The 115,482-nt window shown below is 45.3% G+C and overlaps 3 protein-coding genes across 3 annotated transcripts; 2 read left to right on the forward strand and 1 right to left on the reverse strand.

Annotated features, from left to right (window-relative positions):
* Positions 1-2,509: 2,509 nt before the first annotated feature.
* On the forward strand, positions 2,510-40,043 carry LOC138774030 (oocyte zinc finger protein XlCOF8.4-like). Its single transcript, XM_069954573.1, has 21 exons — positions 2,510-2,567; positions 6,091-6,175; positions 6,288-6,455; positions 6,544-6,672; positions 8,837-9,004; positions 9,093-9,216; positions 9,312-9,409; positions 9,882-9,939; positions 11,286-11,964; positions 25,007-25,088; positions 25,201-25,368; positions 25,457-25,580; positions 25,933-26,030; positions 26,410-26,464; positions 27,778-28,447; positions 33,526-33,604; positions 33,715-33,882; positions 33,971-34,094; positions 34,190-34,287; positions 34,491-34,557; positions 38,329-40,043. The coding sequence occupies exons 1-21, from the start codon at positions 2,560-2,562 to the stop codon at positions 39,078-39,080; spliced, it is 4,002 nt and encodes a 1,333-aa protein (XP_069810674.1). The 5' UTR covers positions 2,510-2,559; the 3' UTR covers positions 39,081-40,043.
* A 9,106-nt stretch (positions 40,044-49,149) lies between these two features.
* On the forward strand, positions 49,150-63,538 carry LOC138773836 (oocyte zinc finger protein XlCOF6-like). The gene is made up of 9 exons (XM_069954267.1): positions 49,150-49,235; positions 57,116-57,272; positions 57,385-57,552; positions 57,641-57,769; positions 57,882-58,046; positions 59,137-59,260; positions 59,357-59,454; positions 60,178-60,235; positions 61,134-63,538. The coding sequence occupies exons 2-9, from the start codon at positions 57,165-57,167 to the stop codon at positions 62,561-62,563; spliced, it is 2,280 nt and encodes a 759-aa protein (XP_069810368.1). The 5' UTR covers positions 49,150-49,235; positions 57,116-57,164; the 3' UTR covers positions 62,564-63,538.
* Positions 63,539-86,370: 22,832 nt separating this feature from the next.
* LOC138773838 (gastrula zinc finger protein XlCGF57.1-like) lies at positions 86,371-104,675 on the reverse strand. Its single transcript, XM_069954273.1, has 7 exons — positions 104,593-104,675; positions 95,477-95,631; positions 95,193-95,360; positions 94,981-95,104; positions 94,793-94,890; positions 93,251-93,308; positions 86,371-92,555 (listed from the first exon to the last, which is right to left on the reverse strand). The coding sequence occupies exons 2-7, from the start codon at positions 95,582-95,584 to the stop codon at positions 91,438-91,440; spliced, it is 1,674 nt and encodes a 557-aa protein (XP_069810374.1). The 5' UTR covers positions 95,585-95,631; positions 104,593-104,675; the 3' UTR covers positions 86,371-91,437.
* Positions 104,676-115,482: the final 10,807 nt, after the last annotated feature.

Here is a 115,482-nt window from a genome sequence, read left to right on the forward strand (position 1 = left end):
TTCACCACTTTCTCCTTACGCTCCCAATACTTTCTTCTTACAGTTCGTCTAAGACGGCGTTTGAGGCGCTGTGTATGGGGACAGACATGCTGCGCCACTCACTCTCTCTGATATACTCCCTTCTGATTTCCCCTCCGAAAAAAGCTCCCCCTGACTTCCCCAATGGGAAAGGGTTTTGGTCTTTGGGTCAACAAATCGTCCATGAACTCTGGGTACCAGGAGGCGGGATACAAGATCCTTACTCGCTGGTACAGAGTGCCTACTCGCTAACATGCTATATGGCCTCATGTTGACTCAGTGTGTTGGCGATGTGGTCTGGAGGATAGCACTTAACTACATATTTTCTCGACCTGCAGTTCTTTGCGTCCTTTTTGGGATATTGTCCGAAGAACGATTAGACAAGTCACTAATTTCTCCTCAGACCTGTCACCTGCATTGTTCCTCCTGCATCACTGTAGCAGCTCCTCCTGGAAAAAAACGCCACCCCCACCTGTGTCACTTTGGATTTCTAAGGTGAACGATTTGATGTTAATGGAGGACCTTACATCTTCATTGATGGACTCCAACAAGAAGTTCACCCAAACATGGTCAGCATGGCTTTAATTTCAGGGTATTCCGGAGTATGCCGGCCTCCTGGGGAACCCGGGCTAGGTGTCTACCTCCGGGGCCCCCCTGGAACATAGAGTGTCTCCCTGGGTTGACACCGGCGGGTGTTGAACCTCAGCAGGACTCTGAGGGTGCCTTCACACGTAACGACTCGTAGTCGAAATCTTGCTGCGTGTTTTGCAGCGAGATCCGGCAACAAAGTAGGGAAGAAAAAGAAGAAAAAAGGGGGGGAGGGGGGAGGGGAAAGTAAAGGAGGGAGGGGAAGGAAAAAAGGAAGGGAGGGGCTCCACCTCCCCCCCTCACCAGGCAAACTCCAGTGAGGATTAAGGGTGCCTTCACACTTAACGACTCGCAGCAAGATCCGCTACGAGCCAAGGTCCTGGCAGGTCCCAGTAACTACATACTCGCAGCGGTCTGAAAGTATGTAATGCAGCTGCCCCCTTAGCCCCTTCATCCGCTCCCGACCGGCTCCCGCTCCACTGCGTGTATAAATTACCTGTCTCTTGCTGCACGGGTTCCTGGCGTCCTGCTCTGCTGCCCAGCCAATCAGTGTGTTGCCCAGCCGCAGCCACTGATTGGCTGGGTGGCAGAGCAGGACGCCGGAAACCCGTGCAGCAAGAGACAGGTAATGTATACACACAACGGAGCGGGAGTGGATAAAGGGGTTAAAGGGGTAGTCCACCAAAAAATGTTTTCTTTCAAATCAATTGGTGCCATAAAGTGCCAGAGATTTGTAATTCACTTCTATTAAAAAATCTTAAGTCTTCCAGTACTTATCAGCTGCTGTGTGTCCAGCAGGAAGTGGTGTTTTCTTTCCAGTCTGACACAGTGCTCTTTGCTGCCACCTCTGTCCATGTCAGGAACTGTCCAGAGCAGCAGCAAATGCCCATAGACAACCCCTCCTGCTCTCTAGACTGGAAATAATACAACTTCCTGTTGGGCATACAGCAGCTGAAAAGTAGTGGAAGGCTTGAGATTTTTTAATAGAAGTAAATTACAAATCTCTGGCACTTCATGGCAGCAGTTGATTTGAAAGAAATTTTTTTTTGGTGGACTACCCCTTTAAGGGGACGGCTGCATTACATACCGCTGCGAGTATGTAGTTACTGGGACCTGCCAGGACCTTGGCTCGTAGCGGATCTTGCTGCAAAACGCGCCGCGAGATTTCCGCTGCAAGTCGTTACGTGTGAAGGCACCCTTAGTCCTCACTGGAGTTTGCCTGGTGAGGATGGGGGAAGTACAGCCCCTCCCTTCCTTTTTCCCTTCCCCTTCTTGCCTGTCCCTCCTTTACCCTCCACTACCCCCTCCCTTTATTTTTTTCTTCCCTTTGTTTCCCCTCTTTCATTTGTTGTTTTTCTCCACTTCTGATTCTACTGACTCCCCTGTTCATTCCTGGGATTCCCTCGCTATTTGGGGTCCCGGGTCCTATCTGTTCTTTCCTACTTAAAATATGAAAAACACGGAGGGACGCAGGGAGAGCCGATGACGCCCGGTGTGCTATGTTCACGGTTGATTGTTTCGTTTTTTTTTATATGTCAAATGTGCAATCTGATGATTCTGCTCTGATCTACGCATGTTTATTGTGGTGCGCAATTCATTATGTATACTGGTGCTCTGGAGCCTTGTTGTTTGTCCCTACTGTTGCTCTAAATAAAGAGTAAAAGAAAACAAACAAACTCCATGAATAACTCTGTGTGACCGTAGAAAGTTGTAGAATGTTCCTTCAGCTTCTCTCTCCTCTTCTCTGACCTGTATAGACTGAAGCGACTGCAGGAGGAGACACCAGGAGGAAGAGTATTGGCTCATAGGGATGATGTCACTGGAAGGGGCGGAGCCTCCAAGCATTACAGGAGAGTAGAAGCTAAATTCTACAGGGCTGAAGGACCTTTGCTGATGTCATGGTCATGTGACCATGTGTGCTTTTGGAGGAGTTTGCCTGTGATTCTGAATTATATGAACAGGTAATGATTTATACACACACAGCTCTGCTCAGTACACTATATACACACACAGCTCTGCACTGTACACTGTATATACACACACAGCTCTGCACCGTATACTATATACACACACAGCTCTGCACTGTACACTATATACACACATCTCTGTACCCTACACTATATACACACACAGCTCTGCACCCTACACTATATATACACACACATCTCTGTACCGTACACTATATACACACACAGCTCTGCACCGTACACTATATACACACACAGCTCTGCACCCTACACTATATATACACACACATCTCTGTACCGTACACTATATATACACACAGCTCTGCACCCTACACTATATACACACACAGCTCTGCACCGTACACTATATATACACACAGCTCTGCACCCTACACTATATACACACACAGCTCTGCACCGTACACTATATATACACACAGCTCTGCACCCTACACTATATACACAAACAGCTCTGCACCGTACACTATATACACACACAGCTCTGCACCGTACACTGTATATACACACACATCTCTGCACCGTACACTGTATATACACACACATCTCTGTACCCTACACTACATACACACACAGCTCTGCATTGAACACTATATACATACACAGTTCTGCACCATACACTGTATACACTCACAGCTCTGCACCGTACTGTACTGTACTGCAACTTTTAGTGAAGGGCCACTTACCGGGGTCTATGTGAAGGTCTGAGCTGAACATCAGTAGTAAAATTTGTTAAATTTTCACAAAGGTCGTTAAATTGACGCTTATTAGTGGGAAAACTGGCATTTTCTCTTTCTCACTAGCCCTTTGAAATTAGGTACAATTTCTGGCCGCGATCCGCCAGTTGAGGACCCCCGCTATATACACACACAGCTCTGCAGAGTACACTATATACACACACAGCTTTGCACCGTACACTATATATATACACACAGCTCTGCTCCGTACACTTTATATACACACATCTCTGCTCCATACACTATATATATATATATATATATATATATATATATATATATATATATACACAGCTCTGCTAAGTACACTATATACACACACAGCTCTGCTAAGTACACTATATATATATATATATATATATATATATATACACACAGCTCTGCTCCGTACACTATATATACACACATCTCTGCTCTGTACACTGTATATACACACAGCTCTGCAGAACAGCTTTATCCTTTAGCTCTTTCAAAATATTACAGTGGATGTAGGTTTAGCAGTGTGACAAGCAAAATGATAGTACAGTGATCCCTCACCTTACAATGGCCTCAAGATACAATATTTTCATCATAACTTGAGACCAGACTCAACATACAATGCTACAGACAGTCAGGATCTGCGGAACATGTAAATAACTAGATGATCAACCAATAAAAATGGCCATTTTACTGGTAAAACTCAGTATTACTGAAGTACATGCACTGGTTGGCTGTCTAGTAGTGATTTTATAGAGCAGGGGTCCTCAACTGGCAGACTAGCTGTCCGGACCCCTGCTGCAGCTCAGTATACCTGTATGCTGAGCTGCGCTGCTCCCCTCTGCGCCATTGGCTCCCTCCCTGTCAGTCACTCTTGTGACCGCAGCAGTCACAAGAGGCCGCTCTGTCCTGTCTCTGGTTTTGGCACTCGAATGACGTCACGAGCGCCAGCGCCAGGACAAGGGGAGAACGGCCTCTTGTGACCGCTGCAGTGCGGAATATGGCCAATAATCGTTCTGTGTAGTAGAGCCTTAAGGACTTGCTTTATCCATATAAATCATCTGCTTATTTTCCTTTAAATCTTATTTTTTCTCATTTTCGGATGACATTTTAGTGGATTCAGAACCAATTGCCAGTTTTCCTGTAGAGTTTTGGTCTCAACATACAATATTTCCAACATACAATGGTCGTCCTGGAATCAATTAACATACCTCCCAACTTTTGCAAAGAGCAAAGAGGGACATGTGCGCTGCGGTCCCCATAGCCACGCCCCCATAGTGACCCTCCATAGCCACGCACCCATAGCGACCCTCCATAGCCATGCCCCTACAGTCACCACATGCTGCTGACTGAATAGTGCCCTATACAGTATCCAATCCCCCAAAAAATGCCCTATATAGTATCCAATGCCCCATTTTTAGTGCCCCACATAGTAGCCAATCCCCCATATAGCGCCCCACATAGTATCCAATGCCCCATATAGTGCCCCACATAGTAGCCAATGCCCCCATATAGTGCCCCACATAGTAGCCAATGTCCCCATATAGTGCCCCACATAGTAGACAATGTCCCCATATAGTGCCCCACATAGTAGCCAATCCCCCATATAGTGCCCCACATAGTAGCCAATGCCCCCATATAGTGCCCCACATAGTAGCCAATCCCCCCATATAGTGCCCCACACAGTAGCCAATCCCCCCATATAGTGCCCCACATAGTAGCCAATCCCCCATATAGTGCCCCACATAGTAGCCAATGCCCCATATAGTGCCCCACATAGTAGCCAATGCCCCCATATAGTGCCCCACATAGTAGCCAATGCCCCCATATAGTGCCCCACATAGTAGCCAATGCTCCCATATAGTGCCCCACATAGTAGCCAATGCCCCCATATAGTGCCCACATAGTAGCCAATGCCCCCATATATGCCCCACATAGTAGCCAATCCTCCCCTTTGTGTGGCCCGACCAGAAAAACAATAAACCAGTAACTCACCTGTCCGCCGGTCCCAGCAGCTCCTCTCCCGGCAGAGCGCGCACTCCCGTAATCCTCCGGGGTGGGCAGCGGGGTACAGAGTCACTGACTGTACCGGAAGTGATTCATGACAGAGGCTGCAGGTCACTTCCGGCACAGTCAGTGTCTGTATACCCCGCTGCCCGCCCCGGATGATGACGGGAGTGCGCGCTCTGCCGGGAGAGGAGCTGCTGGGGCCGGCGGACAGGTGAGTTACTGGTTTATTGTTTTTTTTGGTGGGGCCACATATAATGCGGGACACTGGGTGCCGTTCCGGGATCGCGGGACAGCACCCTGAAAACGGGACTGTCCCGCAGAATCCGGGACAGTTGGGAGGTATGATTAGTGTTGTATGTTGAGGGACCACTGTATATACAAGTGAACTTACAATACACAGACACAATGTAAGATTCTCAGCAAGATGTTTCTCAACCACACGACAACTATAGTACCTGGGAGAACAGGTATTGGGACACTGCAGAATGATAGACAATGTTGTCAGATGGTGGGAGAGGGTTTCCTGCAGGGTAGATTACTAATGTCTTGGAAGGATTTGTGTACTAGGAATAAGGGGGGTATAACACGTATAGTGGTCTGCACACTGCAGTATGTTTTCTGTATAACCACGTATACACTACATATTATACTATAATATCCTATAGCTAAGTCACCTCTATATGCTGTCAGTAATCCTTTATAGTTCCTGACACTACACGACATGTAATATGTTCTTACAAATAGGATTTTTCAATCGGTCGTTCTTGATTCCTGAGGTTCAGGATGGACGACGACAGGAATTACATGGCTGCCAGGATATTAGACCTCACCTCAGAGATGATATACTGGATAACCGGAGAGGTGAGAGCTTCACATGACGTCACTGTCATCCCTATTGATAGACCGGGTAAATGACTGGAAAGGTGACGGATTGTTAGACTATCCATAGTCATCAATGTCTCACCATACACAGGATTACACAGTAGTGAAGAAGTCGTCTGGTGAGTGTGTGGCGCCCCCTGTGTCCGGAGGCTGGAGCAGCACCCAGAGCCCCATCACAGATCCTCCACCTCCATCACTGATAGATGAGAAGAAGATTCTAGAACTGACCTCCAGGATCACTGAGCTGCTGACTGGAGAGGTGAGCAATGCTGCTGGGAATGCTGGGACATTATACAGTAACACCAAGGGAGGTGTCTGGAGGATGACGGGATCATTGTGTGTGTCAGGTTCCTATAAGGTGTCAGGACGTCACTGTCTATTTCTCCATGAAGGAGTGGGAGTATATAGAAGGACGCAAGGATCGGAAGGAGCCATTAGATATGACCTTAGAGATAATCCAGCTGATAACCGGAGAGGTGAGAGCTTCACATGACGTCACTCTTATCTCTATTAATATTACAGGAAATAACTAAAATGGTGAAGGATTCCTAAGGCCCTATTACACCAAGCTATTATCAGCTGTTAATCGCTTGGTTTAAAGGAGAAGTCCGGTGAAAAATTTTATTAAAGTATTGTATTGCCTCCCAAAAGTTATACAAATCCCTAATATACACTTATTACAGGAAATGCTTATAAAGTGCTTTTTTCCCCTGCACTTACTACTGCATCAAGGCTTCACTTACTGTATAACATGGTGATGTCATGATCCAACTTCCAGAGCTGTGCAGGCTGTGGCTGCTGAAGAGGATGATGGCAGGGCCGGGACAAAGGGTAGGCCAGGGTAGGCGATGGCCTAGGGCGCCATCTCCTGCTGAATTACAGGGGGCGCAATGTAGCTTTAAGTAAAAATCCCCCCACCTGACCAAACACGCAGCAGCATCACTTCCCTGCTCTGCCCTGCAGCTGCTGAAGGCTCCAGCCCCGCAACGGCAGGACCTGCTCTCCTCCTCCTCGCTTCTGCTTGGCTCCGGAGCTGAAGAAAAGCTTCTCATTAATGTCACATGACCTTTGAAGCCAATCAGGAGAGGGGAGTGGAAGATGCCCCAACCCCCGCCCCCCACCCTCCTCCTAACAGATGAGGAGTCTGATCCTCCGCTCAGAGACAGTGTCAATCTCCACTGCTACTACTGTATGGGTGAGTATATGTATGTATCTGTGTGTGGGGGGGTGTTAGTGGAATATGTATACTGATGGAGTGTGTGTGTGTGTTAGTGCTCATGTGTGGCTGAGGTAAAACTACAGCTCCCAGCATGCTCCTGTGTGACAGAGGTAGAACTACAGCTCCCAGCATGCTCCTGTGTGATAGAGGTAGAACCACAGCTCCCAGCATGATCCTGTGTGGCTGTGGTAATACCACAGCTCCCAGGATGCTCCTGTGTAACTGTGGTAATACTACAACACCTAGCATGCTCCTGTGTGGCTGTGGTAGAACTACAACTCCCAGCATGCTCCTGTGTGGCTGTGGTAGAACTACAACTTTCAGCATGCTCCAGTGTGGCTGTGGTAGAACTACAACTCAATCATCCTAAGCCACCCCTAATGCTTCTCCCGCGGACCAGAGACAGATGTGCTGTATGGTCCTCCACTACACCTCCTCCTCATAGGCAGAGACAGTGTCATCCTCCAGCAGCCACAGCTCCCTGTGGACCAGATATTGCAGCAGTATATAGTCCGGCCCTCCACCGCTCTGACGGACAGTGAACTGGCCCCCTGTGTAAAAAGTTTGGGGACCCCTGCTATACACTATGTGGTGGTGTGGAGACTATACACTATGTGGGGGCTATACACCGGGGGGGGGGGGGATAGGGGGTCATTTGCCTTCTCTGCCTAGGGCACCAAAACTCCTTGTCCCTGCCTTGTGGCAGGGGGACACTGAGGGACACAGGGCACTGGAGGGACACTGAGCATCCCTCTGCCATCATCCTCTCCATCAGCCAATGCCCCCACAACTCTGGCAATCGGGTCTTGACACCACCATGTTGTCCAGGAAGTGACATCACATGTTATCCAGGAAGTGACATCACCATGTTATCCAGGAAGTGACATCACCATGTTATCCAGGAAGTGAAGCCTTGATGCAGTAGTAAGTGCAGTGAAAAAAAGCACTTTATAAGCATTTCACGTAATAAGTGTATATTGGGGATTTGTATAACTTGGGGGGGGGAATACAATACTTAAATAAAAATTTTTGCAGGACTTCTTTAAAACTCCTGCATGATGTCGGCTGATCCTTGTCTTTCAACATGTTGGAAAAAAACTAGAACGGCTGCTATCCCCTATGGGCTCCCCGGACAATCTATGGGCTTCCTGGCAGCTCGCTGCGGCCCCTCGCTCTTGCCCACTTGCTGTCGGCATGTGTAATAGCCCCATAAGTGAGGGGGGAACGAGTAGTAAGCGAGCGCTGATCTAACAGGTCAACGCTCGCTTGCTTCTCTAGATCGGCTGGTGTAATAGTGTCTGTAAGGTCCCCATACACTTTATACTTTTTTTGGCTGTCAGTATATCATCACTACCCAACCTAATTGTTCTCAGAGAGAATCTCTAGACTCTCCATAGTCATCAATGTCCCACCATACACAGGATTACACAGTAGTGAAGAAGTCGTCTGGTGAGTGTGTGGCGCCCCCTGTGTCAGGAGGCCGGAGCAGCACCCAGAGCCCCATCACAGATCCTCCACCTCTATCACCGATACATGAGAAGAAGATTCTAGAACTGACCTCCAGGATCACTGAGCTGCTGACTGGAGAGGTGAGCAATGCTGCTGGGAATGCTGGGACATTATACAGTAACACCAAGGGAGGTGTCTGGAGGATGACGGGATCATTGTGTGTGTCAGGTTCCTATAAGGTGTCAGGACGTCACTGTCTATTTCTCCATGGAGGAGTGGGAGTATATAGAAGGACACAAGGATCTGTACAAGGACGTCATGATGGAGGATCAGCCGCCCCTCACATCACCGGGTAAGAGGAGACCTTCCCTGATTGTAGAGGAGAGAACAGATCATCTGATCATCACATATAGACAATGTATTCAGTCACTGTGTTACTTCCTATAGATGAAGACAGCCAGAGAAACCCACCAGAGAGATGTCCCCGTCCTCTATATTCCCAGGATTGTAAAGAGGAGCAGCAACATGTCCCCCTGGATCATCAGGTAGATGGAGCTGAGATTCCTGTAAATCCTCTATAGCATAAGTCTCCAAACTACGGCCCTCCAGCTGTCCAGGCATGATGGGAGTTGTAGTTTCGCAACAGTTGAAGGGCCGCGGTTTGGAGACCCATGCTCTATAGATTGATGTTATGAAGCTGTATACTAGACTCCTCCAGCAGCAGAGGAGTATACTGTATGCTCTATGGGGGAGATTTATCAAACTGGTGTAAAGTAGATTTGGCTCTAGCAACCAATCAGCTGCCACCTTTTATTTTCCAAAGAATCTGTGAGGAATTATGTTTAATCTAATTGGTTGCTAGGGGCAACTGGGCCTGTTCTACTTTAAACCAGTTTGATAAATCTCCCCCAATGTCTTTTTAGTGCTGGCTGCTTGTTTTTACCTGTCACCTTGATAGAAGGTAATCTGGGCCTCCTTTTCCTTCATCTCATGTTGTTAATTATGGGATCCTTGCAGGAAAACGATGATGCAACAATGACTGGTCTTAAAAAACCCACATCAGTGTCAGTGAAAGGTAGGAATTTTTTTATTTTTATAAATCCTGTTTTATTATAAATTTAATTATTAATGTGATAAATGAAATGAGATGAAAATATTTTTTAAAAGGGCCCTGAGAGCTGTCAAAATAATAAAAGACATACTCACCTGTCCCACTTTCCCGTCACTGCAGTCCCACCAATCCCTGGCCCTCTTAGCTTCTTCCTGGTTCACAGCTATGCAGGATCTGCCCCATTCAGCCAATCATCGGCCAAGGAAAGTCAGTGGCTGAGCCCAATGTTATAGGATACGTAAAGAAGTTGAGAGGACCAGGGACCACATGCAGTGGTGAAAGGAGCAGGACAGGTAAGTATTACATTGTATTACTGCCATTGCTACCATATTATACAATATGAAAAATTATGCAAAAATGGGAAACCCCTTCTGGTTCATTAAGTGTCCAACCGAATGCATAACACCTACAAAGCAAAAAAATATGTTGGACAATCGGAAACATATTAAAAATAAAATATTCTATTTTATCAATTCCAAACATAAGAAATATCCACAAAATTAACAGGAGGAAGCATTGGTGAGGGGACACACATATATAATATTCCTTACAGAATAATACGGCACATAGAGGGCAGAAAAAAAAAAATTGGATAACAATAAATCCCTTACATCAGTACAGAATCACGTCAGCAGGCCGGGGACGAAAACCAAAGAGTAATGCAGGAAGTACCTATAGAGCATACAAGGCCTGAATATCACAGATCCTTTATCTGGACTTCTCTGCATTACTCTTTTGTCTTGGCACAAAGTTAGCCGATTGTGGAAAGGTGATAAATTTGTCGGATGGGAATACTCCTTTGAAGGGGTTGTCTGTCAAGTTTAAAAAGTTAGGTAAGAGTATGGGCCCTATTATACGGAACGACTATCAGAAAATCGTTATATTGTTCAAATTTAAATTATGATCGTCCTGTGTACAATCAACAATCAGCCAACATGCACGATGTCGGCTGATTGTTGTATTAAAGCATGTTTTAAAAAATCAATCACGGTAGCGATCCATGTAACAGGGGTGGCAGCAGCAGCATGCTCTGCGTGCCCCCCTTCCTCAAGGTCTGTGCATGTAATAGCACAGACAGCGAGCCAGGAATGAGGAGCAATTGAGTGCTGACCTGACAGGTCCGCTCTCACTTGCTCCTAAATATCTGGCCTTCTAATGCAGCCCTTAGAACCCATATAAAATCTCAAAAGAAAATGTACTCACCCCTAAACCCAGCACAGCTCTATTGCTGTTGTTGCTCCAGTGTTACATTCAGTGACATATTGTATTTTTACCTCTCTGTCTCTCCTTTTATTTTTTTCCATTTGAAGGTGAGATGATCGGCTCCCATGGGCATCTTCTTCTTTTATCTCCCCATTGTGAAGGAAAAAATAACAATACTGCACATGCTAATTCAATAACTCCTAATGTATCTCTAGCTCCCCACATCAGTGATCTATCCGGTGCTACCGCTGGTCACCAGGAACCTTCATCTAATCCATCACAGATTGGAGAACAAAAAACTGGACGGAAAACTTTGCGTGACAGAGTTCACAAAGATAAAGGACCATTTGTATGTTCAGAATGTGGAAAAACTTTTACTAGCAAATATAATCTTGTTTTACATCAGAGACTCCACACAGGGGAGAAGTTATATTCATGTCCAGTCTGTGGGAAATGTTTTACTCAAAATTCACAATTTCTTATACACCAAAGAACCCACACAGGGGAGAAGCCGTATTCATGTAAAGAATGTGGCAGATGTTTTGCCTATTCATCGGGTCTTGCTAAACATCTAAAAATTCACACAGGGGAGAAACCATTTGCATGTAATGAATGTGGGAAATGTTTTAGTAAGAAAGAACATCTAAAGTCACATGAAAGAATTCACACTGGGGAGAGGCCGTTTCCATGCCCCGAATGTGGGAAGTGTTTTCGGCACAAAGCAAATCTTGGTAAACATATAAGAACTCACAAAATAATTTCATGTTGCAAATGTGGTAAAAAAATGTAGTAGAGCATAAGAAAAATGACACAGGGGAGAGGCCCGTTTCTATCCTGAACGTGAGAAATGTTTTACAAAGAAACAGCACCTTTTGTATCGTAGAAGTCACACCAAGGAGAATCCATATTTGGAGCACATATCAGCCTTTGTTTATCATTTTAGAAGTCACCCAGGAGGGAAGCCACTTTCATGTTTAGAATGTGAAAAATGTTTTAACCATAGATCCGGTGTTCTGCATCATCTAAGACAGGGAAGAGGCCGTTTTTATGTATAGTATGGGGGGGGGGGGGGGGGGGGAAGGGAAAAAATTACAAAAAGAAAATGAAATCTTATTTCACATTAAAGAATTCACACATGGGAGAAGTCATTTTATGTCCTGAATGTAGGAAATGTTTAAATGGTATGTATGTATTATCTAGCTTTTTATTTATTTATTTTTTTTTTACTGATCGGAGTTAGAGTTAGGTGAGTGAACTAGTGATGTCACGATACCAGAATTTTGAGTTCGATACCAATACCACCTTTTTTTTTCCCGATCAGTATAAACAAATTTATGTTCCTTTTCATTTTATTACTTTAAAAATAAAGTTTACATTATTTAAAATAAAGGTGCTTTAAAAAATTGCCCTACTCTGATTCTTAACACTTTTTTATCTTTCCGCCTGTCTGGCTGTGGGGTGAGAAGCATTTTTTGCGCTGTGATCTGTAGTTTTATTTAGTACCAGGTTTTTATGTGGTACAGAATTTGGTGGCTTTCTGCGCCTGCACTGTTTACCATGCGTGATCAGGAGGGTGATAATTTTATAGTATGGACAATAACACTTCAGCTATTGGGATGATGGGGGTTGTAGTCATGTAACACACCAGCTATCAGGGTATGATGGGGATCAGGGTATGATGGGGGTTATAGTCATGTAACACACACTTCAGCTATTAAGGGGGATAATGGGGATTGTAGTCATGTAACACTTTAGCTATCAGGGGGATGAGGGGGTTGTAGTCATGTAACACTGACTTCAGCTATCAGGGGGATGATGGGGGTTGTAGTTATGCAACACACATTTAAGCTATCCAGGGGATAATGGGGTTGTAGTCATGTAACACTTTAGCTATCAGGGGGATGAGGGGGTTGTAGTCATGTAACACTGACTTCAGCTATCAGGGGGATGATGGGGGTTGTAGTCATGCAACACATTTAAGCTATCCAGGGGATAATGGGGTTGTAGTCATGTAACACTTTAGCTATCAGAGGGGTGATGGGGGTGTAGTCATGTAACACAGACTTCAGCTATCAGTAATCTGCAGACTACAGCTGTGGTATCCCACTATGGGTGTTGCAGTTGTATATACCCTTCGCAAAAGCCTGTACTTCTCTTTATTGTGATGATGAAAGTAGTACAAAAGTTTGCCACTAGATGTCACTGTGTTATGTATGCGTGTATGGAAGCTGCACAGCTGAAGGATTGTAAAGGATTATTTGTTTATGTGTCACCAGAGTCTGTCTACCACTAGGAAGTCTAGTTTTTTTCATCTCTTTTATTTCTTCTGTTGCATTCTTCACCCACTCACAGCGCACTTTACATGCTAGTGAGGAAGTTAGTCACATGGGTAAAGGAGGTCTTTTGTTCTGAACAGTGTGGAGGAAGGACGCAGGCTAGATAGCTCTCCACAGTGGTCCTGTTTGTGCCCTGGCCCTCTGCCAGGTCCCCGTACTTCAAATCAGTCTTAGCTAGAACCCCATATAATGCTACACAACACTATGCACTGTTAAACCCCTCTTAAGAGAGGACTAGCCAGAGACAACCTCAACCCACGCCGAGAAACGAGGAGTGTCACAGAGCAGGAGAGTCTCCATTACAGCCACAGAGCTAGAAACTGATCCGGACAGAGCAAAGTTACAGTAGCCTAGGAACTCTGTCTCGCAGCGCGGGTGTCAACAGGAAATTCTCAGCATTCCGCTCAACCCAGACAACAGGGTCTGGGGCCTGTGTCACCCATTAGTACGGTTCAGCCAATGCTAGTGGGCATAAGGTAATGTGAAGACTAAAGTCAAGGCGAATACATGGACACAGGTATTCTTCTTCAAAGAATTCTACCTCATCCTATATCATCCCGGCAGAGCACAGTACTACATGGGTTAAGACTCTCACAGCATCCTCCTCTCTACTACTCTGCTTCTTTGTATTACTCCAGACGCAACGCAGTCAGCACGACTGTATCCTACGCTGCACTCACTACAGACCTGGTGGTACATTAAAGGGACTCTGATTATTCGCTATCCACCTACACAGCATTCTCTGCAACCTTGGGACACTTCCCCTTTCTGTGGGTGGCAGGTCCTACTATCCGGGAGGGTCATTACACCACTCTGGCCATCCGTGAACACTCTAACCCAAGGGACCCAGTAGCAACCCAGCAGGGCACTGACCACAGGGGAAAAGGGTACAACTGGCCTTTTACATCAAAAGCAGGCGACCTATCACACCTGTGTGCCACCAGGCACTGGCGTCACGTGACAACAAACCAAGGTCCAGGTGTGCCTCAACCAACCACCTCTGGCATGGAGTCACACATCACAATCTGGCAAGTGACCTGCTGTCCCTTCGATATAAAACCACACAGCCCCCTTGCCAGTGAGAGCCAGGCCGACCCCCTGTTCACCCCCCACATTGCTGATATCTACATCAGGAGTGTCCTAATGGCCCAGGCCTGCCTCCCCCCCCCCACATCACAGTGCTGCCAGGTGTAGTGGCCCCATGTCCTCCTGTCCTCCCCCCATCTCCTCCGGACTCCTCTTCTGGACCACGCTGCTCTCCCTCTCCAGCCACCGACCCTGCTCTGCCCCTAAGCTATGCAATGTTATATATTATTGCTATAGCATTGCATAGCTCTAAAATCAGTGCTCCGCTAGTAGAGTGTGGCTAAGTCAGACTCTATTAGCAGAGAGACACTCACATTGCGGGGTCCCAATAGTACACATCACAGCCACCTGTGAAGGGTTAAATGTAGTATCGCGGGCCGCAGTCATTAGCAGCCGGGGTCTGCTACACACAGTAACACAGTAGCCGACCCTGCCAGCATCATCTATACAGTTACATAGTCGGAACAAGTAATCGCTGTTTGGTAGCTATTTCAAGTTAGCGCCGCTGTAGCGGGAGGCAGGGAGGGCGGCCTGTGGAGGTGACACGCAGAGAACATGCAGTCCCTCAGCTCGCTTCCCGCCATGTCTTCTGTATACTCTATGATAAGCCGCACTGCTGCCCGGCTTATCATAAAGTATTGAATACCAGGGAATGCTGGTATCTAACCGAAAATATGCCCAGAGAATCGATAGTAGAATCAAATTTTCGATCGGCATTTGAATTTCGCAGTCTGGGGAAGGTGGACGCAGCCTGAGGACGGCCTGGGAAATATAAGCTGTGTCCATGTTTTTCAGACAGTTTTTGGGCTGCATCCACCTTCTCCAGACAGCGGAACCCAAACTTTCAGCAAGTTCTCTCATCTCTTATAATAAAACAGGGTAATTTTTATCTATTCTGTTCTATTCTATTTTTTGCCATCTCTCCTAAGCTATTTGAGCAGAATTAGAGATACGCTTTATAGAAAGCTCTATGCACTAAAGGCCACAATAGACAGAACTGAGATGAATAAGAAAGGTCAGTGACCATGATAGAGGTGATTATTTCATTGATCCTTGCTTTGGCTGTGTAACCTATGGTGTGCCCTGGCTTCAGTCTCCTCTTTATTGGCATGTATTGCTTCTGGGTGTAGGGCTGGGCGATTTAATCAAATCAATTTGATTAATTCACCCAGAATTTTGGAATTGATTAGATTTTTTGTGAAAATCGTAAATTCGATTTTCACAAAAAATCATTGCGGGCGGGGGGCGGGGCAGTACAGTGTGGGGCGGGCGGGCAGTCGACGCAGGACAGTGTGAGGCAGGAGGTGCGGGACAGTGTGAGGTAGACGGGCAGGAGGCGCGGGACAGTGTGGGGCGGACGGGCAATCGGTGTGGGACAGTGTCGGGCCGGCCGATCAGTCCGGAGAGGGGCGGTGCAGTCTCAAGACATGTGGCACGGGCGGCCTCCAGGAGCTGCTGGTCTGCCCCCGCCCCTTACACACAGTATCCCACTCCCCTGTCTCTGGAGAAGGCAGCAGGGACTGCAGGGTGAGCGCTGTGGGTCCTGATCGGATCGGATCCCGCTGTACAGCTCCAGTAATCACACTATTCTGTAGTCCCTGCTGTCTCTTCCAGAGACCAGGGACCTGCATGTGCACTCCTGCTCCAGTCTCCCTCAGTCACCCCCAGTCCCCCTCAGTCCCCCCCAGTCACCCTCAGTCCCCCCCAGTCACCCCCAGTCCCCCTCAGTCACCCACAGTCCACTTTTCACCCCCAGTCTGCCCCAGTCCGCTTCAATCAACCCAGTCCCCCTCAGTCCCCCCCAGTCCTCCCCAGTCTGCCCCAGTCACCCTCAGTCTGCCCCAGTCCCCCTGTCACCCCCAGTCCCTCTCAGTCACCCCCAGTCTGCCCCAGTCACCCTATTCACAGGGGGAGCACTGTTACACTGGGAAGCAATACATTTGTTGTATCAATAGTCATTAAGGCTATGTTCACACTACGTATGAGACCGTCCGTTCCGTGACTCCGGCCAGGTCACGGAACGGCCGGTCTCAGCCCGGATCATCAAGGCTGGATGATCTTTCCTCAGTGGAGCTCTGATGCGGGCGCATCAGCGCGCGCCCGCATCAGAGCTTCCCATAGCACAGAGTGAAGCAAGCAGCCGGAGCCGTTTGCTTCACTGTGTGAACTGACAGGTCCTACTGTGGGCGGAATTCATTGAATTCCGTCTGCAAATAATCAACTGGTCAGTTGTTTGCGGTGCCATATAGGAACCGGCCAGAGCGTATACGATGTGTGTACGCTCCGGCCGGGATCCCATAGCAAATAATGCTATATTCCACCCCGCAAATCTACGGCTGTAGTTCTGCGGCGAGAACTACGGCCATAGATTTACGTAGTGTGAACATAGCCTAATAGTGATGAGCGAATAGTGAAATATTCGAATATTTGATATTCGATCGAATTTTCAATCCCATTAAAGTCTATGGGAACAAGTATTCGATTATTGAAAAACATCTATTCGACCATTTGGAGGTCACCAAGTCCACAATGACACTTCAGGAAATTATGCCAACACCACTGGAATACAACTGGGACAGCAGGGGAAGCATCTGACACCCCAAAATTGCCGGTAATAAAGTCACAAGTCGATGTTATACAGGTGAATGACCTGGTTATTAAAGGGTGTATGAATATTTTATAGGTACAGCTGGACGGCTGTATTATGTCGCATGTAGCACTTGGTAAACAGAGCTCCTTATAGTAGCACAGCAGCCTGCTTGTACCACCCTGTGTATTTATGTATGACATAGCAGCACGTAGCACTGGATGAACACACGTATATATGTTATTGGGTCATGTGACTATGCCATCCAATCATTGTTATTCTTGTTTCTCACGATGCTATGTACACCAAGGGGCTGTGGCAGCCTCCCTGCATGTTGATTGGCTAAAAAAACAGGGAAAAAACAAAGAAGGGGGATTAGAACGCTCATCGAATATTTATCGAATATTCGGCGAACTATTCGATAGGATCGAATACCTTACTATTCGATCGAATATCTATGCGATCAAACAGTATTCGCTCATCACTAGTCATTAAAATAGTATCTGACACTGCGAGAAAAAATTTCAGTTTATTTAGCAAAAACTCCTCGCCGACCATTGGAACAAAGCTAATGGAAGTAAAGCTAATGCCGGAAGGCCACGCCCACTTAATACAATCTGCAGTTGATAAAAGGACACTTTTTACTTGAACAAACACCATGACGTATGATATGAAATAAGGTATGAAAACTGGTAAATTTACCCTTTACACCCGTGTAGAGAATGCACAAAGGGGGTGACAGTGTCACTTTAACTCTGCCAGTCCTCACTCGCCCCTTGTTTCACATCTGGTACTACTGATTAGGTAGATCATTTTATATGGTGGAGCCTGGTCATCATGTGCTCCCCCTCGAAAAGCTGCTAGTCAGTGTATGATGTGCAGAAGTGAACAGAGGTAACTTTATTAGTTCTCCAGTTCTCCTCTCTACAGACATGCCCACCATCATAATGGGCGACTTCAACACCTGTGTCGATACATCCCAAACAGCCATCTCCAAAATCTTATCACTAACCTCCTTCAGCCTTACGCGGTGGTCCTCTATGGCCACTATACTCATAAAAAGGGTCACACACTGGACCTTATTCTTTCCCGTCTCTGTCCCATATCTGACCTTACTAGCATACCTCTCCTTATCTCTGACCACAACCACCTAACATTCACTTCTCTCTTTTCTTTAACTTTCCCTCTTCATATGAACATGCAACCATTACACCCATCCTTAAAAAGCCATCCCTTGACCCTGCTCCTTGTCCAGATACTGCCCCATCTCACGTCACCCTTTTGCCTTGAAACTCCTCAAACAACATGTCTGCCTGGAACTGTTCTCCCGCTTTTTATCCAAGTCTCTGTTCGACCTCCTGCTGTGGAGGCACTATGGTCGACCGGTCACTTGCCAGATGGTGCTGTGTGACGCCACTAGTGTGGTGGTTAGTTGGAGTATAGCTCAGCCGGTGGTTATACTGTTGTGACACCAGTGCCGGTTGGGCACACCTATATAGGGGCACACCTGCTTTTATTTTAAGGTGGCTGGCCATACCCTTTCCCCTGTGGTCAGTGACCTGCCGGGCTGTGAGGGGGTCCCTTGGGTACTTATCACAGTTTTCCGGAGTGGAGTTGTGACCCACCTGGCCTATTGGTACCGCCACCCACAGAAAGAGTCCTATTACCATAAATTTTCTTTACTGCAGGAATACTTAGTACAGCGGCTGACAATGGACTTTCGACTTGACTAGACACAATCTGCGTTAAAAGCTTTAGGAGCAGAAGAGCCATGCTGAATTGGTTGCGTGCTGAGAAGTAGAGTGAACTTAGAGTAGTAGAGAGGAGTTTGTGCTGAGAGTCCCAACCCAGGGTAGAAGTGTGCTCTGTCGGAACTTTGGAAGAAGTAGAATACTGAAGAATACTTGCAAACAGAAGACTACTCGTGCCCGTGTTTTGACCTTTGTTGTCGCTGTACCACCTGTTGCCCTACAATTTCGGGTGACCCGTCCTTCTAGGGTGACACAAGCCCCACCCTTGTTACCTGAGTTGAGCAGGGTGGCCAAATTACCTGGTTACACCTGCGCTGCGAGATAGAGCAAAGTTGCTACAAGCCTACTTACTCTATCTGGATCAGTTCCTCTTGTTTTAGGATACTGTCCTTCACTGTTAAAGATGTTCATGGCGTTGGGGTGATCTCTGACTTGTCCTCTCTTAGGTGGCTTAGCACTGCATAATAAGATTAGGTGTTGCTTTGGAGAAGAAAAGAGTCTCTGTGCTTCCCATACATCTGTCCACTACCACACACCAGACTAGACTACACCGGACTGGTGGGGGACCTGGCAGAGCCAGGGCCCAGCTAAGCCACAGCAGGGACCGTCAAGTCTTGCATCCTCTCTCTATCAAGACTTGGATAAGACTCACTAAGTGTTGGTGTATACTTCCTCTCCCCTTGTGACTACTTCCTACAGGATGTGTAAAACCTCCAGTGAGTGGTGGAGAAGAAAGTGCAGAGAAGAAAGGAGAATAGAGATAGGTGGAGAAAAGAAAAGAGCACTTATTGGTGCGCAGATGACAAACATACAGCGACATCTAGTGGTAAAACTTAGGTACTACTTCAATACCACATTTACTTGTAGTACAGGCTTTTGCGAGGGGTGCACAAACTAGTAACACTCGTGGTGGGACACCCACTGCAATCAGGCTTTCCCCACCAACACTCTGTCCCCCATGCCTCAAATCTGCTGCCTTGGAGTCACTTTTGATTCCACCCTGTTTTAAGCTGCACATTCAGACCCTGACCACCTCCTGCCACCTTCAACTTGTCAATTCTTTGGGTGGATGATTCCGTGTGCAGGTATCCTTAGTTATCAGGATAAGGAGAGAGAGTAGCCACCCAGGGTAGGAAGAGCTATGCCGTTTTGGACCCTTTTCAACTCCGCTTGTACCAGTCTGACATTTACTTTATTCATGTAGTTTATTTTTTGATTTTGTTACATTCAGTATCTTACCCTTATTAATTGTACGGCGCTCCAGATTCAAGGGTGAATTAAAAATAAATTATAATAATTTGGAATTTTTATTCTTTCAAACTATGGTGTAGTTTTTTTTTCATACTTACAAGAAATTCACTTTGAAGTTAAACTGTTGTAAATTTTTTCAGACGACAAAAAAATCTGCAAGAATCTATGTGAGACTTTTTTTTGCCTAAAACATTTTGCCTAAAATTTAACTTATTTATTCCACCTGGTGTCTCCTGCAGGAGCGATGTCACTGGAAGAGATAGGACCTCCCAGGTTTACAGGATAGCAGAAGCTATGCTGATTCCAGAGCGCCGTACCAGTAATAAAGGTAACATTCCGAACATAACAAACTCAAGAAACAAACTCCATGAATAACTCTGTGTGAGGGTCTCTGGTGATCGTGTATATCTGTCAAAAGTTGTAGAATGTTCCTGCAGCAGCTTCTCTCTCCTCTTCTCTGACCTGTATAGACTGGAGCGACTGCAGGAGGAGACACCAGGAGGAAGAGTATTGGCTCTTGATGATGTCACTGGAAGGGGCGGAGCCTCCCAGCATTACAGGAGAGCAGAAGCTAAATTTTACAGGGCTGAAGGACCTTCCATGATGTTATGATCATGTGACCATGCTAGATGTTAACTGTTCTTTTGGAGGAGTTTGCCTGTGATTCTGAATTATATGAACAGGTAATGATTTATACACACACAGCTCTGCACCGTATACTGTATATACACACAGCTCTGCACCGTACACTGTATACACACACAGCTCTGCACCGTACACTGTATACACACACAGCTCTGCACCGTACACTGTATATACACACAGCTCTGCACTGTACACTGTATACACACACAGCTCTGCACCGTATACTGTATATACACACACAGCTCTGCACTGTACACTGTATATACACACAGCTCTGCACTGTACACTGTATACACACAGCTCTGCACTGTACACTGTATATATACACAGCTCTGCACCGTATACTGTATATACACACACAGCTCTGCACTGTACACTGTATATATACACAGCTCTGCACCGTATACTGTATATACACACACAGCTCTGCACTCTACACTATATATACACACAGCTCTGCACTGTACACTGTAGACACACACGGCTCTGCACCGTATACTGTATATACACACACAGCTCTGCACTGTACACTATATATACACACAGCTCTGCACTGTACACTGTAGACACACACGGCTCTGCACCGTATACTGTATATACACACACAGCTATGCACTGTACACTCTATATACACACAGCTCTGCACTGTACACTGTATACACACACAGCTCTGCACCGTACACTGTATACACACACAGCTCTGCACTGTACACTATATATACACACAGCTCTGCACTGTACACTATATATACACACAGCTCTGCACTGTACACTGTATACACACACAGCTCTGCACCGTACACTGTATACACACACAGCTCTGCACTGTACACTACATATACACACAGCTCTGCACTGTACACTATATATACACACAGCTCTGCACTGTACACTGTATATATACACAGCTCTGCACCGTATACTGTATATACACACACAGCTCTGCACTGTACACTATATATACACACAGCTCTGCACTGTACACTATATATACACACAGCTCTGCACTGTACACTGTATATATACACAGCTCTGCACCGTATACTGTATATACACACACAGCTCTGCACTGTACACTATATATACACACAGCTCTGCACTGTACACTGTAGACACACACGGCTCTGCACCGTATACTGTATATACACACACAGCTCTGCACTGTACACTATATATACACACAGCTCTGCACTGTACACTGTAGACACACACAGCTCTGCACCGTATACTGTATATACACACACAGCTCTGCACTGTACACTATATATACACACAGCTCTGCACTGTACACTGTATAAACACACAGCTCTGCACCGTATACTGTATATACACACAGCTCTGCACCGTATACTGTATATACACACAGCTCTGCACTGTATACTGTATATACACACACAGCTCTGCACCGTATACTGTATATACACACAGCTCTGCACTGTATACTGTATATACACACACAGCTCTGCACCCTACACTGTATACACACACGGCTCTGCACCATACACTGTGTATATACACACACAGCTCTGCACTGTACACTATATATATACACACACAGCTCTGCACTGTACACTGTATATACACACAGCTCTGCACTGTACACTGTATATACACAGCTCTGCAGTGTACACTATATACACACACAGCTCTGTACCATACACATTATATACACACAGCTCCACATCATACACTATATACACAAACAGCTCTATAGTGTACTCTATATACACACACAGCTCTGCATTGTACACATTATGCAGACAGATCTACACTGTATATACCCACAGCTCTGTACTATACACTGTACAGGGGCGTAACTAGAAATGGCTGGGCCCCATAGCAAACTTTCCAATGGGCCCCCCTTCCCCGAAATGCCTGGTCAGTCCTCTATAATGGTGCCTGGAACTCTGACTCTGCCCCACCCCCCTAAGTGTACCTGCAAGTACGGCAGAGGAGAGGGGACCTGCGTACACCTACATCTAGGGCTGTATTTATAGCTCCTGCACTGAATCCGAAGACAGTCCTTTTTCACTCACCAATTATCATCATGATTTACTACTTTATAAACAATCATATTGATCAGTGTTTGTCTATGTTCTCACATTTGCGTCACCAAATGCAGTTCCAACCAAACCCCCATGCAGTACCCAATAGGCGTATGGCCAATAATCCTGCTAACAGCACACGACTACTGGGGAAGAAATGGATGCATGGTTTTGGCTACATGCATTGTTCGAATCTATTTTTCTGCATGATCTGCATATTGTCTGTAGTGATTCTCATCAAAGGACTGGTAGGTAATAGCTTCAGACAATGCAAATTTAACACCACCATACCAGACCTGATACCACCATACTGTGACTGGATATCACTGCCATACCAGACCTGATACCACTATACTGTGACTACATATCACTGCCATACCAGACCTGATACCACTATACTGTGACTACATATCACTGCCATGCCAGACCTGATACCACCATACTGTGACTACATATCACTGCCATACCAGACCTGATACCACCATACTGTGACTGGATATCACCGCCATACCAGACCTGATACCACCATACTGTGACTGGATATCACCGCCATACCAGACCTGATGCCACCATACTGTGACTAGATATCACTGCCATACCAGACCTGATACCACCATATTGTGACTAGATATCACTGCCATACCAGACCTGATACCACCATACTGTGACTAGATATCACTGCCATACCAGACCTGATACCACCATACTGTGACTGGATATCACTGTCATGCCAGACCTGATACCACCATACTGTGACTAGACATCACTGCCATACCAGACCTGATACCACCATACTGTGACTGGATATAACTGCCATACCAGACCTGATGCCACCATACTGTGACTGGATATCACCGCCATACCAGACCTGATACCACCATACTGTGACTGGTTATCACTGCCATACCAGACCTGATACCACCATACTGTGACTGGTTATCACTGCCATACCAGACCTGATACCACCATACTGTGACTGGATAATACTGCCATACCAGACCTGATACCACCATACTGTGACTGGATAACAGCACCGTACCTGAGCTACCATGCCTATAGCACTGCTTAATACCCCCAATGGCCAGAATTAGAGTTATCACAACATTTATACTAATCACCTATCTACAGAACTGAGGATACTATAACACTGTTACCTCATTACCATACTACTCCCATAGCCCCATCTATCGCTTATACTGTCCTCATGGCCCCTTGGAGGAGGAGACAGAGGTAAATGTCTGTGCAGCCTGTCCATGCTCCCGGATGACCTTCTAACTTTTTCCCACTTTAAAGAGCTGCCTCGGAAGCTTCTAGTGACAGACTGCTCAGCCAATCAATGAGATAACGTCTCGGCCAGTGATTGGCTAAGTGGCCTGTCAGTTCTGTCAGCTCTGAAGTTCTGGCAGTGTCTGCGGTCAGAAGCTAAAAGGCCATCAGGGAGCGTGGACAGGTATGTATAAAGTTTCCATATTTTAATTTTTTGTACACAATTATCAGCAGCCAATCATTTCTCAACTTGCTGAAAGATAGCGGTCAGTCGTTTCTTTGGCTGATTGTTTCCTTCATTACACGATAAGTAATAATCTGCCAAATTGGCCTGTGTATAAAGAGGTTGATCCCAGGTGACTTCTCCCTCTAAAGCTTCTTGTGGGAAGGTCATGTGACCAAACTCCTTACTACTTTCATATGTGATCACAGGGTGCAGCGGATACAAAGCTGTTTTAACCTTTTGCTCTTTCAAAATACTACAGTGGGTGTAGGTTTAGCAGTGTGACAAGCAAAATGATAGTACTGTACATATGAGTGAACTTACAATACTTACAACACACAATATAAGATACAATATAAGTTTCCTGCAGGGTAGATTACTAATGTCTTGGAAGGATTTGAGTACAAGGAATAAGGGGGGTATAACACGTATAGTGGTCTGCACACTGCAGTATGTTTTCTGTATAACCACGTATACACTACATATTATACTATAATATCCTATAGCTAAGTCACCTCTGTATGCTGTCAGTAATCCTTTATAATTCCTGACACTACACGACATGTAATGTGTTCTTCCAAATAGGATTTTTCACTCGGTCCTTCTTGACTCCCGAGGTTCAGGATCCTTCATAGCTAAAGGATGGACGACGACAGGAATTACATGGCTGCCAGGATATTAGACCTCACCTCAGAGATGATCTACTGGCTAACCGGAGAGGTGAGAGCTTCACATGACGTCACTCTTATATCTAATAGTAATACAGGGAAATGACTGGAAAGGTGACGGATTGTTAGACTCTCTGTAGTCATCAGTGTCTCACCATACACAGGATTACACAGTAGTGAAGAAGTCGTCTGGTGAGTGTGTGGCGCCCTCTGTTTCCGGAGGCTGGAGCAGCACCCAGAGCCCCATCACAGATCCTCCACCTCCATCACTGATACATGAGAAGAAGATTCTAGAACTGACCTCCAGGATCACTGAGCTGCTGACTGGAGAGGTGAGCAATGCTGCTGGGAATGCTGGGACATTATACAGTAACACCAAGGGAGGTGTCTGGAGGATGACAGGATCATTGTGTGTGTCAGGTTCCTATAAGGTGTCAGGACGTCACTGTCTATTTCTCCATGGAGGAGTGGGAGTATATAGAAGGACACAAGGATCTGTACAAGGACGTCATGATGGAGGATCAGCCGCCCCTCACATCACCGGGTAAGAGGAGACCTTCCCTGATTGTAGAGGAGAGAACAGATCATCTGATCATCACATATAGACAATGTATTCAGTCACTGTGTTACTTCTAGAGATGAGCAAACCTGGAGCATGCTCGAGTCGATCCGAACCCGAACTTTCGGCATTTGATTAGCGGTGGCTGCTGAAGTTGGATAAAGCCCTAAGGCTATGTGGAAAACATGGATATAGTCATTGGCTGTATCCATGTTTTCCAGACAACCTTAGAGCTTTATCCAAGTTCAGCAGCCCCAGCTAATCAAATGCTGAACGTTCGGGTTCGGATCGACTCAAACCCGAACCCGGTTCGCTCATCTCTAGTTACTTCCTATAGATGGAGACAGCCAGAGAAATCCACCAGAGAGATGTCACCGTCCTCTATATTCCCAGGATTGTAAAGAGGAGCAGCAACATGTCCCCCTGGATCATCAGGTAGATGGAGCGGAGATTCCTGTAAATTCTCTATAGATTGATGTAATGAAGCTGTATACTAGACTCCTCCAGCAGCAGCAGAGGAGTGTACTGTACACTCAATGTGGGAAATTTATCAAACATGGTGTACAGTGAAACAGGCCCAGTTGCCCCTAGCAACCTATCAGATTCCATTTTCCAAAGAATCTGTGAGGAATGAAAGGTGGAATCTGATTGGTTGTTAGGGGCAACTGGGCCTGTTCTACTCTACACCAGTTTGATAAATCTCCCCCTATCTCTTTTTAGTGCTGGCTGCTTGTTTTTACCTGTCACCTGGATAGAAGGTAATCTGGGCCTCCTTTTCCTTTATCTCATGCTGTTAATTATGGGATCCTTGCAGGAAAACGATGATGCAACAATGACTGGCCTCGACAAACCCACAGTGTTAGTGAAAGGTAGGATTTTTTTTTTTTTTTTATAAATCCTGTTTTATTATAAATTTAAAGGGAACCTGTCACCCCCCGTACCGGGGTGACAGGCTCCCGACCCCCCGTTAGAGACCCCTATACTTACCTCATCCCGCCGGGTCCCGCTTCTGGATTCGGTCGGGTCCCGGAGATCTCAGCCGCTGCAGCCCGGCGCGCGCGCTGAGAGATGAGTCCAACACCCATAGAGAATGACAGGAGAGTCCAGCGCTCCGTCATTCTCTATGAGCGTTGGACTCATCTGTCAGCGCGCGCGCCGGGCTGCAGCGGCTGAGATCTCCGGGACCCGACCGAATCCAGAAGCGGGACCCGGCGGGATGAGGTAAGTATAGGGGTCTCTAACGGGGGTCGGGAGCCTGTCACCCCGGCACGGGGGGTGACAGGTTCCCTTTAATTATTAATGGGATAATTCAGATGAGAGGAAAATATTTTTTTAAAGGGCCCTAAGTGCTGTCAAAATAATAAAAGACATACTCTCCTGTCCCACTTCCCCGCCATTGCAGTCCCACCAATCCCTGGTCCTCTTAGTTTCTTCCTGGTTTACAGCTATGCAGGATCTGCCCCATTCAGCCAATCACTGGCCAGGGAAGGTCAGTGGCTGAGCACAATGTCATAGGAAATGTAAAGAAGCTGGGAGGACCATGGACCACATGCAGTGGTAGGAGGAGCAGGACAGGTAAGTATTCCATCATATTACTGGCCCTGCTACCATGTGATACAATATGAAAAATGATGCAAAAATTCTGGTTCATTCCGCATGAAGCATCCTCTATAATTGTTAAGTGTTCAACCAAATGCATAACACCTACAAAGCAAAAAAAATTATGTTGGACAATTAGAAACCCATTAAAAATACAATATTTTATTCTATCAATTCCAGACATAATACCTATAAACTCAAGAAAGCAGTACAGATCACTAATTCACATATATAATATTCATTACAGAAAAATATGGCACATATTGGATAACAATAAATCCCTTACATCAGTACAGAATTGTGTCAGCAGGCCGGGGGCCAAGAGGTTCCTATTCGGTGAAGTGATTTTTAACGATTAACAACTAATGGTAAACAGTCGCAAACAAGATTCTTTATCGCTAACCTGAAATCGTTCGCCATATTACACAGAACAATAGTCGTTAGTTATTATTGTTACTGTGATTCTTTACTCCATCTGATCCCAGAAAAAGAAAATGTACTCACCTCTAAACCCAGCACAGCTCTATTGCTGTTGTCGCTCCAGTGTTATATTGAGTGACATGTCTTTTTTTCCCATTTGAAGGTGAGATGATCGGCTCCCATGGGCATCTTCTTCTTTTATCTCCTCATTGTGAAAGAAAAAATAACAATACTGCACATGCTAATTCAATAACTCCTAAAGCCCCCCACATCAGTGATCTATCTGGTGCTACCGCTGGTCACCAGGAACCTTCATCTAATCCATCACAGATTGGAGAACAAAAAAATGGACAGAAAACTTTGCATGACGGAGTTCACAAAGACGAAAGACCATTTGTATGTTCAGAATGTGGAAAAACTTTTTCCAGGAAATATAATCTTGTTTTACATCAGAGAATCCACACAGGGGAGAAGCCATATTCATGTCCAGTCTGTGGGAAATGTTTTACTCAAAATTCACGATTTCTTGTACACCAAAGAACCCACACGGGGGAGAAGCCGTATTCATGTACAGTATGTGGCAGATGTTTTACCTATAAATCGGTTCTTGATGGACATCTAAAAATTCACACTGGGGAAAAACCATTTGCATGTAATGAATGTGGGAAACGTTTTACTCAGAAACAGCATCTTAAGTCACATGAAAGAATTCATACTGGGGAGAAACCATTTCCATGTCCTGAATGTGGAAAGTGTTTTCGTCACAAAGCAAATCTTGCAGAACATATAAGAACTCACAAAATAATTTCATGTTCAAAATGTGGTAAAAAAATGTAGTAGAGCATCAGAATAATGACACAGGGGAGAGGCCCGTTTCTATCCTGAATGTGAAAAAATGTTTTACAAAGAAATAGAACCCTATGAAGCGTAGAAGTCACACCAAGGAGAATCCATATTTAAAGCACATATCAACCCTTGTTCATCCTATTAGAAGTCGCACAGGAGGGAAGCCACCTCTTATGTTCAGAATGTGAAAAAATGTCTTAAGTGTTCTGCATCATCTAAGAACTCACACAGGAAAGAGGCCATCTTTATGTACCGTGTAGTATGTGGGGGAAAAAAGGAAATATTAGAAAAAAAAATGAAATCTTATTTCACATTAAAGAATTCACACGTGGGAGAAGTCATTTCATGTCCTGAATGTGGGAGATGTTTAAGTGGTGAGCGAACTTACCAAAAGTTTGGGTTTGCACAAATACGAATGATCGGCATTTGAATTTCCTAGCCTGGAGAAGGTGGATGCAGCCTGAGGACGTCCTGGGAAATATAAGCTGTGTCCATGTTCTCAAGACAGTTTTTGGGCTGCATCCACCTTCTCCAGACAGCGGAACCCAAACTTTCAGCAAGTTCTCTCATCTTTAATACTAAAACATGGTAATTTTTATCTATCCTGTTTCTATTTCTTGCCATCTCTCCTAAGCTATTTGAGCAGAATTAGAGATTCTCTTTATAGAAAGCCCTATGCACTATAGGCAACAATAGACAGAAGCTGTCCAATTCAGATGAATAAGAAAGCTCATGTGACCATAATACAGGTGATTCTTTCATTGATCCTTGCTTTGGCTGTGTAACCTATGGTATGTCCTGGCTTCAGTCTCCTCTGTATTGACATGTATTGCTTCTCGGTGTAAGCAGTGAAGAAAAATCATTTGTTCTCATTAGTTTCCTCTGCCCCCCTGTCCTTACTCAACTCTTCCACTCCCCACTCCCTTATTCACTATATATGGTGGAGCCTAGGTCATTTGTAACCCTGGTCATCCTGTGCTCCCCCTCGAAGTGCTGCTAGTCAGTGTGTGATGTGCTGAAGTGAACAGAGGTAACTTTATTCCACACTTTGTATAGTCTCTTCTCTGCCCCCCATCAGTCTCTGCTGTCTCTTTTGCTTCCCTAGTCCTCAAACTCTGTATCTACTCCTGTATAATCTCCGGCGGCTGGGGAGTTAATGGGGCGGGCTGCAGACAAAATTGCAGCAGGGATGCGAGTTTCTGTGCTATTGAAAGTATAGAGCCGGGATCTGCAGCGAGTCTCGCTGCAATAACGCAGCGGGGAGACTCGCTGCAGATCCGGCAAGTGGGTTTGAACCCTTAACATTCAAACACCTATAGTGTAGAATAGAGGGAGAAGCTTCCCTCTTTCCCATTGTCTGCCATGCAACGTTTCGAGGGAGGTCCCGTTAGCACGCATGAGTAAGAGGGACCTCCCTCGAAATGTCGCAAGGCAGACGGGACCCACACCAACTCCGTTGAATGTACACCTCCATGCCCTATGAATATATACGAATGAATAAAGAAAAAAGAAGACAGCAATAGTCAGTCGGACTCTTGCTTTATTTTTAAGTTGTATAAACCGTATAAGTATATAGCGCCAGTTTATTATAACGAGCAAGTCTTTTTACATAAAGTCCCATACAGGACTGGAAAAACACAGCAGGAGCTCCCTCTGGCGCTCCATTCAGAAAATAATAATTTGTAATTGTTTCTTGTAAATTTGTTTTTATACTTACAAGAAATTCACTTTAAAGTGAAAATTTTGTGCATTTTTGTAACAAAAAATCTGCAAGTATTTATGTGGGATTTTTTTTTTGCCAAAAACATCTTAAATTTTACTTCTTTATTCCACCTGGTGTCTCCTGCTGGACAGGACCTCCCAGGTGTATAGGATAGCAGGAGCTATGCTGATTCCAGAGCGCTAAACAAATGCTGAAGGTAACATAGAACATAAACTCCATGAATAACTCTGTGTGACCGTCTCTGGTGATCGTGTATATCTGTCAGAAGTTGTAGAATGTTCCTTCAGCTTCTCTCTCCTCTTCTCTGACCTGTATAGACTGGAGCGACTGCAGGAGGAGACACCAGGAGGAAGAGTATTGGCTCATAGGGATGATGTCACTGGAAGGGGCGGAGCCTCCCAGCATTACAGGAGAGCAGGAGCTAAATTCCACAGGGCTGAAGGACCTTTGATGATGTCATGGTCATGTGACCATGCAGGACGCTGACTGTGCTTTTGAAGGAGTTAGCGTGTGATTCTGGATTGAATGAACAGGTAATGATTTATATACACACAGCTCTGCACCCTACACTGTATATATACACACAGCTCTGCCCCCTACACTGTATATATACACACAGCTCTGCCCCCTACACTGTATATATACACACAGCTCTGCACTGTATACTGTATATACACACAGCTCTGCACCCTACACTATATACACACACAGCTCTGCACCGTACACTATATACACACACAGCTCTGCACCGTACACTATATACACACACAGCTCTGCACCCTACACTATATATATACACACAGCTCTGCCCCCTACACTGTATATATACACACAGCTCTGCACTGTACACTATATACACACACAGCTCTGCACCGTATACTGTATATACACACAGCTCTGCACCCTACACTATATATACACACAGCTCTGCACCGTATACTATATACACACAGCTCTGCACCGTATACTATATACACACAGCTCTGCACCGTACACTATATACACACACCGCTCTGCACCGTACACTATATATACACACAGCTCTGCCCCCTACACTGTATATATACACACAGCTCTGCACTGTACACTATATACACACACAGCTCTGCACTGTACACTCTATACACACACAGCTCTGCACCCTACACTATATACACACAGCTCTGCACCGTACACTATATATACACACAGCTCTGCACCGTACACTGTATATACACACAGCTCTGCACCCTACACTATATATACACACAGCTCTGCACCGTATACTATATACACACAGCTCTGCACCGTATACTATATACACACAGCTCTGCACCGTACACTATATACACACACCGCTCTGCACCGTACACTATATATACACACACAGCTCTGCCCCCTACACTGTATATATACACACAGCTCTGCACTGTACACTATATACACACACAGCTCTGCACCGTACACTCTATACACACACAGCTCTGCACCCTACACTATATTCACACAGCTCTGCACCGTACACTATATATACACACAGCTCTGCACCGTACACTGTATATACACACAGCTCTGCACCCTACACTATATATACACACAGCTCTGCACTGTACACTATATATACACACCGCTCTGCACCGTATACTATATACACACACCGCTCTGCACTGTACATTATATACACACACCGCTCTGCACCGTACATTATATACACACACAGCTCTGCACCCTACACTATATATACACACAGCTCTGCACCCTACACTATATATACACACAGCTCTGCACCGTACACTATATATACACACCGCTCTGCACCGTATACTATATACACACACCGCTCTGCACTGTACATTATATACACACAGCTCTACACTGTATACACACACAGCTCTGCACCCTACACTATATATACACACACAGCTCTGCACTGTACACTATATACACACAGCTCTGCACTGTACATTATATACACACATAGCTCTGCACTGTACACTGTATATATACACAGCTCTGCACCGTACACTGTATATACACACATCTCTGCACTGTACACTGTATACACACACAGCTCTGCACCGTACACTGTATACACACAGCTCTGCACCCTACACTATATATACACACAGCTCTGCACTGCACTCTATATATACACACAGCTCTGCACCGTACACTGTATATACACACAGATCTGCACTGTACATTATATATACACACAGCTCTGCACCCTACACTATATATACACACAGCTCTGCACAGTACACTGTATACACACACAGCTCTGCACCGTACACTATATATACACACAGCTCTGCACTGTGCACTGTATACACACACGGCTCTGCACTGTACATTATATACACACAGCTCTGCACGGTACATTATATACACACAGCTCTGCACTGTACACTGTATACACACACGGCTCTGCACTGTACATTATATATACACACAGCTCTGCACCCTACACTATATATACACACAGCTCTGCACAGTACACTGTATACACACACAGCTCTGCACCGTACACTATATATACACACAGCTCTGCACCGTACACTATATATACACACAGCTCTGCACCGTACACTATATACACACACAGCTCTGCACTGTGCACTGTATACACACAGCTGGCCAGGACCAGACTGACTAGAAACCCCCAGATCTGTTGGGACAAAGGGTTGCACTTAGTGTTTCTAGAAACTGGTTTTAAGGACCGTATTACTTGGCTTGACTATTATGCAGTGACAGGCCACTCAGCCAATCACTGGCCGAGTCGGGATAGCGTCTCGGATTTGGGTACAAGGAATAAGGGGGATATGAAAGGTATAATGGTCTGCACACTGCAGTATGTTTTCTTTGTTAGGCTGGGTTCACACACAGTATATATCAGTCAGTATTGTGGTCCTCATATTGCAACCAAAACCAGGAGTGGATTGAAAACACAGAAAGGATCTGGTCACACAATGTTGTAATTGAGTGGATGGCAAATAGTTGCTGTTATTTTAAAACAACGGCCGTTGTATTGAAATAATGGCAGTTATTTACAGTTATATGGCAGCCATCTACTCAATTTTAACAGAGTATGAACAGATCCTTTCTGTGTTTTCAATCCACTTCTGGTTTTGGTTGCAATATGAGGACCACAATACTGACTGAAATATACGTAGTGTGAACCCAGCCTAACCACGTATACACTACATATTATATTATAACTTCCTATAGGTAAGTCACCTCTATATGCTGTCAGTAATCCTTTATAGTTCCTGATACTACAACTCATGTAATATGTTCTTCCAAATAGGATTTTTCACTCGGTCCTTCTTGGTTCCAGAGGTTCAGGATCCTTCATAGCTAAAGGATGGACGACGACAGAAATCACATGGCTGCCAGGATATTAGACCTCACCATAGAGATGATCTACTGGATAGCCGGAGAGGTGAGAGCTTCACATGACGTCACACATATCTATTAATAATACACAGAAATGACGGGAAAGGTGACGGATTGTTAGACTCTCCATAGTGATCAGTGTCTCACCATACACAGGATTACACAGTAGTGAAGAAGTCGTCTGGTGAGTGTGTGGCGCCCCCTGTGTCCGGAGGCCGGAGCAGCACCCAGAGCCCCATCACAGATCCTCCACCTCCATCCCTGATAGATGAGAAGAAGATTCTAGAACTGACCTCCAGGATCACTGAGCTGCTGACTGGAGAGGTGAGCAATGCTGCTGGGAATGCTGGGACATTATACAGTAACACCAAGGGAGGTGTCTGGAGGATGACGGGATCATTGTGTGTGTCAGGTTCCTATAAGGTGTCAGGACGTCACTGTCTATTTCTCCATGGAGGAGTGGGAGTATATAGAAGGACACAAGGATCTGTACAAGGACGTCATGATGGAGGATCAGCCGCCCCTCACATCACCGGGTAAGAGGAGACCTTCCCTGATTGTAGAGGAGAGAACAGATCATCTGATCATCACATATAGACAATGTATTCAGTCACTGTGTTACTTTATATAGATGGAGACAGCCAGAGAAATCCACCAGAGAGATGTCCCCGTCCTCTATATTCCCAGGATTGTAAAGAGGAGCAGCAACATGTCCCCCTGGATCATCAGGTAGACGGAGCGGAGATTCCTGTAAATCCTCTATAGAATGACGTAATGAAGCTGTATACTAGACTCCTCCAGCAGCAGAGAAGTATACTGCACGTTCTATGTCCTCTTGCTTTTGGCGGCTGCTGTTTTTATGGTTGTTTTTACCTGTCACCTGAATACAATGAAAACTCATTTTCCTTTATCTCTTGCTCTTAATTATAAAATCCTTGCAGGAAGATGATAATGGAACGAATAGCAGACTTGAAGAACTCACATTAGTATTAGTAAAAGGTAGGACCTTATTATAAATCTGGTTTTACTATAAATGTAATTACTGATGTAATCCATAAAAATATAGTGAGTATACTTTGTTTATTATGTTTCCGTACCCCCCCACCACCACCACCAGCTTCTTGTGATTTTACAGTTTTTTCCCTTTACAATAGTTGCACATCACATCATGTCCCTGGAAAAAAAAAAGTATAAAAGTTATTAAAAAGTCTTGTATACACAAGTGACCGCCACTACGGCTTTCTACGGCTGTCACTAATTATTTTGTTCCCGTCGGCTTTTGACAGACTGGAAAGAATAAATGCTTCTAGCGCATTAATTTTCTGCTCCGGGTAGTTTTAACCCATTATATGCTGCTGCCAAGTCATGACAGCAACATGTAACGGGTGCCAGGCTGGTGCGGGCCTGTACTCACGTGATCAGATGTCCTGTGGTGAGTTCCGGGATTCTGATCATCTTCATGGCATTCCCAGGGGGTTCAGAGGCATGGTTGTGTAGATTGCCTGTCAGCTCAGTGCTGATATATATAATACACCACACTACAGTAGTAGTGCAATGTATTGTATCAGTAATCAAAAGATCACTGATTAGCATACAGTAGTGTACAGTAATGTACACTAGTGTAAAAGTAAAAAAAAAAAAAAAAGCTTGCACCAAAAAAATCGCCCCCCATCCTCTCCCCCAATAATAAAAATGCATTATATTCTCCATATATAATAAACCGTTACGTAAAAAAAAATCTAGAAAACACAAATCCTATACATTTTTGGTATCGCCACGTCTGTAACGACCCAATCTATAAAACTAGATTCAGGGCCGTTTCTAGGTAGTTTTGACTACAGGGCGAATCTTGCTAAAAGCGCCCCCCCCCCCATCCCCTCTCAGGAGATGTCGGGGAGGGGGGGGGGCGTTGTTGCTATGAAGAAGCAGTGTGTGTATTATGGCATTGAGCAGTGTTATTTAACCATTGAACTGAAACAAAAAAAGTCAGTGACTCACAGGTGACGTCTTCTTTGATCTGAGGCGTCATTTTCCTTTCCCTCTCCATCTGGCCCAGGCCTCCATGATGATTTCTTGCAGCAACAATTCATCTCTTCTGAACCTGCCAGACAAACATCTTAGGCTCCGCACTTTTACAACAACTTCCCCTTTTTATGACATCTGGGCTCTGCCCCATAGTAATAACCCCCCCTCCCGTGCTGTCCCTATACTAATAATACCCCCTGTGCTGTCTCTATAGAAATAATCTTCCCTGTGGTCTGCCCCATAGTAATAATCCCCCCCTGTGCTGTTCTCATAGTAATAATCCCCCCTGTGCTCTGTCCCCATAGTAATAATCCCCCCTGTGCTGCCTTCATAGTAATAATCCCCACTGTGCTCAGTCCCCATAGTAATAATCCCCCCTGTGCTCTACCCATAGTAATAACCCCTCTGTGCTTTGCCCAATAGTAAAAATCCCCCCCCCCATGTTCTGCCCCATAGTAATAATCCCACCTTCCATGTTCTGCCCCATAGTAATAATCCCCCTACAATGTTCTGCCCCATAGTAATACCCCCCCATGTTCTGCCCATAGTATTATTTCCCCCTCCCATGTTCTGCCACATAGTAACCCCCCCCCCCATGTTCTGCCCTATAGTATTAATTCCCCCTCCCATGTTCTGCCCCATAGTAATAATCCCCCTCCCATGTTCTGCCATATAATAATAACCCCCTCCCATGTTCTGCCATATAATAATAATCCCCCTCCCATGTTCTGCCATATAATAATAACCCCCTCCCATGTTCTGACACATAATAATAATCCCCCTCCCATGTTCTGCCATATAATAATAATCCCCCTCCCCATGTTCTGCTCCTTAGTGATACCCTTCATTGCCGATCACAACACAAAAAAAACAAACATTATACTCACCTTCTTGCATACAGCGGGTCCCTCTCTCTCTCATCAGATCTTCTCTTCTGGCCTGCGAGGAGCCGCTCCTGCCTCCCCGCCCGCGCTGGTGGCACCTTCCCAGACCTCACCTAGCTGCGCACGCCCCCGCCGGCCGCCAGCCCTCCCGCCGGCCACATTATCTGCCTCCGCGCCCAACGGCCGCAAGATCTGCCTCCCCCGCACGACCGCAGCTCCTGCCTCCGCGCCCGCCGGCCACATTATCTGCCTCCCCGGCCCGACCGCAGCTCCTGCCTCCACCGCTTGACCGCAGCTCCTGCCTCTCCGCGCGCCGGCCGCATGATCTGCGCAGATTGCCGGACTGCAGCTCCTCCCCGGCCCATCACCTGACAGCAGGCCGCCGCCCCCGAACACATCTTCTCTATCCTCAAGCAGGCGAATGACGTCATATCACGGCGCCTGCTTGAGGATAGAGAAGATGTGTTCGGGGGCGACGGCCTGGTGTCAGGTGATGGGCCGGGGAGGATCTGCAGTCCGGCAATCTGCGCAGATCATGCGGCCGGCGCGCGGAGAGGCAGGAGCTGCGGTCGGGCGGGGGAGGCAGGAGCTGCGGTCGGGCCGGGGAGGCAGATAATGTGGCCGGCGGAGGCAGGAGCTGCGGTCGTGCGGGGGAGGCAGATAATGTGGCCGGCGGGAGGGCTGGCGGCCGGCGGGGGCGTGCGCAGCTAGGTGAGGTCTGGGAAGGTGCCACCAGCGCCCCCTAGCTGTCGGCGCCCCGTGCGGTCGCCCGGCCCGCCCGCCGCTAGAAACTGCCCTGACTAGATTTCATGACACACTCTGTAAAAAAAAATTGAAAAAAAACCAGCAAAAATTCCTGTATTTTATCATTCCGCTTCAGAAAAAGAGAACAAAAAGTCATATGTATGTAAAACTTGGCATCAATAAAAACTACTATAAAAAATGAGCCAAAAACCAGCTGTGTCGCGCAAAAGATAAGCATGCTATGGATCTTGCAATGTGGCAACAGTTTTTGTTGTTGTTTTTTTTTTTTTTTTTCCAGGAAGATAGTTTCTATCTTGCCAAAGTGGTAATAGTAAAATAATAAAATAAAAACCTTTGCAAATTTGGTATCAAAATGACCGTCGTGACCCAGAGTATACGTTAATGAATTACAGCGCTATAACTGCATAAAGTGAGACGGGTCAGATTTTAAAAATTGCAAAAAGACGCTGGTTGAAAATTTTGAAAATTGAGCTCTGAGAAATCCATTCTTGGGCATTATCCCCTTCACGTCAGCAATACGCTTATATACGTTCCTGATGCTGATGCCCTGTGCAGCAGGAACGTATATAAAGGTTCCTGACTTCAGGGGCTTTAGATGTGTGAGTGTGAGCAGCCCCGCACATATCAGTGTGTCCGGGGCTGGAGATAATGACAAGCAGCAGCGATCCTGCAGCTGCCTGTCATTAACCCCTTAAACACTGTGATCTATAGCATAGCATAGATCAGTATATGCAATCTAATGATTCCATGTTTTACAGTGAAATAAGTGTAAAAGAAAAGTAATTAAAAATATATATTTTTAAAGTATTAAAAAACCCTTATAAAGCCCTCCAAAAAAAGTTTAAATTACCTCTGTGCCCCTAATAAAAAATAAAAATATGTAAATACATAAACATATTACATTTTGTAGCGTGCGGAATTGTCCGATCTTTTAAAATATAACATTATTGTTCCTGCACGGTGAATGGCATAAACAAAAAAAAACAAAAACAAAACAGCATTGCATGATATATTGTATCTTAACCTCTCTGTCTTTGTGTCTCTCATTGTATTTGGGAAAATAAGAAAATATTTCATTTTTTTTTCCTCCCCTCAGTTGAAGATGAGATGATCGGCTCCTATGGACATCCTATTATATCTCCTCATTGTGAAGGGGAAAATAACAATACTGCACATGCTAATTTAATAACTCCTAATGTACCTCTAGCCCCCCACATCAGTGATCTATCTGTTGCTACCGCTGGTCACCAGGGACCTTCATCTAACCCATCACACATTGGCAAACAAAAAACCAGACAGAAACCTTTGCGTGACGGAGTTAACAAAGACAAAAGACCATTTGCATGTTCAGAATGTGAAAAAACTTTTCGTAGGAACTATAATCTTGTTTTACATCAGAGAATCCACACAGGGGAGAAGCCATATCCATGTACAGTATGTGGCAGATGTTTTGCCCAAACTTCTGGACTACTTGTACATCGGAGAATTCACACAGGGGAGAAGCCGTATTCATGTAAAGAATGTGGGAAATGTTTTAACCAGAGAACGGGTTTTGTTGACCATCTTAAAACGCACACAGGGGAGAAGCCGTTCAAATGTAATGAATGTGGGAAATGTTTTAGTAAGAAAGAACATCTAAAGTCGCATGTAAGAATTCACACTGGAGAGAAGCCATTTCCATGTCCTGAATGTGGAAAGTTTTTTCGTCACACAGCAAATCTTGCAGAACATATAAGAACTCATAAGATAGTTTCATGTTGTAAATGTGGTAGAAGATGTAGCAGCACATCAGGTCATGTAGAACATCAGAAAACCAAGGAAGAAATCAAACCTTGTGCATCATTTTAGAAAATGCAGAGAAGAGAAGCCGCTCTCATGTTAAGGATGTGAAAAATGTTTTAGCTGTAGAGGAAGTTTTGTGCATCACACAGGCACATATGTATTTTTGTGTATAGTATGCAGGAAATGTTTTACCCAAAAATTAAATGTTATTTTGCAACAAAAAAAATCACACAGGGCAGAAAGCATTTTATTATCCTGAATAGGGGAAATGTTTTAGTCAGAAATCACTGTCAAATGTAAGGAAACAAGTTAGAACCCCAGGAAGAAAGTGCTGTCATGTCCTGAATATGGAAAGTGTTTAAAGGGCATGTATCACCTAAGGGCATATTACTAGAGATGAGCAACTACTAAAATGCTTGAGTGCTCTTTACTTAAGTTGAAAATTTTCAAATATTCCATTAAAATCAATGGGAGACTCAAGCATTTTTTCAGGGGCCTCCTATTCGGCAGATGGCAGGGTGTCTGATGCATCTCAAAATCTCAGACAGTGATGGAAACACCGTGGAAATGGAACTGGTACAGCAGGGGGAGCATGCAGGAATGCATCAAAGACTCCTAGGCCGCTGTATTACAAGGACTTTTGGATGAGGGGGCAATACTGTAGACCAGCCTGAGCTGCAGGACTATAAGAGCTGCGCCCAGAACTAATCAGATTATTAGTGCCAGGTCCAGAAAGCTGCTTCTACAACACCTCCTATAACACTTCCTGGCATTACTCTTACAACACCTCCTATAACACCTCCTGGCATTACCCTTACAACACCTCCTATAACACCTCCTGGCATTACCCTTACAACACCTCCTATAACACCTCCTGGCATTACCCTTACAACACCTCCTATAACACCTCCTGGCATTACCCTTACAACACCTCCTATAACACCTCCTGGCATTACCCTTACAACACCTCCTATAACACTTCCTGGCATTACTCTTACAACACCTCCTATAACACCTCCTGGCATTACCCTTATAACACCTCCTGGCATTACCCTTACAACACCTCCTATAACACCTCCTGGCATTACCCTTACAACACCTCCTATAACACCTCCTGGCATTACCCTTATAACACCTCCTGGCATTACCCTTACAACACCTCCTATAACACCTCCTGGCATTACCCTTACAACACCTCCTATAACACCTCCTGGCATTACCCTTACAACACCTCCTATAACACCTCGTGGCATTACCCTTACAACACCTCCTATAACACCTCCTGGCATTACCCTTACAACACCTTCTATAACACCTCCTGGCATTACCCTTACAACACCTCCTATAACACCTCCTGGCATTACCCTTTAGAACATCTCCTAACAAGTATGTGTTGTATTAGTAATCTACAACATATTCTGGCTAAACTGTACACCTCCTGGCATTACTCCTACAACACCACCTGGCATTACTTCTGTAACACCTCCTGGTTATACTTCTGAACACTTCCTGGCATTACTCCTACAACACCTCCTGGCATTACTCCTACAACACTTCCTGGCATTACTCCTATAACACCTCCTGGCATGGCTTTACTATGCTATACACTAAAGACATGGCAATACTATATGTTGGAATACCTTTTAATACTGATGTATATCTAAGCACACTAAGCCCTCCACCTGCAGTCCCTGCTCCAGCAGCTCTCCCTGTCAGCTAACAGACCACAATGAAACGAGCATCAGAAGACCTGGCTCTATATACACCCAGGTCACCTGATGCAGCCAGCCAATCACTGCTATGCTTACAGCCATTATGGCTGTGGTATAGCAGGATGTGCCAGCCCCTTCTCCGCATGTTTATCAGCTAATTAAACCTGTCAAACATGCAAGGAGAAGACTTTCATTTCTACCTGAGCGCCACACGGCACTCAGTCGAGTAAGCAGTACTTTCAAGTACCCAATACTCTAGTAAATAGTTAGATCAAATGAGCATTTTTGCTCCTCTCTACATGTTTCTACTTTTTTCATTAAGTAATTCTTATTTTTTTTTAGTACTCTATTATGCGGTCTGCCGTCTTGAGGTTTTTTTTTTTTAATTGTGTTTAAAGATATGGGAGGAGATTTATCAAACTGGTGTAAAGTACAGCTGGCTCAGTTGCCCCTAGCAACCAATCAGATTCCACCTTTCATTTTCCAAAGAGTTTGTGAGGAATGATAGGTGGAATCTGATTGGTTGCTAGGGGCAACTGGGCCAGTTTCACTTTACACCAGTTTGATAAATCTCCCCCATGCTTTACAGCAAGCCTTATGGACCATTGGCAACAATAGACATGAAATTAAAAATCCAACCATATGAGGTATAGTTTTACCCTCTATTGCCCACTGTTTCCTCCGTGTCGATGTTCTGTTGCCTCCATTTTGACTATTAATAAACAGCTCTCTAGAGGTAATTTTGTGGTTCTCTTGTTAGTTTTGAAGCTAACTGTTCACATATGAAACTATATTTTGTGTCTGGATGTAGTTATAAAACTTGAAGTAGAGTAAGGATTGGGTCATGGTCCCCTCTAGCAGTTGCTCTTTAAAGGGGCACTCCAGCACTTAAAATGTTTTATATAGTGCGGCCCTCATATAATACATAGTTAACGTCTTATTCTTACCTCACCCTGCTCCCCTGGTGTCCTCTGGTGATGTTTCTGGGTTCCCCGCTGACTGCTGCCACAGACACTTCCCAGATGTACTTGTCTGCTCAGCCAATCACTGGCCACGGTGTAGTCCCCTCTTAGTCAGTGATTGGCTGAATGGGTTGTGACTGGAAGTGAGTTTGTCTGAGTAGTGGCAGAGGTCAGTGGGGGACCTGGTGACACCAGGGAGTGTGGTGAGGTAAGAAAAAGTTTTATGTAAGGGCAGGACTATATAAAAAAAAAAATATATAAGGGAATGTGCTCACCTAAATTTCAGTCAGATACCAAAGCTTGTTATTTTATTGTAATCTGTTTCTATTTTCTGACTTTTTTTTTTTTTATTTTACATTTTGTACATTGTTATGGAGGCTGTCATCTTGCTTTACAGCTTTTGACATGCTTTACAGCAAGACTCATGGACATAGATGACAATAGACAGTCTGTTCTCTTGAATGTGAAACAACATTGAGCATGCTCTGTGACCTTTGAAAAGGTCATTTTACAGGGAGCTGCTATTGTCTTGTATTGATGCTATCTACTTACTGATGTCACATGACACTGCAATGCTGTACAGATCAATTTACAGCAGATTCCTCTTATCACCAGACACAACAGGAAGTCTCAGCTTAGTTTTAGCCCCAGTGGTGAGAATGAAAACTGCAAGATCTCAGGATTATTTTATAATATTGATTAGAAATGGAAAATTAGAAAAAATGCCACCAACATAAGAACATTATTGATTACACATTCCCTTTAAAGTGTTCCTGTCGTTATAACTTTCAAAATCAGTACATGTAAAATAAAGCAAGTTTGCAATATACATTATTTTTTTTTCGTTCTCATGCTGTAAAACAAAGCTATACTTACTTGTATCCTGACCCATTTAGTTATCACCTTTGCTTTATGGCAAGGTGCTCCATCATGCTGGAAAAGGCATTGTTGAGGGCCAAACTGCTCTTGGACGGTTGGGAGAAGTTGCTCTTGGAGGACATTCTGGTACCATTCTTTATTCATGGCTGTGTTTTTAGGCAAGACTGTGAGAGAGCCGATTCCCTTGGCTGAGAAGCTACCCCACACATGAATGGTTTCAGGATGCTTTACAGTTGGCATGAGACAAGACTGGTGGTAGCGGTCACCTCGTCTTCTCTAAATAAGCTGTTTTCCAGATGTCCCAAACAATCCGAAAGGGGATTCATCAGAGAAAATGACTTTACCCCCGTCCTTAGCAGTCCACTCCCTGTACCTTTTGCAGAATATCAGTCTGTCCCTGATGTTTTTTCTGGAGAGAAGTGGCTTCTTTGCTCCCCTCCTTGAGACCAGGCCTTGCTCCAAGAGTCTCCTCCTCACAGTGCACAGTGCAGATGCCCTCACACCTGCCTGCTGTCATTCCTGAGCAAGCTCTGCACTGCTGGTAGCCCAATCCCGTAGCTGAAACACTTTTAAGAGACGGTCCTGGCGCTTGTTAGTCTTTCTTGGGCGCCCACTGAGCCTTTTTGGCAACAATGGAACCTCTCTCCTTGAAGTTCTTGATGATGTTATAGATTGTTGATTGAGGTGCAATCTTTCTAGCTGCGATACTTTTCCCTGTTAGGCCATTTTTGTGCAGTGCAATGATGACTGCATGTGTTTCTTTAGAGATAACCATAGTCAAAAGAAGAGAAACAATGATGCCAAGCATCAGCCTCCTTATAAAGTGTCCAGTGGTGTCATTCTTATTAATCATGACAGATTGATCTCCAGCCCTGTCCTCATCAACACCCACACCTGTGTTAATGGAGCAATCACTGAATCAGACAGACACTGTAGATAACTCACTACCATATACCTGGTTATTCTCCACATGACTCCTGCTATCCCTATCAGGTACCCACCTAATACTATATTTTTAGGGTTGGTAGTGTTAGCCATGCCTGGCATTGGGGAAGACCATACCAGGTGGTCCACTAGAAGCTTAGGCAGGGACTCATTAGGGCTTAGTATATACTACTCTCCTAGCTCCACTATCCTTACAGTTACGGCTTTAGGACTACATAAATGTCTATTTACTAGATTAGTTTTTATGTATCTAATAAAAGTTAAGTTTTAATTATGTCAACCACGTTTGTCATTTTCATCTTAGTGTGTCTGTATAAGACATTGTGGTGACACGGCATTACCCCCAATAATATAACTCTCTCTGTTTACCCACAAACTGTTACTACTTCTCTGTGAGTGGTCAGATAACCTGGAAAGCACAGGACTTCCTGTGTTTAGTCAGAACACAGGAAGTGCTGTTTTTTCCATGTTAACTAAAAAAACAACAATGAATGTACATTGCAAACATGCTTTATATCACATGTACTGTTTTTGGTTTTAAAAGTTATAACAACAAGAAAAACTTGACAGAACAGATGTGAATATATCCTTGCTGCCAGTTTCCCATTGCCGATCACATGAGCAGTCCACACAGCGGATCACACTGGCAGCACAGATTGATGCATATCCTGTTGTTGGTAGTGTTGTCTAACCTACTGATAGTTCCCCTTTAATCCCAATGAGAAGTGCATATAACAGTTTTGCCCATAGCTGTGTGGACAAGGCCTTAGGTGAAGGTAGCGACTTCAACAGGAGGTTTGGCGACTCTGTATTATTATTGTTACTTAGAGGAGTACTCCCCCCCCCTCTCATTCAAGAGTCTCCACTGATTGCCCCCTACAAAATTTGAATATGCAAAAAAGGGGTCTGTGGAGCCTCAGTTGCAAGTCTCAAAACACGGGAATAGCCAGATATCCTTCTCTTCAAAGAAAGAAGCCTGTTGCCAAGGGGTGCCTCCTAGTGGGGAGAGCACCAAACCACCCTGATACGTAGTCCCTCAGGTCCTCACTCTGTTGCAAGCATTGGGACCTGAATAGGGCAACACCAAGTCTAACTCTGTTGCGAGTGTAACGACATAAGACAATGGTTACCAAGGCTAGGCATCCATCCACAGACAGCCGTTTCTGGGTATTTGCCCCTCGTCAGTGTGGAGCAGGATTCTGGCTATCAGGGGCAATGAAAAATTGACCAACATAGGATATATACTTGGGCTAGGTTCACACTGCTTTTTCAGCATCCGTTTAACGGATCCGTTTTTTGAAAAAAAAACGGATTGCAAAAAACGGATGCATTTGTGTGCATCCGTTTTTGATCTGTTTTTCCATTGACTTCCATTATAAAAAAAACGGATGCATTTTTTTTTTACGCACAATAAAGTACTGTTGACACTACTTTTTTTAATGTTAAAAAAAACTGATCCATTAAATGGATGCTGAAAACGCAGCCTTTTCCATTTACTGCTGTGGAAGACAGCGAAGAGGAAGGAGGCCAGGTCCGCCCCCTGCTGTGACGACATCGATCCAAGATGGCGCCCGGGAGAAGAGGAGGTTGGCAAATATTTGGTATGTATACTTTATTTAACTTCCGGAGGGACTTTATCGCCCTGCATGGGGTTACTTTATACAGTAGTCCCTTGTTTCTGTACTGTCAATTTTTAATAAAACAGTTTGACACCAAAAAAAACTGTTGAAAAAACTCAATAGCAGGAAATGTTCTGTCCCCACATAGGGCGAACAAAGGTATAATTGGCTGATAGTGACTGTAAGACTTTCCCACCTTTGTATTCAGAATGTGGACCGGACCAGCACCAGCTCAGCTTCAGAAGACTCATATAATACACAGTGATAGGAATGAAGATTTGGTTTATTTAACTTGGATACAGCAATAATGGATGATACAACACAGTACAGTGGTGCCTTGGATTAGGAACATAATCCGTTATGGGACTGTGCTTGTAATCCAAATCCACTCTTATACCAAAGCAAGTTTTCCCATAAGAAATTATGGAAATGCAGACAATTGGTTCCACGCTCCAAAAATAATGATTTATTATTCTGAATAACAGGTAAAACTAATGAAACAAAGATTTAGAAAAGGCAGAATATGTGATATTATAAGTTACTGTACAGTATAGCAATCAGCATGTGGAGTATAATGTATAGTAACTGCATAACCCTGATACCACAGGAGCAGTTTGTAGATAGAGGATGGAACTGTAGATCCCCATAATGCAGTAGTGTAGTACAACAGGCTAGAATAGAGAAGCAGGGCTGCTGTCAGAGGTCTGTGTGGTCACATGACAGCAATGGGGAAGGGGGGGGGGGTGTTCAGTATAGACCAATCAGGACTGACAGAGGCTGCAGGGGCATGAAGGAATGAGCAGGGCAGATGTGGGCACAGTATAGCAGAGCTCTCTGTCCGGGGAGAGAGGGGTTACAGCTATGGAGAGATTACCTCCACAGTCCTGTCCCCTGATGTAAGCCCCAGCCCGAAGTGGATCTGCTATGATTTGGAAGGTTAGGGGGACTTCCTGGGTCAGAGTACAGTGCTGTAGACCCCGCGCTCCCACCCAGTAGAGGGAGCTCTTAAACCAAATCAATGCTCTTACACCAAGTCACAATTTTGAAAAACTGTGAGCTCTTCTTGCAAAACGCTCTTAAACCAAGTTACTCTTAAACCAAGGTACCACTGTATTTTTCTGTAGTTACTAATGTTTCTGCTGAGGTACTTCTGAGACATTGCTGGTCAGAAATTGATGCCATGCCTTCACAAGCCCAAGAACAAGTGTGCTCCCTATCACACAGTGAGGACCAAAGTGGTACCTCAGAGCAGGTTGCTAGGAGACCGACCTAGCCGAGTTTAAAAAAAACTTTATTAAAAAGAACAAGAGTGAGCAGATACAAATTCTGGCCAGCAAATGGCAGCATAGGAAACAGTGCATAGAATAGACAATAAAAATGAAGGTAGACCTATACGACAATATGAACAGCTGAAAAACTATATATAAGAGAAAACAGCACAAAAAATACTGGGACACTGCTACTCTGCTCCACTCAGGCGCTCCATCTGCCTATCTCTGCATACACCCCCTGCGGGTCTACTTCTGCCTACTACACCATTACCATTACAGTTTCCTCTAGCACCCCACGCAGCCTCTAAGGCTACGTTCACACGTAGCAAAAGTGGTGGAATTCCGCAGTGGAGTTCTCCGCCGGGAATACTGACAGCCTCCCTGTCATAATGACAGTCTATGGGAGGCTCGCGCGCCTGCTCTCTCAGTGCTGAAGAATGAACATGAACATGAACAGAATGAACCGGGCACCGGACCCGCCGCTGGAACCAGGGAGGTGAGTGGACGTCTTCTCCCTTTGGCCACCTCGTCCCTGGTCCCAGCGCAAAAGTGCCCCCACGCTGGAGTACCCCTTTAACAATAAACAATCTTGTGTGCAATCGTTTATCGTTAGTTGTTAATCATTAAAATTGCTCCATGTAATAGGAATAATAGGACCCTTAGAGCACGGTGGCTCAGTGGTTAGCACTGTAACCTTGCAGTGCTGGGGTCCTGGGCTCAAATCCCGCCAAGGATGACATCTGCAAAGAGTTTGTATGTTCTTTCTGTTGTTGCGTGGGCTTCCTCCGGGTACTCTGGTTTCCTCCCACACCCGAAAACATACAGATAGGTGAATTTAGATTGTGAGCCCTAATGGGGGCAGGGACCAGAATTGACAAACTATGTAAAGTGCTGCGGAATCAGTTGGTGCTATACAAATATTATCATAAATATTCCAATGTTTCTGAAACGTGCGCCACAGCGGGTATTCCCGTTAAAATACATTGAACACACATTTCGAGGTGTGCTTTGTTGCATTCTGTTTAACCTCTTAAGGACGGAGCCAATTTTAGTTTTTGTTTTTTCCTCCTTGTGTTTAAAAGGCCATAGCACTTGCATTTTCCCACCTAGAGACCCACATGAGCCCTTATTTTTTGCGTCACTAATTGTACTTTGCAATGACAGGCTGAATTTTTGCACAAAGTACACTGCGAAACCAGGAAAAAATTCAATGTGTGGTGAAATTGAACAAACAAACGCATTTCTTTTATTTGGGGGGTATTTGTTTTTACGCCATTCGCCCTGGGGTAAAACTGACTTGTTATATATGTTCCTCAAGTCGTTACGATTACAACGATATGTAACATGTATAACTTTTCTTGTATCTGATGGCCGGTAAAAAATTCAAACCATTGTTAACAAATATATGTTCCTTAAAATCGCTCTATTCCCAGGCTTATAGCGCTTTTATCCTTTGGTCTATGGGGCCGTGTGAGGTGTCATTTTTTGCACCATGATGTCTTCTTTCTATCGGTACATTGATTGCGCATATGCGACTTTTTGATCACTTTTTATGAATTTTTTTCTGGATTTGATGCGACCAAAAATGCACAATTTTGAACTTTGGGATTTTTTTGCGCTGACGCCGTTTACCGTGCGAGATCAGGAATGTGATTAATTAATAGTTCGGGCGATTACGTGCGCGGCGATACCAAATATGTTTATTTATTTTTATTTATAACATGGGGAAAGGGGGTGATTCAAACTTTTATTAGGGGAGGGGGCTTTTTACTAATAAGAACACTTTTTTTTTTTTTTTTACACTTATACTAGAAGCCCCCCTGGGGTTAGGGTTATTCCCCCCTGGGGTTAGGGTTATTCCCCCCTGGAGTTAGGGTTATTTCCCCCTGGGGTTAGGGTTATTCCCCCCTGGAGTTAGGGTTATTCCCCCCTGGAGTTAGGGTTATTCGCCCCTGGAGTTAGGGTTATTGCCCCCTGGGGTTAGGGTTATTCCCCCTGGGGTTAGGGTTATTCCCCCCTGGGGTTAGGGTTATCTCCCCTGGGGGACTTCTATTATAAGTATACTGATCTCTCATTGAGATCTATGCTGCATAAATTTGCAACATAGATCAATGAGATCGGCACTCGTTTGCTTTCGGCTGCAGCCACCAGGGAAGAGCTGCAGAAGGTAATCGCATCCGATTACCTGATTAACTGGCACGGCAATCGGACCGTGCCCACTAATAGCTGCGGTCCCGGGCTACACGCGGCAACCGGGATTGCGGCGGTTCAGAGTGGGGTCGCCGCGCGGCCCCGCTCTGAACACCTCTTGTGGTACGTCATGCGTCCTTAAGAGGTTAAACCATTTTATATGGATTTTTCAATAGGATGTAAAGTTCATATTTTATACTTTTATACCTTCGGAGCCTGAGAACGTTTCGTTTTTGAGGTTGAAAATCGACGACAAGTTCACTCATATTTACATGAGGTTTAGATGTGGTTTCTTTTTTTACCAAAAACATCTCACACCTTCTGATTTTATAAACTCTATGGGACGCCCCCTAATTGTGCGGCTGACGTGATTTTTCCATTTGAAGAACTTTCCTGCAGCAGCTTCTCTCTCCTCTTCTCTGACCTGTATAGACTGGAGCGACTGCAGGAGGACACACCAGGAGGAGGAGTTATGCCTTACAGGGATGATGTCACTGGAAGGGGCGGAGCCTCCACAGCTACAGGACAATAGAAGCTAACAGAGGGCAAAAGGACCTTCGATGATGTCATGATCATGTGACCATTCAGGATGCTGACTGTGCTTTTGGTGGAGTTAGCGTGTGGTTCTGGATTATATGAACAGGTAATGATTTATACACACACAGCTCTGCACCGTATACTGTATATACACACAGCTCTGCACTGTACACTGTATACACACAGCTCTGCATGGTACACTATATACACACACAGCTCTGCACCGTACACTATATACACACAGCTCTGCACTGTACACTGTATACACACACAGCTCTGCACCGAATACTGTATACACACACAGCTCTGCACTGTACACTGTATACACACAGCTCTGCACCGTACACTATATATACACACAGCTCTGCACCGTACACTATATATACACACAGCTCTGCACCGTACACTGTATACACACAGCTCTGCACTGTACACTGTATATACACACAGCTCTGCACTGTACACTGTATACACACACAGCTCTGCACCCTACACTGTATACACACATAGCTCTGCACTGTACACTGTATATACACACAGCCCTACACTGTATACACACACCGCTCTACACTGTATACTATATACACACACAGCTCTGCACCGTACACTGTATACACACAGCTCTGCATGGTACACTATATACACACACAGCTCTGCACCGTACACTATATACACACAGCTCTGCACTGTACACTGTATACACACACAGCTCTGCACCGAATACTGTATACACACACAGCTCTGCACTGTACACTGTATACACACAGCTCTGCACCGTATACTGTATATACACACAGCTCTGCACCGTATACTGTATATACACACAGCTCTGCACTGTACACTGTATACACACAGCTCTGCATGGTACACTATATACACACACAGCTCTGCACCGTACACTATATACACACAGCTCTGCACTGTACACTATATACACACACAGCTCTGCACCGAATACTGTATACACACACAGCTCTGCACTGTACACTGTATACACACAGCTCTGCACCGTACACTATATATACACACAGCTCTGCACCGTACACTATATATACACACAGCTCTGCACCGTACACTGTATACACACAGCTCTGCACTGTACACTGTATATACACACAGCTCTGCACTGTACACTGTATACACACACAGCTCTGCACCCTACACTGTATACACACATAGCTCTGCACTGTACACTGTATATACACACAGCCCTACACTGTATACACACACCGCTCTACACTGTATACTATATACACACACAGCTCTGCACCGTACACTGTATACACACAGCTCTGCATGGTACACTATATACACACACAGCTCTGCACCGTACACTATATACACACAGCTCTGCACTGTACACTGTATACACACACAGCTCTGCACCGAATACTGTATACACACACAGCTCTGCACTGTACACTGTATACACACAGCTCTGCACCGTATACTGTATATACACACAGCTCTGCACCGTACACTATATATACACACAGCTCTGCACCGTACACTATATATACACAGCTCTGCACCGTACACTGTATACACACAGCTCTGCACCGTACACTGTATACACACAGCTCTGCACCGTACACTGTATATACACACACACACACACACACACAGCTCTGCACTGTACACTGTATATACACACAGCTCTGCACTGTACACTGTATACACACACAGCTCTGCACCCTACACTGTATACACACATAGCTCTGCACTGTACACTGTATATACACACAGCCCTACACTGTATACACACACCGCTCTACACTGTATACTATATACACACACAGCTCTGCACCATACACTGTATACACACACAGCTCTGCACCATACACTGTATACACACACAGCTCTGCACCGTACACTATATACACACAGCTCTGCACCATATACTATATACACACACAGCTCTGCACCGTATACTGTATACACACACAGCTCTGCACTGTATACACACACAGCTCTGCACTGTACACTGTATACACAGAGCTGAACACTGTATACACACAGCTCTGCACCGTACACTGTATACACACACAGCTCTACACTGTATACACACACAGCTCTGCACTGTACACTGTATACACACATAGCTCTGCACTGTACACTGTATATTCACACACAGCTCTGCACCGTACACTGTATACACACACAGCTCTGCACTATACACTGTATATACACACATCTCCGCACTGTTCACTGTATACACACACGGCTCTGCATTGTACACTGTATACACACACGGCTCTGCATCGTACACTGTATACACACACAGCTCTGCACTGTACACTGTATACACACACGGCTCTGCATCGTACACTGTATATATACACAGCTCTGCACTGTACACTGTATACACACACAGCTCTGCACTGTACACTGTATACACACACAGCTCTGCACCGTACACTGTATACACACACAGCTCTACACTGTATACACACACAGCTCTGCACTGTACACTATATATACACACAGCTTTGCACCGTACACTGTATACACACACAGCTCTACACTGTATACACACACAGCTCTGCACTGTACACTATATATACACACAGCTCTGCACCGTACACTGTATACACACACATCTCCGCACTGTTCACTGTATACACACATGGCTCTGCACTGTACACTATATACACACACAGCTCTGCACTGTACACTGTATACACACAGCTCTGCACCCTACACTGTATACACACACGGCTCTGCACCCTACACTGTATACACACACGGCTCTGCACTGTACATTATATACACACACAGCTCTGCACCGTACACTATATATACACACAGCTCTGCACCCTACACTGTATACACACACGGCTCTGCACCCTACACTGTATACACACATACAGCTCTGCACTGTACACTGTATACACACTCAGCTCTGCACCGCACACTGTATACACACACGGCTCTGCACTGTACATTATATACACACACAGCTCTGCACCGTACACTATATATACACATAGCTCTGCACTGTACACTATATATACACATAGCTCTGCACCCTACACTGACTCTGGATGTGCAGTGGTATAGATTAGTCATGTGACCAGACAGGAAGTTGGGGGGTTATGGAATGTATGAGTGTGACTTGGTGTCATTTGTCTTGTTAGTTTTCCTTTATTTTCGTTCTGTATAGCAGTCGGAAGCACCATAGAGAGTCTCTGCTCTGGCAGTGGTATCTCTTCCTGTTTACACAGGTTGGGGTTTAGGAGGTGATCCCTGCTCATGTAACCCCGCGCACCCCTAGTAATGGGAGTAAAGTGATATAACTAGGCATGAGCGAACCTCGAGCACACTTGGGTTTGTCCCAACCTGAGCCCGCGCCATTTGATCACCGGTGGCTGAAGAAGTTGGATGCAGCCCTAGAGAGTCCTTGGAAGCAGCCTTCTACTCCTTCAGCCACTAGTAACCAAATAACACACGCTTTGGTTCGGACAAACGAGTGTTCTTAAAGCGTAACTGTAATTTCAGGGTCATTTTTCTGAAAACATTAAATATCAACAGTACAAGCGATTTTAAGAAACTCTGTAATAGGTTTTATGTACTAAAAGAGTTTCCTTCTGTACTGAAAAAGCAATCTCCCAACCTCCCCCCTCACATCAGAAGAAGAAGGATTTCTGTCTCCATTATGTGGCTATGGAGAGGGGAGGGGCTGTTAGGAGTGACTGAGCACGGAGCAGTCCTGCACAGCACAACACCCTGCAATCTTCTCTCAGTAAGTTCATAGATAAGCACTGACCTTTCTGACACCTGAATCCTGCGGTTTAGGTGCCCAGAGAGTCTACAAACAGCTGACCTTCATGTCACCTCTTCCTGCTCCCTCATCTCCCTCAGCCCCTCCCCCCTCCATAGGCTTACAATGGAGAGAGCAGAACCCGTCTTCACTGGCTTCTCTGTAATGAAGACGGTTTTGCCTGATAATGCACAGATAAGAAGTCGGGGGGGAGGCTGGGAGATTGCTTCTTGAGTACAGAAGAAGGCTTTTTTGGCTGATAAAACCTATTACAGAGTTTCATAAAATCGCTTATACTACTGATTTCTGCAATAAAAAAACATGACAGTTACGCTTTAAGGTTCACTCATCCGTCTGTCTGTTGAGTGTAAAGGTGCAGCGGACCAGATATATGGAAGAGAATGAGTGGGGACGTTGGAGAGGATGATGATGATGATGATGGTGGTAGTAGTAGTAATGATGGCTATGGATGACTAGGGCCTCTCTCGATTGTAAAGCGCTTCAGCTCAGTAATGAGGGGATGCTGGTGATGAGCTGTGGGTTGGTAGAGAGTGATGTCCAAATCTACCAAATGGCTGGGCCTTGTAGTGTGCCACAGCCCTATCTCTCACGGTCACTGGCGATGGGTTGAGGTCTCTGGCGCTTCCCTTTATTCTCTCTCCTGGGGGGTCTGCTGTAGACGTTTTAGGGGGGCTGCACTTGTGTCTTTGGTGGTAATAGTGGTCAGTGGGATGGATATGTGGGCCGACCCCATATACTGCTGTCTGGGATGGTGCCAAGATGGCTCTTAGTGTTGGAGTGGTGCAGATTAAACCAGACAACCAGGAGCGGAGGATGAGGCGTCAGGTGGTGCTATATTAACTTTTTACTGAGAGCTTGCTCACATAGGCACCTGTACAATCCAGTCCTTTACAGTTCTTTAAGTGGCTGGCGGCCTAAGATGGGTTATTGAACTTGTGTGGAGGAGTGTCAAGGAGAACTTGAGCCGTCGTCCTCATCTTCCCAGGGAGCTTTCTGACAGGTATATAGGCCGGGCCAGGCGCCAACTAAGACGTTTCCTAGAGAATCCATGGGTAGCTCGATGCATCCCCCTTGGACTCAGACGGTACTGAGAAGTTATGTCTGTTACCACCAAATATACTCAAGTCTATTCGCTCAGCTGTCCTCCTTCTCCTCAGTCTTTTTTTTTTTCCTCACAGTGACTGACACCCTGTTTGTACTGACTGACTGAACCCACTCCTCCTCTTCTCTCTCACTGAACCTACTCCTTCACTGACTTCTCTCTAACTGAACCCGCTCCTCCCCTGACTTCTGTCTAACTGAACCTACTCCTCCACTGACTTCTCTCTGACTGAACCCGCTTCTCCACTGACTTCTCTCTGACTGAACCCGCTCCTCCACTGACTTCTGTCTGACTGAACCCGCTCCTCCACTGACTTCTGTCTGACTGAACCCGCTTCTCCGTTGACTTCTCTCTAACTGAACCCGCTCCTCCGCTGACTTCTCTCTGACTGAACCTGCTTCTCCGCTGACTTCTCTCTGACTGAACCCCCTCCTCCGCTGACTTCTCTCTGACTGAACCCGCTCCTCCACTGACTTCTCTCTGACTGAACCCTCTCCTCCGCTGACTTCTCTCTGACTGAACCCGCTTCTCCACTGACTTCTCTCTGACTGAACCCGCTTCTCCGCTGACTTCTCTCTAACTGAACCCGCTTCTCCACTGACTTCTCTCTGACTGAACCCGCTTCTCCACTGACTTCTCTCTGACTGAACCCGCTCCTCCGCTGACTTCTCTCTGACTGAACCCGCTCCTCCGCTGACTTCTATCCTATCCTACTCCTATCAAAACTAAACTGTCCCTTCCTATAACAGCTGAGTTTTCTGTGAAGCTCATTAGCATAGCTCCACCTAGTTACAGGAAGCTTCCCTCACTCACTGTTACTGCTGGTGGCATTGCTGCCTCACAGCTAGGGGTTCGTGACACTAACCTGTCCTCTGCCTGCCAGTAAGACTGGTATCAGAGGATACATAGAACAGTATACATTAATACAGTCCAATACACAGAATACAAGTAGGTGACTAGATCATGCTGGGACACTGCAGAGGCTGATGTAGACTGGCTGAGAAGGCCTCCATAGCGAACGCTGATCTCTGTGATCATCTTTACCGAAATCCCCATTGTTGTAGGCTGGATATTTGTGTATGATTATGGTGATATTATCGGTTGCTGTCCCTCTAAATCTAAATCTGTCCCTGTAAAGGGGCCTTAAGACTGCGTGCATGCGTCCACGTTTGTGAGTCTTGCAGTGCTGCAATTTGCGGCACCGTTATTCCCTATGGCTCTGTATTCTTGCAGAGGATTTTCAATCTGCTGCGAGAATGTAGCCACATCCTACTAATCATCAGCTGGGCCTTTAAATTACCTACATTACCTGCCCGCGCTCCTGCCTGCTTCTCCGGCTTCCAGGTCACTCATGTTGCGGTGGGACAGTTTACTAATTGGCTGTGCGGGACGTCAGTGACCTAGAAGCTGCAGAAGCAAGCGGGAGCGCGGGCAGGTAATGTATTATCTTGTTTAAAGGCTCAGCAGATGATTAGTCAAAGTGGACCGGTTGTTTAAAAGAACTTCTGACATGTTAAAAGTTTTGATCAGTTCGGGTGTAAAGGGATTATCCAGCGCTACAAAAACATGGCCACTTTTCCCCCCTCTCTTGTCTCCAGTTTAGGTGTTTGCAATTACGCGCCATTTACTTCAATGGAACTGAGTTTCAAACCCCACCCAATCTGGAGAAAAGAGAGGGGAGAAGTAGCCATTTGTTTGTAGCGCTGGATAACCCCTTTAAGTGCTCACACCCGTACCGATCGGGAGAATGAGGGGGGAGGGGACCGCACTGCAGCACATCCTCTCCCAACTCTGTGTAAGAAAAAAAGACTCGGCCTCCATTATAGGCCTGATTCTTTTTTTCTAACACAGAGTGGGGAGAGGAAGCACTCATCCTCCCGATCGGTAGGGGTCTGAACACTCAGTGTATCTGATCAAAACTTTTGACGTGTCTCTATGACATGCCAAAAGTTTTCTGAAACAACAGTGACACTTTAAGCAGGATGTGGCTACATGTAGAGTCATAGGGCCTAACTGTACTGTATATCGTAGCGAGACACGAAGCGTGAAATTCACTGTGAATGCAATAGGTGTGAATGCAGCCTAAAAAAAAGGTACTTCCATTATTAAAAAAAAAAAAAAAAAAGGGTCAAGTATCAGCAGCGAGTGTTCCTAGGAACACTCATTCAGCCAGTAGTCGGCCCATGAAGTGTCAGTAGTTGGCCCATGAGTGAGCAAACATCTGCTCGACGGCTGATTTGATCTTTTGTGTAAACAAGAGATGAATACTGTATATAGTTTTTGCACCTATTCTTTGGCCTAACTTCTATTTATGAACCAGTATTCAACAAGTGAATATTTTTTTAATGCAATTTGTTTTTTAATATTCCGGTTTTGAGTATTTACCCAAAAATTAGCATAATCTGGATATGCGCCTAATTTATCATTTGCAGAAGGCAGATTGCTAATGTCCTGAGAGGTTTAGGATACAGGGAATAAGGAAAGTATGACATTTAAAGTGGTTGGCACAATGCAGTATGTGTCCTGTGTAAGGTTATGTTCACATTACGTGAACATCCGGCCGTTCCATGACCCCGGCCGGGTCACGGAACGGCCGGTCTTAGCCTGGATCATCCAGGCCGGTACATAAGTACCGGCCGGGTGATCTTTCCGTCCGCGGAGCTCTGATGCGGGTGCATCAGCGTGCGCCCGCATCAGAGCTTCCCATAGCACAGAGTGAAGCAAGCGGCTCCGGCCGTGTGAACTTACAGGTCCTTCTGCGGCCGGAATTCCTTGAATTCCGGCCGCAGAAAACTGACCTGTCAGTTTTTTCCGGCGCCTCAAGGGATCCTGGCCGGAGCGTATATGATGTGAGTACGCTCCGGCCGGGATCCCATTGAAGATAGGCTGTTTCCACCCCGCAAAACTACGACCGTAGTTCTGGGGCGAGAACTACGCCCGTAGTTTTACGTTGTGTGAACATAGCCTAATTCTGTATACACTACATATTATACTATAACATACTCTTCTATATAAGTCACTTCTGTTGTAGGCTATCAGTAGTTCTTTATAATTATTAGTTTGGGAGACACTGCACCTCGTAATATAATTTGTTTCCTATCAGGTTCCTTAGGTCCAAGACTCTCACAGCTATAGTTTTCTTTTGATATACAATGGCAATTGTCACGAATGACCCAGCAAGGATGGATGAAGACAGGAATTACATGGCTGCCAGGATATTAGACCTCAGCATAGAGATGATCTACTGGATAACCGGAGAGGTGAGAGCTTCACATGACGTCACTCCTATCTCTATTGGTAATACAGGGAAATATCTAAAAAGATGAAAGATTGTTAGACTCTCTGTAGTGATAAGTGTCTCGCCATACACAGGATTACAAAGTGATAAAGAAGTCGTCTGGTGAGTGTGTGGCGCCCCCTGTGTCCGGAGGCTCGAACAGCACCCAGAGCCCCATCACAGATCCTCCATCTCATTCACTGATAGATGAGAAGAAGATTCTAGAACTGACCTTCAGGATCACTGGGCTGCTGACTGGAGAGGTGAGCAATGCTGCTGGGAATGCTGGGACATTATACAGTAACACCAAGGGAGGTGTCTGGAGGATGACGGGATCATTGTGTGTGTCAGGTTCCTATAAGGTGTCAAGATGTTGCTGTCTATTTCTCCATGGAGGAGTGGGAGTATATAGAAGACTGCAAGGATCAGAGGGATCCTTTAAAACTTACCATTGAGATAATCCACCTGATAACTGGACAGGTGAGTGTCTTATATAATTTCACTCCTGTATGTTTTAAAAGAAAAGGAAAATGACTGGAAAGATGAAGGATTGTTAAACACTCTGTAGTGATCAGTGTCTCGCCATACACAGGATTACACAGTAGTGAAGAAGTCTGGTAAGTGTGTGGCGCCCCCTGTGTCAGGAGGCCAGAGCAGCATCCAGAGCCCCATCACAGATCCTCCATCTGCATCACTGATAAATCAGAAGAAGATTCTAGAACTGACCTCCAGGATCACTGAGCTGCTGACTGGAAAGGTGAGCAATGCTGCTGGGAATGCTGGTGCGGCTGGCAATGGGTGAGAAGCAGCAACACAGGGGGGCAGATGTTAGGTAGGCTGGAAGCACCTCATGGGCTTGTCACGGTGAGCCAGGAGTGGGACCAGCTGGTCACCCCTGAGCGCTGGCTCGACAGCACCATGCATATTTGAGAGTTCTAGTTGCTGTTAGGCCCAGTTCACACTGAGCAAAAACAGCGGAATTCCCGCAGTACTCAGTGTCCTGTAGTATCTATGGGAGGGCGTGTGTGTCCTCCCATAGAATACACTAGAGAATATAGCAGACAAGTTGAATATATTTGAGAATACACTGGTAGTTGGCGTTAGTTGCAATAGACTTTAGTTGTGCTGCTAAGTTTAGTTTGGATGCTGACTGCTATGGGATCGGGGCCTATTTAGGCGCAGTGGCTCAGCTGGGGCTGTTAGAGACAAGTCATGAATCCACAGGAAAGGACATCTGCTGATACTATTATGTGGGCACAGAGAGAAACGATAATATGGAGTTCAGGTCCAACTAGTGGATAAGATAGTTGTCCGGGAGACCCTCTAGAGACACGCTAGCAACTTGCAGTAGAGACACGGCCTTTGCACTTGAACTACTGACTCAGAAATTGAATAACCCTCTGTAAGGGTAGAACTCCTGAGGTAGCTAGCTCAAGGATTGGTTAGCAAAATATCAGAATACAGCAATGGCAGGAAATATGCAATGAGTAAGGGCAAGTTTACACAGAGTAAAACTGGCGGAATTCTCAGCAGTAGAATCCTGCCAGCCTCCGTGTCATACTGGCTCACACGTGCCTCCTTTCTCTGCGCAGAAGAATGGACATGTCAGCCTAATGGAGACATCAGTTAATCCTTATACACTTTCAGCCGTGCAGTAGAACAGTGACATCTAGTGGCTGGAGTTGCACACTACAGACTACAGTCTCGGAGGTTACACACACATATGGTACCGACCTATTCCTGTTTAGAAAAGACAGTGGACCCCTCTCTGGGACAATACAATAGGACATTATACAGTAACACCAAGGGAGGTGTCTGGAGGATGACGGGATTATTGTGTGTGTCAGGTTCCTATAAGATGTCAGGATGTTGCTGTCTATTTCTCCATGGAGGAGTGGGAGTATATAGAAGGACACAAGGATCTGTACAAGGACGTCATGATGGAGGATCAGCCGCCCCTCACATCACCGGGTAAGAGGAGACCTTCCCTGATTGTAGAGGAGAGAACAGATCATCTGATATATCACATATAGACAATGTATTCAGTCACTGTGTTACTTCCTATAGATGAAGACAGCCAGAGAAACCCACCAGAGAGATGTCCCCGTCCTCTATATTCCCAGGATTGTAAAGAGGAGCAGCAACATGTCCCCCTGGATCATCAGGTAGATGGAGCGGAGATTCCTGTAAATCCTCTATAGATTGATGTAATGAAGCCGTATACTAGACTCCTCCAGCAGAGTATACTGTATGGACGTATACTTGGCATTTGTGGCTCAGTGTGGGTGTATATAATGTTCTGCAGAGTAAACAACAGCTCAATGCCAATCAGCTGCTTCTAAGGCAGAATACTGTTCTGTATAGAAAGTGTCACCAGTATACTGGTATGTTAAGTACGTTGGGGGAGATTTATCAAACATGGTGTAAAGTGAAACTGGCTCAGTTGCCCCTAGCAACCAATCAGATTCCACCTTACATTTTCCAAAGCGTCTGTGAGGAATGAAAGGTGGAATCTGATTGGTTGCTAGGGGCAACTGAGCCAGTTTCACTTTACACCATGTTTGATAAATCTCCCCCATAATCTTTATCTTCGTTGAGCCTCATAGAATATACAGTTCAGTCTTTAGCCATCATTTCATACAGCGATATAAGTGAAACATTTATGCTTGGTTGAATGTTTCTTGTATCTGATCGCTGCTTCTCCTTTAAGGGTGCGTTCACACGTACAGGATCCATGCATTAAATCTGCTGCGGTCCTGTATGTGTGAACGCACCCTAAGGGAAAATTGGTTTGTGCTATATAAGGGGTGTGGGCCTTTAACTGGATATAGAACAAATTAGAAATCCAATGCCTTTCTTCTCATGTCCTTAATGTGTGATCCTTACAGGAAACTGATAGTGAAATGACGACTGGAGTGGAGGGACCCGACACAGTGACAGTGAAAAGTAAGAATCTCTCCTAAATCCTATCTCTCTCTGCAATTTTTTTTTTCTATTAATGGAAAGTTACAATAACAATCACAAAAGATTGGAGGGAAAATGCCATTTCATTGTGAATGGTTAAGCACAAAAAAATTCCAAAGTGCAAAATTGCGCATTTTTGGTCGCATCAAATCCAGAAAAAATTTAAATATAAAGTGATCAAAAAGTCGTATATGCGCAATCATGGTACCGATAGAAAGAACACATCATGGCGCAAAAAATGACACCTCACACAGCCCCATAGACCAAAGGATAAAAGCGGTATTAGCCTGGGAATAGAGCGATTTTAAGGAACATATATTTGTTCACAATGGTTTAAATTTTTTACAGGCCATCAGATAAAAGAAAAGTTATACATGTTACATATTGTTGTAATCGTAACGACTTGAGGAACATATATAACAAGTCAGTTTTACCCCAGGACGAACAGCGTTAAGACAAAAACCCTCCCCTCACCACACATTGAATTTTTTTCTGGTTTCGCAGTGTACTTTATGAAAAAATTCAGCCTGTCATTGCAAAGTACAATTAGTGGCGTAAAAAATAAGGCCTCATGTGGGTTTCTAGGTGAAAAAATGCAAGTGCTATGGCCTTTTATGCACAAGGAGGAAAAAACGGAAGTGTGAAAATGCAAATTGGCCCGGTCCTCTAAGGGTTAAGAAACACATAGATTTTACCACCAGTATAAGGTGTATGGACAGAAGATATTGGTGGACAGAGGGTTTAGAGGTGATGGATTTTTAACGTTAGATATATGTATACATATATCCTCATAGTCATCACGCTGCCATCACTCCTTTTGTTTCTTTGGCTCTATATGTATTTTCTTTTTGGAAAAATAAGAAAATGTCTCTGTTTCTAGGTGAAGACTGGATCCCAGACCTCCACGGACATCTCCTTTTACCTCCCTATTATGAAGATAGTGCAGGAACTAATTCAATAATTCCAGTAATCATCCATAGCGGCCACTTATCCACTGATCCCTCTGGTCACAAGAAACCTTCCCCTAACCAACCTGTAGTTGCCAAAGAAAGACCATTTATATGTACAGAATGTGGAAAATCTTTTCCTAGGAAATATAATCTCGATTTACATCACAGAATGCACACAGGGGAAAGGCCATATCCATGTAAAACATGTGGGAAACGTTTTACCCAAAAATCTGGTCTGGTTGAACATCAGAAAATTCACACAGGGGTAAAGCCACATTTATGTACAGTATGTGGGAAATGTTTTACCTACAAGTCAACTCTTGTTGAACATCTGAAAACCCACACAGGGGAGAAGCCATTCTCTTGTACTGAGTGCGGGAAGTCTTTTATTCAGAAATCAGGCCTTAAGTCACATCAAAGACTTCACACAGGGGAGAAGCCATATTCATGCCCTGAATGTGGAAAGTGTTGTAGTCATAAATCAAATCTTAAGGAGCATATAAAGATTCATACAGGGATCAAGCCCTATTCATGTACCGAATGTGGGAAATGCTTTAGCGAGAAATCAAGTCTTGTTAAACATCAGAGAATTCACACAGGGGAGAAGCCATTTTCATGTACAGAATGTGGGAAGTCTTTTACTGACAAAAAGGGACTTGGTAAACATAAGAAAACTCACATAGGGGAAAAGCCATTTCCATGTACTGAATGTGGTAGATGTTTTGGTCAAAAATCCAAACTCGCTGAACATGAAAGAATTCACTCAGGGGAGAAGCCATTTTCATGCCCCGAATGTGAGAAATGTTTTAGAAAGAAAGCCAACCTTATGCAGCATCTAAAAGGTCACACGGGGGAGAATCCATTTTTATGTCCATTTTGTGAGAAATGTTACACCCTTAAATCATCTCTCATTCTCCATATTAGAACTCACACAGGAGAGAAACCGTTTTCATGCGAAGAATGTGGTAAATGTTTTAGCCACAGATCAAGCATTGTTGAACATCAGAGAACTCACACAGGGGAGAAGTCCTATTCATGCACAGTGTGTGGGAAATGTTTTAGCCAAAAATCAAACCTTACTTCACATGAAAGAATTCACACAGGGGAGAGGCCATTTTCATGTCCAGACTGTGGGAAAACTTTCAGGCAAAGATCGAATCTTGTTCAACATCAGAGAACTCACACAGGGGAGAGGCCGTTGACATGTCCTGAGTGTGGGAAGTCTTTTAGTCGGAGATCTAATCTTATTCAGCATCTAAGAACTCACACAGCGGAGAAACCATTTGCTTGCCCTGAATGTGGTAAATGTTTTAGTAATATGGCAGATGTTACGGCACATCTAACAGCACACTCAGTGTAAAAGCCCTTTTAATATTCACATTATAGGGAATGTGGCAGGTGCTGACCTGAATGTTTTATACATAGTCTTATACACACAATACTATACAATAGAACAGTGGACACCTCACATCTGTCTTGGCTTTTAACCCATGCACCATACATTTACAGCGCAGCAGGTGCGTAGCATTTACGTGCAGCGGACGGGTCCATAGCTGGGACGTCAACTTGTTGTGTACAGTAACAACTAGGATGAGAGACAAAACTAATCCCAGCTGTTTCACTCCTTAGAAAACATGGATTGCTGTGATCCTATGGGATATTATGGCAGTCAGTGATGTGCATAATATAGTAACCTAGAGAAGTTTAAAAAGAATCTGAAAAAATAAAAAACTCCCATTAATAACACTTTTTTTTTTTTTTTTTTTTTTAATATATGGATGCCGTGATCCCAATGAGTTGAGTGATAAGGGGTAACTTGGCATTTGGCTAACTTTTGTACTATGTACTTTGTATTTGTATCTAAACGCTCCATGGGCCTAACATTAGTCTTTTATAGGCACTATTATTTTACCAAACTGCATAGATTAATAATGGAAGCAAATATAATAAACTTTGTAATATATCTTATCAGACAAAAATGGTTCTGTTTGATGAAGCATCTTCCCCGACCCATCAACTTTTATCCACTCCGAAAAATCTGCTTAGCAACGGACATTTGTTTACTGGTTAGGACTTGTAGCAGCTCAGGGATCAGATTACAAGTAGTACAAGTCAATGGGGGAGGGAAGGCTTGGGAACACACACTACATAGAGAGAGAAAATGCCTTATACAAGGTAATAAATAATGGTTAGATATAGTGCTGCCCTCATGTATACACAGGGCAGCTTATACTAAAAAGTATATTGAAACGACAGGTATTCTTTTAGTTTGCTTCACTTGATATTCTGCTGTTACCTTCATCCTGGCTTTTATTAAACAGTTGACTAGAGATCATCTCAGGGCTCGTGTTTTTTTTGTTCATTTTTATAGCTTGTAACAGCGCTGGTTGCCTCTACACGCTACTCGTGGTCTGTTCTCGGTCCTTCAGCTGCATTCTCCATCCGGTCCATGACATCGGGGGACCCACCAGTGCAAACTCTGCTCTAAGCCTATGGTTCGTGCCGTCGCCTCAGTTGCATGCCTGCTTTCCTGACTTAAAGGTCCAGTGTGCACTGTGTTATTTCTTCCGTCACCTATCTTGAATTGTCATTGCTTACTTAAATCTGCTCCACCTGTTCCTTCTTACTTGCATTGTTGATTTTATGGGTTTCTGAGGGAAGATTATTGCAGTGACCAAGGCTGGCGTCAGCACAGGGCTTTACCAGGGTACTGTAGTGCAGCACTGAACACTAGAAGACACATGACATGGGAAAACTGATCTTGCTACCCCTCCCTTTTACTCACACCCCCACCCCTCCAACCGATACCCCTATTTTCCCATAAAGAAAAACACTCTTACACCTATTTCTTTGGAAAAATATGGCCACAGCAGCCAAGTATTTATTAAACATAAATAACATAGAAAAAATGTATCACCATCCAATTATGTATAAATAACATTCTGAGAATTATCCGAACCGGAAAGGGGGTCCTTGAAGCTAAACATAAAGAAAAACCGGCCACCAGAATTACACCAACCAATATCCGTATTATCAAAACATTCCCGCCCCCAGCCGGTTACCCCAGGCTCAAAAGCCTCCGTACATCCAACACCACTGGCCGATTTCAAATTAATAATACCCCCAACTACTCCCCGGGACACCACCCAGACAGGAGCCCATACTCCTCTCCATTATCCGATGATCCACCAGTTAAAGTGGGCATCTCTCATTACGTACCCATTCCATTAATTTTAACCAACCCCAAGGACCCCCTAACCCGCCAACCGCTGCTATGACAAAGAAAAGGCATGCACAACCCCCCACCCCCCAAAAAGGAGGGGGAGAAATCCCCACAGTCAAAAACCAATTAGGGAGGGATGGTGGGACTCTTCGGCTGCCGCTTCACGTGTGGCTGCCCACGCTTGGACCGGAAGAGGTTTTTTCACTTCCTCCTACAGTCTCCACCCCTTGCTCCCTCTCCCAACCCAGACCAACGTCCAAACCATATTAACCCCTTCTCGCCAGTTTCCCTGTCATGCCGGCCTCCCTCCAACTGCGTCTCGTCTGGCCTTTTTTGGAGGAGTAAGACCTGCACAGAGAGAAAAGGGTGAAGGACCTGATCACATGACCCGAAGGTCCTCAACCCTACAGTGCGAAGAGCAGCCTAACAGGAAGAAAAAGAGGGAGAAGACTGAGCTGTAAGTGCTGTGTGTCAGTTAGTGTCTGTGTCAGTAATATGTGGCTGTGTGTCAGTTAGTGTCAAGTGATTGTGCATGGTGTGTGGATGATGGGTGCGTAGTGGAAGGATGGATGAGGGGGCCCGCTGAGGCTCTGTCGTCTGAGGGTCTGCAAAAACCTGGAGCTGGCCCTGGCTGTGACTGCCGTTCTGTGTATCATGACCCATAGTCTTTACTGTCTGCTTCTCTTTTGCTTTGCTCTTGCTCTTATTCTCAGGACCAGCCGCCACCTTTACCAGGACCACACGTGTGGAGTGACCTGGTGTCCTCTTGCAGCAGAAGTCCAACTTCAGCATACTGGAGAAGGATAAAGGTTAAAGAAAAGAGGGCAGTTAGTCGCTGCTCTCAGGTGTGGCCCAAAGTCAAACTGGTTCAATAATGCGGTGGGTTTACAATGGGATTTCTCGAGCACAGTCCGCCATCTTCCCAGAGAAATGACATTTGGTGAACAACCCCTGTAAGGACAGAAGAGATGTATGGCTACCACACAGGAGTAGTATATGGGGCCAACCTTTACCAACTTTATCGTAAACTACATGTGCCTCTGTAGGCGGCCATTTTATGGACGGGGGATGCACACAGGGCTTGGATGTCGGAGGGAGCTACATAATTAAGCAGAAAATGGCCACAGTGAAGCCTCAGTTTCATTTTAAAATGGTTGTGTGGGGAGCAGAAGAGGTCTTACCCCGGCGCCCACATCCATCTTTTCAATCGTATACTTCCTGAGACGTGTCAGCTGGGATCATGACTAGAGTTGATCGAACATTGGGAAATCCTAGGTTCGATCAAACTCGAACATTCACGAACCTGCCGCATTTGATTGCTGATGCCTTCCCGGTCCGTGGGGAAGGAGAAGACTGCGCGAGTACCATCTGGTATTCCAGGATTCAGCCTATTACCTAGGCTGAATCTTGGAATTCCAGGCGGTACCCGGGCTGTTTCCTCCTTCTTCACGGACCGGGAAGGCATCAGCAATGAAATGCGGCAGGTTCGTGAATGTTCGAGTTCGATCAAACCTAGGATTTCCCAAGGTTCGATCAACTCTAATCATGATGTCTAATAGCTGTGATGATCGTGACTTCTTTTTCTTGGAAGATATATGTCTGAGACGGTGGATTGCTCCCCGGACAAGTACAGCTTACCATAAAGTTGCACGCTTGAATTGAATCCTTTTATTTGGCTCTTGGTCACAGCCATCTGACTCCATTCAGTTACCCTAGTCCCGACACAGACATTATGGTCATGTGACCCATGTTGCTGCCTAAACCTCTATATAGCCCCAGACTAAGTATTAGGACATGGATTACGAAGAAGATTCCATATCCTGTTACATCCTATCGGAAGTCCTTAAATTCCCCTTTAAGGCCCCATTCACACGTCAGTGTCAGTTTTTCCTGTCCGGAAATCCTGATCATGAGGCCTTAAAGGGGTTATCCAGAGCTACAAAAACATGGCCACTTTCTTTCAGAGACAACACGACTTCAGTTCAGGTGCGGTTTGCAATTAAGCTCCATTCAGTTCAATGGAACTGAGAAGCAAAACCACGCCCAAGCTGGAGACAAGAGTGGGGCTGTCTCTGGAAGAAAGTGGCCATGTTTTTGTAGCGCTGGATAACCCTTTTAAGAGGGTTATCCAGCACTTCAAAAACATGGCCACTTTCCCCCCTCTCTTGTCTCCAGATTGGGTGGGGTTTCAAACTCAGTTCCATTGAAGTAAGTGGAGCTTAATTGCAAACCACACCTGAACTGGAGACAAGAGAGGGGGAATAGTGGCCATGTTTTTGTAGTGCTGGATAATCCCTTTAAAAGGCTTGAGGAAACCTTCAGGATTTCCTAGCAGTAATCAGTTTTTATGTTCAGGAAACCATCAGTAGTGTCTTCAGGATTTCCTGATGCGTACCAGGAAAGCATCAGGGTTTCCTGAGCTCCCATAGACTTCTATGGGGGAACTCGTTCAGGAAATCCTGATGAAAATAGGATAGGTTCTATAATTTCCTGACCTGTTTTCCTCAATGGACACCCTTCAGAGAAAATCCTAAAGGCTGTCAGTGTTAAATACAACCCCATGGGTCAGAAAATCCTGACAGGAATTCCTGATAAGAAAAACGGACAGATTCTCCTAAAGTGTGAAGGGAGCAGATGAATGTGGTTTGATGCTAATCTATGTCTAAAGGTCATATGCAGTGTACCAGAGCGGGTGTGGCCCTTGCTATGTTTCTTCCCACCTGTAGTAAGGTACCTTTGTATAAGACCCTCTAGGTGAAGGGAATCAGCACTCTACCTAGATTTCCTATTTCTACCTGCACTTCCTATTCTCTACCATTAGATGTCACTGTATTGTATGCACAGCTGAAGGAGATTGTTTACAAAGGGTTAACTTACCAACTGTCACTGTGGTATGAGGTGATTTTCCCCTGACCAATCCCTGAGCTGTGTACCTCATGTTATCTCCCCAATCACTGGCCAGCATTTAGGCCTTCCAGTTTGTTTCTGCCCAATCAGGGAGTAGTTTATTTCCCTGAGGGAGATCTAGTGAGTTGTTCCAGGGTAGTGACTAAATCCCATACCGCAAAGGGACCTCACTGGGTGCGCGCACACAGCTCCCAGGCAAGCCCCGCCCCGGCCGGATTTCATTGGCTGCTCCACTCCGGGCTTCCTATCAGTTAAAATCAGACCCTACCGGACGCCCGACCCTAATCTGAGCGTTTAGTATTAGGGTTAGAGTTGGGGCAGTGGCGGATTAAATGTACCCTGGGCCCTGGGCTGTCCACCCAACCTGGCCCCCCCCCCCAGTCAATCTGCCCCCATTATGATCCGCTACTGCCCCCCCCCCCCACGCTGTCCCCAAAAAACACTGCCTGCCTCCCCTCCCTGCTGACCCCAATAAACATAATGTTTGGTCCCTTGCTGCTACTCCCAGTAAGCATTGCCCACCCCACTTCCGCTGCCCCCAATAAACATATTGCCAACTCACCCTGATGTTGCGCCCCCCCCCCCCCCCCAAGGTCACAGCAGCACAGAGAATGTCAGGAGAGGAGGGGGCTGATCTTATAGGGGAGGTCACAGCAGCACAGAGGATGTCAGGAGAGGAGGGGGCTGATCTTATAGGGGAGGTCACAGCAGCACAGAGGATGTCAGGAGAGGAGGGTGCTGATCTTATAGGGGAGGTCACAGCAGCACAGAGGATGTCAGGAGAGGAGGGTGCTGATCTTATAGGGGAGGTCACAGCAGCACAGAGGATGTCAGGAGAGGAGGGTGCTGATCTTATAGGAGAGGTCACAGCAGCACAGTGTATGTCAGGAGAGGAGGGTGCTGATCTTATAGGGGAGGTCAAAGCAGCACAGAGGATGTCAGGAGAGGAGGGGGCTGATCTTATAGGCGAGGTCACAGCAGCACAGAGGGTGTCAGTAGAGGAGGCTGCTGGTCTTATAGGGGAGGTCACAGCATCACAGCAGCACAGAGGATGTCAGGAGAGGAGGGTGCTGATCTATAGGGGAGTTCCCAGCAGCACAGAGGATGTCAGGAGAGGAGGCTGCTGGTCTTATAGGGGAGGACCCAGCAGCACAGAGGATGTCAGGAGAGGAGGGTGCTGATCTATAGGGGAGGTCACAACAGCACAGAGGGTGTCAGGAGAGGAGGGTGCTGATCTATAGGGGAGGTCACAGCAGCACAGAGGATGTCAGGAGAGGAGGGTGCTGGTCTATAGGGGAGGTCACAGCACCACAGAGGATGTCAGGAGAGGAGGGGACTGATCTTATAGGAGAGGTCACAGCAGCACAGAGGATGTCAGGAGAGGAGGGTGCTGATCTTATATGAGAGGTCACAGCAGCACAGAGGATGTCAGGAGAGGAGGGGGCTGATCTTATAGGAGAGGTCACAGCAGCACAGAGGATGTCAGGAGAGGAGGGGGCTGATCGTATAGGGGAGGACACAGCAGCACAGGATGTCAGGAGAGGAGGGTGCTAATCCTATAGGAGATGGTCCCCCTTTCCCCCCCTTATAGATGATTCCCCTCTTTCCCCCTTATAGATGGTCCCCCTCTCTCCCCCTTTATAGATGGTCCCCCTCTCTCCCCCCTTATAGATGGTCCCCCTCTCTCCCCCTTTATAAATGGTCCCCCTCTTTCCCCTTTTATAGATGGTCCCCCTCTTTCCCCCCCTTTATAGATGGTCCCCCTCTTTTTCCCTTTATAGATGGTCCCCCTCTTTATAGATAGTCCCCCTCTTTTTTCCCCTTTATAGATGGTCCCCCTCTGCCCACCCCCTTATAGATGGTCCCCCTCTGCCCACCCCCTTATAGATGGTCCCCCCTGCTTCCCCCCCTTATAGATGGTCCCCCTCTTCTCCCCCCCTTATAGATGGTCCCCCTCTGCTCCCCCCCTTATAGATGGTCCCCCTCTGCTCCCCCCCCTTATAGATGGTCCCTCTCTGCTCCCCCCCTTATAGATGGTCCCCCTCTGCTCCCCCCCTTATAGATGCCCCCCCCCCTTGCACAGCAGTCAGTAAATAAAAAAAAAAAACACAACTCACCTGCCATCCGTTCCTGTCGATCCTCTCGACTCCTGGTCTGTCCCCGGCTGCCTCCGGCTAATGATGCGGCTGCCGGGGGTGTCTCGTCCTCTCCCCGGCAGCGCGCGCATCACACAGCTCACTGTGCCGTCTGGGCCCTGACTTCTGGTACAGAGCGTCTCTAACGTGCGCTCTTAATACCGGAAGTCAGGGCTTAGGTGGCACAGTGAGCTGTGTGATGCGCGCGCTGCCGGGGAGAGGACGAGACACCCCCGGCAGCCGCACATCAGCCGGAGGCAGCCGAGGACTCCTGTGACCGCAAGCGAAATAATGCTTGCGGTCACAAGAGTGCAGTGGCGGGCCGGGCCGCAGCGGCGTGGGCGGATTATAATGTGGGCGGCGCGGCATGGGGCCCCCCGGAGCCTCGGGCGGCCGCCCAAACCGCCCACATTATAATCCGCCACTGGGTTGGTGGTCGGATTAGGGTTACTAAAATCATCTATCCCCTTCCCACACAACCAGGGTTAGGGTTGGGGCTGTGGGGAGGGTTAGACATGAGAATCAGTGGGACGTAACCCTAATCCGACCCCCAACCCTAACCCTAATACTAAACGCTCGGATTAGGGTCGGGGGTCTGGCAGGGGCTGATTTTAACTGATAGGAAGCCCAGAGTGGAGCAGCCAATGAAATCCTGCCGGGGTGGGGCTTGCCTGGGAGCTGTGTGCGCGCACCCAGTGAGGTCCCTTTGCGGTATGGGATTTAGACACTACCGTTGCGGTATGGGATTTAGACACTACCGTTGTTCCAGTGAGGATTTCTGTGAGGAAGCTGCTGCTATGACTCCCCTGTACAAGACCCCATCTTAGCTATGAGCACATAGAGGTGACTGTGGTGAACAGGGACTCTAGCTACGCTGGGCGGCTGCTCTTTATTCATCCTGATAACCAAGACAGGATCTCAAGTCAGTGGCTGGGTAAGCGGATAAAGCCCATAAGACTCCACTACGATTGTTAGGTTTCCTAAAGGTGCGTTTACACGAAACAATAATTGGCCCGATCATACGATTACCGATGTCGGAGTAACGATTTTTTTTTTTCATAACGATCAGCATTTAGACGGTACATTATATCGTACGGAAAATGGTTTTGCGATCGTTTAAGCCTATCTCACACATTAGTTAAATCGGCGAACGACTGTTTACACGGAACGATCTGCGAATTTTTTGTGAACGACGATTTGAGAACATGTTGAAAGATCAAAATGAACGATTTCTCGTTCGTCGTTTGATCGTTCGCTGCGTTTACACGTACGATATTGAATTCGATCGTTATCGCGCAAATTTGCACGATAGTCGTTACGTGTAAACACACCATTAGTAGTCCCCGACCGCTAAATTGGGATCTACTGTATTAATTGGTACTAATTGGTTCCTGTTCAAGTTCAACAAAGGCTCTGTGATTTTATTACCCTACACCAGTGTTTCCCAACCGCTGTCTCTTTAAGCATCCCGAGAAGCTGCGGCCGCGCAGCTTCTCGGGATGCACAGATTACTTTCATGTTCGGGCGGAACATTAAAGTAAGCAGAATATAGTAGCAGGAAGTGTCAGCGTCCTGCTCCTATATTCACTCCCATACACTTCATGCCAGCAGCCTATGGGACGCAAGATGGAGCCAGAAGAGGAGGAGGAGAGCTTCTGCCTGCAGCCGCAGCGCGGATTAGGTGAGTATGATGGTTTTTTTTAAGGGGCAGAGCAGGGGGCATTATTAGTTCATGGGGGGCACCTCTGGGGGCATTATTAGTATATGGGGGCACCTCTGGGGGCATTATTAGTTCATGGGGGCACCTCTGGGGGCATTATTAGTATATGGGGGCACCTCTGGGGGCATTATTAGTATATGGGGGCACTATTAGTATATGGGGGCACCTCTGGGGGCATTAAAAGTATATGGGGGGAACCTCTGGGGGCATTATTAGTTCATGGGGGCACCTCTGGGGGCATTAAAAGTATATGGGGGCACCTCTGGGAGCATTATTAGTATATGGGGGCACCTCTGGGGGCATTATTAGTATATGGGGGCACTATTAGTATATGGGGGCACCTCTGGGGGCATTAATAGTATATGGGGGCACCTCTGGGGGCATTAATAGTTCATGGGGGCACCTCTGGGGGCATTATTAGTATATGGGGGCACCTCTGGGGGCATTGTTAGTATATGGGGGCACCTCTGGGGGCATTATTAGTGCATGGGGGCACCTTTGGGGTCATTATTAGTTCATGGGGGCACCACTGGGGGCATTATTAGTTCATGGGGGCACCTCTGGGGGCATTATTAGTTCATCACAGCAGGGGATCCTACATACAGGGGGCATCCCACATTCCTAGTCGCTTTACTGCACATAACACCAAACAGCGCAGTTACTTTGAGAGCCGACAGTAGGGAGAAAGGGAAGGAAGTTGCTAGAAATGTGCGGAGCCTAAATTGTTTGTCTTGCAGGTTCTGAAGAGATGAAAAGTAGCTGGAAGCAATCATCATGGCGGATGGAGAGGAAAAGGGAAAGTGACTCCTCAGATCAAAGAAGACGTCACCTGTGAGTCACTGTATGACACTTTTCTTATTTTGTAGAACATTATTTAGTAGGGGCGCCCCGAGGTGGAATAGGTTGGGAAGCACTGCCCTACACCTATACTAATAGTGTGTGTGTTGGTATATCTAGGGGTGGGCACATACCACTCCTGGCCACTGTGACAAGGGGCACACCACCATCTTGCCCAGCAACCTCTGGTTACCACACATACTGTATAAATGGCTAAAATCAAATTGGAGTTTTCTACTGGAATTTAGATGTGACTGTTTTTGCCAAAAAAAAGACCCAGAAGTTGTAGACTCTTCCTGCAGCAGCTTCTCTCCTCTTCTCTCTGACCTGTATAGACTGGAAACACCAGGAGGAGGTGTTATGGTTCATAGTGATGAAGCCAATTGAAGGGGCGGGGCCTCCCAGCATTATAGGACAGAAGAAGCTAAATTCTACAGGGCTGAAGGACCTTTGATGATGTCATGGTCATGTGACTAGTCACATGTGTGGGAAGAGTCAGGATACAAGATTTAACAGAAAACTATATAAGTTTTTGTTTTTTTTCCCTTTAGGATTGTATGAACATCTCACGAGCATACAGGAGTAATACGTTATACATACAGCCCTGTCTACACACACAGCTCTGCACTATAAAGTTTATACACAAACAGTGTTGCACAATGCACTTTATACACACACAGCTCTGCATCATATGCTTTATATACACATACAGCTCTGCACTGTACATTATATACACTCAAAGCTCTGCACTGTATACTGTATACACACAGCTCTGCGTCATATACTTTATATACACACAGCTCTGCACTGTACATTATACACACACACATCTCTGCACTGTATGTTATATATATATATACACACACAGCCCTGCACTGTATGCTATATACACACAGCTTTGCACTGTACACTGTATACACACAGCTCTGCACTATACATTATATACACACACAGCTCTGCACTGTACACTATATATACACAGCTCTGCACTGTACACTATATATACACACAGCTCTGCGTCATATACTTTATATACACACACAGCTCTGCACTGTACATTATACACACACACATCTCTGCACTGTATGTTATATATATATATACACACACAGCCCTGCACTGTGCTATATACACACAGCTTTGCACTGTACACTGTATACACACAGCTCTGCACTATACATTATATACACACACAGCTCTGCACTGTACACTATATATATACACACACATGCAGCTCTGCACCATACACTGTATATACACACACAGCTTTGCACTGTACACTGTATATTTATATATATATATATATATATATATATATATATATATATATATATATATATATACACAGCTTTGCACTGTACATTATATACACTCACAGCTCTGCACTGTACACTATATATACACACAGCTCTGCACTGTACACTATTTATACACACACACACATGCAGCTCTGCACCATACACTGTATATATATATATATATATATATATATATATACACACACACACACACACACACAGCTTTGCACTGTACACTGTATGTATATATATATATATATATAAAATACACACAGCTTTGCACTGTATATTATATACACTCATAGCTCTGCACTGTACACTGTATACACACAGCTCTGCACTATACATTATATACACAAACAGCTCTGCACTGTACACTATATATACACAGCTCTGCACTGTACACTATATATACACACAGCTCTGCACTGTACACTATATATACACACACATGCAGCTCTGCACCATACACTGTATATATATGCACACACACACAGCTTTGCACTGTGTATATATATATATATATATATATATATATATACACAGCTTTGCACTGTACATTATATACACACACAGCTCTGCACTATACATTATATACACACACACAGCTCTGCGCCATACACTGTATACACACACACACACACAGCTTTGCACTGTACACTATATACATATACACAGCTCTGCACTGTACATTATATACACACACGGCTCTGCACTTTACATTATACACACACTGCTCTGCAGTGTACACTGTATACACGCACACTGCTCTGCACCGTACACTGTATACACACACAGCTCTGCACCGTACACTGTATACACGCACACTGCTCTGCACCGTACACTGTATACACGCACACTGCTCTGCACCATACACTGTATACATGCACACTGCTCTGCACCGTACACTGTATACACGCACACTGCTCTGCACCGTACACTTTTTACTCACACAGTACACTTTATATACACACAGGTCTGTATTGTACGCTGTATACACATAGAGGTCTGTCCCATACACTTTATACATACATAGCATATGGGCACTAGACTTCATGTGATAGGATGTTGATCCAGGAATTTATTCTATATTATTGGAGTCGGCAGTGAATTTTTCAGGCAGCTTGCATCTGCCTAAGGGTACGTTCACACGTACCAAATCCACAGCAGATTTTTTGCTGCGGATCCCTGCCCAGTAAACTCTATGGGCAGACAAACTCGCAGCAGGATGCACATCCCGCTGCGAGTTTGTCCGCAGCCCGCCCCGTTAACCCCTCGGCCACCGCAGCCTATACTTCACCTGGTCCCCACTCCAGCTTGCCTCGGGGCTCCCGGTGTCTTCATGTCCCGCTCAGCCAATCCGTGCGCTGCGGAGGGCAGCACACTGATTGGCTGAGCCGAGAACCCCCGAAGAAAGCTGGAGCGGGGACCAGGTGATGTATAGGCTCCGGCAGCTAAGGGGTTTACGGGGCGGGCTGGGGACGAACTTGCAGCTGGATGTGCATCCTGCTGCGAGTTTGTCTGCCCATAGAGTTTACTGGGCAGGGATTCACATCGAGGAATCCGCTGCGGATCTGGTACGTGTGAACGTACCCTAATAAGGATTTTTGCCTTCTCTGGATCAACACAGTAGGGTTATTGGTTGAACTTGGTTGACTCTTTTTTTAAACCTTTATAACCATGTAACCAGGATCTTTAGAACTTTTTTCTATATGGGTAACTTTTCTTTTTTTTTTTTTACACAGTGGGCCCTCATGTAAACAAATCCAGACAAGGTAGCCATGCAAGGAGGACTGGTGACAGAGATCACATACCTCCAACCAGAATCACAGCGCTGCCCCAAGCCCACAGATAGCAAATTGTAACAGCGACCCAGACTGACCGAGTGCTAAAAACTTTTGACATGTTTCTGTGACCCGAGCTCTGGTCATGATGTTTCAGGAGCGTGAGTTAGAAGAGGCTAGCTGGGGTCCCGCAGCGGTAACACAGCATTGCGGGGGCACGGGGACGAGTAAGTATACTTTCTTTATTATGGTCCCGCACTCACCTGCTCATACTGTATTTTTTTGTTTTGCCCAGACATTTATTTTCAGTAAAAAAAGCTTCACTCCATGTTACCACCTTGGAGATTCCTGACATATTTGTAACTCCCTTGATTTACCTAACTTGATTTTTTTACCCCAGAAAACCACCTCTAAATTCTTGGCCACTAGGTGTCTCTCTTCTCTGTAATCTGCTGTCCGCTGCCTGTTGTTAAGGGAAATACATATTTGGTAACAGCCTCAGCAAGACAGAACTAAGGAAGTGGAGGTGGGACATAGCCTGTGCAGGAGAGGGGGAGCAATATCATGATAAAGCCTGGGCTGTATAACTGCAAACTATGAAACAATCTGCACCGTTCATATAAGATAACTTCCCTCTCATCTTTTCAGCAATAGTGCTTACTATAATCCTTTGCTTGCTTTGTTGCTGCTGTTTCTTTCCTTTCTGCTCATATAGCCTATGGCAAACCAAGTGCATTAGTAATCCATTCTTCTCCACATGACATCTGTAGTAGTGCACTATAAAAATCATTCCCCAGTGCAGCCTACGCAGTGCATGCTGTGGTGGTGGTGATGCTGCAGTTTATTTCATTTCTGCCCACAATGCACTCTTCAAACCCAGTGCATCATTAACTCTGTCCACCCCACGTTCCATTTATTGTAGTTCACTTTCACCAGCACTATGTCATAGCATAACAGAAAGGAGTATGTTGTGTTGTGATTGGCTAGTGAAGTCAATAAAGGGAGACTCTGCCTGTATTACTGGCACAAAGTGATCTTTTCTGGACCGCAAGTGAAATTGGACATCATATAACAAGCCTAGGTTGTCGGAACAGTGTCATACAGTAAGTAGGAAATATACATTAGGCTACGAGCCGGGCATCCAGCTATAAGTGTTCCATTGACGTCATGCCACCACTCCCAAAGGCTTTGGTCCCTGACACCATGATAGCCATACATTTGTCAAGAGACCACATAGGCCAGGGGTAGGGAACCTTGGCTCTCCAGCTGTTGCAAAACTACAACTCCCATCATACCTGGACAGCCAAAACAATGCCATGCATACTCCTGGGAGTATGGTATAGGGTGGCATAATGCACAGTAGCTAGACCCCTTCATTCCAGGATGGCATTACATTGTATAATGGTCATTTCTCCAGGAGCAATTTTTCAACACTGCAATGCCAGGCTGCATGTCACTTGTGTTACTGTAAACTGCCTTCTTGGCCTAAATGTGCTAACATGGCCTTTAGTGTCTCTCATTGATCATCAATTCTAAAGGGAGCAGCAGAGCTTGATAATTTGTAAGAAGAGGTGGTTAATCCTTATCTTTCCCAGAACAAATCATATCGGTGGAGATGGGGTTCGGGTTTAAAGGGGTTATGCAGTGCTACAAAAACATGGCCACTTTCTTTCAGGGACAACACAACTCTTGTCTCCAGTTTAGGTGCGGTTTGCAATTAAAGGAGAAGTCCAGCCAAAACTATTTTTTAATATGTTATTACTTATGGAAAGTTAGACAAATTTCTAATGTACATTAATTATGGGAAATGCACATATAGGGCTATTTCCCTTAATTTAGTAGATCAGGGAGACTTCAGATTCTCTGAAATACCGTGACATCACGAACCAGGGGTGTAATTCCAATGGAGTGTCCAGCAGGGGCGCACTATATATAGAAGTCAATGAGTACCATTGACTTTTATATAGAGTGCGCCCCTGCTGGACACTCCATTGGAATTACAATGGATGTGTATGAAAATGTAATATACAGTGTTTTTGATTGAATATATTTATGAATACTTATGGAATACAAAGTATTCCATAAATGTAATCAATCAGTACATTTGGATACTGTAAGCCCACCAAACCGCCGCTGCCGCCGCTCTCGACTACGCTGAACTACTACTCCCATCATCTGCTCATAGCATGAGCAGGTGATGGGAGGTGTAGTAGCTTTATTATCACTATGAGATCGCCGCCGCTGATGCTGGCGAGCGCCGCTCATCACTGCAGCCATCATCCCCCTCTGCTCCCCCCTCTTGCTTCTTCGGGGATCCGGCAACTTTACACTATCTGATGGCTGACTCCCCGCCCGGCCGCCGCTCATCCTCCTCCGAAGCAGGAGGGGGGAGCAAAGGAGGATGATGGCTGCAGTGATGAGCGGCAGCCGGCAGCATCAGCGGTGGCGGCGGCGATCTCATAGCGATAATAAAGCTACTACACCTACCATCTCCTGCTCATGCTATGAGCAGGTAATGGGAGTAGTAGTTCAGTGTAGTCCAGAGCGGCGGGCGGTGGCGGTTCGGTGGGCTTACAGTATCGAAATGTACTGATTGATTACATTTATGGAATACTTTGGGCAGCAAGGACACTTGCTCCCCAAAGTATTTCATAAATGTATTCAATCAAAAACACTGTATATTACATTTAAATACACATCCATTGTAATTGTAATGGAGTGTCCAGCAGGGGCGCACTATATATAGAAGTCAATGAGTACCATTGACTTCTATATATAGTGCGCCCCTGCTGGACACTCCATTGTAATTACACCCCTGGTTCGTGACGTCACTTTTTTTTTGAGAATCTGAAGTCTCCCTGATCTACTAAATTAAGGGAAATAGCCCTATATGTGAATTTCCCATAATTAATGTACATTTGAAATTTGCCTAACTTTCCATAAGTAATAACATATTAAAAAATAGTTTTGGCCGGAGTTGTCCTTTAACCTCTTAGGAACCCATGACGTACCGGTACGTCATGGATCACTGTCACTTAAGGACCCATGACGTAACGGTACGCGGGTCCTTTAAACGATCGCCGCGTGACGTCACGCGGCGATCGCGGAAGGATGGCTGCTGTTTTATACAGCAGGCCATCTTCCCTTCACACGGAGGGTGAAGTTTGACCCCCCCCCCCCCGTGACGCCGATCGCCATGATTGGCTGTCCAGTTCTGGCCAGCCAATCACGGCTATGCATGTGAATTCCGGGTCATGTGATGCTTCTGACCCAGAATTCAGCGGTGATTGGCGGTGTCCGTGACACTGCCAATCACCATCATGCCTGGGGGGGTAAGTTGGTGCCCGGCGGTGTGCCCCAATGCCCGCAATTGTCCGGTTGCCGCCGGCCGGCCAATCGCGGGTGAACCGGGCAATGTAATTCATGGATCCCTCCCTGCTCGCCTCAAGAGGGAGGGATCCATGAATTACATTGCCCGGTTCAGTGTGTTCCCGTGGCGCCCCCGATCTGCCCCTATGCTCCGCCCCTGTGCTGCACCCGATCCACCCCCATGCAGCCCCCATGCCGTTATGTGCCGCCCCCATGCTGTTATGTGCCGCCACCGTCACCAGCCTCCCCCTCAGTCCTGCCACCTTGGTCCTCCTCCCCTCTGTGTGCCACCTTGGTTCTCCTCCCCTCTGTGTGCCACCTTGGTCCTCCTCCCCTCTGTGTGGCACCCTACTCCCCCTCCTCCCCTCTGTGTGGCACCCTGCTCCCCCTCCTCCCCTCTGTGTGCCACCCTGCTCCCCCTCCTCCCCTCTGTGTGCCACCCTGCTCCCCCTCCTCCCCTCTGTGTGCCACCCTGCACCCCCTCCTTCCCTCCGTCCTGCCACCCTGCTTCCCTCCGTCCTGCCACCCTGCTCCCCTCCGTCCTGCCACCCTGCTCCCTTCCGTCCTGCAACCCTGCTTCCCTCTGTTCTGCCACCCTGCTCCCCTCTTTCCTGCCACCCTGCTTCCCTCCATCCTGCCAACCTGCTCCCCTCCGTCCTGTAACCCAGCTCCCCTCTGTCCTGCCACTCTGCTCCCCTCCGTCCTGACACCCTTTCCTTTTTCCTGCCACCCTCTCCTCTCTCTTGCCACCCTCTCCCATCTCCTGCCAACCTATCCCCTCTGCTGCCACCTCTCCTTACCCTCTCCCCTGTCCTTCCACCCTCTCACCTCTGCCCTGCTGCCCCTCTCCTGCCACCCTCTACTCTCTTGCCACCCTCTGTCATGCCACCCTCCGCCCTGCCACCCTCTCCCATCTCCTGCCACCCTCTCCTCTCTCTTGCCACCCTCTCCCATCTCCTGCCAACCTACCCCCTCTCCGCTGCCACCTTTCCTCTCCTCTTACCCTCTCCTGCCACCCTCTTACCTCCGTCCTGCCGCCCCTCTCGCCTCTCCTGTCACCCTCTCCCCTCCGTCCTTTTTTTCTGCCCCGTTGTAAAAAAAAAAAAAAGAGTCAAAAACACCACACACAAAATGTAAAAACAGTACATAAAACTCACACTAACACTTACTTACACACCCCCTCTAAGGATGCCTTCACACACACCGAATCCGCAGCGGATTCGCAGCGAAATCCGCTGCGCATCCAGTGTCAGTGCATCCCTATAAGAATACATACACACAGTGGGAATGACATCACGCTGCGTGTAAGTTAACCCCCTGCTGGCCGGAGCATACATCACCTCCTCCCTGCTCCGGCTTGCTTTGGGGGTTCTCGGCAGGACGTCCCGCTCAGCCAATCAGTGGCTGCGGCGGGATGAGCAGACGCCGGGAGCCCCGAAGCAAGCCGGAGCAGGGAGGAGGCAAAGTATGCTCCGGCCAGCGGACGTTAACTTACATATAGGCAGAGGGATGTCAATCATAGGGATGCACTGACGCTGGATCCGCAGTGTGCGGATCCGGTGTGTGTGAAGGCATCCTAAAGAAAAAATAACAAAAAAATGGCCCATAGGTTGTTCTCGGCAGAGGAGGCATTTGCCTGGATTGCCTCCGATACTGAGACAACCAGTGAGGGAGAAGAGGAAGATCCCTCGTTCCCTCTTCCTTCCTCTTCTTCCTCATCGTGATCACCATTTAGTGATGACAAGCCCCCAAGGCGCTGCCCCAGGAATCCCCACAAGCCCCCTCAAATGACCCCACCCTGTACGAACCACAAATTCCTGAGTTCGTTGGGGTCCCTTGTGGGGGGTTTCCTCTGTTTTGGCAGCAAGGGGGCTATGAGAGCCCTTCGTCCTCCATTCTGGCCAAATCCAGCTTCCAAAATCCAAATTGCGCTGCTTCCCTTTGGAGGCTTTCCGTGCGCCGGCTTTGCACTTTGTGTCCCCATGTGGGGTACTCTTGTAATCAGGGTAAATTGCGCTACGTGATTAGGCGTTTATTTTTTTCTTTTAACCCCTTGTGAACATGAAAAATTTAACGTTACTCCAAATAAAATTTTTCATTTTCACAGCACATTGTTCCACATTTGTGCCTGTCACCAGTGGGGTCCATATGCTCACTGCACCCCTTGTTACATTCCTTGAGGGGTGTAGTTTCCATAATGGGGTCACTTGTGGGGGGTTTCCAATGTTTTGGCAGCCCGGGCACTCTGCGAACCCGACATGGCCTTCGTGCTCCATTCCAGCCTCTAAATGGCGCTCTGTCCCTTTGGTGGCTTGCCCTGTGCCCATATGGCACATTATGTCCACATGTGGGGTATTTTCATACTCAGGGAAAATTACCCTACACGTTTTGTGTTTTTTTCCTCTTTTAACCCCTTGTGGAAATGAAAAAAATCAAGGCTAGACCAACATTTAGTGTAAAAAAAATTACATTTTTACACTAAATCATTGATCTAGTCTTTATTTTTTCATTTTCACAAGGGGTTAAAAGATAAAAAAAACACAAAGTGTGTAGAACAATTTCCCCTGAGTACAGAAATACCTCACATGTGGACATAAAGCGCCATGCGGGTGCAGGGTAAGCCTCCGAAGGGAAGGAGCGCCATTTGGCTACAATGGATGGTGAATTCCATGTCGCATTTACAAAGGCCCTGTGTTGCCAAGACATTGAAAACCCCCCAGAAGTGACCCCATTCTGGAAACTACACCCCTCAAGGAATCTAATAAGGGGTGCAGTGAGCATATGGACCACTCAATGACTGGCACATTTGTGCTGTGAAAATGAAAAAACAAAATTTTTCACTTTCACGTCACATTGTTCCACATTTGTGCCCGTCACCAGTGGGGTCCATATGCTCTTTGCACCCCTTATTAGATTCCTTGAGGGGTGTAGTTTCCATAATGGGGTCACTTGTGGGGGTTTACCACTGTCCTGGCAGCATATGGTCTTTGTAAATGCGACATTGCCCTTGAAATCTATTCCAGCCAAATCCAGCCTCCAAAAGCCAAATGGTGCTCCTTCCCTTTGGAGGCCCGTCTTGCGGCCACATGGCGCTTTATGTGCACATGTGGGGTATTTCCGTACTTGGGACAAACTGCTCTACACGTTTTGTGTTTTTTTTCTCTTTTAAACCCTTGTGAAAATGAAAAATTCACGGCTAGGCCAATGTTTAAGTGTAAAAAAATGAAATTTTTACACAACATCATTGATCTAGTTTTGACGTTTCTCATTTGCACAAGGGGTTAAAAGAGAAGAAACAAAACAAAACATGTAGAGAAATTTCCCCCGAGTATGGAAATACCCCACATGTGGACTTAAGGCGCTATGCGGCCGCAAGACGGGCCTCTGAAGGGAAGGAGCGCCATTTAGCTTTTTGGGGCTGGATTTGGGTAGAATGGATTTCGAGGGCCATGTTGCATTTAAAAACTACCTGTGCTGCCAAGGCAGTGAAACCCCCCACAAGTGACCCCATTATGAAAACTACACCCCTCAGGGAATGTAACAAGGGGTGTAATGAGCATATGGACCCCACTGGTGACGGGCGCAAATATGGAACAATGTGGTGTGAAAATGAAATATAAAATTTTTTACACTATAATGTTGGTCTAGCCTTGAATTTTTCATTTTCACAAGGGGTTAAAAGAGAAAAAAAACACATAAAATGTGTAGAGCAATTTCCCCTGAGTCCGTAAATACCCCACATGTGGACATAAAACGCCATGTGGGCGCAGGGCAAGCCTCCGAAGGGAAGGAGCGCCATTTGGATTTTGGAGGCTGGATTTGGCCAGAATGGATGATGAACGCCATGTTGCATTTACAGAGCCCTCGTGCTGCCAAAAAACTGGAAACCCCCCACAAGTGACCCCATTCTGGAAACTAACGGAATCTAAAAAGGGGTGCAGTGAGGATATGGACCCCTTGATGACGGCCACATTTGTGCCTTGAAAGTGAAAAAATGAAATTTTTCACTTTCACGTCACATTGTTCCACATTTGTGCCCCTCACCAGTGGGGTCCATATGCTCACTGCACCCCTTTTTAGATTCCTTGATGGGTGTAGTTTCCAGAATGGGGTCACTTGTGGGGGGTTTCCAGTGTTTTGGCATCACGAGGGCTCTGTAAATGCGACATGGCCCTTGAAATCCATTCCAGTGAAATTAAAGTGTCACTGTCGTGAATTTTTTTTTTGCAGAAATCAATAGTCCAGGCGATTTTAAGAAACTTTGTAATTGGGTTTATTATCCGAAAAATGCATTTTTATCATGAAAAAGCAGTTTGAAGCTCTCCCCCCTGTCTTCATTGTTCTCCTATGGAGAGAGCTAAAGAAAAGACCAAAACAGGACAACAAAGAGTTAATCTACAAATCCCTCACCCGTTATCTGTTCTGACCATCACCAGTGACCTGTCTGAGCTCGGATTACAGCTGTCACCCAGCTCCGTGCCTGTAATCCTCTGTTATCTGCTTTCTGCTGCCGGCTAACTCCCTCCTTCCTCCTCCCCCCTCCCCTCTCCCTAGAACAGACAGGGTACGACTCCTGCAACAAGTCACAATTTTCAGATTTTTCAGAGTGGATGAAAAAGAGGAAGGAGGGGGGGACCTGGGAAAAGGCTTTTTACATGCAGATAATGGCAGATTTGGCTAATAAACCCAATTACAAAGTTTCTTAAAATCGCCTGGACTATTGATTTCTGCAAAAAAAAAAATACGACAGTGACTCTTTAAGCTTCCAAAAGCCAATTGCCACTCCTTCCCTTTGGAGGCTCGTCCTGCGTCCGCTTGGCACTTTATGTCCACATGTGGGGTATTTCTGTACTCGGGAGAAAATGTTTTGTGCGTTTTTTTTCCTCTTATCCCTTTGTGGAAATAAAAAATTGAAGGCTAGAACAACGTTTCAGTATAAAGAAATAATTTTTATTTTTTTACGCCATATTGTTCGGAAAATCTGTGAAGCACCTGTGGGGTCCAGATGCTCACCGCACCCCTTGTTACACTCATTGAGGGGTGTAGTTTTCTAAATGGTGTCCCTTTAGGGGTGTTTTTTAGGTTTTGGCACCCCAGAGCCTCTGCCAACCTGAAGTGGTACAGTCAAAAATGACCAAATATAACTGAGGTGTTGAAATTCACTAGGCGCTCCTATATATCTGAGGCTTGTGGTTGCGTCAAATAGCGCATTAGGGCCACATATGGGGTATTTCTATAAACTGCGGAAACGGGGCAATCAATATTGGGGTGCATTTCTCTGGTAATATGTTTACAATTATGAAAGATATTGGATTACAAGAAAATCTCTGCACAGAAAATTAAAATTTTCAAATTTCTTACACACTTAGCTTTTATTTCTGTGACTCTCCTAAAGGGTTAAAAAACTTTCTGGATGTGCTTTTACACAGTTGGGGGGTGCAGTTTCTGAAATGGGGTGCTTTGTGGGGCTTTCTAACATACAGTCCCCATAAATACACTAAACCTGAACAGGTCCCTAAAAATATCTGATTTTGAAATTTTACTGAAAATGTGGAAATTTGCTGCTTATGTTTTACGCTTTCTATTGTCTAAAAAAAATGAAATCTAGTTTAATAAATGCTGCCAACATAAAGTAGACATGTTGCTAATGATATTTAATATATAATTTATGTGGCATAACCATTTTCTGTATAAGCAGAAAAGTTTTAAAGTTGGAAAAATGCATTTTTTCACAATTTTTCACGTTATTTTGTTTTTTTTCATAAAGATTCGTTATAAGTATCGACTTCAATTTACAAGAAATGTGAAGTACAATATGTCACGAGAAAACAATCTCAGAATCAGCCAGATAGGTAAAAGCATCCCGAAGTTATTAATGAATAAAGTGACACTGGTCATATTCATAAAATTTGCTCCGGTCCTTAAGGCCATTTCAGGCCCGGTCCTTAAGGGGTTAAGCTCCATTCACTTCAATGGAACTGAGCAGCAAAACCCCGCCCAAGCTGGAGACAAGAGTGGCGCTGTCTCTGAAGAAAGTGGCCATGTTTTTTTAGCACTGGATAACTCTTTTAATGATAAATCACTGTCTGACCCCAATCTCTACCGACATCATCTGTTATAACCCATATATCGACGGCCATACCTCCTGCTCGCAGGGGTATAGGTGACCTTTATAAAAGAGCCAGTTGCAATTATTAAGAGCAAGCAGTGAGTCGGGGACTGAAGTGCAAAACAACATGCTTCTCTTGCATATAACTGGTGATAAGTGGGATATTGGCATTGAGATTGTGACTTTTCATACCAGCTGGAAATTTGTACCTTTTGTGTCTGCCTCAAAGCAACTGCATTTTGTTGCCTTAAGGCTGGGTTCACACTATGTATATTTGAGGCTGTATTTGGTCCTCATGTCAGGTCCTCATAGCAACCAAATATAACAGTAAATAACTTCCATTATTTCAATACAACAGCCGTTGTTTTAAAATAACAGCAAATATTTGCCATTAAATGACGGCCATCCACTCAATTACAACATTATGTGAACAGAGCCTTTCTGTGTTTTCAATCCACTCCTTGTTTTGGTTGCTATACAGCCTCAAACATACAGCCTCAAATATACGTAGTGTGAACATAGCCTAAAAGTGGTACTCCGGCGAAAATATTTTATCGATTTGTAATTTACTTCTATTTAAAAATCTCAAGCCTTCCCATATCAGCTGCTGTATGTCCTGTAGGAAGTGGTGTTTTCTTTCCAGTCTGACACAGTGCTCTCTGCTGCCACCTCAAGAACTGTCCAGAGCAGTAGCAAATCCCCATAGAAAACCACTCCTTTTCTAGCTACACTGCTATCTTGTCCCTGGTCTTTTCTATCAACCAGAACCTGCTGTGGGTCACAACACCCCCTTATGGCTCTTCATCTGAAGCTTTCCAAAGTCGTCGCTTTTTATTGTTCTACACTGCTACTTATTTATACTTCTTTGTATCTTCTTCATTACTGTAATAGCCCATCTGTGCTAAGTTTGCACAGATTAGATGAAGCACCTTCGTTGTATTCAGCTGATATTCGCTTAACTGTGCACCGCATGTTGGTCGGAACAACTCTTGACACAGTCTTCAGACCCCTTTTGTTGATGATCTGTTTACATCCACAGTATCCCCTTTCAGTAATGGTTTTACTTCAATTGTACCATTTGCAACAATTGTATATAAAATATGGTTGGTAGTTTTTGAAAAGATTTGACCCAAGTAGTCTAACGTGGATTTTTTTTTATTTTAAAAGCTTTATTTGCATAACACAAACAATAGAGAAAGAAAACCAATTAAAAAAAGAATGTGATACACAATCAGCCATTGTCATATATAATACACTGCTGGCATTGTCTTATATAATACACTGATGACAAAGATATAAACATAAGTTTCAATGAGAATGAGGAACATAGGCAGGTAGTCTAGCCATCGTGAGACACTGAAACTATACAATGACCCTCATACCCACCGCTGCTCGGAAGTGATCAACACATCACTTCTATGAACCGTATCTTATACAACCAAACTTTATTAAACTTGTGGTTTACCAGCTCGACCACAGAAAACTTGGTTTTATGTTGCTTTTCAGGGTTACGCTCCGTTGAAAGCGGGATCGTAATAGCGCAGGTGTCTCTAAAAAGGTGGCCATACAATGTGATCAAGCCTGACAACTAAAGATGGTCTGAACCTGCCAAGGTTCGGGTTCGTACGAACCCGAACTCTCGGCAATGATTCCCGCTGTCTGGCCTCTCTGTGCAGCGGGTGGATACAGCGGGAGGACCGCCTGGAAAACTGGGATACAGCCTATGGCTATGGCTGTATCCCAGTTTTCCAGGCGGTCCTCCCGCTGTATCCTCCCTCCCCACGGAGCGGGTAGACAGCGGGAATCATTGCCGAGAGTTCGGGTTCGTACGAACCCGAACCTCGGCAGGTTCGGACCATCCCTACTGACAACCAAAGAACCTTCCTGAAACCTTTGCCACCTAACAGGGTGGCTACCGGCCCTAGTATGTTGCGATGGATGCTGCTCTATCACATTACTATTTCAGCAAGTTATAAGGAAACTCTTTCGAGATAAGTTATATAGGCCTTTTTATAAAGTATTGGGCAGTTGTGGAAAAATTGCTGCAAAATTAAATAAAAAAAAAATCACTAATAGAAATGTTAATAGTTTATTTTTATCAATTAAAGAAGAAGCCTGCAAGGGGATGGGGAAATTGATTTAAAGTAACAACTTACCTCTCCCTGTGCCAATGGGGAGCGGTGGCCGCTGGGCTCTGGGTTCTCCACATCACGACTGTCAGCCAGTCAGTGACTGGGACGGGACACCACTCCAGCCACTGATTGGCTGAGCGGCCAGTCCATCGCCATCAGCATTAGTTCTTTTTTTTTTAGTTTTTTCTTCTCGCACACAGTATATGGAGTTGTTTCATCATTTTAGAGAACTCCAGATTCTTCAATCTCTTCATTTAAAGGGGTAGTTATGTTATGTAGTATGTTATGTATGTGAATGGCCCCCTTCCTGTGTTCCCCGACCCCACCCGTGTATCCGGAAGTGTAGTGCAGTATACATACCTGATCCGTGTCGACCTACCCCGTCAAAGACGTCATCTTCGGGAGGCCGGCCGACCCGATCCTGCCGTCCCTCACGCCGCCCCCCCCCCCCTCTGCCGCGTCATAACTGTGCTCAGCCGCAATTGGCTGAGCACAGTTATGCTAAGCCAATCGCAGCTGTAATGTGTGTTATTTTGTGAATAATTTCTTACCACTACCCCTTTAATCCCAGATAAATTGGACCATGTGGGATCAAGGATGTGTGCAGCCATATAATCACTTACAAGACTCCTTGTTCTTCTTCTAGTTCTTAATGCCATTGGATGGATGTTCGGGATTGTTGCCCTTCTGCAGAAATTTTTTTTGTAGCCAATGAGATGCCTTCCTGATAGGCAGCATCCTACTTTACAGCATTTTTTCCACACCTGCTTGAAACTTTTGCACCATACTGTATATACTGAATAACCTGTAATGATCACTATAAAAACTAACCCACCCCATATAAAAGAAACAGGATGATTACAGTACGAAACACTACAACATTGTGAGCTCTTCAAAACTAAACAAAAAGTAACATGCATCAGGAACACAATGGTGTTATGTGATCTGTCTTGTGAATCAGACATGAGGGGTTCACAAGCCAATTTTAGACTACTTTAGGACACAGAATTTAAAAGGCCAAAAAATTTGATTTTTCATAACAATACTGAACAATCCACAAAGTAAGGCACGTTAGTAGTTCTAGTGGCTCCTGGAATTTTGTCCAGTCTATAGTAGTAGCTTCTAACTTGGCAAACGAAACTCCATGTTTAGATGAAAACTTCGAGGCCAGTCTCACAATCTTTCAAGACATTTCAGGGGTCCATGGAATCCTAGACTATAATATAAACAAACCCCAACTATGCCACTAATATCACACATTAGCAGAGGTTCCCTATTAGTTTTCTCATTGGAAAAAAATAAATCAGACTAAGATAATGACTCTGGACTTAGTATTAAAATATGTCTTTATGTCCCTTACAGCAGCACAACATGTGGAGAAATTCTTCATACTTCAGCACTATACGTCCCCAAATTACTCCCTCATGTTTGTGTTACCTGTGGCAGGAAAGATGAAAGGGCAGACTAACAACACTAGATAAACCTGGGCACTTCCAACACCACGCTTCTGGACATATCAGGTAGTCTATAACAGCGCCTATAGATCCAATACTACTGGTGGTGCTCGTCTTACTCAGCGATAGACAATGTCGTCAGCAATTTCCATTTGTCTTTGAATGGAAATTGCTGTAAGGGCAGACTGAGTAAAGCCTCCCATACACTTTCAATAACCGGCCGAATGAGCGCCCAGACATCAGCTCCCACCTGCTGCCAGTCCTCCCCATACATGGCTGAGTGTTCTTTGGAGAGGTAAGCCGCAGCAAGCGCGCACTCAATGTGGCTTTCCTGAAACAAAGGGGTTGACCGTCAGTTTCCATCATGGCCAATCCCTATCACCACTAATATTATCTGTTGGTGGTTGTTCGAGGGGCCCCAGATACCTTAGATTCACATCCGTATCTGGCGCGAGCGGGGACCTTAACACTTTATATATCCTTTTGCAGGTCCTCCTGCCTTCTACCATAGTTTGCATAGGATCATCTACATCCCATAGTCACCGTTATTGCATTTATATCAGCAAATGTTTGCAGATCCACAAATAGTGTTCTACTGTTTGCTTCAAGTGAAAAAGACTTAAAGCGATAAAGTCAGTACTGCTTTTCTGTACCATAGATCAGTATATCTCTGCAGGCCTATAGACTGCTGGGTGCTCCCTTTGTTGATGGAGCTAGTGTGTGTGTGGCCTCTCGGTCACTTCCAATACAATTCATTAGCATAAGACTTTGTGAAAACTACAGGAGAGTCTAGATCTGTACATCTTACAGGATTTACTTGCTACAACCCATATGTTGTGCTGCTGAAGGATGTAAGGGAAGTTTGGATTTCAGTGTAAATCAGTTTTCCCCCCAGCAGTGTCCTCCCTATGTTTTCACTCAATCTGCCAACAAAGATTAAACACACAAAGGAGAAGAAGCTGGGGCACCTTATATAGTCTTTAGATGTCCATAAAAAATTTACCTTTCAGTTTTCAGAGTGGAGAACTTCCCTATATGTTGTGCTGCTGACAGGACTATCAAAAACTGAGAATTTGGAGCCACTCTATTTCTTCATTATATCTAGATTTCATATAGCCTCTGAAATCACCGACAAGTTGTTGTGATCCCAAATCACGTGACATATGACCATAGCGCTGCCTTGAGAGGCAATATTTGCAAAAACACAAGCACATACCAAGTGTTTTGTGCATGTGCAGTTCATCTCAGGTCATATTACAGCATTTCTCCTGGCTGTATTTCCTTTAGTCAAGGCCTAAAGGGTCCTTTTTCTGTCCAAAGAGTTCCATTTATTTATCATGCAGATTGGGCCAAGTCTTTAATGTGTTAATGAAGCCCTTTTTTCCACTGTCTTTACTATTGTAGCATCACACACACCGACTTTCTCTGAATTTGTCGAATAGAGTTCTAACAATAAATGCTGTCCTCATTAAAGTTTTTGCTAGTCAGCCACTTGTGTTAAGATGCACCATTCCATCTTCCTGTATTTTCACTTTGGTTTGATGGTGTTTCAGCGCTGCAAAATAACAGCTAAATAAAAATTTCAAGATTTCGGTTTCTAGCTTCTTCTAGGAATCGAATAATTCAAGTGAGAAAACCCCATAATGGTGGCTGAATTAAGAGTTCTGCAAAGAAGAGAGGACTGAAATTCCCTTAAAGTGGTTACAGTTATCACCACTAAATACACTTTTCCGCAGGATGTCACATGAAGTTTCCCATGTTTCCAGGTAAAATTGTCTTTAGTGTTTCGAAATGAAAATTCATCTTGGAGTTTTCTATTGCAGTATCAGTGTCACTAAACTCATGCAAATCAAGAGCTCTTTGATAATCCGTCGAAAAATGCAGCAATGGTATTGTATTATATTATAGACCAGGTCTAAAAAAATTCTTGTTTTTGCTTCCTGTGCCTTTTCACTTTCCAGCAATCATAAAACTTTATGAACTTTATATTGTAAGTGTATGAAAACTTTTTTTTTATTTGTGGGTTATCCCATCCTTCAGTACCATTTTGGTGTCTGATATTTTGACAGGCATATAAAACGGAGAGAAATTTAATGGTATTTTTCTTTTTATACCATTCAACAATCACCCTAGGTTCACGTTGTTTTTTTTTTTTTTTTAAATTAGATACAGAGTATAAGATCATACTTGCTAAAATCAAATATTGCTGTATGCCATACTTCGCATTGACTTATATTATAACAAATGGATTGTATTGATTTGTTCTTTAGTAATCGTTTTATAATTTTGAATTGTTTTGCTTTACTTCACTTTTTATAAAGTATTTAGTAGTCTCATACTGGTATTGATAATGCACTATATTTCCACATATATGTACATTAAAGAAGCACTCCCACTTTTTTTCATTACTTATTATGGAGCTAGTCAGTCAATATATATATAATTCAGCTGGTATCACCATATTTGTTGTTCCTTTCTAAATGTTCCTGAAATCCTTGCCTTCAGTTAGGTCATGTGATCTCATGGAAATTACATGTGCTTCTGTGCTCTCAATAGGGTCACCATCTCCAACAGAACTCTCTATGTGATGATGCTGCTTGGACTGTTCCAGAGAAGATGTCCACATGGGGGTGGACAGAAATTCCTTAGTGATTATATACAACTCCTGTCATAGTTATAATCCTTCTTGACTGTATATTCATAATCTCTTAGCTTAGAGATATAAAGAAATGGGGGTTATTACACTGTTCTCTCAGCAGGCTGAGATAGTACTGGCTTAAGCTGCCCATGTGATGCTGTGCTGATGCATCTTGGGAGATTGATAGTAATTTTGAAACTGAGGCAATGCAGTTGTTGACTGGTCAGATTGGTGACTGATCAGAGGTCATTTGACCCACATACAGTAATTAAATGTATTGGTGCTGCAGAGCTGGGATGAAACAGATGACGCTGCAGGAATAGACATGGCAAGTCTGCATTATATAGGCAAAAAGTGCTTCTTTGAAGCCTTTTAATAGTTTGAAATGGTCCTCTGAGGGCTTCTTTTTTTTTTTAACTATACTAATATGACATGAGTCCTCATGGGGATAATTTATACTTTAAAAGGCATCCTTAGGAAGCAGGCCCTAAAAAAGAAGTTCCACCCCTGCCATGTTTTCTACAATCTAAATAATAAATTGGCTTTTCCATGTCAGTTTCTTGATGTTTACCAAAGCCAACAGTTTCTGGATATAACATTTCCAACATACGGACCACAAAAACGGCTTCTACCCAGAGTGATGTCTTAGATGTATCAAAAGATTTGCTTTCTGATTAAACCATTTCCCACATTCCGGACAAGAAAATGGCTTCTCTCCTGTGTGAAGTCTTAGATGGACCATCAAATTTGATTTCTGATTAAAACATTTCCCACATTCGGGACATGAAAATGGCTTCTCCCCTGTGTGAAGTCTTAGATGGACCATAACGTTGGCTTTTCTACTAAAACCTTTCCCACATTCAGGACAGGAGAACGGCTTGTCAGGGTTATTTTTAAAGTGATGAAAATTAGCTGATTTTTGGGTAAAATATCTTCCATATTCTGGGCACGAAAATGTCTTTCCTCGCGCGTGAGTTCTCCGATGCCTCACGAGACTTGATTTCTTGCTAAACCCTTTCCCACATTCTAAACACAAAAATGGCTTCTCTCCCGTGTGGCTTCTTAGATGTAACATAAGGTAGGATTTTTTGCTAAACCATTTCCAACATTGAGGACAGGAAAATAGTTTCTTCTCGCTGTGAGTTTTAACGTGGTTAATCAGAGATGATTTATAGACAAATCCTTTTCCACATTCTGAACATGAGAATGGCTTTTGTGTGGAGTGTGTTCTTAGATGCTTCATAACATTTGCTTTTTTGCCAAAACATTTCCCACATTCAGGGCATGAATATGGCCTTTTCCCTCTATGAATTCTCTGATGTTTAAAAAGAACCGATTTCCTGCCGAAACATTTTCCGCAATCTGAGCATGGAAACGGCTTTTCCCCAAAGTGACTTCTTACGTGATCTAGAAGATGTGATTTGCGACTAAAACATTTACCACATTCTGAACATGAAAATGGCCTTTCGTCTTTGTGAATTGTCTCAGGCAAAGAAAGGTTAGATTCTTTTTGAAACTTTTTCCCACGCATTTCCCTTGGTCTCTGTCTAGTTCTTTGTTCGCCAATCAGTGATAGATCAGATGATAGTATATCGTGGTCAGCAGTATCAGTGGATAGGTCACTGCTGTGAAGGACTAAGGGTACATTAGGAGCTATAGAATCATCTTGTGTGATATTATCTTCGTCTTCTTCATAACGGGGAAATAAAAGTAGATGTCCTTGGAAGTCTCTCATCCAGTCTTCATCTGGAAAGAGAGACATTTTTTGTAATTATTACCCAAAAAATAGTAAATTTTTTAATCAATCAAGATTTATTAGGACACGGATATTAAAGGGAATCTGCCACTAGGTTTATTCCGCCTTAAATGAGAGCAGCATAAACTAGTGACGGAAATGCAGAACAGATTGGTGTATTACTTACATCATTCTGTTCAACTGTTCTCCTAATATGGAGGAGAATAGGATTCTTGCCACACCCCTCCCCCGCCCTCCAGGTGCTGATTGACAATTGACTGATTATACATAGCACTTATAGATAACTGCCAATCAGCAGCTGATGGGCGGAGTTTTCTGCTTCTTATGAATATTGAGGACTACTGGGCTCATGCACATAATGGAGAGGACTACTTATTGTCCATGTTATTCAGGATCTGCACAGAACAGTGCAAACAGTGGAGTTAAAGATATGGGACCCCAATCTCCCAATTAACATTGGTCCTTGTTGGAGATGAGTGATTACAAACTAAGCGAATCACTCTGTTTGCTCTGCAGTCGGCTTATACACCGGCTGTCTTCGATCACCATACGGCTCCCTGCCGCTCAACCCCTGGTGCCTGGAAAAGCTGAATGCCACATGGTCGCACCCACATCACAGAGGTGGAGAAGGAGCTGTCCATGACAAAAGATATATTCCTGAACAAAATTTATGAAAGACTCTTACCATCCACTGATGCCGATCTATGTTTTCTGAGTCTACTTGTCGTTCCAACATCGATTTCCTGCAGGAACCCCGCATTAAAGACGTAAAAAGAATCCAAGTTATCTGATATTCAAAAGAAGTTTCTAAGAAGGCAAGAACCATTATGAGAAGTATTCTACACATCTGTGGAGATAATTCTGTAATCTTACCGGATCTGTTCCTGCAGTGACAGCTGTGCTCACTAACACCAGCTCTCAGATCATTCAGGAACGTCACAGCTTTTACAGTAAAGAAGCCTTGTACTTCTGCTATAATTGGAACCTTCCTTCACTCCTTTGCCTTATGTAGTGAACTTACCGTGAAAAGCTGCTCAAAACATTTGATGCATATACACTTATTGACTAGTGTTGATTGAACCTGCCGAACGTTTGGGTTTTTCTGAACCCGAATGCTCGGCAATTGACTCCCGGTGGCTGGAGAAGTTGGATTCGGCCCTAGGGAGTCCTGAAAAACACAGATACCACCTTAGGCTGTATCTATGTTTCCCTGGCAGATCTAAGGCTACAACCAACTTCTCCAAATGCCGAGCATTCGGGTCCTCTCAACGCTATCATTGACCAATAAAAAAAAACGCAACCATATGCAAAATGTTGGATTAGTGCAAAACTCGGCATGCGGATATATCTGAGGCAGATAAGTAAAACATCGGTGTGGTCTGAACAGTCTACATCTTCCCAGGTTCCCCTGCTGCCTCTCAAGGACCACTTTTGGGTAGTGTACGTCTTAAGAGATCGATGACTGCTAGAAATGCCTTTACACTTGAAGACATTTTGCCCAGACTCTGAGCGGGGGACCATCATTGGACTGGGAGAGGCAGGATGGCAGTTTTGACAAATTGCCCGCTGTCTAACATGGCTGTCTGTATAGCAGATTGTGGGTACAGAGTCACTTTAACTATTTTTCATTGCTTCCCCAGACTACTTACTCATTTTATTGTTCCTCTCTGTGTTCTTTTTTTCTGTACTCTGATGAACAAAAATTGGAATGCGTATTCTAGATGAGGCTACGCTTATGTAAGTACATTAAAAGCGTGGAGGAGGTAGGTGAAAAAAAAATACACACACTTACTTCCCTGGCTCCCACGCTGCCATCTATACACCTCCACTCCAGTCCCCAGTGTGCGGGAGGCGGGATACCGCTACAGCCACTAAGTGGTTGAACAGGCCTGCAACATCACTTCTCAATGCAGGGACGCGGGCCACACCGGGGACAGAAACAGTGGAGTACGAGCACAGCCAGAGAGGTAAGTGTGTATTTTGTTTCATCCACCCTTTCCCTGGGCTTTCTGAAAAAAAGGGGTCCTGGCTATACAACCCCTTTAAGAACTAGTAAATTAAGAGGAGGTGTAACACAATATTTTATGAAACCACGAGCCATTTGTAGCCACGACCCAACAAGATGACATAGAGCATAAAGTATATTCCACTGCTGCTGGAGGAGTCTAGTATACAGCTTCATTACATCAATCTATAGAGGATTTAGAGAAATCTCAGTTCCATCTACCTGATGATCCAGGGGGACATTTTGCTCCTCCTCTAGGCAGTCTTGGGAATATAGAGAACTGGGACATCTCTCTGGTGGATTTCTCGTACTGGATTTATCTATAGGAAGTAACACAGTGACTGAATACATTGTCTATATGTGATGATCAGATGTTCTCTCCTCTAGAATTAGGGTCATTCTACTCTTACCTGGTGATGCAAGAGGCTGGTGATTCTCTCTTAAGGCTTCATCATAGAGATCGTTGTGTTCTACTATATACTCCCACTCCTCCATGGAGAAATAGACAGTGACGTCCTGACACCTTATAGGAACCTGACACACACAATGATCCCGTCATCCTCCAGACACCTCCCTTGGTGTTACTGTATAATGTCCCGGCATTCCCAGCAGCATTGCTCACCTCTCCAGTCAGCAGCTCAGTGATCCTGGAGGTCAGTTCTAGGATCTCCTTCTCATGCATCACTGAACGAGGTGGAGGATCTGTGATGCGGCTCCGTCCTTTGCGTCGTCTTCCTGGCGCAGGAGATGTCATACTCTCCCCAGACGTCTTCTTCACTACTGTGTAATCCTGTGTATGATGAGACACTGATCACTACAGAGAGTCTAACAATTCTTCACCTTTTCAGTCGTTTACCTGTTCTATTAGAATACAGTATATAAGAATGAAATCTGCGAAGCTCTCACCTCTCCGGTTATCCAGTAGATTATCTCTAGGGTGAGGTCTAATATATCCGCAGCCATGTTCTTTTTCTCTTTCTCCATCTTTGGTGGGTCACTGATGGAAAGGACCATTGTGTTTTAAAAGAAAAGTTTAGCTGTAAGTCCTGGACCCAAGAAACCTGTGGAAAAGAAAGTCTGATATGAAGTAGTGTCTCGTGAATTGGCAATTATAAATGACTAATGACGGCATACAATGGAGGTGACATACACTGTACCAGACTGCTGATCATCATCAGCTACTTCTAACACCGATATCACCTTCAGGAAACCCCTTTCCACCTGAGTAGTCGATGCTGTACAAGCTCATGTGCTAAGGTCGGCATCTGGACATTTTTATATACACCAATCAACCATAAAATTAAAGTCAATCAGACTGCACTTACATCAAGATCTGCCAATGCGTTGCACAGATATGACAATGTGGGTGAGGTTGAGGGATAGCACACAGACGAGCTCCTATAGCAAAAAATTGCTGAAAAAAGTTACTGTTGGCTATGAAAGAAGATGCCAGAATACACGGTGCATAGCAGGTATAAATATACATCCATGTCCCAAATTAACTCATATTACCTATTATACATAGTTGAGTGACATTATTATGACCAGCAGCTAACATTCAGCACAGACAGCAGCTAGAGGGGTCAGGAGTGACTTTATAAGGTCCTGATAGGTGACACAGGTATCTAGAGCCTTGCTGACTGTATCCCACAGCTGCTGGAGGGTCCACAGATCCAACACCCCCATTGAGGTGGTCACACAAATTCTCAACTGAGATTAAGTCTTGGGGAAGCACCTGGAAGTCATTGTAATGCTTTTCCAATCAATGTCGGACATTTCTAGCCATGTGACTTGTTTGTCTTGCTGGAAAATTCCATCTTTCCCAGGTGACAATCAGCATGTATAGGTTTACTTGGCATGCAAGGATGGATTCATTCCCATATTGGTTGAAAGCATCTACACATGGATGAGTGGGCCAGAGAATGCCATGAGAACACTCCTCAAACAATAACACTTGCCCCACTAGTTCCTGTTCTACCAGCAGACTTTGTTCTCTGATGTTACACTTCGACACGCCAACATCCCTCTGTTCCACAAACGATAAAACCTGGCTTATTTGAAAAGGCAGACCTTTTCCAATCGTCGGAGAAGAAACCCTCTACCAATCAGCGGAGAAGAAACCCTCTACCAATCACCGGAGAAGAAACCCTCTACCAATCAGCAGAAAAGACAACTTTTACAGATCGGTGGAGAAGACAACCCTCAACCAATCAGCAGAGAAGACAATCCTTCACCAATCAGAGAAAATGACAACTCTTTACCAATTAGAGAAGACAACCCTTTACCAACCAGGGGAGGTCCAATTCAGATACTGCTGTGAAAATAAATTCTTTTTCTGCCATACACAGTAGGGATCGCTGATCTGTTCCTGGCAACCCTAGGGCAGCATCCAACTTCTCCAGGTAGCCAAATGGCAAGCATTCAGGTTTGGACAAATGTTGCCGAACCTGAACTTTTAAAGTTTGCACAACACCAGTTGTAGCTGTATTTTAGAGAAGTGGAAATGTTTAAGAACCATCTCCGTCCCACTCAGTGCACGCTCAGGAATGGCTGTCAACCAATAGCAAGCCATGTCTGTGAGCGCACAAAGGACTGAGATTGTGATCCCACTGTACAGAACTCTGTAGTGAGACCACATCTGGAATACAGTTCTGAGACCTCAACAAAAAAAGGATTTTGATATAATAGAACGGGTCCAAAGATGGGCTACAAAAATGGTGGAGGGTGTGAGGCTTAACCCTTTCCCGCACGAGGACGTAACTGTACATCCTCGCGCAGGTTCAGGCGTTCAGAGCGGGGCCGCGCGGCGACCCCGCTCTGAACCGCGGCGGTCCCGGGTGCCGCTTGTAGCCCGGGACCGCTGTTATTAGTGGGCACGGTCCGATCGCCGTGCCAGCTAATACAGTAATCAGATGCAGCTGTCAAACATGACAGCTGCATCCGATTACCGGATTCAGCTTATCCCTGGTGTCTAGTGGCGGAGATCGCTCCCCCGAGACGTTATCCCGGAGGAGCGATCTCCCTGTGTGCTGCCGGCCGGGGACCGCTCCAAGATGGCACCGTCCCCGGCTCGGCAATCGTTTACTTCCGGCTGCAGCAGATCAGTGCACTTATACTAGAAGTCCCCCAGGGGGGCTTCTAGTATAAGTGTAAAAGTTAAAAAAAAAAGTGTTGCTGTCAATAAAAAGCCCCCTCCCCTAATAAAATTTAGAATCACCCCCCTTTTCCCAGGTTAAAAATAAAAGTAAATAAATAAATAATCGCCCAAACTATTAATCACATTCCTGATCTCGCACGGTAAACGGCGTCAGCGCAAAAAAATCCCAAAGTGCAAAATTGCGCATTTTTGGTCGCATCAAATCCAGAAAAAATGTAATAAAAAGAGATCAAAAAGTCGTATATGCACAATCAAGGTATCAATAGAAAGTAAACATCATGGCGCAAAAAATGACACCTCATACAGCCCCATAGACCAAAGGATAAAAGCGTTATAAGCCTGGGAATGCAGCGATTTTAAGGAACGTATATTTTTTAACAATGGTTTGAATTTTTTACAGGCCATCCGATACAATATAAGTTATACATGTTATATACCGTTTTAATCGTAACGACTTGAGGAACATGCATAACAAGTCAGTTTTACCCCAGGGCGAATGGCGTAAAAACACATTTCCCCCAAATTCAATTTCACCACACTTTGAATTTTTTTCGTAGTATACTTTGTGCAAAAATTCAGCCTGTCATTGCAAAGTACAATTAGTGACGCAAAAAATAAGGGCTCATGTGGGTCTCTAGGTGGAAAAATGCAACCGCTATGGCCTTTTAAGCACAAGGAGGAGAAAAAAAAAAAAAAAAAAAAACGCAAAAACGAAAATTAGCCTGGTCCCGAAGGGGTTAAAACATATCAGGAATGACTCAAGGATTTGAATCTGTACAGTCTGGAGGAAAGAAGAGAAAGGGGGGACATGATCGAAACTATTAAACTAAATAAGGTTCAAGAGGGAAGTCTTTTTAGAAAAAGACTGAACTCAAGAACTAGAGGACACAGTGAGAGGTTAGTTGGGTGAAAGGTCATAAACATGAGAAAATATTACCTTATTGAAAAAGTAGCAGGTACTTGGAACAAACTTTCAGCAGATGTGATAGGTAAATCCACAATGACTGAATTTAAACATACCTGGGATAAACATATATCTATCCTAAGATAATAAAAAAGGAATTACTAAAAGGGCAGACTAGATAGAAAATGGTCAGCCGAAAAAGACCACTTGGTCCACCTACTGCAAGCAGGTGTAGATTTGTTTTGCAGAGCCTGCATCGGGCGTACGCCTCTTAGTAAAGCTGGTTGGGAAAAGGGGGCAGGGCTTTATTTAAGCCAGTCTTGATAACTGTTCCCCCCATATATCAGCACAGAGGGAGCATTTGGCCACATTTATAACATTGGTTTAAACATGGAAAAAGTAAAAAACAAAAATTCCAAAATATACACTGCTCAAAAAAATAAAGATAACACTCAAATAACACATCCCAGATCTAAATGAATTAAATATTCTCCTTGAATACTTTGTTCTGTGCTGACAACAAAATCACACAAAAATCATCAATGGAAATCAAATTTATTAACCAATGGAAAGTGGAAAAACACTCCAGGCTGATGCAACTTTGATGTAATGTCCTTAAAACATGTCAAAATGAGGCTGAGTATTGTGTGTGGCCTCCACGTGCCTGCATGACCTCTCTACAAGGCCTGGCCATGCTCCTGATGAGGTGGAAGATGGTCTCCTGGGTGATCTCCTTCATGACCTGGACTAAAGCATCCGCCAACTCCTGGACAGTCTGTGGTGCAACGTGACATTTGTGGATGGAGCGAGACATGATGTCCCAGATGTGCTCAATAGGATTCAAATCTGGGGAACGGGCGGGTTCCCGTTGCAGGAACTGCTGACACACTCCAGCCACATGAGGTCTAGCACTGTCCTGCATTAGGAGGAACCCAGGGCCAACCGCACCAGCATATGGTCTCACAAGGGGTCTGAGGGTCTCCTCTTGGTACCTAATGGCAGTCAGGCTACCTCTGGCGAGCACATGGAGCGCTGTGCGGCCCCCCAAGAAAATGCCACCTCACACCATTACTGACCCACTGCCAAACTGGTCATGCTAAAGGATGTTGCAGGCAGCAGATCGCTTTACACGGCGTGTCCAGACTCTGCCACGTCTGTCACATGTTCTCAGTGTGAACCTGCTTTGATCTGTGAAGAACACAGGGCACCAGTGGCGAATTTGCCAATCTTGGTGTTCTCTGGTAAATGCCAAGCCTCCTGCATGGTGTAGGGCTGTGAGCATAACCCCCATCTGTGGACGTCGAGCCCTGATACCATCCACATGGAGTAGGTTTCTAAAAGTTTGTGCTGACACATGCATATTTGTGGCCTGCTGGAAGTCATTTTGCAAAGCTCTGGCAGTGCTCCTCCTGTTCCTCCTTGCAAAAAGGCGGAGGTAGCGGCCCTGCTGCTGGGTTGCCCTCCTACGGCCTCCACATCTCCTGGTGTACTGGCCTGTCTCCTGGTAGTGTCTCCAGCCTCTGGACACTATGCTGACAGACACAGCAAACTTTCTTGCCACAGCTCACTTCTGGATCCTGGATGAGCTGCACTACCTGAGCCACTTGTGTGGGTTGTAGAATCTGTCTCATGCTACCATGAGTGTGAAAGCAACACCAACATTCAAAAGTGACCAAAACATCATTCAGAAAGCATAGGTAATGAGAAGTGGTCTGTGGTCCCCCTGTGGCAGACTCAATCAGCAGAGCATCGATCGAACCGCACGGAGGAAGGTAAGAGACTTCCGGCGGTCCGTGAAAGCGATTGGGACCCCCGCAGTAACACTGTGGGAATCCTGCTCGGTAGTGACAGGAGCTGCTTCTGTCACTTACACTTAAATGCCGCGGCGTTTAAGGGGTGAATTACACGCTGCAGCCTGTCATTAGGGCCCGTCTGCTGACTTCATAGCAACTTAGAGACCCAGGACATACAGTTACGTCCAGAGTCGTCTGGTGACAGGCAGCCAAGGCGTAACTGTACGTCCAGGGTCGACTATGGGTTAAACACATTCATACATTAGAATCAGTGAGAAGTCCATCAGATGCAAAATGTCCAAAAAATTTTTTAACATTCGGGAATACCCCTTTAATAAACCCGTAAAAAATAAAACATTTCCTATAAATACGAAAAAAAATGGAAAAGAAACCAACAATAGCAATAAATCTAAAGATAGTCCCATGTAAATACCATCACTTCCCTCCTCCAATATACAGTCCCATGTAAATACTATCACTTCCCTCCTCCAATATACAGTCCCATGTAAATACCATCGCTTCCCTCCTCCAATATACAGTCCCACGTAAATACCATTACTTCCCTCCAACATACAGTCCTATGTGCAAAACATTCACTTTCCTTCTTCAGCAAACAGTCCCATAGAAAAATAACAGCCATCTCCCATCAGTCCTCTCTATTATACAGTGCTATCCTACAAAACCCCCCTCCTCTCTGTGTATACATGTAGACCAGGGCAGTGGTGCTGCAGCTTCTTGCACCTTAATTAGGCTATGTTCACACTACGTATATTTCAGTCAGTATTGTGGTCCTCATATTGCAACCAAAACCAGGAGTGGATTAAAAACACAGAAAGGATCTGTTCACACAATGGTGAAATTGAGTGGATCGCCGCCATATAACAGTAAATAACGGCCATTATTTCTATATAACAACCGTTGTTTTAAAATAACAGCAAATATTTGCCATTAAATGGCGGCCATCTACTCAATTTCATCATTATGTGAACAGAGCCTTTCTGTGTTTTTAATCCACTCCTGGTTTTGGTTGCATCATAAGGACCACAATACTGACTGAAATATACGTAGTGTGAACCCAGCCTAACAATTCTATCTAGAATGTAGAGCTGTGTGTGTATATATTGTACAGTGCAGAGCTGTGTGTGTATATATTGTACAGTGCAGAGCTGTGTGTGTATATAGTGTACAGTGCAGAGCTGTGTGTGTGTATACAGTATACGGTGCAGAGCTGTGTGTATATAGTGTACAGTTCAGAGCTGTGTGTATACAGTGTACAGTGCAGAGCTGTGTGTATATAGTGTACAGTTCAGAGCTGTGTGTATACAGTGTACAGTTCAGAGCTGTGTGTATACAGTGTACCGTGAAGATGTGTGTGGGTATATAGTGTACGGTGCAGAGCTGTGTGTGTATACAGTGTACAGTGCAGAGCTGTGTGTGTATATATATAGTGTACGGAGCAGAGCTGTGTGTATACAGTATATGGTGCAGAGCTGTGTGTGTATACAGTGTAGGGTGCAGAGCTGTGTGTGTATACAGTGTATGGTGCAGAGCTGTGTATATATATATATACAGTGTATGGTGCCAAGCTCTGTGTGTATGTGTATATATATATATTAGTGTACGGTGCAGAGCTGTGTATATATACAGTGTACGGTGCAGAGCTGTGTGTGTGTGTGTATATATATATATATATATATATATATATATAGTGTACGGTGCAGAGCTGTGTGTGTATACAGTGTAAGGGGCAGAGCTGTCTGTGTATATAGTGTACGGTGCAGAGCTGTGTATATATATACAGTGTACAGTGCAGAGCTGTGTGTGTATATAGTGTACGGTGCAGAGCTGTGTGTATATACAGTGTAAGGGACAGAGCTGTGTGTGTATACAGTGTATGGTGTAGAGCTGTGTATATATACAGTGTACGGTGCCGAGCTCTGTGTGTGTGTATATATATATATATATATATATATATATATATATATATATATATATATATAGTGTACGGTGCAGAGCTGTGTCTATACAGTGTAAGGGGCAGATCTGTGTGTATATATAGTGTACGTGCAGATCTGTGTGTGTATATAGTGTAGGGTGCAGAGCTGTGTGCATATATATAGTGTATGGTGCAGAGCTGTGTGTGTATATAGTGTACAGTGCAGAGCTGTGTGTATATATTGTACAGTGCAGAGCTGTGTGTGTATATATTGTACGGTGCAGAGCTGTGTGTATACAGTGTACAGTGCAGAGCTGTATGTGTGTATATAGTGTACGGTGCTGAGCTGTGAGTGTATACAGTGTACAGTGCAGAGCTGTGTGTGTATATATTGTACGGTGCAGAGCTGTGTGTGTATACAGTGTACAGTGCAGAGCTGTATGTGTATATATTGTACGGTGCAGAGCTGTGAGTGTATACAGTGTACAGTGCAGAGCTGTGTGTGTATACAGTGTATGGTGCAGAGCTGTGTGTGTATATAGTATACGGTGCTGAGCTGTGAGTGTATACAGTGTACAGTGCAGAGCTGTGTGTGTATACAGTGTACAGTGCAGAGCTGTGTGTGTATACAGTGTACGGTGCTGAGCTGTGAGTGTATACAGTGTACAGTGCAGAGCTGTGTGTGTATACAGTGTACAGTGCAGAGCTGTGTGTGTATACAGTGTACAGTGCAGAGCTGTGTGTGTATATATTGTACGGTGCAGAGCTGTGTGTGTATACAGTGTACAGTGCAGAGCTGTGTGTGTATATATTGTACGGTGCAGAGCTGTGTGTGTATACAGTGTACAGTGCAGAGCTGTATGTGTGTATATAGTGTAGGGTGCAGAGCTGTATGTGTGTATACAGTGTACGGTGCAGAGCTGTGTGTGTATACAGTGTACAGTGCAGAGCTGTGAGTGTATACAGTGTAGGGTACAGAGATGTGTGTGTATACAGTGTACGGTGCAGAGCTGTGTGTGTATACAGTGTACAGTGCAGAGCTGTGAGTGTATACAGTGTACAGTGCAGAGCTGTGTGTGTATACAGTGTACAGTGCAGAGCTGTGAGTGTATACAGTGTACAGTGCAGAGCTGTGTGTGTATACAGTGTACAGTGCAGAGCTGTGTGTGTATACAGCATAAGGTGCAGAGCTGTATGTGTATATATTGTACGGTGCAGAGCTGTGAGTGTATACAGTGTACAGTGCAGAGCTGTGTGTGTATACAGTGTACGGTGCAGAGCTGTGTGTGTATATAGTATACGGTGCTGAGCTGTGAGTGTATACAGTGTACAGTGCAGAGCTGTGAGTGTATACAGTGTACAGTGCAGAGCTGTGTGTGTATATAGTATACGGTGCTGAGCTGTGAGTGTATACAGTGTACAGTGCAGAGCTGTGTGTGTATATATTGTACGGTGCAGAGCTGTGTGTGTATACAGTGTACAGTGCAGAGCTGTATGTGTATATATTGTACGGTGCAGAGCTGTGAGTGTATACAGTGTACAGTGCAGAGCTGTGTGTGTATATAGTGTACGGTGCTGAGCTGTGTGTGTATATAGTGTACGGTGCTGAGCTGTGAGTGTATACAGTGTACAGTGCAGAGCTGTGTGTGTATATATTGTACGGTGCAGAGCTGTGAGTGTATACAGTGTACAGTGCAGAGCTGTGTGTGTATACAGTGTACAGTGCAGAGCTGTGTGTGTATATAGTATACGGTGCTGAGCTGTGAGTGTATACAGTGTACAGTGCAGAGCTGTGTGTGTACATAGTATACGGTGCTGAGCTGTGAGTGTATACAGTGTACAGTGCAGAGCTGTGTGTGTATATAGTATACGGTGCTGAGCTGTGAGTGTATACAGTGTACAGTGCAGAGCTGTGTGTGTATATATTGTACGGTGCAGAGCTGTGAGTGTATACAGTGTACAGTGCAGAGCTGTGTGTGTATACAGTGTACAGTGCAGAGCTGTGTGTGTATATAGTATACGGTGCTGAGCTGTGAGTGTATACAGTGTACAGTGCAGAGCTGTGTGTGTACATAGTATACGGTGCTGAGCTGTGAGTGTATACAGTGTACAGTGCAGAGCTGTGTGTGTATATATTGTACGGTGCAGAGTGTGAGTATGAAGCATATAGTATACAGCAGGCAGCACAGACGTGTTATTGCGAGGCTCATGCGGTGCACACATCTCTATTACCTGCTTATAAGGAAATATTCATATAGTCAAGAAAGACCCACATGAAAATCCTCCCGAAGCGCAGCCTGGATCTGACTCCTCCCACACATGTGACCAATCACATGACCAAACATCATCAAAGGTCCTTGCTCACACTAGGATTTACCATCTAAACTCCTGTAATTCCAGGAGACCCCGCCCTTTCCTGTGACATCATTCCTGTCAGGAGCAATTCCAATCAAGACAGGACCAGAAATCTCCCCGGCCCTACTCCTCCCCCATGTGCCTGATCACATGACCATGACATCATCAAAGGTCCTAAAGTGACTATAAGAGCTACAATTCTAGATACGAGATAAAGGTCATTATTATAACTATCAGCAGCTCTGACGCTGGAGGACGGCTCTATAATCACGTTATCATATATGTCCTTATATACAGCACCAGTAACTACATATATGTGTTTCTATAGATATGAAATACACGTGTGCCTATGTATGCAGTACACTGTGTGTATACAAAGTAGTGTGTTGTATATCAGTGTCATATGAAAGTATATACATGTTCATAAATTCATACACAATTATAACATAACATACATACTATAGTGGTCCTGTACACAGCAAGCTACCATGTCCATAGTTGCCAACAGTCCTGGTTTTGCCAGGACTGTCCTGATTTTTAAGGGACAGTCCCGGCAAAATAATGTCCTGTTGTTCTTGGGAAAGAGATGGATTGGCAGATGAGGTGAGAAGGTTCCAAGTTTAGTTGGAATTATAAGGATGTGCAGAGTATAGATCAGTAAAATAGTTTTCCAGAATAGAAAAAATTCCAGTGGAGGTAGTGAATCCTATCCATACTCAGGGTTTTCAATTGGAGTATGGTGGAGCGAGTGTGGAACGGTATGATCAGTCTGGCCGACCGCCTAACCGTTTTGTTTACCCATATAAAAAAGCTGTTTTTTGTCATTTCCAAGCTCTGTTTAGCTTGGGCCAATGTGAAAGTATCAAGTAGGCATTTAGACTCTAGGTAATCCTGTTTAGAGGAATTGGTAGGATTATCCAGGTATAGTCTATGTGCCACTCAAAGATCGTAGAGTGTAGTTGTTGATATTTTTTCCTTTGTTCCCTTTACGAGGAACCATGTAGGAAGGGATGTGCCCCCACATGACTGCCTTGGAGTAGTGCCACAATAGAGTTGTAGAGGGCTCGTTATCATCAAGGAAGTTTCCCTAATGTTGTTGGAGATAGCTATGGGAATCTTCCGAATGAAATAGATATGAGGGGAACTTCCAGTCTCTACGTTGAGGGATATGGGGGAAGGCAGATAGTTTAAGTTGCATTGGCACATGATACGCCACCAGGATGGTTTCTATTGAGGTAGATATAACTTATATTAGAGTCATATATAAGAGTGAATCAGAGAGTAGAAAAAAAAATCTATCAAGGATTGAACCACCATTCTAGAAAGTGTCTTTCTTCAGTAGTGCCGGCCGCACTGAGCACACTGATTTTCGTACAATTACCTCTCCACAGAAGAAGAAACTTAAAATCATGGAGCCGATGGATACACCTCCTATACAGGAGGAAAAAATGGAGTGTACCCTTAATGCAGGGTGAGCGGATGCCGGTACATTTTTTTTATTCACTGCAATAAACAGGATATAGTTCATGCATTGAGTACAAGAAGTTTGGAATTTAAAATAATGACGTTAGCAAAGAAATAACTAAGAATGTTTTCGACTATTAATTCTCTAAAGTCGTACATCCAATGTGACCGAGCACCAAGAGGGCACAGTTACAGAAAAGACAGAATTTATGCATCAATGGATAGATCTACACCAATGGCATTCTATGAATTTAACTAACTTAATTCTAAAACAAATTACCGACGATCTATGCAAATCCAAAACAGAGTTACAAACTAGGTTAACAAAGCAACAATTTTTTGAATTATAAAAGAAATTGGATACGAAACTAAACAAGATGCAAAACAAAATAAAAGAACAAAAATAGGATACATTCCTTCGTGATAAACAAGATTATGAAGGAGGAAAGGCTTTTTCCAGACAAAACAACACATATAAGAAATTTCAAAAAAGAAAACAAGGAGCACCAAAAAACTTTAAAAATAAAATTAGAAAGATAAAGAAAAACTGACTTTTGGACAACAGAGTCCGATACCCTTTCTAATGAGGACTCAGGAAAAGAAAAGGAAACCAACATTAAAAAACTTATAAAAAGCTCTTTCAGACAATCAACATGAAGGATTGATGATGAAAAACCAGACATAACAGCTTATGAACAAAATGAGCAACAAAAAAATGCTTTAGGAGGAGGAAAATGAGGAAAGGTCGATAAAGTAAAAGGACAAACCGTAAATGTGAAAAGGAAGTTTTTAACTTGGAAACAATAAAAGCATACAACAATATGAACGATCCACCACTTGAATAGGGATGTACAGTCCCTGTTGAACAAAGGTTTGAATTTTTGTGTATCTGAAAAATTTGACCCAGTAGAGTTCGAAATAGATTTATACAATCAGAAAACTGCAACTGAATTTTTTTTTTCTGTACATCCCATGCCGACCTCTTATGCCATTCTAGAACGTGATAAACCTGTTAAGCCGGGTAAATCGGGCTTCTTTCTGGAAGGAGCCTGTCAGGATTGTATCTTTGCGGAGCATGATGCGCTCTCGGCTCGTGCTGTGCGACAGAGATAGCGCTGATTTTCTTGTATTCTGTTTCTGTGTTTTGTTTTGCAGTGTCTGAACACTGGTTTATCTGCTCACTTGGTTTGGTGGACACACCCAACTTCACTTGCTGAATTCTGTCTGGCCATGTCATGGTTAATCTGTGTTTTGGTTCTGCTGTGACTGACAGGTTTCCCTGCCAGTGGATGTGTTCGTTCTCAGGTGTCTGTGCTTGGAGATCAGGGGGAGGGTTCAATTGTGTTCTGGACCAGAGCCCTGGCTTCCTATATAACTAACCCCAGTCTGTGCACTCATTGCTGGTTATTGACTTATGGTGCGTTTACACAGGCAGATTTATCTGACAGATTTTGGAAGCCAAAGCCAGGACTGGATTTGAAAAAAGGAGAAAGCTCAGTCTTTCCTTTATGACCCATTCCCTGTTTATGGTCTGTTCCTGGCATTGGCTTCAAATATCTGTCAGATAAATCTGCCTGTGTAAACGCACCATAAGTCTCTGCCTGCTTGTGTCTTCTGTTTATTTGCATCTCCTGATCTTTCCCTTTGTATCTTTGACCTCCCTTGCTTGCCGCCTGCCCCTGACCTTATTGCCTTTACTTTGACTTCGCCTATTGGATTCTGATTTTGTACTTTTGCCCGATTGTTGTGACCCGGACTGTTTACTACTCTTTATTGTGTTTGTTTGTTTGTCTTGTTCTTTGTGCACCTATACTAGTATAGGGAATGTCTTCGTGGTTGTCCGCGGCTGCCTAGGGCCGTTTGAGGTAAGTAGGTAGGGACAGTTGGTGGGTTCAGCGTCAGGGCTCAATGTCTTGTCTTGCCCCTGCCGTCCGTTGCCTGACAGAGCCACAAATGAAACTGGTATTGATTTCCTAACTACACTATTAGAACTCACTAAAGTAAATTTCGAAGGCATAGAGGAAAGCACAAATTTAGACACAGTACCGTTTATGGGAGCGTCAAATCCACCTTCTCATTGGCAGTACCATCGGGCAGTAATTTGGACGTATTTAAAAGAAAGGTAATGGAGGATGTAAAGGCATTAATATACCCTGGCGTGAATTCAAATTTAACTAAGGGAGAGTTGGTAGCATTGTCCTGGCTGAGATCTAGGGAAGATTTAATTGTGAAAAGGAGAGACGAAGGGGGAATACTGGCATTATGTGGAGACAGGATTATTACAATGAAGTCGTAAAGCAACTAAGTGAGGAAAAAAACTAACAAAAAAATGAAAAATAACCCTACTAAGAAAATCAGATCTAAGCTTGTTTCTCTACTCAGAAAGTATGAAGAGAAAGGCATATTATTACAAACAAAAGCAAATAAGTTGATACCCGATTATGTGAAATCCGGCGTGGTATCATATCCTTAAATTACACAAAAATATACTGCCCCCCGGCCGACCTATCGTATCATCCATTGGGTCAATCACTGAGCCACTGTCAAAGTACCTCGATTGGTTATTGAGACCCCTGGTAAAACAAACTCCTGCCATTGTTAAAGATATTAATGAATTCTTGATGGCCATTAATGACGTCGAATGCCAGGAGAATCAACGTCGAAAGCCTTTATACACGTATACCCCATTCTGCAGGTATAGATGCATTACGAAAATTGTTGAGTAAAAGTAACCAGAGAGAAGATTTTATTTGTGAATCGATCTGGCTCATTTTACAAAATAATGCTTTTATATTTTATAGAGATTGAGATTGGTGTATCCAAAGCGAGGGTACTGCGATGGGTACGCCTATTGCATGTACATTCGCTATCCTGTATTTGGCTGCTTTGAAAAACGGAATTGTATTTTCTTCTAATAATCCACTCTTACAATTTATAAAATTGTATTTACACTTCATGGATGATATATTCATGCTATGGGAAGGCGCAGAAAACAATTTTTAAAATTTTGTCAAATATTTAAATAATAACTACAAAAATATGACTTTTACCAGCAGGGTGGACTCCTCTTGGATGGAATTTTTGAATATACTTGTTATGATGGAACAAGGTATAATAGAAGCTACAGCATTTCGAAAATCAACTGCCACTAATTCATTGCTACATTTTGAAAGCTACCATCCATCACACACAAAAAAAAACGCTATACCATACAGCCAATACTTACGGTTGCAACGTATAAATAGCTGATTCCTCCTACCTATTGCAGGCTAAAAAAACAAACTAACAGATTGATGGCACAAGGTTATCCGGAAGCTCAGTTAGAAAAGGCTAAGAAATAAGCATTTCAACAAACACAAGAGAAACTTCTGAAAAGGAATACAGAAAAACAGCAACAATAAAAAAGTAGATTTGCCTTCTCCTTTAAATATAGACCAATGGCTGATATGATACGCACTGCTATACACAGACATTGGGATATCGTGAAGGTCAATCCTGCAATATCTGAACACTATATAGGTAAAGCACTAGTAACATTTAGAAAATGTGTAAAAATAAAAAATAAACTGGTTACAAGTAAATATGAAGGAAGAAACAACAACAAACTTGGTTAGAGAAATCCATACCCAAAAGTAACTTTATGTTTGGCAAATCAGTAACCGTAGGAGGCATTGTTTTTAACATAAATTATTTAATTTGTTGCCGCACCTGTAGTGTATGCTAGATTGTATGTTAGAATTTAGAGATTAATGCACAGGGTCCAGCGGACATGGACGACCAAATTGAGCTTAATATGTTTGTTTAATATGTCTATATCTATCCATTATTGCTCTAAATATAGAATCTATACTGATTGTTTTTAATCTGTATTGTTATAATACTGTCTTCACATTTTTACTGTACAAATGCCCTGGTTATGACATATTACCCAGGGCAAGAGATTGTAACGCCCGGAGTAGTGGATCCACTGGACCGGCACCAGCGATGACACAAACCTCACCAGGGAGCGGAGTCTAAGGGGCCGCTGGTTTTCACCAGAGCCCGCCGCAAGGCGGGATGGACTTGCTGCGGCAGGCGACCCCCAGGTCGCTACCCCTGGCTTGGTTGCTGGTGTCGGCAGGCGAGGCGTGGCAGGAGATGGCACAGGCAATAGTCTGCAGATGAGAGAGCACGTGAGAGGCTGGATACAGGAACAGGTGGAGTGACAGGGGGAACAGGAACCAGGAACAGGGACTAGGGACCAGGTAACGGACAGGACACAGGAACAACAGGGAGCTGGGCCAAACGCTATGGGAAGCATGTAGAGGCTCCAACACAGGGGACAGGGCATGCTGGGATTTATAGGGGAGTGATTGGTGCAACTACCAATTAGGAGCGCACTGCCCCTTTAAATCTGAGACAGCCGGCGCGCGCGCGCCCGAGGAGGCGGGGACGCGCGCGCCGGCCGGCACAGCGAGAGACAGGAGCGTGGAGAGGTGAGGCGCCCCCCGGGGCCGAACGTGTAGCAGCGCCGGGTCCCTGCACCGGGACCCCGGCAGCTGCATGAGATGGGGGAAGGTCGCGGCGGCGGCCCGGAGCATGGGACGCCGCCGCGGCCGTGACAGTACCCCCCCCCTTTGGCCTCCCCCTCTTTCTAACCTGCAGGAACCTTTTGATGAGATCTTGGTCCAGGATGTTAGCCTCGGGTTCCCAGGACCTCTCCTCAGGACCAAATCCTTTCCAGTCCACCAGGAAGAACCTTCTCCCTCTGACAGTCTTCATAGCCAGAATGTCCTTAACAGCGTAGACGTCGTCAGAGACGGCTTGAGGAGCAGAGAACGAAGACCTATCGGAGAACCGGTTCAGGACCACTGGTTTTAAGAGGGAAACATGGAAGGAGTTCGGAATCCGCATAGTGGGGGGTAGGCGGAGTTTGTAGGTGACAGGGTTGATGCGTCTTAGCACCGAGAAAGGACCGAGGAATCGAGGGCCCAACTTGTAGCTGGGGATCTTGAGTCGGACATATTTGGCCGAGAGCCAGACTTTGTCACCTGGGAGAAAATTCGTGGCAGGTCTCCTCTTCTTATCAGCCTGGTCCTTCATGCGTTCAGAGGCTTTGAGTAAGGACTGTCGAGTTTGTTCCCAGATCGATTGCAGGTCAGATAACAACTCCTCCACGGCTGGGACTTCAGAGGATGGAGAGAGAGGCAGAGGAGGACGAGGATGATGCCCGTAGACCACATAGAAAGGGGACTTGCCTGTGGAAGTCGAGTCCAAGTGGTTATAAGAGAATTCTGCCCATGGGAGTAGATCGGACCAGTTGTCTTGGCGGTTTGAAACAAAATGGCGTAGGTAGTTGCCCAGAATCTGATTGACTCTCTCCACTTGCCCGTTGGTTTGAGGATGATAGGCCGATGAGAAGTCCAGCTTCACTTGGAGTTGCGAGCATAGGGCACGCCAAAATTTAGAGACAAATTGAGAGCCTCGGTCGGACACAATGTGAAGAGGAAGTCCATGCAGGCGAAAGATGTGTCGGAAGAACAACTGAGCCAGACGAGGAGCAGAGGGCAGACCAGGAAGGGCCACGAAGTGAGCCATTTTAGAAAAGCGGTCCGTCACCACCCAAATAACTGTATTGCCCGCAGATGGAGGTAGGTCAGTGATGAAATCCATCCCAATGTGGTGCCAGGGATGATCCGGGACTGGCAAGGGCAATAGTAGGCCGGCAGGTCTTAGACGGGGAGATTTATTCCTGGCACAGACTGCACAGGAAGCCACAAAATCCTTGACATCCTGGAGGAGATTGGGCCACCAGTAATGACGGGAGATCAATTGCCCGGTCTTTTGGGCTCCTGGATGCCCGGCTACCAAAGAGGAATGCCCCCACTTCAAGATGCGTTTACGGAGTGCGGGGCGCACATAAGTCTTCCCGGGAGGCAGTCTCTGCAGAGCAGAAGTGGCAACTGGTACTAGGCGGTCGGGAGGTATTATGTGACGAGGAGATTCCTCTTGCCCCATGACATCGGATGCTCGGGATAATGCATCGGCCTTTAGATTCTTCTCGGCTGGACGGAAGTGGATGGTATAGTTGAACCGAGAGAAGAAGAGGGACCACCGAGCCTGCCTGGGATTGAGGCGTTGAGCCGATTGGAGGTAGAGGAGGTTCTTGTGGTCCGTGTAGATGTTAACCGGGTGTTTAGCCCCCTCTAATAGATGACGCCACTCCTCCAGTGCCAACTTAATGGCCAGGAGTTCACGGTCCCCAATGGTATAGTTCCTCTCGGCAGGGGAGAAAGTCTTAGAGAAGAACCCACAGGTTCTGGTCTTGCCTGATGTGTCCCTTTGCGAGAGAACGGCTCCTGCGCCCACAGAAGAAGCATCGACCTCGAGAGAAAACGGCCTGGAGACATCCGGGCGGACTAGGGCAGGAGCGGAGGCAAAGGCAGACTTGAGGCTATTGAAGGCTTGTTCGGCCTCTGGAGGCCAACGTCTGGGGTCCGCCTTCTTTTTAGTGAGAGCCACAATGGGTGCGACCAGGGTAGAGAAGTGAGGGATGAATTGCCGGTAATAGTTGGCGAAGCCCAGGAAACGTTGGATAGCTCTAAGTCCCACAGGGCGTGGCCATTGAAGGACAGCTGCGAGCTTGGCTGGATCCATTTGTAGGCCCTGATCGGAGACGATATAGCCAAGAAATGGAAGACTGCGCTGATGGAAAACGCACTTCTCAAGCTTGGCGTATAGATGATTGGCCCGTAGTCTTCGTAGAACCTGACGCACTTGTGCCACATGAGTCTGCTGGTCCGGGGAGAAGACCAAAATGTCGTCCAAATAAACAATGACGCAGACATAGAGGAGGTCTCGGAAGATATCGTTCACGAATTCCTGGAAGACCGCTGGGGCATTGCATAGGCCGAATGGCATGACCAGATATTCGTAGTGCCCATCCCTGGTGTTGAAAGCGGTCTTCCATTCGTCTCCCTTACGAATTCGGACCAAGTTATACGCTCCCCTGAGATCCAGCTTGGAGAAGATCTTTGCTCCACGAAGACGGTCGAATAGTTCCGGAATAAGCGGAAGAGGATAGCGGTTCTTAACGGTCACCTTATTTAAACCCCGATAGTCTATGCATGGGCGGAGGGAACCGTCCTTCTTCTGAACAAAGAAAAATCCGGCGCCAGCTGGAGACGTGGATTTGCGGATGAAGCCCTTTTGTAAGTTCTCCTGGATGTAGGAGGACATGGCTTCAGTCTCGGGCACAGAGAGAGGGTATACTCGACCACGTGGAGGAGAAGACCCAGGAAGGAGGTCTATAGGGCAATCATAGGCCCGATGGGGTGGTAGTGAGTCCGCCTCCTTGGCCGAGAAAACATCGACAAAGTCTTGGTAGTCCTCCGGTAGCCCGGATAGAGGCTTGACACAAGCAGGTGACCTTGTAGAGCACTTGGGTTGAGGAGATCTCAGACACCGGTTATGACAGTCCTGACCCCAGCTGAGAACCTCCCCAGTTCTCCAGTCCAGCTTAGGGGTATGGATTTGCAGCCAAGGAAGCCCCAGCAGGAGGTTGGAAGAGGAATGGCGCAAGACATAGAAGGAGATCTTCTCCTGATGTAAGGCTCCCACCTGGAGGACTAGGGGTGCCGTCTGGCTGTACACCGCTTCGGTAAGAACCTCCCCCGTAACCGAAGAGATAGACCGGGGTTGGGCTAGCTGGATCACGGGTAGCCGCCATCTTTGGACCAACGAAGCAGAGATGAAACTGCCAGCAGAGCCAGAGTCGATGAGGGCAGTAGTCTGGAAAACTTGCCCAGAGGGTGTCTGGATGGAGACGGGCATAGTCAACCTTGGAGAGGTGGCATTCACACCTAGGGAGGCCTCTCCCACCGGACCTAGGTGCGGGCGTTTCCCGGACGCTGAGGGCGTTGGGGACATCTCTGTCGATAGTGATCCGCGCCACCGCAATAGAGGCAGAGATTCTGGTCCAGTCGACGGTTCCTCTCATCAGTCGTCAGGCGAACACGTTCCACCTGCATAGGAACCTCTGGAAGCGACTGGGACATAGGAGCAACAGGATTCTGGAACAACGGTGCCAGCCGAGGATGGCGACGGGGCAGACTCAGACGCCGTCCTTGCCGAACCTCCTCCTCTCTCTCGGAAAACCTGGTGTAGACTCTGGTAGCCAGTAGAATAAGATCGTTCAAGGAGGTAGGCAGATCCCGGGCAGCGAGCACATCCTTCACTTGGCTGGACAGGCCCTTTTTAAAGGTGGCAATCAGAGCGGCCTCATTCCAGTCTAGTTCCGCAGCCAGGGTGCGGAACTGGATGGCGTAATCACCAACGGAGGAAGTCCCTTGGGATAAATTGAGGAGAGCAGTCTCAGCCGAAGACGCACGGGCAGGTTCCTCAAAGACCGAGCGGAACTCGTCCAGGAAGATTCGAAAATTGGCAGCAACCGGATCATTACGGTCCCATAGTGGCGTGGCCCAGGCCAGAGCTCTTCCCTCCAATAGGCTGATAATGAAAGCCACTTTAGAGCGCTCGGTGGCAAACTGACTGCTTAAAAGTTCGATGTACATGGTGCATTGGGTCAGGAACCCTCTGCACAACTTGGGGTCACCTCCATATTTACTTGGGAGAGCCAGTCGTAGTTTTGAAGAGGCTGCCGGAGGTGATGACTGCTGAGCTGTGGTATGCTGTTGAACGGCTGCAGTCAGTTGTTGAATCAGCTGTGACTGTTGCAGAATCTGTTGAGCCTGTAGGGCGACCACTCGGGCTACCTCGCGGATATCAGGCACCTCGCCGGGATCCATGGTTGGAGCCTACTGTAACGCCCGGAGTAGTGGATCCACTGGACCGGCACCAGCGATGACACAAACCTCACCAGGGAGCGGAGTCTAAGGGGCCGCTGGTTTTCACCAGAGCCCGCCGCAAGGCGGGATGGACTTGCTGCGGCAGGCGACCCCCAGGTCGCTACCCCTGGCTTGGTTGCTGGTGTCGGCAGGCGAGGCGTGGCAGGAGATGGCACAGGCAATAGTCTGCAGATGAGAGAGCACGTGAGAGGCTGGATACAGGAACAGGTGGAGTGACAGGGGGAACAGGAACCAGGAACAGGGACTAGGGACCAGGTAACGGACAGGACACAGGAACAACAGGGAGCTGGGCCAAACGCTATGGGAAGCATGTAGAGGCTCCAACACAGGGGACAGGGCATGCTGGGATTTATAGGGGAGTGATTGGTGCAACTACCAATTAGGAGCGCACTGCCCCTTTAAATCTGAGACAGCCGGCGCGCGCGCGCCCTAGGAGGCGGGGACGCGCGCGCCCGCC

The sequence above is a fragment of the Dendropsophus ebraccatus genome, chromosome 15 (assembly GCF_027789765.1).
Source record: "Dendropsophus ebraccatus isolate aDenEbr1 chromosome 15, aDenEbr1.pat, whole genome shotgun sequence".
Lineage (NCBI taxonomy): Eukaryota > Metazoa > Chordata > Amphibia > Anura > Hylidae > Dendropsophus > Dendropsophus ebraccatus.

What these genes read in the sequence shown, in the direction of transcription:
- LOC138774030 (XM_069954573.1), top strand. An exon ending in ACCCACAGTGTTAGTGAAAG is followed by an intron (nt 26,465 to 27,777) that starts GTAGGATTTTTT and finishes TCCCATTTGAAG; the next exon opens with GTGAGATGATCGGCTCCCAT. An exon ending in GCCGCCCCTCACATCACCGG is followed by an intron (nt 34,095 to 34,189) that starts GTAAGAGGAGAC and finishes TACTTTATATAG; the next exon opens with ATGGAGACAGCCAGAGAAAT.
- LOC138773836 (XM_069954267.1), top strand. Translation starts at nt 57,165, where the DNA reads ATGGCAATTGTCACGAATGACCCAGCAAGGATGGATGAAGACAGGAAT. An exon ending in CTGAGCTGCTGACTGGAAAG is followed by an intron (nt 58,047 to 59,136) that starts GTGAGCAATGCT and finishes TGTGTGTGTCAG; the next exon opens with GTTCCTATAAGATGTCAGGA. An exon ending in ATGTCCCCCTGGATCATCAG is followed by an intron (nt 59,455 to 60,177) that starts GTAGATGGAGCG and finishes TGATCCTTACAG; the next exon opens with GAAACTGATAGTGAAATGAC.
- LOC138773838 (XM_069954273.1), bottom strand. Translation starts at nt 95,584, where the DNA reads ATGGTCCTTTCCATCAGTGACCCACCAAAGATGGAGAAAGAGAAAAAG. An exon ending in CCAGCCTCTTGCATCACCAG is followed by an intron (nt 94,891 to 94,980) that starts GTAAGAGTAGAA and finishes TACTTCCTATAG; the next exon opens with ATAAATCCAGTACGAGAAAT. An exon ending in TAGATCGGCATCAGTGGATG is followed by an intron (nt 92,556 to 93,250) that starts GTAAGAGTCTTT and finishes CTCTCTTTCCAG; the next exon opens with ATGAAGACTGGATGAGAGAC.